Source organism: Rattus norvegicus, chromosome 11 (assembly GCF_021556685.1).
Source record: "Rattus norvegicus strain SHRSP/BbbUtx chromosome 11, alternate assembly SHRSP_T2T, whole genome shotgun sequence".
Lineage (NCBI taxonomy): Eukaryota > Metazoa > Chordata > Mammalia > Rodentia > Muridae > Rattus > Rattus norvegicus.
The window spans coordinates 66,904,519-67,048,697 of NC_141544.1; the positions used below are offsets into that span (position 1 = coordinate 66,904,519).

At 37.4% G+C, this 144,179-nt stretch overlaps 1 long non-coding RNA gene and 1 pseudogene across 3 annotated transcripts; one reads left to right on the forward strand and one right to left on the reverse strand.

The window, feature by feature from the left end:
- The first annotated feature begins 33,513 nt into the window (after window positions 1–33,513).
- On the forward strand, window positions 33,514–68,172 carry LOC148002594 (uncharacterized). 3 transcript variants are annotated; one of them, XR_015633079.1, is made up of 7 exons: window positions 33,553–33,743; window positions 44,489–44,602; window positions 47,053–47,147; window positions 53,342–53,409; window positions 54,435–54,522; window positions 61,012–61,111; window positions 67,685–68,172. It is a non-coding gene; the product is annotated as an uncharacterized LOC148002594 (long non-coding RNA). The 3 variants fall into 3 exon arrangements; XR_015633077.1 differs by lacking the exon at window positions 54,435–54,522 and having other exon boundaries at window positions 33,537–33,743; XR_015633078.1 differs by lacking the exons at window positions 53,342–53,409; window positions 54,435–54,522; window positions 61,012–61,111 and having other exon boundaries at window positions 33,514–33,743.
- Window positions 68,173–68,286: 114 nt separating this feature from the next.
- Window positions 68,287–75,323, reverse strand: Rpl3-ps3 (ribosomal protein L3, pseudogene 3; annotated as a pseudogene).
- Window positions 75,324–144,179: the final 68,856 nt, after the last annotated feature.

A 144,179-nucleotide genomic window follows, 5' to 3' on the forward strand; every position in this document is an offset into this window, starting at 1 on the left:
CATGATACTTTCCCTAAATTCTTCATGCTATGTAAAATATTATTTTCATATCCCCATAAAAAAGAAAGTTGTGTCAATGAAATAAGCTGACAAGAAAAATAAAGGCATTTATATATGCCATAATATCTATGTATATATGTATGTGTCTATCTATCTATTTATCTATCTATCTCTCATCCATCTATCAGTCTATCATCTATCTACACTCATACAGACAAGACACACACACACACACACACACACCTTCTCTTTTCTCTGTTGTATAAAATAGATTCCTTTCTTTTTTTTATTTCTATATTTTTTTTTATAAACTTGACTATTTCTTATATACATTTCAAGTGTTATTCCCTTTCCCTGTATCCGGGCAAACATCCCCCTCCCCCCTCCCCTTCCTTATGGGTGTTCCCCTCCCAACCCTCCCCCCATTGCCGCCCTCCCCCCACCAGTCTAGTTCACTGGGGGTTCAGTCTTAGCAGGACCCAGGGCTTCCCCTTCCACTGGTGCTCTTACTAGGATATGCATTGCTACCTATGACGTCAGAGTCCAGGGTCAGTCCATGTATAGTCTTTGGGTAGGGGCTTAGTCCCTGGAAGCTCTGGTTGCTTGGCATTGTTGTACATATGGAGTCTCGAGCCCCTTCAAGCTCTTCCAGTTCTTTCTCTGATTCCTTCAACGGGGGTCCTATTCTCAGTTCAGTGGTTTGCTGCTGGCATTCGCCTCTGTATTTGCTATATTCTGGCTGTGTCTCTTAGGAGCAATCTACATCCGGCTCCTGTCGGTCTGCACTTCTTTGCTTCATCCATCTTGTCTAATTGGGTGGCTATATATGTATGGGCCACATGTGGGGCAGACTCTGAATGGGTGTTCCTTCAGTCTCTGTTTTAATCTTTGCCTCTCTCTTCCCTGCCAAGGGTATTCTTGTTCCCCTTTTAAAGAAGGAGTGAAGCATTCACATTTTGATCATCCGTCTTGAGTTTCATTTGCTCTAGGCATCTAGGGTAATTCAAGCATTTGGGCTAATAGCCACTTATCAATGAGTGCATACCATGTATGTCTTTCTGTGATTGGGTTAGCTCACTCAGGATGATGTTTTCCAGTTCCAACCATTTGTCTACGAATTTCATAAAGTCGTTGTTTTTGATAGCTGAGTAATATTCCATTGTGTAGATGTACCATATTTTCTGTATCCATTCCTCTGTTGAAGGGCATCTGGGTTCTTTCCAGCTTCTGGCTATTATAAATAAGGCTGCAATGAACATAGTGGAGCACGAGTCTTTTTTATATGTTGGGGCATCTTTTGGGTATATGCCCAAGAGAGGTATAGCTGGATCCTCAGGCAGTTCAATGTCCAATTTTCTGAGGATTCTCCAGACTGATTTCCAGAATGGTTGTACCAGTTTGCAATCCCACCAACAATGGAGGAGTGTTCCTCTTCCTCCACATCCTCGCCAGCATCTGTTGTCCCCTGAGTTTTTGATCTTAGCCATTCTCACTGGTGTGAGGTGAAATCTCAGGGTTGTTTTGATTTGCATTTCCCTTATGAGTAAAGATGTTGAACATTTCTTTAGGTGTTTCTCAGCCATTCGGCATTCCTCAGCTGTGAATTCTTTGTTTAGCTCTGAACCCCATTTTTTAATAGGGTTATTTGTTTCCCTGCGGTCTAACTTCTTGAGTTCTTTGTATATTTTGGATATAAGGCCTCTATCTGTTGTAGGATTGGTAAAGATCTTTTCCCAATCTGTTGGTTGCCGTTTTGTCCTAACCACCGTGTCCTTTGCCTTACAGAAGCTTTGTAGTTATATGAGATCCCATTTGTCGATTCTTGATCTTAGAGCGTAAGCCATTGGTGTTTTGTTCAGGAAATTTTTTCCAGTGCCCATGTGTTCCAGATGCTTCCCTAGTTTTTCTTCTATTAGTTTGAGTGTGTCTGCTTTGATGTGGAGGTCCTTGATCCACTTGGACTTAAGCTTTGTACAGGGTGATAAGCATGGATCGATCTGCATTCTTCTACATGTTGACCTCCAGTTGAACCAGCACCATTTGCTGAAAATGCTATCTTTTTTCCATTTGATGGTTTTGGCTCCTTTGTCAAAAATCAAGTGACCATAGGCGTGTGGGATCATTTCTGGGTCTTCAATTCTATTCCATTGGTCTATCTGTCTGCCTCTGTACCAATACCATGCAGTTTTTATCACTATTGCTCTGTAATACTGCTTGAGTTCAGGGATAGTGATTCCCCCTGAAGTCCTTTTATTGTTGAGGATAGCTTTAGCTATCCTGGGTTTTTTGTTATTCCAGATGAATTTGCAAATTGTTCTGTCAAACTCTTGAAGAATTAGATTGGTATTTTGATGGGGATTGCATTGAATCTGTAGATTGCTTTTGGTAAAATGGCCATTTTTACTATATTAATCCTGCCAATCCATGAGCATGGGAGATCTCTCCATCTTCTGAGGTCTTCTTCAATTTCCTTCTTCAGTGTCTTGTAGTTCTTATTGTACAGATCTTTTACTTGCTTGGTTAAAGTCACACCGAGGTACTTTATATTATTTGGGTCTATTATGAAGGGTGTCGTTTCCCTAATTTCTTTCTCGGCTTGTTTCTCTTTTGTGTAGAGGAAGGCTACTGATTTATTTGAGTTAATTTTATACCCAGCCACTTTGCTGAAGTTGTTTATCAGCTTTAGTAGTTCTCTGGTGGAACTTTTGGGATCACTTAAATACACTATCATATCATCTGCAAACAGTGATATTTTGACTTCTTCTTTTCCGATCTGTATCCCCTTGACCTCCTTTTGTTGTCTGTTTGCTCTGGCTAGAACTTCAAGAACTATATTGAATAAGTAGGGAGAGAGTGGGCAGCCTTGTCTAGTCCCTGATTTTAGTGGGATTGCTTCAAGTTTCTCTCCATTTAGTTTAATGTTAGCAACTGGTTTGCTGTATATGGCTTTTACTATGTTCAGGTATGGGCCTTGAATTCCTATTCTCTCCAGGACTTTTATCATGAAGGGGTGTTGAATTTTGTCAAATGCTTTCTCAGCGTCTAATGAAATGATCATGTGGTTTTGTTCTTTCAGTTTGTTTATATAATGGATCACGTTGATGGTTTTCCGTATATTAAACCATCCCTGCATGCCTGGGATGAAGCCTACTTGGTCATGGTGGATGATTGTTTTGATGTGCTCTTGGATTCGGTTTGCCAGAATTTTGTTGAGTATTTTTGCGTCGATATTCATAAGGGAAATTGGTCTGAAGTTCTCTTTCTTTGTTGTGTCTTTGTGTGGTTTAGGTATAAGAGTAATTGTGGCTTCGTAGAAGGTATTCGGTAGTGATCCATCTGTTTCAATTTTGTGGAATAGTTTGGATAATATTGGTATGAGGTCTTCTATCAAGGTTCGGTAGAATTCTGCACTAAACCCGTCTGGACCTGGGCTCTTTTTGGTTGGGAGACCTTTAATGACTGCTTCTATTTCCTTAGGAGTTATGGGGTTGTTTAACTGGTTTATCTGTTCCTGATTTAACTTCGGTACCTGGTATCTGTCTAGGAAATTATCCATTTCCTGAAGATTTTCAAGTTTTGTTGAATATAGGTTTTTATAGTAAGATCTGATGATTTTTTGAATTTCCTCTGAATCTGTTGTTATGTCTCCCTTTTCATTTCTGATTTTGTTAATTTGGACGCACTCTCTGTGTCCTCTCGTTAGTCTGGCTAAGGGTTTATCTATCTTGTTGATTTTCTCAAAGAACCAACTTTTGGTTCTGTTGATTCTTTCTATGGTCCTTTTTGTTTCTACTTGGTTGATTTCCGCTCTGAGTTTGATTATTTCCTGCCTTCTACTCCTCCTGGGTGTATGTGCTTCTTTTTGTTCTAGAGCTTTTAGGTGTGCTGTCAAGCTGCTGACATATGCTCTTTCCTGTTTCTTTCTGCAGGCACTCAGCGCTATGAGTTTTCCTCTTAGCACAGCTTTCATTGTGTCCCATAAGTTTGGGTATGTTGTACCTTCATTTTCATTAAATTCTGAAAAGCTTTTAATTTCTTTCTTTATTTCTTCCTTTACCAGGTTATCATTGAGTAGAGCATTGTTCAATTTCCACGTATATGTGGGCATTCTTCCCTTATTATTATTGAAGACCAGTTTTAGGCCTTGGTGGTCCGATAGCACGCATGGGATTATTTCTATCTTTCTGTACCTGTTGAGGCCCGTTTTTTGACCAATTATATGGTCAATTTTGGAGAAAGTACCATGAGGAGCTGAGAAGAAGGTATATCCTTTTGCTTTAGGATAGAATGTTCTATAAATATCCGTTAAGTCCATTTGGCTCATGACTTCTCTTAGTCTGTATACATCTCTGTTCAATTTCTGTTTCCATGATCTGTCCATTGATGAGAGTGGGGTGTTGAAATCTCCCACTATTATTGTGTGAGGTGCAATGTGTGTTTTGAGCTTTAGTAAGGTTTCTTTTATGTATGTAGGTGCCCTTGTATTTGTGGCATAGATATTTAGGATTGAGAGTTCATCTTGGTGGATTTTTCCTTTGATGAATATGAAGTGTCCTTCCTTATCTTTTTTGATGACTTTTAATTGAAAATTGATTTTATTTGATATTAGAATGGCTACTCCAGCTTGCTTCTTCTGACCATTTGCTTGGAAAAATTGTTTTCCAGCCTTTCACCCTGAGGTAATGTCTGTCTTTTTCTCTGACGTGTGTTTCCTGTAGGCAGCAGAATGCAGGGTCCTCGTTGCGTATCCAGTTTGTTAATCTATGTCTTTTTATTGGGGAGTTGAGGCCATTGATGTTGAGAGATATTAAGGAATAGTGATTATTGCTTCCCGTTATATTCATATTTGGATGTGAGGTTATGTTTGTGTGCTTTCATTCTCTTTGTTTTGTTGCCAAGACGATTAGTTTCCTGCTTCTTCTAGGTTATAGCTTGCCTCCTTATGTTGGGCTTTACCATTTATTATCCTTTGTAGTGCTGGATTTGTAGAAAGATATTGTATAAATTTGGTTTTGTCATGGAATATCTTGGTTTCTCCATCTATGTTAATTGAGAGTTTTGCAGGATACAGTAACCTGGGCTGGCATTTGTGTTCTCTTAGGGTCTGTATGACATCAGTCCAGGATCTTCTGGCCTTCATAGTTTCTGGCGAGAAGTCTGGTGTGATTCTGATAGGTCTGCCTTTATATGTTACTTGACCTTTTTCCCTTACTGCTTTTAATATTCTTTCTTTATTTTGTGCGTTTGGTGTTTTGACAATTATGTGACGGGAGGTGTTTCTTTTCTGGTCCAATCTATTTGGAGTTCTGTAGGCTTCTTGTATGCCTATGGGTATCTCTTTTTTTAGATTAGGGAAGTTTTCTTCTATGATTGTGTTGAAGATATTTACTGGTCCTTTGAGCTGGGAGTCTTCACTCTCTTCTATACGTATTATCCTTAGGTTTGATCTTCTCATTGAGTCCTGGATTTCCTGTATGTTTTGGACCAGTAGCTTTTTCCGCTTTACATTATCTTTGACAGTTGAGTCAATGATTTCTATGGAATCTTCTGCTCCTGAGATTCTCTCTTCCATCTCTTGTATTCTGTTGGTGAAGCTTGTATCTACAGCTCCTTGTCTCTTCTTTTGGTTTTCTATATCCAGGGTTGTTTCCATGTGTTCTTTCTTGATTGCTTCTATTTCCATTTTTAATTCCTTCAACTGTTTGATTGTGTTTTCCTGGAATTCTTTCAGGGATTTTTGCGATTCCTCTCTGTAGGCTTCTACTTGTTTATTAATGTTTTCCTGTGTTTCCCTAAGGGAGTTCCTCACATCTTTCTTGAAGTCCTCCAGCATCATGATCAAATATGATTTTGAAACTAGATCTTGCTTTTCTGGTGTGTTTGGATATTCCATGTTTGTTTTGGTGGGAGAATTGGGCTCCGATGATGCCAAGTAGTCTTGGTTTCTGTTGCTTGGGTTCCTTCACTTGCCTCTCGCCATCAGATTATCTCTAGTGTTACTTTGTTCTGCTATTTCTGACAGTGGCTAGACTGTCCTATAAGCCTGTGTGTCAGGAGTGCTGTAGACCTGTTTTCCTGTTTTCTTTCAGCCAGTCATGGGAACAGAGTGTTCTGTCGGGCGTGTAGTTTTTCCTCTCTACAGGTCTTCAGCTGTTCCTGTGGGCCTGTGTCTTGAGTTCACCAGGCAGCTTTCTTGCAGCAGAAAAGTTGGTCTTACCGTGGTCCCGAGGCTCAAGTTCACTCGTGGGGTGCTGCCCACGGGCTCTCTGAGGCAGCAGCAACCAGGAATACCTGTGCCGCCACTTCCGGGAGCTTCAGTGCACCAGGGTTCCAGATGGTCTTTGGCTTTTTCCTCTGGCGTCCGAGATGTATGTACAGAGATCAGTCTCTTCTTGTTTCCCAGGCTTGTCTGCCTCTCTGAAGGTTTAGCTCTCCCTCCCACGGGATTTGGGTGCAGAGAACTGTTTATCCGGTTTGTTTCCTTCAGGGTCCGGCGGTGTCTCTGGCAGGGGTCCTGCTGCTCCTGGGCCCTCCCCCACGGGAGCCCAGAGGCCTTATACAGTTTCCTCTTGGGCCAGGGATGTGGGCAGGGGTGAGCAGTGTTGGTGGTCTTTTCTGCTCTGCAGCCTCAGGAGTGCCCACCTGACCAGGCGGTTGGGTCTCTCTCTCACAGGGTCTGGGAGCAGAGAGCTGCTGCGGGCCGGGATCCGAGGGTGTGGGACTTCCGGTAAACACAGAACGTGCCCGGTCCTAGAGGAATTCTGCTTCCATGTGTCCCAAGCTCACCAGGCAGCTTTCTTGCAGCAGAAAAGTTGGTCTTATCTGTGGTCCCGAGGCTCAAGTTCGCTCGTGGGGTGCTGCCCACGGGCTCTCTGCAGCGGCAGCAACCAGGAAGAATAGATTCCTTTCTTACATGATATATCACATTATAGTTTTTCTTCCTTTAATCCTCCAAGTTCCTCCCCACCTTCTTTTCCACTGGTCCATTCATTTTTATGTCTCTCATTAGGAAAGAATGAACATCTAAGAGATAATAACAAACACAACAAAATACAGTATACTAAGATAAGACAAAAACACTTATGTTGAAGTTTGACAAGGAAAACTAACAGAAGGAAAAGAGCCCAAGAGCAGGCATAAGAATCAGAGACCCAATCTTTTGTACATGGTATTTTTAAGTTGATAATGCAAATTAGGATAAAAAGTAATTAATTTATAGAATTCTGAACTCTCCAAGATAGGACAGACAATAAAGTACTTTCTTCTAAATTGCCAAATACAAACAGAAAGGGCTTTTTCAATGAACTCATACCTAATAATTTTCATAATTGTTTCATAATAGTTCCTACTGTGTGTTCTTTATCATTATAGGAGAAAGTTCTATCCATTTGTATGCTAAGAGGTCTTTAAATATTGGATCTGTAGAGTTTCAAACTATGTCTTCCTTTCATCACGTGCTGTGATCTCTTTGCTCTTATGTGCTCAATGGGATTAAAAAAAGAAATCATGGAAATGAGCTTCTATCTCTAATGCTTACAATATTGTAAGTGGACAATAAATACTTCTTGACTTAGTTAACACTGCTAGGTAAGCCAGTCTTTATTGATTCATTATACACATTTAAAGTTATTATTCCGTAAAGATATTCTAGTCATCTTTAAACAACAGCCTTCTGTATAACATCACATCACATTCTGTTTTCATAGTAAATAACAGGCTGAATAACATATGTAGAACAAAATAATTCATTTACTTCACAGTTATAGGATCTTGAAGAATATAATTAAGAAACTCCATTTTTTTTGGTTGGGAGATGTAATAACTTCTATTTCTTAAGAGTTATGGGACTGTTTAGATGGTTTATCTGATCCTGATTTCACTTTGGTACCTGGTATCTGTGTCGAAAACTGTCCACTTCATCCAGATTTTCCAGTTTTGTTGAGTGTAAGCTTCTGTAGTAGGATGTGATGATTATTGACCACATGGGTTTAGTGCAGAATTTTATCACACTTTCATAGAAGACCTAATACCAATACTGTCCACTTTATTCCACAAACTAGAAACAGAAGAAATACTACCCAACTCTTTCTACAAAGCCACAATTATGCTTATTACCTAAACCACACAAAGACCCAACAAAGAAAGAGAACTTCAGAGCAATTTCCCTTATGAATACCGACACTAAAATACTCAATAAAATTCTCATGATGCGAATCCAAGAGCACATAAGAAGGATCATCTGTCCTGATCAAGTAGGCTACATCTCAGGGTTACAAGGTTAGTTCAATATGCAGAAATTCATCAATGTAATTCAGTATATAAACAAACCTAAAGAAAAAAACCAAGTGATCATCTCATTAGATGATGAGAAAGCATTTGACAAAATTCAACACCCCCTTATGTTAAAAGTCTTGCAAAGATCAAGAAATCAAGGCCTATACTTAAACATAGTAAAACAATATAAGCAAACCAGTAGTCAATATGAAACTGAATGGAGAGAAACTTGAAGCAATCCCGCTAAAATCAGGAACTAGACAAGGCTGCCTGCTCTCTCCCTACCTATTCAATATAGTAATCCAAGTCCTATCCAGAACAATCAGACAACAAAAGGAGATAAAGGGGATACAAATTGAAAAGGAAGAAGTTAAGATATCACTATTTGCAGATGATATGATAATATACTTAAGTAACCCCAAAAGTTTGACCAGAGAACTCCTAAAGCTGATAAACAACTTCAGCATAGTGGCTAGATAGAAAATTAACTCAAAAAAATCAGTAGCCTTTCTCTACTCAAAGGCTCAAAGGATAAACAGGCTGCGAAAGAAATTAGGGAAATGACACCCTTCACAATAGTCACAAATAATATAAAATCCCTCAGTGTGACTCTACTCAAGCAACTGAAAGATCTATATGACAAGAACTTCAAGTCCCTGAAGAAAGAAATTGAAGATCTCAGAAGATAGAAGGATCTCCCATGCTCATGGATTGGCAGGATTAATATAGTAAAAATGGGCATATTACCAAAAGCGACCTACAGATTCAAGGCAATCCCCATCAAAATACCAATCCAATTCTTCAAAGAGATAGAAAGAACAATTTGCAAATTCATTTGGAATAACAAAAAACCCAGGATAGCTAAAACTATCCTCAATAATAAAAGGACTTCTGGAGGAATCACTATCCTTGAACTCAAGCAGTGTTACAGAGCAATACTGGTAAAAAACTGTGTGGTATTGGTACAGAGACAGGCAGATAGACCAATGGAATAGAATCGAATACCCAGAAATGAACCCACACACCTATGGACACTTGACTTTTGACAAAGGAGCCAAAACCATCCAATGGAAAAGAGATAGCATTTTCAGCAAATGGTGCTGGTTCAACTAGAGGTCATGTAGAAGAATGCACATAGATTCATTCTTATCTCCCTATGCAAAGCTAAAGACAAAGTGAATCGAGGACCTTCATATCAAACCAGAAACACTCAAACTAATAGAAGAAAAAGTGAGAAAGAGCCTCGAAAACACAGGCACTGGGAAAATTTTCCTGAACAGAACACCAGTGTCTTATGGTCTAACATCACGAATCTACAAATGGGACTTCATAAAATCACAAAGCTTCTGTAAGGCAAAGGACACTGTCATTAGCACAAAACAGCAACTAGCCAACTGAGAAAAGATCTTTACCAATCCTCCATCCAGTAGAGGACTTATATCTAATATATACAAAGAACTCAAGAAGTTAGACTGTAGAAAATCAAATAACCCTATTAAAAATGGGGTACAGAGGCAGATGATTGCAGCTAACCTCATAGAAGAAGGGGGAAAGAGGATTGGATAGGCGGTTTATTGATGGGAAACTGGAAAAGGGGATCACATTTGAAATGTTAATATAACAATATCCAATAAAAAAGAGAGACTCCATTGTTTCAGGTAATGATTTTCTGGCTACATCATGATATTTTATATTGCAGATAACATCTTTTTTTGACTTATGTTAAAGGGAGAGATTCTGTGGTTCAGAAATACAAGGGTATTGAAAGGCAATCTTGTTATTTTTATAACAACCTATTTTTGCAGGATCTTTCATCGATCCTACTTACAAATATACTTGATAGTGGAGACCGTAATATTTCCCTTACCTCCTATTTAGTGTTATATCTTCATTCCATCATTTCCCACTACCACAGTGAGGACCACAATCTCAGCAAACGAGCTTAAAGGGAACACATTCGATTTGTAGAAATTATTATCACACATAAAGGATACTGATATTTATAATTTATCTGAAATTGCAAACATGCGACTCTTGTCCTCTTTAGGTAGAAGACAATTTAAACAGACTTTGTATTAGAATTATTTGGAATTATCTCTTTTTTTGGAAAGCCACAAATAAAAGTATTACACTTTTAATTCTTTTGCCTTGTAGGTTTTGTGCTAGTTACTGGCTGGGTCCACTGGAAAATTTAAACAACCAACACACATACTGCCTTTCTCAAAAAAGCTCATGAGATAGTTAGATATAAAAACAATAGGACTCAACATGAGTTAAGCGTACCCATAAACAAAACAGGGGAGGCCTCCAGAGCACCCCAACACAACATAGGCTATTGTGATTGCCCATGATTGCCTACCACAGCTAAGCAGACCTTGTTGCTGAAAGTACATCATACTTGTAGGACATAGAGGAAAAATGTTGGACCAGTCATGGAAACTTTCTCCTTGTTGGCTAGCTTCATAATGCCTGAAGGTACTCTGAAGGATGCTGGGAGAAAAAAATATCATCAGTGGACTTATTCAGTACTGGATGATACATGCTATTGGTAATGCCAATAATCAGGCCTGATATGTCCATTGATTTAATAATGACATGATTGATATGGGACTACTTTCAAATGGGTTTGAGGACTGAGCCATGGAAGAAATCCATGGCTGATATTACTATAAACATGGGCAAAAGCCAATAGCCATAGGTAGAATTACTATTGATTTCCTAGGTGGAATTTTTGGCAAACTGCTCTCTACACATTTGTTTTTATATTCATATATTCATACTGCTATCAGCCTTGGTCATAGATGCTTTTTTTCACAATATATAGTAGCCAATAAAGAGTCATAACTAATCAAAATGCTGAGAATAAATGACTGTTCATTGCTCAGTCATAAATGAGATGTACATTACAAACATCTCTAACACAGCGTTCAAGGGGACATCAAGAAAGAAGAAGTGAAAAGCCTTTAAGAGCATGAGAATTGGGAGGATTTCTGTGAACTGGTGTCATCTGAACACAACATGACCATTACCCTCCTGAACTCACTGAAGCTACTGTTGCTTGCACAAGACCCACACAAGATTGAGATAGGTAACATTTCAGCATGTACAAGGAAGGGAAAAATGAAGCTCCACCCCCAAGTTTTGGAGCAATTGGCAATTGACAGCTAGTTGGGGGAGAAAGAGCCATTTCTTTGGGGGTGTCACCAACGGTAAATTGCCCTATTCTCGTGCATGGCCTCACCTACCTTTGTGTGCAGGCAATACAAACTGGACTCAGCATGTTAAAAAACAAGAAACAGGGGTTGGGGATTTAGCTCAGTGGTAGAGTGCTTGCCTAGCAAGCACAAGGCCCTGGGTTCGGTACCCAGCTCCGGGAAAAAAAAAACAAGAAAAAAAAAAACAAGAAAAGGACATGAAGGTGGGAGAGGATATTTTTGGGGATCCCAGGGATGCTGGGGGAGGAACTGGGGATGGATATGTTCAAGATTATAGAAGTATATGAAAGTTTCAAAGAATAAATAGAAACTACTCTTAAAACTTCACACAAATAAGATTATGTAAAAATATTTCATAATGAAATTGATACTTAAAATAAGATAGCACGCACTGTATTTTAGTATTATGAATGAAAGAAAAGTAATATCAAGCAATCTAAAGAAGCTGGGAATAGATATAGTGCATCCAGGGCTCTTGGGATTATTAGGAACTTGTTTTCCATTTACAGTGACTATCATTTTTTTAAAGTTCTTTTTGTTAGTAGTGAGTGCATTTTAACTTAGGGGTGTTTCTGGAAGGTAATATGAATATACTGCTAATAAAAATGTTAGAGAGAAAAGACGTGGAAACTCAGAGAGAACCTAATCTAGAAGCCAAACTTATGGCAGGTATTCAGGAAATGCTCAAGGTTCTCTTCTTATCCTTGGATTCACTCTTCTTATTACTTTACCTCTGTATTATTTGCTGAGAAGCACAGCGTAAATAATATCAGAAAAAAATTAGAAATGGTGATTCTGCCAAGGGGAAGCAACAGACTGGATCCTATTGGAAGCTAACTTTTATATGAACATACGATTGGAAGAGGACGTTCATGGTGAAGTATGCTTAGGGTCAATTGCTACTGGAGAGCGGAGAAGGGAAAAGAATGTGACAGAAGAAGCTAATTCTGTCCCATCCTCATTGAAGGTCTTTGTCAGTAACACAGTGTGTTCTGAAGGAAGGGAAACAGGTTTTAGCTAACCCATGATCTCATGTGCTTTCATCAGACCTACAGTAGGAAGGAGAGAGAACATTTAGTTGATACCTATGGCTCCATCTGGAATGAGAAAGCTCTTACACTCAGTTTCTGGGTACTAATTCTTCTGGTTACCTGCCCACCTCGTTGGGGACTACTATTACCTCCCTGCACAGAGCAACTATACTTAGGGACTATATTAGTCAGTCTGATCTGCCTTAGTACCTGGGTGACTTAATTAAGAAAAAATTAAAATTTCCACAGATCTAGATGTCTAAGACTCAAGTTTCAGCTGGTAGAGGTGTGATGAGACCTCTCTTGGATTTTTTTATTGTTAAATTCTCGCTGTAGACTCAGATGACCTTTCATTGTAAGGAGAAAGGAAAAAGTCAGGAATCCTTAGTTTTTCCTTCATAAGAAGAACAATAAGATCAAGATTACTGATATACTATCAAAAATTAGGACATTCCCATAACTCTAATCCTGATTATGAATTTAAGTATTTATGGAAAATATTTATTTTAAACAAAGAAAGATTCCTCCAGTTCCATGCTCTGCTCCCCTCCTGCAAGTGCCATGATCCCACCTTTCCCCACTCTCCTGCATTCTCTTGGTTTGGGCATGATGCCGGCTCCTCACATGGGAGGCCCTCCTATGATGCCAGAGATGGTCCCTCTTCCTCCTGCCATGATGTCTGTGGGACCTGCTCCTAGAAAGAGGCCACCCATGGAAGACAAGCCCATGATGTATTGGCCTTCAGTGAAGAGGCCCCACCCTCACCCCATCATACACTGGTGCCCACTCTGCCTGGCATGACTTGGCCAGACAGATAAGAGCAGAAAGGCTCTTTACCAGTTTTGTGTTTTTTGTCCCTTTTCACCTTAAGGTCTTAGTCCTGAGCCTTAGAATTTTGTGGTTGCGTGACACGGAAACATACCATCCTAATAGAACAGTTTATACATATATATATATATATATATAAGCATGGTTGTCATTTATATTGGGAAATGTGAAAATAAAGTTGTCAGCTGTTTTAGTTAAAACACAGCCCCCCCATTGAGGGATGGGGCCACCCAAGCATCTCAAAAATTTTAACCCAGAAATATTCCTGTACAATGGAATGACAAGGACAAAAAAAAAAAAAAAAAAAAAAAAAAAGAAACAGAGACTAAAGGAAAGGCCATCCAGAGACCACCCCATATAGGTGTTCCATTCCATCTACAGAGACCAAACCCCCACACTATTGTTGACACCAAGAAGCACTTGCTGTCAGGAGCCAGGAATGACTGTTTCCTGAGAGGTTCTACTAACACCTGACTAATACAGATGCAGATATTCACAGCCAACCATCGGACTAAGCCTGGGGTCCCCAATGGAAGAGCTAGGGGAAGGACTGAAGGAGCTGAAGGGGACTGTAACCCCACAGGAAGAACAATATCAGCTAACTGGACCAACCAGAGCTCACAAAGACTAAACCACCAACCAAAGAGTATACATGGTAAGAGCCATGGCTCCAGATATATATGTAGCAGAGGATGGTATTATCTGACATCAATTAGAGGGCAGGCCCTTGGTCCTGTGGAGGCTTCACACCCCAGCATATGGAAGATGAAGGAACGGTGTGGTGGGAAGGATAGGTATGTGGGGGAGCACCTTTATAAGGCAAAGGGGAGGGGGAAGATGGGGGATGGGATGTGAGGTTGAGGGGGGTAACCAGGAAGGGGGATATCATTTGAAATGTAAACAAATAAAATGATTAATAAAAAAGAAAATAAACATCCCCAAAAAGGAAAATAGAAGAAAATATTTATTTTTGTTATGTATTTATGAATGGACCCACAGAGATAAGAAGGGAATATGAGAATTAATCTTTGTTCCCTTGGAAGAGCAGCACTGTGTTTAAAGAATGAGCCATTTTTCAAGCTCCTAATTTTTTTTAAATGAATAGTCATATTAATGCTGAAAAATGTTTTGCATGAAGTTTTTCATGAAGACTCCTGGAGTTAAATTAGACAATTTCAGAATTCTTGCTTTATTTTTCAATGATAGAAACAGATTACAAAATATTTAGCTAAATTGATTTTGAGTTGTGGTAAATACCTGGGTTCATAATGACTAATGCTTGGATTAAATGAAGAACTGTAGATGCCTTTGTATCACAGCCGACACAATAATATTTGATATTTAGATGGGAATCACACATGTGCTCTGTTCAAATATTCAAGACTGAGGTGAATTCACTATTTAAAAGAAATAGAGTTCTGTTTTTGTTGTTGCCTATGGGTGTTTATGTCACAGCACAATGTAGAAGGACATTGATATTTCCTTTGATATTTGAGCATAAAAGACAAAAACATTGAAAAATGTTGCTCTGAAAATAGTGAAGAAATATTTTATAGCTTTTGTGGGGAGTTGGAGTGTTTGGAGGTGGGGGGTAGATGGGGAGGAAGTAAATTTTTCTTTTCCCAGTAACTGCTCAGACCTTACCCTTCCATTTCCTATGCCCTTTACTGCCATGCTGTGTTTAGTGTGCTGTAAATATAATGGTGGAAGTTTAGGTTCTTACCTAGACCAGAGCCTCCTTGGAAATTCTTCTGAAAGCTCCATTATGCGTCCTCCTATGCATCACAATGAGAATGTTAAAAGACTCCTCAGACCGAACTGTTTTCAGGTGGAAGGTGGAGACATCCCTTCTGCTCTCCTTTGACACACGTGTTTCCCAGAGAGTGATAACTGGGAGACTTTTTTCCTTTCCTGCTTTCCCCCACCACCTTTTCTTCATATGCCAATTAAAAAAATCCACAGCTGACAATTGTCAGTAGGCACACCGGGCACTAATATTATCTCCCTATTGAATGCGGGCTACTTAGTCATGCTTCTCAGCTTGTCTCTGATGTGCAGGATACAATCTATTTCAGTTCACCTTTGCTACCTTCTATGAACTAGTCAACATTCAGTTATACAGAGGATATTCAAAAATATATCACTAACCATCCACACTCACCTTTATTGGGGGGGTACAAATAAAGTTTAGAAAATGATATCTCATTTTATGATGTCCATAGATCAGTGTATCTGTTCCTTTAAATGATTAGACAGGGGATAATAAATTACATGTCTCAAATTCGGAAATGAATATCAAACAGAGAAATTGTTTAGAGCTAGAGTAATTAGAAGAAATTCTCAGATAAAAATTAAGGAGTATTCTTGAAAGATAGAAATTTTCATCTTGAGACGAACGGCACAAAGAAACCATGAGAGGAGGGCTGATTAGATTGAAATTCAATGCGTGTGAGAGGAAATTAGTTTTAATTCTAAATCACATAGCGGCAAAACATCCATCCAAAGAGGAACCCCAGTGTTTGTGAAGAATAGGAAAGGTATGGAGAATAAGGTCTATCTTCTGACTACCTATAGATGCCTGTTTAGCTTTGGAACAGATGTTTTTCATTCATTTTATCTAACTGACCACTTGATGTTTAACCCCTTTCTCCACTGAAGCCTTACAGCATCCAGCCGACAATGCCATTTTGCTGTGATGAGAATCATGTAAAAAACTAGTGTTTTCTTCTATTGGATTTTTAAGTGTGAGAACAGACTGACTTTCAGAGTTTGGAGCAAAATCCAAAAGAAGCTGAAAAGATCCAGAAAAAAAGAGTTGCAGAAACCCTGACATCGTCTCTTGTTCTGTGCTTCACCCATATTCTCAGCGCAGTTGTGATTACAAGCCATACTGTCACTTCAATGGGAGAGATTGTTAGTCAGGAAAGGGCCCATGGAGGCCAATAAAAATATACTGTGCAGTGACTGCTGTCATGATCCGTGTCTAAATGTTATTCTTAAGGAGGTGTGGGAGCAGCTTTGAGAGTCTCTGATTTAGGTGAAAGAGTCAGAAAAAAAATATACTTGACTCCCATTTTTCTAAAAGTTTGGCAATGGCAGACGAAGATGAGTATAATGAAGTCACAACCCTTCGTCCATTCGTAAGTCTTTTCACTTCAGCTGTCTACAACGGTGCTGCCAGATGAATGGTTGCAAGATAAGTTTGGTAACATTACCCCCATTTACAAATTCCTCGTAATATGTCTATGGCTTTGACTGTAATATTGAAAGTCATCAGAATAAAGTAACAAAGCCCAGTACAGGTGCTCACAAGTTCCATTTTTCTTTCCTTTAAAAATGAAGATTCATCAAGTGCTTATTATGCCTTCAATATGTTGCTCGATAATCATCTACTCATTCTTCAAATTTCACCCATTCTTTACCTACTTGTCTCCCCTTCCTTCGACACACAGGTTGAAATAACATACTATATTTCCACCTACCATTTTGCATTACTTTTCCTATTTTATTTCTCCTGAATGAAGTTACTTTGTCTAAAATAAAGCTTATATTTTATACCAGTAAATTATACAATACCTTTTCCATAGCAGGTCTTTTGAAAATTGTGTGTATGTATGTGAGGTCAGAGGACAGTTTTGTGAGATTGGTTTTCTCTTTCCCAGTTTACAAGGGTTTCAGGGATAGAATTCAGACAGTTAAAAGTGCATCATCGGGTAGGAAATGCTCTCTTGCCGGTCCCAGATTATTGGCCTTTTAGTAGGTGTGGGTCTTCGTTCAGAAGCAGCCATCGTTTTCTGATTGAATCTTATTTTTCAGAGGATTACTTTCAAGATGCTGATTTAATTTATTCCCTTGACAAACGTTTCCGCAGGAACTGGAGGCTGACACTTCTTATAGTGACACATTTTCTAGCTACATTCTTGAGCACCAATGGCACTGAGGAAATGGGTGCCTGGTGATGTTGCCATCATCTTACATTCTGTAAATGGCATACGTGTTTTTCCAATTCAGACTTATGTGAGTCTAAAACTCATGCTCTTTTATTTGGTGTCATAATTTTTCCTCTAGGATAGAACATAACTTTCTGTACATCTTATGTAGCAAGCAAAAATATATTGCAGCTTGCATTTCATAATAATGAAATTCTTAGGACTTCTACTTACCCATCGCTCAATCACAATGAGCACACAATTTGAAATCCATCTTGAGTCAGGATGTGAATGACTAAAACTGGCTCTTAAGATTTTATTTTCTTGTTATTAATAAATGATTAGATGGAAAATACTTCACTAATGGGAGTTTGTAGGGAATGGGTTTTTCTACATGTTTCCTATCCCTCTCAGAAATTGTATAGGAATACAGAAGATTGTTTGATTATTTGATTATTTGACTGTGTTCTGGAAACAAGAATGGATGAGTATGGTCTAAGAAAAAGTGGAGAAAACAATGAAATCGAGGTTATGACTAGTGGTATTTTTTTGCTGCAGATTAAAGATGACTACATTCATCCATATTCATCCCAAAGAAAAATGAAATTTGTTTCTTCTTTCACTGATTTTGGGAGGAAGAAGTGACTGCTCTGAAAGAATAATTGGAAAAATGACATCCTGCTAGTTCTAAGACCTGGGCTTTAACATATTCGTAATTGTTATTTTTGCCTAATTATTGCAGTTGTCAATTTCAGGGGTCAGACCTATGTGGCAGGATGCCCAACACTGTATGAAAATAAGAAGAAGAACTATGCAGCTGTGTGGAGGGAGAGAGCCACCCACTGATTGGAGTCTTACAGTTCTTGTAGTCTGGGGTGAATAATCCATCTCTACTCTTAGGTTAGCCTAGCCCCCACCTGAATACAATTGTTTGAAGGCAACTGATCCTCTGTTCTTCTGGAGCAAAGGAACCAGCCAGACTAACTACTTTTGGATGCTTATGCTTCAGTAACCCACAAAAGCATGGATGCTCATGTCTAGTCATCAATTAATAATTAACTTATTGTACATTTACTATGGGAATGTCTAAGGCTAGTTAGACACACCACAATGTTCTTAGATGATGGTGCTTCTAGAATGCATACACTAGCTGAAGTTTGAGATCTAGTATACTTATGTAATTGATTTTTATTTTTTATTTTATTTATTAAATTAAACTATGTTCTATTTAATCTCTCTGTCTCTGTCTCTCTGTCTCTCTGTCTCTCTGTCTCTCTCTCTCTCTCTTTCTCTCTCTCTCTCTCTCTCTCTCTCTCTTTCTCTCTCTGTGTGTGTGTGTGCCTACATGCATTATGTACATTTGTGTGTGTGATGATCACAGAACAACCTTCTAGAATTGATTCTAGCCTTTTACTATGTGAGTTCCATGTATATAACTCAGGATCTCAGCACTTTGGAGATAGCAAACATCATTACCTGCTAAGCAATCTTGTAAGCCATTATTTTTTGTTGTTTGGTTTTTGTTTTTGTTTTATAATCATTGTCCATAACTGAGTTCTATATATCACAAGAAAAATTTCAAGACAGAAACAAATTTATATGTATTTTTTACAAATCATGTCATCACTCCTATGTGAATTGTCTTTCATATCATGCTATTCTTTTCAGCTGTGGAAACCAAGGCATAGATAACATAGATAACCTTTCTAGGATCACATCAATTAGATTCTCAAAATTCTATACTTTCTTGTTTATTATTCTAAGTTCAATTTTAATATTGATATTTACTTAATACATGTCATGCCAGGAAAATGTTACGTTCAAAATGGTCAGAGAATATGACTGTCCTTTTTAATATTCTAGATAGCTATAATCTAGTCAAGAGACAACACACAGTGCTAATTGGATGAACAAAGTCACAGGTCATGCTACAAGTCTGAATAAAATTCAGCTATTATGACTCACTCACTAAATGCGTTTCTATAACACCTATGATGGATGTGAAGGAATGTCTTTCCGCAGAATGGAAATGTGAACACATGAACAGCCATCATGCCCTCTTCTCAGGCATAGCCACAAGAGCATAGCCTTTTGTGAGAAATATATTTCTTGAAATATCTCAATGGTAATTCTGATTAATTCATTGAAGACACAAAATGTATACTATTATCTTTTCCTAAACCACATTATTCATACAAAGAAAATGTTCTCAAAAGGAAGAGTGTATAATTTTGAAATTATAAAAATGCTAATGTTAAAAACGTCGATGTAAAAAACAGATCAGAAGATAGGAGCCTTGATTATAAATTTAATTTTTATGTTGATATTTTGTGTCTTTGTGTGAAAAATAGTTTCAGAAAACACATGTGAAAATATTGTACACTGATGTGCAGAATGAGGTATTTTGATGAACTGGACAGGTTTTAATGGACAAGTAATGGTTTGCTACATATCCACAGTCCAATCAGATCACCCCAGAAGTTGTCATGCATACTGTTTCAACTATAAATGAGAATGGAAATGAGATCAGATTATCTTAGAGAATTCTGGAAAAGGGGTAAACATTTAATACACAGATAGCATTCAAAAAACTCATTCAAGACTGATTTTTTTCTTTAGTCTAAAATAGGCTATCCTAGGAACAGAGGCTTTCCTCTAGAGAAGGTGCATCAAGATTCATAAGGATGGTCCATGACCACAAGAAGAATTGAAACATACTCTATTATGTTTGGCAAACAGAAAAATATTTGTTTCTCATGTAACATTTAACTGCTTGTAATATTTGAGAAGTTATAAAGAGTAACATAAAATTTTAAAATTCTGTCTAAGACAAATCCTATTAACATTTTGCTTTTCTTTTATCTTTCTCTCTTCTTCCCATGTTGCACCAAAATAAATCTTGTTACAGCTGTGTCCCATGAAGATGCAACCTGGCCTATTGTATATCACTGGATGTGACACACCTGTCATTTTCTTTAATAATGTTAAGGACTTCATTGATATGAGGATTTTAAAACACAGCATATTGTAAATGGCTGAACACAGATTTAGGAATGATTCCATGTGTGCTATATTATGTAGGCCATATTGGTACAAGTAAAGTTTATAAGCAATAAAATACACATTAAAGGGTGTGTGAAAAACTTTCTAAGTCCTCATCATCAAGGGGATAGCTTGTGATCTGCTGCTAGAAGTTATATTCACTGTGATCATTCTTGAAACTGTCATTCATTTTTTTCTGTCCCTCTTTCATATAATTTACATTTATGAATGATGTTGGTTTCTGCTAATGCATTTGTTTACTTGAAAAACTGCTTAGAAATCCTTATCCTTGAAACATACTGGAATGAATGCCACTCAAAAGTCCTCCTATTCAATTCATTGATGTATTCAAGTCTGAATCTTGCAGGATACCCTCTACCGCTAAGAACTCAGGCTTGAGGCATTTAATACTCTGGCTCCTCTCTCTTCTGTGATTCACTTTTATTTTCAATCCCTCCACCCTCTGTGTGTGTGTGTGTGTGTGTGTGTGTGTGTGTGTGTGTGCGCACGTGCGCACACGTGCACATGCGTGCATGTGTGTCACATGCACCCAGGCTCATTCATACAGTAGGAAGAGATAAAGGAAATATTTTTTTGCTATTTTGTGTCACAAGGACTACTTTCTTCTCTCAACATCTGATGGGTAGTATTCAGCCTGTCATCTACTATCCACTTACTCAATTCACCCCACTCCTGTCTGTAGAGAGTCTATGGTGATGAGGTTATGTATTCTATGATCCCATAAACATTTTATTTTGAACTTTATGGGTATAATGGCCACAGATCATATTTTCTTATCCATTTAACATTCTATTTTATACTAAATATCTTTAAACTTTCGACAAACTTATAATCATTTCCAGTTTTAATTTTGAGCAAAAGATGCATAAGTTAATGTCAAATAGAAGAAGAAAAATATTATATCACTACTTATATATTCTATGTACACACTATTTAAATGTATAAAACTTCATACACACCATTTAAATATGTATAAAGTCTCATCACTTTGTATGTTGCAATTTACTTTACAAAAATGAGGCATAGCTAATTTTAGCAATATTTTCTATTATTTAAATCATTTAAGTGACAATTTTGGCCTACAAACATAATACGCTGTAGGGATTATAGCATATGAAAATGTAAAATAAAAGACAATAGTACTAAATCAAGTAGGTGTAAAGATACCATTGTATAAGTATTATACTAAGGGTAAAATATTATGTCACTTGGAGTAATGCTATCAAATCTAACTGAAGTGCATATGTCATACACTTAATTAAAATATCCAAATGTATGACTAAAAGGCTAAAAAAATGGAAATGGATACAGTTTATATAATCAAATTGTTCTAAATGCAAAAGGAGAGGAGGTGGAAAGAGAGAGAGAGAGAGAGAGAGAGAGAGAGAGAGAGAGAGAGAGAGAGAGAGAAATAATAGGTGGCAGAAAGAAGCCAGAAGGTGATGGTTGAAGCCTGATCAAATCAGTAACACATTAAATATGCCTTATCCAAACATACACATTTGAAAAGGAGTTGAGCCTGTTTGCGGGAACAGGAAAGGTCCTTATGTACTTTGTTACGGACTGTGGAAGAAAGTTTGGAAAACAGAGGGAAAAACAATCATCTGTTTATTATATTACTATACCACCATCATGTTTACAGAATGAATTCATTCTCCTGAGACATTTTCTTTCATGTTTTACTTTTTTATTCTTCTCTCATATATTACATTCTGACTGATGTTTCCTTTTCTTCCTCTTCTCCCTGTCCCTCTCCACAAGATCCATTCTCCCTCTTTTCCCTTCAGAATAGACAGGCCTCCCAGGGGTATCAACCAAATATGCCACTTCAAGTTGCAACAAGATTGAGCACCTCCTCCAAGACAATCCAGTAAGAAGGAAAGGGTCCATAAAGCAGGCAAAAAGTCAGATATGCCCTGTTCCCACTGCTAGGTGTCTCACAAGAACCCCAAGCTACCTAACCACAACATATATGCAAAGAGCCTAGGTCATACCCATTCAGGTTCCCTAATTATTGTTTTAGTCTCTGTGAGCCTGTATGAACCCAGGTTAATTGATTCTGTGGTCTTTCCTGAGGTGTCCTTAACTCCTTTTGTTCCTGAAATCCTTTCTCCCACTCTTTAGCAGGATTCTCTGAGCCCTGCCTAATGTTCGGCTGTGGGTCTCTGCATCTGCTCCTATCTGTTGCTAGATGAATCTCTCTAACGGCCTTTATGCTAGGATTATGATCAGCTCTGGTCTACGGGTATAGAACGGTATGATTACGAATCATTTCATTGAATGTTTTTTTCTGGTTTACATTTGGTTTTATCCTAGGTCTCTTGGCTATCTAGTCTCTGGTTCCTGGCCCTACAGGCAGCGTCAGGGATGGGCTTCCTCTCATTATGTGAATCTCAAGGTGGACCACTCACTGGTTGACTAATGCTACAATTTCTGTTCCATGTTTACCCCAGCTCTTCTTGCAGGTAGGACAAATTGCAGGTCAATGGTTTTGTGGCTGGGTTAGTGTCACAGTCACTCCCCTGGCACCCTTGCCTGATTACAGAAGATTCAGGTTCTGTATCCCTCAATACTAGGAATCTTACCAAATTCACCCTTATAGATTCCTGGGAATTTCCCCTGCACTAGGTTTCTAACTCATTCCTCAAACACCCCCAATCTCTCAATTCTAGTTGCTTCCTTCAGTAGTCTCTTCCTCCATACTCAGCCTGAAGCATTATCCAAAGGGAGTTTTGATTTGTTCCCATTTTGATGTGTACAACTTTCTCTCATGGTTTTCTCCCTCCATAGGATCCTGCCATAGGATTAAATTAAATCACAATGCATTATGAGAGGGTATTCCCATATATGGATTCAGAAGGAAACCTTAAACATGAGACAAATAAAACTTTCTGGTGTTGAACTGCATGGTAATAGGCCCCAACATAAGAAAGTGACTTAATTTTAAAATGTTAAAAATATCTTTGTTTTCAATATCTATCTGAAGGTAAAAGACTTACCACAGTAGGTGCTGGTCCAGTTAGTTACCCTATCAGTCTGTCTGTCTGTCTGTACATCCATTTATCTGTTCATTCCAATCCTTTCCTTTCTTTCTCTTCATTTATTTTCCAGAATTGGAGATCAAACCTTACACATCCCACATACTAGACAAGCACTCCAGCATTTAGTTCATTCCCCAGACACAACTATATATTCTTAAATATATCACTATGAACTGGATGTGATTTTCTTATAAGTGTATTTTTTAAATTAAGTCATTGTTCTTGGAGTTACCTATGATGCCATTTATCCCTAAACTATGGAAATATAAAATTACCAAAGACAAAAATTACTGAGTCCATCACTTTTGATTGAGCTAAAAAGAAAACACACACACACACACACACACACACACACACAAAGTAGGTTTAGCTAAATTCTGCCTGTGTTATGTTAATATTGGTCCCCCAAACTGCATACATAAGTGTCTGCATGTAAGACACTGAGCAACCCTGCCCCCAATTGGTTCCAATTGGTAAGTAAAGATGCCACTAACTATTAGCTGGGCAGGACAGAAATGGTTGGGACTTTTAGAATTCCTGGGCTTGGGGAAGATAAAAGAATGAACCAGAATCGCCGTGAGAGGGATGTAGGAAAGACCAGCCATGAAAGAATTCAGGTAAGTGGCACTATTGGACACTTCCCTGTTTGGGTCTGGGGTAGCAGAGACGAAATATAAATTTTAAAGAATATTAACTCTGGAATAATGGAGGAGAACGTTTCCTAGCTGAGGCAAAGATTAGAAGTGTCAAGACTTTGAGCTACCCAACGCACATCAAAATTAACTAGTGTGTGTATATCTGTCTCTGTCTCTCTGTCTCTCTGTCTCTCCCTCTCTCTCTCTCTCTCTCTCTCTCTCTCTCTCTCTCTCTCTCTCTCTCTCTCTCTCTCTGTGTGTGTGTGTGTGTATTTCCGTCTTGAATCCAGATAGCTTGGACAGGTGCACATGTGAGTACAGAGCAGGCTAATTTGCAGCTATATAAGCTCACAAGCGTGTGAGTTTGCATGCACACACACACACACACAAACGCACACACACACACACGCGCACGCGAGCATGCGCGCACGCGCTTAGGCTTAGATTTTGCCATGGAGTATTTATTAACTGACTTCTTATTGAGTTAAATGTATGTAAGTACATCTTTGAGAACTATCAAATGAACCACATCAAGTGTCATATTTTACAAAAATAGATGTGCGATATAACTCAGCAATATGCTTTAAAAGTCATTCTAATATACTAGAAATTATCTCTAAATTAGATGAAACAAATTTTAGAATTAAGATAATACGAGGACTTGAAGTCATATTAACACTTGAGATTAATTTGATGGCTCTGCTAGGAAATAGAGCTTTAAACAGAGAGCTAGATTTCATTTTAAACAATAAGCCACACATTTACACCACATTTATCCAGTCTTTGTCTAGAACTATAATATTATATAAGTATAATAGTTATTTCTCCTTAATTAGCCACTTTAAGAGATATTTCAATGTAATAGCCATAGAGAACTTTTGCTGTTTGAGTTCTGTACTATTGTATGGATATGCTATGGTTTATTAGATAATTTCTACTATAGGCTACTATAGTTTATTACTTCTATTATAGGCTGTAAGTATAGATTACTTACAATTTTTTATATAAGCACTGCTTTCCCAAATGTGTTCTTTTTGTGGATCCTTTCTTGCTTTAATAAATAAGTTCCTGACCACTGAAACCTTTAGGATTATATTCAGTCTTTCATATATTCTTTCACAAGTATGACTTTACTGATTTTTTGGGTATGTTTTATGTTCATTTCAAAAGTTATTCCCTTTCCCAGTTTCCTGTCCATAAGCCCCCTATCCCACCCCCTAACCCCCTTCTTCTATGAGGGTGTTCTTCCTCCCCAACCACCCCCTCCCCCCATTCCCCTACATTGGGGGTTGAGCCACATTTCAGATTTAAGTGAATGACTTCCTGCAGTCTTTAATAGCTGACCGTCCTATGATGGAAGGGATCTCTCAGTTCACCATTATCACCTTCATTTTCCTGTATGTTGTTCCTTATAAAACTTTATAGTAATTCTCAGGAATACATAAGCTTTCTCTCCATTGAGTTTTATGCTTACTTTTATATTTTAGTCTCACATATATTACATCTCTAAAACTATTACAAGTGGTGAAATTTAAATGAATGAATACTTTGCACACAAAAGGATAGAATTGAAAAAGAGTTTGCAAAAATATGGGGTGGAAATTGTGATAAAGACTGCTAATACCACCAAATGTGTAAAATAGCTAGAAATTAATATAAAGTTTCAACAGTAAGGCTCTTGGTGGAAATACCATGGTCATAGAAGTGATTTGTTATTACCTGAGTTGAAATTAATACTAATAGGACAAAAGAGAGATCCATTAAGCTTATGGTAAGAAAAATATATAATCGTTTGTTAGTAGCTTGCGTTTAAGAGGGTAAAATGGTGTTTTTAAGGAAATGAGTCCTGAAATACGTTTTATTCTCTGGGTTGTAATTACATTATGTAGACATCAATCTAAAACATTTAGTATACATTTCTATATTTTTAAACCAAAGCCTCCATAATTGAAGTGGAAATAGTATAATTTCAAAGGAAGGATTTCAGAAGTGGGGATCCTCGTTCAAAATATTGAAAAGATTAAAGACTCTGTGAGCTTTATTTTTTCTAACTTTGGCTTTATTAACAATATGAAACTATGTGAGTTCCATTTAAAATGTGTCCACTATTAGATTTCTTAATTGTAATGCGTTGTTATGGAGTAGAATAATGAGATATCTATTTTTAAAATAGTTTTGATTTTAAGGAAGTAGTTATGTTTACAATTTTCTGAAATTTGTTTATTAAAATACTCACTTGTTAAGCATTGTTATGGAATATTATTTTCTGTTTTGGAGGGAAGTCAATGAACTTCTCATACTGAAATTTAAAATTAGAGATGTTCACGACATACAGTAAAGAGTTTTCCGGGGGGAAATTGTCAGAGTTGGGGTTGAACACTAACTACTGGCATCTCCTTGTGTAGTCCATTCAATCTAGCAGTGTTCTCACCTTTGAGAACACTACGTTGTTTCTAGTGTGCCAATAACTCCATGCAGTGCTAGAACTTGGTACATAAGGGCTTTTCATTCCTTTTTTCTTTTAATGCATGTAAAGACTGAAAAAAAATGAAATTCAGTGTGATATCCATGCTAATAAAAAAGCTAAACCATTGTTTTACCTGAGCGTGTCATAAAAAATCAAATTCCTAAAATAATTGTAGAGCAAAGCTATCCCAGTTTGTTTTTGCCTCTCAGTACACTTTCGCCTTTGCAGAAATTAGTAAATAGAATAGTCAGACTCAGACCGTTTGTGCAAACTTCAGTGAAACTGGTCATCTCTGCTTATCTGTTCATTTGTAAAGCTAGCAGAAATCATTACCTCAGAGCTTGGTTGTCCTCAGAGTCAGTAGAGAAAGCCACAGTTTGGACTATCCCAAATGCTCACTCTGTGGTAGTTATTGCCAACCCTATCATTATATATAAATGCTAGTTTTATTACATCATTAAGAGAAACCAGCAGCAGGCATGATCAGCAACTGTTCTACAAACACAGGCAAAGAAAGAAAAGGTTGCTCTGTAGGGGATTCTGTGTCTAAGTGCTGAAAACGTGACAACATTGCTTTCTGCAGCTGATCTGTGTTTCTTTCTTTATGTTTCATTGTCTTATATCATCCTACCTAGTGTGTCAAAAAAATCTTTGGTCAAAGTATGCAAACACCTGGGTTTCTTTCTCTCAGCTTATGTTAAAAACAACTTGGTAATTGAGTTTCCTTTTCTTTCTAGTCCAAGACAACTCAACACCATCCATTGCCCCATATGTTGTCATAGAGACACTCTGTAGAGAAATCATTTTCCCATAAAAGAAAGTAGCTGTGAACATAATAACCCCTCCTTATTCATGATTGGCTCCAAAGGAAAAGCTTCATGTGGACAAGGAAGGAGAGCCTGGGTCATGTGCCTCTGCCTGGTACTCGGCACGGTAGTCATGTAGAGCAGCTGATTGGTAAGTAATCTTATAGTTCTTGAGTTTCTTAGGTGAATGTTCTCTCTGCATTATCTTGACTATAGCCAGCATATGTCTTGTCATTTCTAAACATTTCCAGTCTTCCACTAGTTATTAGGAAAATCATGGCAATCTTTAACCTGCTTGGTTACAAAGGTCTGGATGGTTATAGCATGCTCTTTACACATATAGATGAAGTTAATGAACATTACACATAAACAAGTCAAACAAACAGAGCTCGGAAAGTGCTACACCTTGTTTACATAGGACATTGCAAAGTTTTCTCTTATTACTTTAACATTCTGATTGTACTGCATGACATTGTATTACATCTTTTGCAGCTATAGTAATTCCCTTCTCTTAATATTAATGCATTTATGATTTTGACAACAATGATTGCCTAGTAATTTTGATTACTCTCTGTCTTGTGGACAACAGCAAAGAAATACTGAAAGGTGTTCTTTTCCCTCTATTAACCTCGTGTACGATAATTTGTTCTTTTTTTTTTTTTCTTAGTAGAGGGTTAAAAACAGAAAAAAGTATTGTGTTGAAAAATACCTGAAACTGCTTGAAAACATTTACAAAAGTGTTCTCTTTATTTTCTCATTTTAAGAAATCTATACTTGTTCTACTCTTTTAAATCCTGCCAGAGGTAACAAATTTACAGGACTAGACTATGTATTGGCAACTATGACACTAGAAATCTTAAGCATTTTCTATATAAAATTCTTCTGCATTTTCTACTAATTATCATTTGCAAGAACATGCCATAAGAAAACACACTACTGATCTATGTCCAGACAAACTTGAGATGATAGTAAAAAAAAAGGAGATTTAGTAAATTCATTTTCTATCATGTAGGGTGATGCAGGGTAGACACTTGTCTGCTGTCTTATTCTATGTCTCAATAAAAATTTAGGTAGTTAAAAACAGAGATAAGAAATGTTAAGGTGGAAAAGACTAATCAGGGAGGTAGGTGAGGAGGAAAGAAGAGAAAAGAGGGAGGGGTGAGTTAGGGTTAATCAAACAGAACCATGTATAAAAAAGTCATATAGAAAGTCATTATCTGACAGGCAAGATGGCATAGTGAACATACTCCTAACAACCTGAATGCAATCTTGAAGACACATGTGAAAGAAGAAAAGAATCAATTACCACAAACTGTTCTGCGACCTTCACATGTACCCCAGAGTGTGCCTATACAGTCACACAAACACATATACACATAATACATAAATTTAGCAATATATGAATATAAAAATAAATCAAACAGGTTGTAAACCAATTTAAAATAAAACTTTAAATATATAGAGTGCACAAAACATTATGTATAAATATAATACATATCATATGTGATAGTTTAAAGAACGATTCCCTGTAAAACCAGATAAAGCTGCTCTGAGGATTCACGAGACGTTTGACAAAACAATTCACTACCAGATGTAAGAAATTTCTCAGTTGCTTTGCCATGGAGGCTCCAGAGCCTCTCAAAGCCATACAGGGTATTAGGTGGTTTTCATTCCTCTTAGCTGCTGAAAGAACTAGATGATAAGATCCTATTGATGAAGACAGCAGACAGCTTAATTGTAAGATACAAGGAAACAACAACAACAACAGCAACAACAACAACAGCAACAATGAACAGTTTCAACCACAATGGAGGCTTCCTTCTGGTGACTAGTTTTCCTAGTGCTGAAGGTGCTGTGTAGGCCCCAAATGGAGAGGAAGCAAAAACGAGTATTGCCCCCATGCAAATTTTATGAATAAAAAACTTGTCTTCCAGGGAAAATGTGCCTAGTTGTGTGATAGTGTCATGCCTGCTATGGAAGTGTCCTGGTTTGGTTCTCTGTTACTTTGATCAATCACTGACCAAAGAAAACAATTTGAAGGAGAAAAATGATTGTTTGGCTTAGACTTCCATGTCACAGTCCATCATCAAGGGAAGCCTGGGCAAGAGCTCAAGCCAAGAACCCGGGGGTAGGAACTGAAGCAAACACCACGGAGGAATGCTGCCTACTGACTTGCTCTCTATGCCTGGCTCGGTTTGATTTTTTTTTATACAAACCAAGACTAACTGCCCACGAATGGCATTACACAGTGTGGCTCGGATCCTCTCACATCAATCCTTAGTCAAGGAAATCCTCACAGATATGCCCAAGGTCCAACCAGAATGAGGTGGTGACTCAATTCAAGTTCTTTCCCCACAGATGACTATAATTCCTATGTAACTAGCACAGGGAACAATGAGTCACTCTCTGGAAGTCAGGCTCATCCTAGAAGAGGAAATTCATTTCTAGTACTGTAAGTTCTGATCAAAATCTGTTAGGTAACAAGCCCTAAGAAAGAATCTACTGGCGCTGTTTATCCAAATTGACACGATGTCAAACTACTTTTTAATTATATTTATATGCAATGGCGAATACTACTCTCAATCCTTACCAGAGGGCACTAATTTTAATGAAAGTTTAATAGAGTGAAATATGGCTATGTAAGCTGCTTAGAAGTGAAGACCGAGTCTTCAACTGTAGACAAGGCATTGGTAGCACCCAGTCTAAGGCTCAGGGATCACAGGCCATATGATGGAAGAGATTTAAGAGCAGAAAACAGAAGAAATCCTGAAGAATGGTATCTTGTGGAAATGACAAATCCACTTGAATAACCAACTAAAAGCAACTGTAACAAACTAAACTGAACTTGAACACAAATGGGCTTGTCAATAGCCAATCATGGATTCAGGAGGATGTCTTGTCCTACCTCTTTATGGTGACCTGATAGAGACTGGAGAGTGACTGCCTTTAGCTGAGCCCACCAGGCACCAATAGAGGGTTTCAAACCTACATAGATGCACAGATTGTTCTGGTTAAACCTGCTGCATCTCAAAATAAAAACACAACTATAGTGAATGGACTTGTAGTAAGGAAAAATTTATATTGATGGAAGAGAGAAAAAGGAGGGTTGGGAATGAGAGTAATCAGAAAGATATGAATGCATGTATAAAAATGTTGAAGAATGAATTTAATTATAATAAAGAATATTGTTACAAAAGTGATATGTAGTGATTTGGGGAAATTTATAATTGATTTTTATTTACATGAATTTATCATTTAAGAATATTGTCTCAGACAAATAGTAACTACTAAAACAATGAGGTTCCTGTTACAGGAAACTGAGTAATATTTTTAATAACAGATGAATATCTCATTAAATGAACTCAATTATTTGTCTTTTAAGTCAAAAGCTTAATTTCTGTCAATTCTTCATTTTTCACAACATATTTTCAGTACGTTGTTGTAAAATTATATAAAAAGGTTTTATTTTACTCTGCTAGGTTCAGCACTGTAGTGCCCCAAGATATCTGCTAGATATCTTAATCTCAGTCAGCAAAGCGTCTCACTCGCTCTGTTCCATCCCGTCTCACCCACTCTCTCTGAGCCTGGCAACAATCTCTCTATTCATCCAGTCACCAAGGCAGGTTATCACCATGCCAGAAATATACATCTCAATTTTGTGGTAGCCCAACTGGCCGCCACACACTCTCTTAAATTTAAATTGTTACAGGAAAGAACACACAACACAAAAACCTCTGATCCAATTGATAAGATATAATTGCCCACCTAAACATACAAAGCTCTGTGCACACCCGTCCCTTAAGAACACCCATAACAACCAGTAAAAGTACAGCGTGGAGTCTTAACGTCAGCTTCCATGTTCTCTCCGTAGCTACTCTCCCTGCCTCCTCCTGTCTCTTCCTTCTTTACATTCCACTCTCCTCCCTTTCCCTCAAACTTTCTCCCGCCCATCCTTCCTTCTCGTTCAATGACAGTCTCACATTATACCTCCTGTGGAGTATACCTGGATCCTGTAAAGGATATTGTAGAATGTGCTGAAACTTTCTTTAGTCCATTTATAGCATTTTAGCCTGCTAGGCACGATAAATGGAAAGAAGAAAGTGACAGTGTTAAGAAAGCTGAAGAGCACATGTTTTGGCAATATTCGAACATGGGAAGTAGTCATGAATGCATACAGGACAGAATGTTGGGAATTTCTACTGCCATTGAAAACTGGAAGCCTAAGTCACATGATTTTCCATTTTTACTTATAATTGTTGGAGAAATCAAAAATAATATAAGGTAAAAAATTAAAATCATATTTTTATTTGATGGTCAAATATGGTTGCTTAATGAACATCTATCTTCTACTAATAAAAATAATTAAAATGATATGTATGCTAAAGTGAAAGGGGTCTGTCAATTAGTTGTGTATCTATTTATATATTTTATATCTATCTTTATTTCTCACCTTTCTCTCATCTTGCATCTCAATCTCCCTTTGTATTTACAGTATGGTATGCATCTATCACCTATCTATCTATCTATCTATCTATCTATCTATCTATCTATCTATCTACCTACCTATCTATCTGCAGAGAAGAAAAGAAAACTGCTCATTTTTACCATGTAGTTTTTGTGAAAGTTATTACATTTGAAAAGTTTACTTCTAATATATATTCATGTGGGTAGGGCACACAGATACACAGGCTCGGTTATATATTTGACAATACAGTAGATTAAAAGAAAGGGTTCTAAAGAAGCAGCAGTTTTTTTTATTGATTCTGGGTCAACTTTATGTCATTAAAAAATAAAGTAAAAAAACGACCCTCTATCTTACAAATTGCATCATTAACTTAGTCAAGAGAATGGACTTCCTGGTAAAAAGCCATCTTTGGACAGATTTGCCATCTAGAACAGTGGTGAGGACTTACTTGGGGTGCAGCATAGAGTGGTCAATTAGTCAGTGTCAATTGAAAGCAGGTGTGAGCAGTGGTGTGAAAATGAACAAGGGAAGGGATTCCTGCTGAGCATGGATTGACCAGAAGAAAGTGTCATGCTCCCTGATAATGGTGCATCTGCCCTGACCCTCCATGCATGAATAATTGAAAATTAATGCACTGAATATGTGTGTGTGTGTGTGTGTGTGTGTGTGTGTGTGTGTGTGTGATTATGAACCTTATAAACCCTCTAAAGGGTTCCATTAAAGGTTGCCCTATAAACTTTATAAACATGGTCAGGAATTTTCCCCTTGCAGCAGAAACTTAACATTCTTCCTCTTTTAGCCCATCCCTCTGTCGCCTTCAAAGTGTCAGCCATGAGACTTTTAAAAAACGTAGTTGTACTATACATTTAGCTACTTTGTCAATGGTATTTATTCTCTTTCGAGTCACTGAATTTTAAGACATTCTATTATACAAGAAGTAGTACTTTACCTCAAAGTGTTGCTTATATTATAGTAAATTTGGAACTTTATGTAACATGTATAAAGAGACCATCCATTTTACAAATGAGTGTTTGACTTGGTTATAGTTCTTTTTTACTGGATTCTTTTGCCATTTCCCTACTGCCATAAACAGGTCCCTGAAGAATCAACTTTATTCAGACAAGAATGTTTTCCTTCCCTTTTTAAAACCAGAAATCTAGCTGGTTTATAATGAATCCTAAAGAAATGTGTGTAAGTATTAGTGTTGTTCGGAGATACAAATCAGAACAACGACTCCTGTATAACTTTCCTGAATATACACATGCAAGAGTTTCCTTTAGATACATATGAGACCGTGAAAGGTAGCCTGATTCCTGGTTGAGCTAATGATAGGATATCTTAGCCAATAGCTGCAGCCCTCCATAGATTTGTGACCATCAGTCACATAAGGACAATGCCCCAATCCCCTCCATGGATAGAGGATGTGACCTGTGGAAAGGAAGATTCAAGACATATTTCCATTTTAATAAGGTACGTAAAGGCCTCGAGGGCTTAGCCAGTAAGCTTTCCTTCCCAGACATTCCTCCCCGAAAAAGGTATTTAATCACAGACCCACCCTGAGAAGTGGGTCATGGTTTTACTCATCTACTCTCCGCCATGACAATGAACGCCTTAAAACCATGGACTGCCTTTTTTTCATTGGGTTACGCATGGGAGCTATGGAAAAGGCCTTTGCCTATAGAGCTGCCTTTTAATCTTTTATAGAAGGCCTCTCTGATCCCAGTTATGGCCACCACCCAGAGAAGCCCAAGCCAACTGTCTTCAAGCCAAGGACTTTCTACTAGATCCAGCCTGGGGTGGAGGCAGGGGCACTCTGTTCTCAGTTCTTCCACAGATTTCAGCTGTGCCTGGAACCAGGTGCCTCTTCTCAGGCCCGGGGACCTCCCAACCAGCTCCAGCTGTCCTATGCTCCAGACTGTCTTTCCCAACCCTGGAGCAGTGTCCAGAAGATTTCCCATGGCCCAACACCCGACCAGCAACAAGCGTGGGGTAAGCCTGGTCAACTCCCTGTGTTCCACCTCCCCAGCAGCCATGACCTGTGGTGGAGCAGATGAGGGACCCACAACCCTATAGATAAATACCAATAATGTTCAAATATTTGCTCCCTGTCTTAGGAGGTCTTATTATAGCATAATACTTGAGACTGGATAATTTATAACAAACAGATATACAACTCTGACAGGGTAGATCTTAGAAACTATAATATTATAGAGCTCAAACCTTTACGGGGTCATTGTTTCCTTTATCAACCTTTGGTAGAAGAAAGATGAAGTTAGATAGATGTGAGATAGATGATATATATATATGAAAGATAGATGAAATACTTGACCTTATAGCAAAGTGAACAATTTAAGGCTGAACCCTAATGACCTAATCAGTTACTAAATATCTGCTCTCTATATTGTTGCTCTTACAGTTTAAGTTTGTAGAAACACAAAAACTCCCCAAATTCTGGCCCTAGTTCCCTAAATTCATATCTGTCTTATATCTAGATTATCTTTATTTTTACCCCATACAACCACAAGACTCAAGATCCTGAGCCAAAGCCGCTCATATCTGTAAACTCTTGAAACCAAATAAATTCTCTAAACTTATTTGTAAAGAAGACTGAAGTAGGGCAAGAAAAATGGTTCAAAATACTCTCCTAAAGTCCAAAACTCAAAAGGGAAAATTCTATTAAATCTTTAAGCTATAAAATAGCTCTCTTTGACTTCATATTCCTCATCTTGGGTACACTGTGATATGTCTTGTGCCTCCGAGGCATTCATGGCTTTGTGGACTCAATACCCTCATAAATTCTCATGAGTGGAAAAAGTGTGCCCGTGGCTTTCCACGGTAACAGTTACATACTGAGAGCTTTGTTTCTGGGGTCAATGTGGAGGCCCTAACCCAATGGATCTATGAGGAATTTGCCATACAAAAAATTTTCTAGGACAGATCAGCTTCATAAATATCTTAGTATATTATCATGTTGAGATTATTTTCAGCTTAATATTTTCTTTAACTTATTCTTTTAAAATTTTATACATGTATACAGTGCATCTGAATCATATTTACCCCTTGGTCTCCTCCCTAAGATCCATTAAGCATCCTCCCATTATACCTTTCTACCCTTCCTTCTTTTCTTTCTTTTTTCCTTCTTTTTTTCCTTCCTTCCTTCCTCCCATCCTTCCTTCCTTTTTTATGTGACTGAATTAAATCATCACTGCCTATATGAACAGGCGCATGGAAGTTTATTGTGGTATGCGTAACTGGGAGCCGTCTGAAGAAAATCCATTCTCACTACCTCAAATGCCATTGATGATTTGCCTAAATTTCCTCAACTATGAATCCATGCTGGAATTTTTAATTAACTTTTCCTTGTGAATGTCTTGTGTAGGTTAACTATAGCTCCTCTGAGTTCATGTGTACAAGAATCCATGTCATATGCAGAGGCCAATTCATACTATTCCTATCATTCTCTCATTCTCTGACACATTATTTCTATTTTCACTTTAATAATTTCTCTGAAACTTGACAGAATTTTTAAATATATATATATATATATATATAATCATCTATATCTTAGCACCCACAGTTCCTTATTATTAGTACTTACACCAGCAATGCATCTATGCATTAACCACTACACCCTGAAATATGATGCTTCTTTGACTCAGACTTGGAGCAGCACAAATTTAGGGCAATAAGCATAAATATTTAGAAGACACTTTGATAAAATGACCATCAATGTGTTCTCCTATTGGGTTTCTGACTTCCATAGCCATGGTTTTTGCTCATGTATACAATATAAGACATGAATTCCTTTCTGTGCAGCAGTCCTTAGATCAAATCAAGAATTCCATTGTTTACTCCTATGAACTATTTCATCCATGCCACCGTGTTACCTATTGGCATATCTTGCCTAGAAAATAGGTATTATATCAGTCAAGGTCCAGTGCAGGATAAGACAATTGATTGTTTTCTCCTCCAATTGCATGAATAACACATGTTGGCAGAGAGAATTTTTTCATCAGTCCAAGATTGATTTCTTTGAATCCTGCAACCAAAGACCTTGATATCATAGAAATAAGGTACTATCATCTAGTTATAGTAGATAGTCAAGAGCAATTACAACAGCTTTATTATTTGGTATGCATCCTGAGTCTCTGCAGACACTTTTTCTTTAGGCAGTAATCCATGCCTGGCACTAGGATTTTCATTTAGTAGCCTATGTCTTCTTGAACCACTATTGTTGCCTAATGGAAGGAACTTCTGCTATTTTCTTTCCATAATGCCCTTAGACAAGAATGTATTTCTCTTTAATTTATAATATAATTGAAGCACATAAAAATGCCTTCACTCTAGTTTTGAAGAGTTTCCCTGTTTCTCTTTGAGACACTGTAAAATGGCTCTTTTTGTCCAGTATATGTTCATCTATTTATTTAGGTAATATATAGAAAATTAGAAACTGTTTGTCTCCTGAATCTTCACCAGAATTCTTCCTAATATCCCATTTACAGACATCTATACATTTTCTTGTATGCTCCTCCACACTGTTCCAACTTCTCCTTTTTATACGGTTCCTAAGTCATGCAATGGGGTTTATTCTATCAACAGGCTCTCTTCTCAGTACTAATTTTCTGCATGGGTGTGTTCTGTGAACCTCTAACAGAGTAGAGCAGGCAGTTGTTAAATAGTAAAGATTTGCACTACTATTCTGGAGGCTTGGGAGTTCTAGATAAGTGGGCTTGGAGGTCATATCTTTGTATCTGTCTCTCTCTCTGTCTCTCTGTCTCTCTGTCTCTCTCTCTCTCTCTCTCTCTCTCTTTCTCTATCATTTATCTATCTATCAACTTAACAGCACACATGAGAGCTCTAGATCAAAAAGAAAGAAACTCACCAAAGAGGAATAGAAGGTAGGAAATAGTCAAACACTGGGCAGAAATCAATCAAATAAAAACAAAGAGAAAAATACAAACCATCAACAAAACCAAAAGCTGCTTCTTTGAGAAAATCAACAAGGTAGATAAAACCCTTAGCCACACTAACTAAAGGGACCAGAGGCAATAGCCAAATTCACTAAATCAGAAATGAAAAGGGAGACATAACAACAGTAATGGAGGAAATTCAAAAAATTATCAGATCCTACTATTAAAAAATCTACACTCAACAAAACTGGAAAATCTAGATAAAATGATTATCCAGACAGATTCCAAAGTTAAATCAAGTGTAGGTAAATTATCTGAACAGTCCCACATCCCTTAAGGAAATAGAAGAAGTTATTAAAAACCTACCAAACAAGAGAGAGAAAGAGAGAGAGAGAGAGAGAGAGAGAGAGAAATGGAGAGAGAAACAAAAAAAGGAAGAAAAAATGTCCAAGGCCAGACAGATTTAGTACAGAATTCTATCAGACCATGAAAGAGGACCTGATACCAATATTCCTCAAACTATTCCATAAAATTGAAACAGAAGGAATGTTACCTAATTCATTCTTTGAAGACACAATTACTCTGATACCTAAACCACACAAAAGCATTGCCGAAAAAGAGAACTTCAGACTAATCTCACTTATGAATTCTTGCAAACTGAATTTAAGAACACATCAAAACCATCATTCACCATGATCAAGTAGGCTGCATCCAAGGGATGCCAGGTAGGTTCAGTATACAAAAATCCATTAACATAATCCACTATATAAACAAACTCAAAGAAAAAAATCACATGATCATTTTAGATGTAGCAAAAGCATTTGACAAAATGCAACACCCCTTTATGTTAAAAGTATTGGAGAGATCAGGAATTCAAGGCCCATTCCTAAACATAATAAAAGCAACTTAATGCAAACCAACAGTCAATATCAAATTAAATGGAGAGATACTTGAAGCAATCCCAATAAAATTGGGGACAAGACAAGGATGACCCATCTCCCCATATATATTAAATATAGTACTTGAAGAGCTAGCTAGAACAATAAAGACAACAAAAAGAAATAAAGGAGATACAAATTGGCAACGAAGAAATAAAGGTATTATTTGCTGATGATATGATTGTATAAATAGGTGACTACAAAAATTCTATGAGAACTTCTTCAGCTGATATACAACGTCATCAAAGTGGCCGAATATAAAATTAGCTCAAATCAATCAGTAGCCTTCCTTTATGCAAATGATAAACAGGATAGGAGCATTTATTTTAGATTGATATTTCCTTCTTTCAGATGAATCTACGTTGTTTTTACACAAAACTAGCTAGGACATACATACATACATATATACATACAACATACATATATTTACACATATATGTACACATATACATACATACACAGACAGACATATGTCTGGAGGAAGCTGGAAGGAAATGGTCAAACTCATTTTTTATCCTGAGCCCATTTTTGTTTTTAACAACTGTACAATCCTGTGAAAATAGAATTAAAATGTGAACTTAACCTGTTCAGGGAGGGACAGTCTTCATGTTCTAATACTAATAAAAGGAACTAGAATCCCTTTTCTTTTTTTAAATTTTACTTAAACTTTTTCTTTTACACTCCAGATTTTACCCCTTTCCCAGTTCCTTCTGACTGTTCCACATCCCATACCTCCCCCCATCTCCATGAGGATGTCCCCACCCCCCCACCCCACTCCTCACTCCTCCTGACCTCCCCTCTCCCTGGGGCCTCCAATCTCTTGAGGTTGAGGTGCATCTTCTCTGACTGAACCTAGACCTGGCTTTCATCTGCTCTATGTATGTTGGGGGCCTCATATCACCTGGTGTATGTTGCTTGGTTGGTGGTCCAGTGTCTGAGAGATTTGCTGGTCCTCCTACAGGGTTGACCTCCTCCTCAGCTTCTTCCAGTTTTTCCCCAATTCAACCACAGGGGTCATCAGCTTCTGTCCATTGGTTGGATGTAAATATCTGCATCTGACCATTTCAGCTGCTTGTTGGGTCTTTCAGACAGCAGTCATGATGGGTCCCTTTTTGTGAACACTCCTTAGCCTCAGTAAGTGTCAGGCCTTGGAGCCTCCTCTTGAGTTGGGTCTCACTTTGGGCCTGTGGCTGGACCTCCTTCTCCTTATGCTCTTCTCCACTTTGTTCTTACAGTTCTTTCAGACAGGAACAATTATGGGTCAGAGTTTTGACTCTGGGATCGCAAACCCCTCTCTTACTTGAAGCCCTGTCTTTCTACTGCAGGTGGGCTCTACAAGTTCCCTCCCCACACTGTAGGACATTTCATCTAATGTCCCTCCCTTTGAGTCCTGAGAGTCTCTCACCTATCAGGTTTCTGGTATATTGTGGAGGGTCCCCCCGAACTCTTAACTCCCAAGGTTGCCTGTTTGCATTCTTTCTGCTGGCCCTCAGGATGTTCTTCTTAATAGCTGAGTAGTATTCGGCTGTGTAAAGAAATCACATTTTCTGTATCCATTCTTCTGTTTTGGGACATCTGGGTTGCTTATCAGAAACAAGGGTGCTATGAACATAGTAGGGCATCTCACTTTGGGTATATTCCCAAGAGCAGTATAACTGGTCTTGAGGTAGATCAATTTCCAATTTTCTGAGGAAGCTCCTAACTGATTTCCAGAGTGTTTGTATCAGTTTGCAATCCCACCAAAATGGAGGAGTGTTCCTCTTTTTCCAATTTTTGCCAGCATTTGCTGTCACCTGAGTTTTTGATCTAAGCCATTCTGATTGGAGTAAAGTGGAATCTTAGGGTCATTTTGATTTGCATTTCCCTGATCACTAAGAACATTGAACATTTCTTTAGGTGCATCGCAGTTATTCGAGATTCCTCTGTTGTGAATTTTCTTCTTAGTTCTATAACCCATTTTTCGGTTGGATTGTTTGGTTTTTGGTGCTTACCTTCTTGAGTTCTTTATTTATTTTGGATATCAGCTCTCTTAAGCCATTGGAATTCTGTTTGGAGTGGACAAATATGGGCATATTCTTATCTTTCTACAGACAGTCAGTTAGACCAGCAGCATTTATTGAAGATGCTTTCTTTTTTCCATTGTATATTTTTGACTTCTTTGCCAAAGATCAAGTGTCCATAAGTGTGTGGTTTTATTTCTGGGTTTTCAGTTCTATTCTGTTGATCAGTGTATCTGTTTCTGTACCAATACTGTGCAGTTTTTATCACTAAGGCTTGAACTCAGCAATGGTGATTTGCCTGGCAGTTCTCTTATTGTTAAGACTTGTTTTTGCTATTCTATTTTTTTTTTTGCTTGCCTTTCCAGATGAATTTGAGAATTGTTCTTTTAGTTTGCCTTTGGTAGGTTGGTCATTTTTACTATGTTAATTCTGCTATTCCATGAGCATGGGAGATCGCTCCATTTTCTGAAATCTTATTTGAATTCTTTCTTCAGAGACTTGAAGTTATTGTCAAACAGATCTTTCACTTGCTTGGTTAGAGTTATCCCATGATATTTTGTATTATTTGTGGCTATTGTGAAGAGAGTTGTTTCCCCAATTTCCTTCTCAGCCAGATTATTATTTGCAAAAAGGAGGGCTTCTAATTTATTTGAGTTAATTTTATATCCAGCCACTTAGTTGAAGTTGTTTTTCAGCTGTAGAAGTTCTCTGGTAGAATCTTTATGGTAGCTTATATATACTATCATATCATCTGCAAATAGTGATAACTTTACTTCTTCTTTGCTAATTTGTATCCCCTTGATCTCTTTTTATTGTCTTATTTTTCTACCTACAATTTTGAGAACTATCTTTCAATATTAATGGGCTCAACTCACCTAGAATCCCTTTTCAAAATTGATGTGGTAGATGTTGTTTCTGGTTAATGAGTTTTTGGAAATACATTTAAAACTTAGAATTTGATAACATAATATCAAAAATCTATAAGGTTTCTCATATTAATATCCATTTTATCAACCATTGTCATTTTAAATAATGCAACTATTAGTACACAAAAATAACCACTACCATAGTTCTTTTAAATGGATACAATGAAAATCAAATAATTTCATCACTGATTTTACTCATAAATAATTATTAAAATGTTTTTCTTTGATTATACTGTATTACTTTCATTTTGATTTCTGAGATAGCATGTCATGTAGCCCAGACTGTCATCAACATATGCAAATGTGTAAGAATGGCCTTCAGTGTCTATTGCTGTGGAAGGCTGACATTGCAACCACATTCTAGGGCTTTCTTAAACAGACAAGTGTTTTCTCTTTAATCCTCTAGATTGTATGGCCTTTACATATTTCTCAGAGACCTCCAACCTAATGGAGAAGGTACTTGTACATATTTTGATTTCATTGCCCATTATTAAACATGTTGAAAAATGTGCTTAAATTTGTGTTTGAACAACGAATGCCCTCTGTTTGTAAGGCTCATCATATGCCTTATATTTTTTTCCTGCAGTCAATTACCATAGTAATTTTTAATAATTTATACATGTCTAAAACATTCTAAAAATAGCTTCTAAACATTTGAATATGTATCTCCTGAATTAAAAGGCTATTGTGATCAATTAGCAACAAATTATGCATAAATTAATTCCACTATCCATTCTCACAAGAAGGAAGTCATCAGATAGGAAAGTAGCTAGTGTCAAAAGAGCATAGTTATTACTCCATTAGGAAAAGGTTGGTGTGTGTCCAACGGTGTGGGGAGCAAAATACCAGTCAGTATTTCCTACATAATAACACAAAGGATACTCCATTTTTTATTTCCAATCCATATTCCTTCTTCTCAGCTCTCAGAGATGTTATGTCTAAATGAACTGTGTCCTTTCATCCTCAGTTCTTTGTAACCATGCAAACTGTGTAGCAGTGAACATACAGGGCTACTCAGAGCATGCGGCTGATTTTAAGAATGCTGCTTTACCTGTTCTGAATATTTTAATTGTCTCGTTGACAAGGCATGGGACTATCGCACCATCCATGCTGCTGTCTATGATTTTACCTCCACCTTTTTGACATTGAGAAAATGGTGAACTGCCTCTTCCTCTTGCAATTCTTTCCTCTCAAGCATAGCATACAGAGCCGGGAAGTGTTTGAGTAGAGCTGCCACCGCTCCCATTCCATGCCTCTGTGGTACAAATGCCAAACCCTACCCTGAGATGAGATTTATGTGAATGGGTGTGGGGAATATTTCTAATGCCTGTGTTGTCATTAGTAGGAATGTATTTACATAAGACTGAAAAAGCTCAGCATGTAATACTTAAGTTTTTATTTTTATAGAGTACAACTTTATTGTTACCACCAGTGTTTATTTATAGACTATAAATCTCTTCAAAAATACATCCTTTCATTTAATCAATGGTATAAAGCTCTTACTATACAGAAGCCTAAGCTGCACTTGTATCTAAACAGAAAAACAGCTTCAATAGAAATAGCTTAAACATGGATCACAAATCTATTTCTCTCAAGCAGCTACATAATTGAAGCTCTTGGTTTTTACTGGCAATGTCATCTATGCATAAATTAACAGTAGTAAAACTTAAATTTTAAAAATAAAAATATATAAGTACAGAAAAAGAAAAGTGAGAAGTCTCTGCAGCAGTTTCTCAAGGGCACAAACCCTTCCCGAGGCATAAGAAAACCCAAGGCAAAAGTTGCATTAGTCTGCAAAGTATCACTATATGTTTAGTGCAGATTAATGCAACTTTGCCTTAGATTTTTCTCATGCCTCAGAAAGTGTACATATATATATATAATTATTTCACACACACACACATATATACATATATATATATGTATATATATATATATATATATATATATTACAAGGTGAGTGTAGGACAAGAAAATGAAATTCTCAATTTAATGTAATCCAATATATCTTTTTCTGTAATGAATAGAGTCTTTCTTTTTCCCACAAGTCAGCAACATATTTCTTTTATTCTTTTACTAAAAGTTTTCTAAAAACTTCTTACTTCACGCTGATGGCTTTAATCCATCTGGCATTATTAATTTTTCTTTTATGCATGTTGTGAAGTAGAGACCCAATTTCCATTCTTTGCACCATTATCCAGAACTCTTTATTGTTTGGTACAGCTCCTGCCTAATGACCCGGAGTAGCGTCTTTATTATGCATCAAGCTTCACGTACTTGTGTCTGTGTCTCTATTTTCCTGTTCCTTTATTTACTTCTTAAAAATAGGAAAATCTTGCAGCCTCTCTACTGCAATATCATACAGTAGGAACTCAGAGTATCTGTGGAAGACTAAATAGGTCTGCATGTTATTTTCTGTCTTTCTATCCAACAGGAAATTTTGTTTCTTTTTAAAAGAAATTGGGCTACCATGTGATTGCTCTGACCAAACAGGGATCCACTTCTAGATTTGTGGACACTAAGTGGATTCCAGAATGGTCTGAAGGATCCAGCTGCCTTGTAGAGAGGTCAACTAGTGGAGTCTTGATGATTATGTAAACACAAGGGTCCTGATGAATGAAGGGACTTCAGTCTGTACCTGCCAAGGTGCAAGGTATAATGTGAAGCTACCTGGGCAGAGTATTTAGCATCCAGTTGAATACCAGTGTGGTATGGCTTGGAGTCAGGAAACACAATAGTTGCTATGTATTCTTGGCCCATTAGTCTGTGGACAATGACCTTAGCTTTCAACGACCTTAGGGTTCTAGCCTATGTGTGATCATCTTCTATTTGTGTCACAGACAGTGAAATTGACTTAAGGAACCCTCACAATTGCATAATTAAACCATTCTAATAATTCCTGGTGGATCTGCATCCCTGATTCAAACTTTATGGATACGAGGTTGAAGCCTTAGTTAGATTCTTAATCCATAACATTGTGAGATAAATTAGTGCTAGACATTGTGGTGTACACTATTACATGTAGCATCCAGGAGCCTGAAGCAGGAAGATCTTGAGCTCACCTACAAGCAGAGCTTGTCAGATCCATCTCAAAAATACAAGGGTAGAAGATCCACTTCAGTGGTATAGCATCACTTGCCTAGAACACGTATGACCAGGGGATTATAATTCTCAATATTTCAATTAAATTCAAATTAAATTAAATTTTACAATATAAATCCACTGAGCCCATTGGCAATTACTAACCATGTGAGTAAAAAAAAATCTTCAGAAAATTATCTCTTGCCTTTGGCAATCAGTCCTCATGAAGCTTTGACTGTATTTCTTGACTTGAGGCATAGGAAATGACTATTGCCAAAAGCCCTTATTCTTAGGAAATCAGGATATCGCTCACTCATCATAATCTTACACAAAAGGAGATTAAGGAAACAACAAAACCCTGATACATTGGACTGGAAAAAGCAGAGAATTCTTTTAGGAAAGAACATTTTGTAAACAGTTTATTAGAAAAACTATGAAATTAATCGTAATTGCACTGTGGTCCTGACCCTATCTGTTTAGTTTACTATTTTGTGAACTTGTTTCCATTTCCTAATTTCTCTGTGTTCTGATTACATCATATTAAAACATGAGACCAAAGTTCCCTTGAAGTGCGATAGTGTTGACTTTAGGTACTGTGGCAGTTTAGCAACTGGAATGACACTTTGAAGGTAACACATCCCTGAGCTGTCGTGCATCCCTTCACCTTAAGACCCCTTTAGCTCTGATGGGTACATGGTCAAGCACTGAAGAATGATTATTATTCTTGACTTTTATCCTCCCATAATGGCTATATGTTAAGAGTTAAAAATAGATTCAGTTAAAGAAGTTTTCCTTTAATCTATATAGGATTTTTCTTTTAATCTGACATGGGAAGAAAAGTTACCAGTTTAAGTTTTTTTTTTTTCTCTTTCTTTTTAGGTTTTGAAATTGGTCATGTGATCCGGTTAGTTTTTGTCAACTTGGCACACACTAGAGTCACATTGAAAGAGAGAATCTCAGTTGAGGAACTATCTCCTCTGAATTTGCTTCTAGGTAAGTCCAGAGGGCATATTCTTTATTAATAATCAGATTTGAAGGGTTCAACCCAATGTGAGCAGTGCCACCACAGGGAATGTAGTCCTTAATGGTGTAAGAAAGCAGACCGAGCAAGCATGGTGAGAAGCCAAAAATCACCACTCCTTTATGGTTGCTGATTTGGTTCCTGACTCCAGGTTCCTGCTTTGAGATCCTTCCCTGGCTTCTCTGGAAAATGTACTCCAACCTGTAAACCAAGTCTTTCAGCTACAAGTTGTGTGTGATCATGATATTTTGTCACAGTCATGGAAAGCAAACTAAGATATCTTACTGTGTCAATTCTTTCTCACATAAGTATATATATATATATATATATATATATATAGTACATGTGCTTGCACATGAGTGTGTACATATGTGTAGTTTAACTATCTTTCTTTACTATATCTTAACTAATACATAAAGGAAATAAGTATTTATGGGGTAACATAGGATGTTTTAGTACATGTATCCATTGTGTAATATTTAATCCAAGGTAAAGAACCTGTCTTTAATACATACATTTTCTTTATGTTACAAAATTTAAAATACCTTTTCTTTGAACATTTTGAAGAACACACTAACTATCTTTTGTGAAACTTATATAGAATTATCATAATCTACAGTCACTTTGCCATTCAATAGCACACCAGAATTTTGTTCAACTGATTCATTAATCAACATTATTATCTTCTCTCCTTTACACTTCCTACCCTCTGTTAACCAACATTCCAAAGTCAATTTTACATGATATCAACTTCTTTTTATTCCACAAAAGACTGAACTCTTTTTGTTTCATTTCAATTCCTTGTTTCTTGACCTCTAGTCCTATCCATAATATAGCAAATTGTAGGATTGCATCTTTAAAAAATCTTCCTTTAAAAAAGATTTATTTACTTTATTTCATATGCACAAGTGTTTAAAGCCTGCATGTATGCTACATGTATGTATGCACACCATATGTATACTTGGCCAAAAGAAGGCATTGAGTTCCATGGAACTGGAGTTATAGATGTTTGTGGACACAATATTGGTAGTGGAAATTGAACCCAGGTCCTCTACCAGAGCAGCAGGTGCTCTAAATCCTGAGCCATCTCTCGAGCCCTAGGATTTCATTTCTTTATATTGAATAATATTTTATTGTTTATATAAAACTTAAACTTTTTTACTTGACATACAAATTAGTAGATCTATTCATGAAATTTTTAGACATACATTGGTTGATTCTCTATCCAACCCCACCCTTGGCTTTCTGTCCTCCATCACCTCTTAAACTCTTCTATTCTCAGTATGTACCTTCCACTGTTATATCATATGCATTATATTACCCTCTTCCCTGCTTCTTTAAAGCCTCTGGTTCCCATCACATCAGTTCATTTCTAGTTTCCTGATACACACACACACACACACACACACACACACACACACACACACACGCACGCACACTCAGCATACATTTACAAATATAAAAAATTAGAAGATAATGTTTTCATTCAATAGAAATAGGTGATTCTCATAGTCATTCATGAACACCTCATTTGCACACATTTCGTGACACTGCAAGTAAGATTGAAATGAATAGGGCATTGAAGATGTCCCTTTACTATAAAAATCTTATTTTCTATGGTCATTCCTAGTTCGGAAAGGCTGGGTGATATAGTACTTTTATGTTTAGTAACAGCTCCATATATTTTTCCACAGTGGTTCCTCTATTTATCTCTCAATGTGCATGACAGTTCCTGCTTTTACATTTTATATCTTTCTTACATTTTATATCTTAAAGACCCACAATCTTTTATATTTCTAATAACAACTATTTTAACTGTCATAAAGTGATATATCATGTGGTTTGATTTCATGTGATTTCTCAGATTATCAGTTGTTGAACAATTATTTCATACTTCATCTAGCCACAAATAAAATATAAGAGCTCTTTGAAAAATTTGCTCTTGATTTTGATGATATTTTGAAAAAAATGGGCAATATTGTTATTTAAATTCTGGTTTCCATCTGCTTACTTTGATTTGATGAACATGTTTTGTGTAGAATCCAAAAGATACATTTGTATAAGCCTGTTATACTAGACAATTATGTATTGAACTGATAATTGATTGTAGTATTAACTAGTATTTCTCTGAATTTAATGATGTTAAACATTTCTGTGTGCTCATCAGTTAGTTTACACATTCCTTAATAAATCGTCTATTTATGATTTTCTTCATTCATTTGGGGGTTATTTGTAGTTGTATTATTGAAATACAGGTGTATTCTTTCATATATTCTGAAAAAAATAGTTTTTGTTAGGTATTCATTCTGTGAGCATTTTTTTCCAGCAAGTTCACTTGGTTGGTTGTTAAAGATGGTTTTGATTGAATAGAATTTTTCAAGTTTATTAAGATCAGTTTGTCATTTTATCATTTCTTTTTCAGTACTGGGCTTAAATAGAGAGCCTTGCCCAAGCTCAGCAGGCATCTACCCCTGAGCTGCATCCCAAGCTATGTCATTGGATTGTCTTTCAGGCAAGGTATTTGTTTTCTTTCTTATTATTTAATGTTTTCAAGAATGCACAGACATATAATGGAATTAATGCTTAAGCATACTAGAAATGACAGTATAATTCAGTTCTTCTACTCAGTTTTGAGGATGTTTTTGTTAAAAAATCTAATTATTTCTTTTCAAATGCAGATTTCCAAAAATAATACACTCTAGGACTCAAAAAGAATAGGAGTATGTGATTCAAGAAAATAAGCCCATCTCAATGAAAAGAACTTTTTGAAATTGAAATTAGACTTAAGGTGTGAAAGGTTATGCATTGTTAGACATTATGTGCTCTCTCTCTCTCTGGCGTGTGTGTGTGTGTGTGTGTGTGTGTGTGTGTGTGTGTGTGTGTTATTGCATTAACACAGGCATATGTGTAATTACATTTTTATAAAAAGTATACTAGCATCCTGCCTCTTATCTTCTAATCAAATCAGCATGACTCTTCCACAACAGAGAATCATTGTAACTCAGTACTTAAAAGGAGAGGCATGTAAGAAGTGTCTATTTTATTTTAGATGTGCATCACTGTAAGTCATGCCCTTTTCTCTTTGTAAAAGCAATATCTCACATGTTCCCATTTCATGAATAAGTATGTGCAAATGCAGCCAGGGAATGGCTTAGTGGGTTAATGTGCTTGCCACCAAGATTTGTTGCCAGAGAGTCTCATAAGTTGTCCTCTGATTTCCACACCGTGTGCACATGCACACACAGAAATAATACACAAACACACACATACTATATAAATAGAAAATTAAAATACTACAGATTATTCTATTGAGATTTATGTTAGAAAAAGGTTTTGAGTAAAACTCATATTTGTCTCTAACAAAAATACATTAGATTTATAATGCATAAATGATTCTTTCATTGTGGTTTTAGGGAATTTCTACCTTGATTACTTAGGGTGATACATTTTTATGAGAATATCTCAACTTTCAAAATACTGAACTTTTGGTAGGTTCTCACATCAGGGTGAAAATAATATTCCTTGAGGTCATTTAAGACTATAAAGTTACCATGTTATCCTACTGTGTACTAAGCCTATTTAGGATTAACCTTTATCAGAACAATGTAACTTCCTTGACTTTGATTTTGCACACAATCAGCTTTTACAATAATCAAAGCAAAAGCATAAATTTAATCTTATATAATGGACTCATCTCTGTTTTTGACCTGGAGTAATGTATTTGAATATATGTGTGATACTGATTTGCTGAAAATAGCCAGCTCAAAATACCCACTGTATATGTTGAAAACATTTTGTAGATATCGTAAACATAATGTATGTTTGCAGCTCTAGGTGCTTCTGAGTCTGTAACATGAATTCATCCATTATAAGACTATTCTAGATGTCCTTAAAGTAACTCTCATTTCTTTCCTATACAGTGTTAAGTGCTGTTCAATGGGTAGAGAACAAAGCCCTTGGGGCGGAGAGAGAGAGAGAGAGAGAGAGAGAGAGAGAGAGAGAGAGAGAGAGAGAGAGAGAGTAAGCAAACTACACATAACACTTAGGCCAATGATCTCAAACCACAGAGGAAAGATAAAGGAACAAAAGTAGAGAATTCAAAGTTGGGCTTCCTCTTAGTCAAATTAAGCATTGATAAAGTAGCTTTGTTTTTATTCCTTAATGTGACAATGACAGCACTCTTGAAAGCTATCATTAATTCATTAATCAATACCTTTACATTTCTGAATTAATATCCCCCAAACCAGTTTATCTAATATAATAAAAAGTTTTGGCTTAAATCAAAGAAAGAAACAGACTCATATAAGAAGCTAATGATAAGTACAGCTGCACGTTTCGTGGTTTATTCAAATTTGATCTTATTTATAAATGCATTAAAAGGTTCATCTACATATTCTATTCAGTACTATGGTAGCATATAATTAAGCAGAAGTGTTTGTAATTGTAGTTGCTTAACAATCTTTTCATTTTTGTTTGTTTAATGTGGTTTAAAATGTTTCGTTGAATAGAAAGGGTCATGATTTTTCTCAAACAGGTCTAAGGACAGGTTTCTAAATTATAGGTGTTGGTTATATGTTAGAACCACATATTAGTAAATGACTATTAGCTTGTTATTTAGTGAAAGGGGGCAGACTTGAATAATTTATGCCATTGACATTGGCAAGGCTAAAGCTGTTAAGAGAATTGAATCTTCCTCATGTTCTCATTTGTACAACTCATATTATGCTCCATATGCATTTTCCATGACAATTAAAACATGTTAAATAGTATTTTAGCAGGAAAACAAGTGGATTTTTTTTTTAATTCTGAAAGGGGTTACTGTTTGAGACCGAGTTTTTCCCTCCATAACTTTATTTGTTGAAATCAAACCTTATACACGTTTGGCAAGCGAGATAACTAATTTTATGGAGACGGTTAAATTTAAAAGGTGTTTAAGGTGTGAGATTTCAGTCGACGAGAACTAATGTTCACTTAGTAAGTAGCTATAAGACCAAGCATGTGTGCAAATAGAAATGTCGACACGAGGTTCCAGAGAGTGTGCAGCTGTTACTGAACGACATCTCACCAGGAATTAACTGTACTACAAACTTGAGACTAGATTTGCAACCTTCAGATTATCAGAAATTACATCTCTGTTAGCCATTGGTCTGAAACATTATATTATGGCAGCCTAAGCAACATAATACTGGAGCAGAATGACAGCTGGCTCAGGAAGTCTGACAAAGCCAGTGTCAAATGGACATGGCCAACTTTCCTTTTATATTTATGAGCAATTACTCAGATATGTTTCAAAATTTGAAATAAGCTTCACATACCAATTACATCCAGATAATATGTCAATTTAAGAAACCCATTGATTTATTAGATCATTCAAGAGTATGAAGAGTTTGGAAGGTTGCATTTTGATCACATACTATTCGTCCTAATGAAATAGATGAATGTGGATGCAGAAGGAAATATATGGGTAAGGAAATAACCTTGCTTTTCAGTCAATGAAGCAAAGACATTAAGCATGAAAAACATTAACATTAGCAGATATCAAAATATTCTCCAGTTTTCAGTGATTTAGCAGTATTAGTGCTATAAAGAAATTAGATAGAAGAGAATTTCTCAATAGGCTGAGAATTTTTCGAAAGCATTTCCTCAAAGTTAATTAGAAAGATGGAATCTTGGGTCCTGCCTGGACCTACTTAATTAAAATTAAAATTTTGATTTGAACAAGGTCCCAAATCACAAAGTTAATAAAAAATTTGGCTTAAAGATGCAGAGATAAATTAATGTTACAAGAATAAAAGTAAATAGTAGACTAGGAAAAAACTACAAACCATAAAGTTAGTAAAAACAATTGGCTTAAAGACACAGTGATAAATTAATGTTGCAAGACTAAAGGTAAATAGTAGACTAGGAAATAACTACCAATATGTGCCATGAAGAGCCTTCCCAGTGAAGGTTACCCTGTTTTGGTACACCATGTTTTGGGAGCTTGATGTCTGTTCCAATAGAAGGCATGGGACTTACAGAGAGAAGGAAGGTGGTTGGAAAATGCACAGTGGGGAAGAATGCCAGTGAGGATCAGCTTTACAATGAGTGCCAGATATGACAGCTAGAAGGAAAACAATATGTGTCCCAGTTGACTAGTTCAATTGGGCAAATACCTGCTTCCAAATTGGACAAAAAGCCCACTGTTCTCAGATCTTATGTCTAATTTTTATCAGTTCATGGTTTTAACTGAGTTAAGATAATAGCCCAAGAATATACTAAACTTATTTTTTTCTTATATTTTTAAAAATATTCTTCTAATTTCTTTATAGCACTAATACTGCTAAATCATTGAAAACTGGAGAATATTTTGATATCTGCTAATGTTAATGTTTTTCATGGTTAATGTCTTTCAACTTCAAATAAATCTCTTCAAACAGTTACTTTAAAGGGAGCTTTAGCTTTATTTTAGCATATTTAAAAGCCAATTTTAGTAGAATTATAATTAATTTATTCTTAATGTTGAATATAATAATTATCTTTTCAGTATGCAGAAAATGACATTATTCTTTATTTATTCAAGTGTTTTCTATTCTGTCGTCAGTTTGGTAATACATTTATTTATGTCTATGGAAGTTTAAGCTTTATTATTCAGTTAATAGTTGAGGATAGCTTGCTTAATATAATGGGTACACATGAATTCTTTAATTGTTTAACATTTCTGATTTAACAGTTTAAAATTTGAATTCTTGCCTAAAGGCCTTAAATATTACTTTATTATAAGCTCAATTTACCAAGACACAATCGGTACCATTATATGAATTAAGAAGTAGGTTAACTGTCTTAAAATATTCCAGATTTTTATCCTACAAGGCTTGTTTTAGTACATTTTTTATACTCACTATAAATATATTTGGTTTTTTGTGAATATTAAAAAAATCCCATGTATTAAATATATTCAAGTCAGTATGTCTAATGCACATATTAATACTAATAGAACAAAGAAAGAAATAGAATCATTTCAATCAATTGATAAAAGCATTGAACATACAGCAATATATATATATACATATATATGGCAAAGAAGTAATATATAAAATTTCAAAGGTTTGCATTTTAAAGGATAATAATAAGTAAGAAAAACTCAATCTACATATTGAAAGAAAGTGTTTGTAATTGCAAAATTTAAATGTAGAATGCTTTAAAAGATGTATTTTCTTATCCCCCATCTGTGTATCTGTGTGTGTGTGTGTGTGTGTGTGTGTGTGTGTGTGTGTGTGTGTGTGTTGAATGGCCTTGGAGCTAGAGTTGTAGGTAGTATTAAGCCATTTGAAATGGGTGCTTCCCCTCTTCTAGAAGAGCCTCTAGTGCTCTTAAAGAGCAAGCCATCTCTCCAGCCAATGTGAAATACTTAGTAATGCCTCATAAGTTGACAATAAGAGATAAGGTTTAAAGATTTATATTGACATGTTTTTCAAGAAGATATACAAGTGGTTAATGATCACAATAAATTCACTTACAGTGCTCGGCATGAGAGAAATGCAATGAAAAACCAGAACACACTCACTAGGATGCTGCTAGACAAGTACAAAGATAGATAATACTAGAGGCCCTTGGTCTGTGAAGGCTTGATGCCGCAGGGTAGGAAAATGTCAGGGCAAGGAGGTGGAAGGGAGTGGGTGGGTGGGAGAGCACCCTCATGGATAAAGCAGGAATGGGGTAATGGGATGGGGATTTTCACAGAGGAAACCAGGAAAGGGGATACCATTTGAAATGTAAATAAAAAATATTCAACAAAAAATAAGACAGATAATACTGTTTGATTACAGTATGGGATATACATATAGAAACTCGAAAACTCCAACTCCTGTGGGAAAGGCAAACTGGCGAATGTGCTTTTTAAAATATCTTGGCAATTTCCCAAAATATTAAGCACAGAATGCCACCTGGACCAATACTTCCTGTCTTCTATTTCATTGGTAATTTCACATACAAAATAATTTCACTCACACAAAATCTTTATTCAAATATTCCCAGTGGCATTAGTAAAATTCACACAGTAAAACAAGCAACCATATTGTCTATAAACTAATGAAGGAGTAAAGAAAATGTGATATGTATATAAGACAAATGGGAAATCATAAAAGCAATAGAAAAATGATGATGTATACATGCTGCAACATAAACAGATCTTGAACACATTCTGCTAAACAAAGGAGCCACTCCCTCAATACTGTGTGGTATATGAGTATGCAGCATGTCCAGAATGGAAACCAGCTGAGAGAGAAAATGGTGTCACCTTGAATAGGTAGGGGAGTTTTGGGGAAAATATGAAATGATTTGAACTGACGCTGATTTTCTCTTTGGATTAGCATGTCTAAAGTTTTGGTTATGGTTATACATTCCGCAAACATACTAGAAGGTAGTAGAACACATATTTTAATATTTAATATTATCTTAATGTGTGTGTGTGTGTGTGTGTGTGTGTGTGTGCTGGCTTGTTTTGTGTGTCAACTTGACACAAGCTGGAGTTATCAAAGAGAAAGGAGCCTCCCTTGAGGTAATGCCTGCATGAGACCCAGCTGTAAGGCATTTTCTCCATTGGTGATCAAGGGTGAGAAGATACTTTATGTGTGTTACCGTCCCTGGGCTAATAGTCCTGGAGTCTATAAGAAAGCAATGTGAGCAAGCCAGAGAAAGCAAATAACATCTCTTCATGACCTGTTTGTCAGCTCCTGCTTCCTGCCCTGTGTGAGTTCCAGTCCTGACTTCCTTTGGTGATGAACAGCAATGTGGAAGTGTAAGCTGAATAAACCCTTTCCTCCCCAACTTGTTTCTTGGTCATGAAGTTTTATGAGGAATAGAAACCCTGACAAAGACAGTGTGTGTTCATTCATGGGTGTGCATGCATGGGTGCGTGCACATGTGTGCATGTGTGTGTGTGTGTGTGTGTGTGTGTGTGTGTGTGTGTGTGTATGTTTGCTGATATATGTGTAGGTGCCTGTGGGGTCCAGAAAACAGCATTGGATCTTGTGGATTTTAAATTACAGGAAGTTATATGCCACCCAATGTTGGTACTGGCAACTCATTCTAGTCTTCTGCAAGAACTGAAAGCCCTATTAATCACTGACCCATCTCACAACCCCTGATGTGTTTGTTTTAAAATGATAAATTGTAAGATATATGAATTTATTCTTAAAAGGAGGTATTGTATTAAAACTTTTCCCTTTCCTTCATTGTAGATCAACAAAAATTTCTAACCAAGACTCTTTAGTATTGATGGTTGTTGTTTCTTTAAGTAATGATTAAGTGTGTTTTATTTACATTTGCAGTGTTTGCCTTTGCTGTAACCATCTCAGTTTCAGGGTAACCATGAAACTATTTCTAAGTTCTTATTATCATGCTCTGATTATTTTAAATATTTATTATGCTTTGGAAAGTTAGATCAACAAGTGGCCACGAGGAAGATAAAATTAAAGGCTAAACTTTTCTAGAACTGTAATTCAGTTTACTTAACCTTCACATTATCCACGAACCCATTTTTTTCCACTTGTTTGAAATGAGGTTTTTGTCACTTAGGTGGCAAAGACTCATGGTCTCTATGTTATATTTCCATTATTAGTCTACATATTTGCATCATGTAAGAAGTAAGGAACCTGCCCACAAAACTTTCGATCCAAATGTATCCTGTCTAAAAGAAACACAGGGACAAAGAACAGAGACTGAAGGAGTGGCCAACCAAAACTGGTCCAACTTGAGATCCATCCCATAGGCAAGCACAAATACCTGACCTTATTAATGGTACTTTTTTATGCTTGCACGTAGGAGCCTAGCATAACTGTCCTCTGAGAGGCTGTACTCAGCAGCTGACTGAAAGGAAAGCAAACTTTGGGCAGTCGAACTTTGAACGGAGGTCAGAGACTCTTTTTTTTTCTGTGTTTCAAAAAGCTTTATTTTTATTTGATCCAAGACTTGGGAGAGGCTCCAGTGCAGTTACAAAGCTGCCTAGTGGTTTGAGAGGTTCATTCAGGTGTAGGTCCTGAGGCGGCTGGTGCAGAGCAGAGGAGGGAACCCCTTGGAAGGCACAGAAGCCTCCTAGTTGTGCTTGAGAGTGAGCTGTTCAAAGAGATACTCTCCCAGAGATGCCTGTTCTGGTTGTGGCCCTGACAGCGTAAAGGTTGGTCAGGTGATTGCCCATCTTCTTGATGACCTTCACCTCCTTATTCAGGAAGTTGTTTTCCAAGAATTCACAGAGGTGAGGTTCTGTGCAGGCAGAACTCAGGGCATGCAGATTCAAGAGGGTTCAACTTCTCCAGGGCCAAGGCAGCTTCCATAGCCTCTTGAGTTTTCCCCATTCATCTTGAGTGGCTTCTGCACTTGTTGTAAAAGCAAAAGGCCCCCTGTGATCTGATCTTCTGCAACTTGAGGAGACACTCTGCGCCCTCACACTTCTCTTCAGCTAATTCACAGAAGAAGTGGCCTACACCCTCCAAAGCCACTGATCGAAGTAGAAGCCCAGAGAGAGAGGTAGGTGTAGGAGGCCCGCAGGTGCAAGTTGACCAGGTGTTTCACGGCAGCTACCACTTAGGTAGAATAATTCTGATAAATCTTGGAGTTCAGGGCTGATCTGGAGTATGGGGCTGACTGGGAAGAAACGGTGCTGGCTGGTCCTAGGAGCCAAAGGCGGCAAGGAGATGGTCCTGGCGAATGCGGCTGAAGAAACTTGTAAGGCAGCTGGAAGCTAATAAAGTGGGGGAGTCCCAGGTCTGTTCCATCCAAACACTGTTGAAGCAAGACACAGATCCATGGTACCTCCAAGGTGCTGCTCTGGTCAGAGACTCTTATGAAAGAGTTGGGGGGAAGGATTGAAGTTCCTGACAGGGATAAGAACTTTACAGGGGGACCAACAGAGTCAAGTAACCTGGACACTTAAGAGCTTGCACAGGCTGAGACACCAATCAAAGAGCATACACAGGTTGAACTGAGACCCTGAAAAATATGCAACAGAAAGTCAGCTCAGTATCCATTTGTGTCCTTGAGCAATCAGAACAGGGGCTGACCCTATATCTCTATTCTGACTGTGGAATCTGTTCCCCAACAAGGCTATCGTGTCTGGCCTCAGTGGGTGAGGGTGTACATAATCTTACAAAGACTTGAGAAGTCAGGGTAGGGAGATACACAGGGGCTCATCTCAGATGAGAAGGAGAGAGGGATCTGGGGAGGCACTCTGTGAGGAGATTTGAGGTGTAAACGAACAAATTTACTAATTAATTAAAAAAGGAGGAATAATTTTGATTAAATAATTTTGAGTTATCAAACATCCCAGGCATGCAGGGATGGTTTCATATACGGAAAACCATCAACGTGATCCATTATATAAACAAACTGAAAGAACAAAACCACATGATCATTTCATTAGATGCTGAGAAAGCATTTGACAAAATTCAACACCCCTTCATGATAAAAGTCCTGGAGAGAATAGGAATTCAAGGCCCATACCTGAACATAGTAAAAGCCATATACAGCAAACCAGTTGCTAACATTAAACTAAATGGAGAGAAACTCGAAGCAATCCCACTAAAATCAGGGACTAGACAAGGCTGCCCACTCTCTCCCTACTTATTCAATGTAGTTCTTGAAGTTCTAGCCTGAGCAATCAGACAACAAAAGGAGGTCAAGGGGATACAGATCGGAAAAGAAGAAGTCAAAATATCACTGTTTGCAGATGATATGATAGTATATTTAAGTGATCCCAAAAGTTCCACCAGAGAACTACTAAAGCTGATAAACAACTTCAGCAAAGTGGCTGGCTATAAAATTAACTCAAATAAATCAGTAGCCTTCCTCTACACAAAAGAGAAACAAGCCGAGTAAGAAATTAGGGAAACGACACCCTTCATAATAGACCCAAATAATATAAAGTACCTCGGGGTGACTTTAACCAAGCAAGTAAAAGATTTGTACAATAAGAACTTCAAGACTCTGAAGAAAGAAATTAAAGAAGACTTCAGAAGATGGAAAGATCTCCCATGCTCATGGATTGGCAGGATTAATATAGTAAAAATGGCCATTTTACCAAAAGCGATCTACAGATTCAATGCAATCCCCATCAAAATACCAATCCAATTCTTCAAAGAGTTAGACAGAACAATTTGCAAATTCATCTGGAATAACAAAAAACCCAGGATAGCTAAAGCTATCCTCAACAATAAAAGGACTTCAGGGGGAATCACTATCCCTGAACTCAAGCAGTATTACAGAGCAATAGTGATAAAAACTGCATGGTATTGGTACAGAGACAGACAGATAGACCAATGGAATAGATTTGAAGACCCAGAAATGAACCCACACACCTATGGGCACTTGATTTTTGACAAAGGAGCCAAAACCATCCAATGGAAAAAAGATAGCATTTTCAGCAAATGGTGCTGGTTCAACTGGAGGTCAACATGTAGAAGAATGCAGATCGATCCATGCTTATCACCCTGTATAAAGCTTAAGTCCAAGTGGATCAAGGACCTCCACATCAAACCAGACACACTCAAACTAATAGAAGAAAAACTAGGGAAGCATCTGGAACACATGGGCACTGGAAAAACTTTCCTGAACAAAACACCAATGGCTTATGCTGTAAGATCAAGAATCGACAAATGGGATCTCATAAAACTGCAAAGCTTCTGTAAGGCAAAGGACACTGTGGTTAGGACAAAACGGCAACCAACAGATTGGGACAAGATCTTTACCAATCCTACAACAGATAGAGGCCTTATATCCAAAATATACAAAGAACTCAAGAAGTTAGACTGCAGGGAGACAAATAACCCTATTAAAAAATGGGGTTGAGAGCTAAACAAAGAATTCACAGCTGAGGAATGCCGAATGGCTGACAAACACCTAAAGAAATGTTCAACATCTTTAGTCATAAGGGAAATGCAAATCAAAACAACCCTGAGATTTCACCTCACACCAGTGAGAATGGCTAAGATCAAAAACTCAGGTGACAGCAAATGCTGGCAAGGATACGGAGAAAGAGGAACACTCCTCCATTGTTTTGGGATTGCCGACTGGTACAACCATTCTGGAAATCAGTCTGGAGGTTCCTTAGAAAATTGGACATTGAACTACCTGAGGATCCAGCTATACCTCTCTTGGGCATATACCCAAAAGGTGCCCCAACATATAAAAAAGACACGTGCTCCACTATGTTCATAGCAGCCTTATTTATAATAGCCAGAAGCTAGTAAGAACCCAGATGCCTGTCAACAGAGGAATGGATACAGAAAATGTGGTACATCTACACAATGGAATATTACTCAGCTATCAAAAACAATGACTTTATGAAATCCGTAGGCAAATGGTTGGAACTGGAAAATATCATCCTGAGTGAGGTAACCCAATCACAGAAAAACACACATGGTATGCACTCATTGATAAGTGGCAATTAGCCCAAAGGCTTGAATTACCCTAGATGCCTAGAACAGTGAAACTCAAGACGGATGATCAAAATGTGAATGCTTCACTCCTTCTTTAAAAGGGGAACAAGAATACCCTTGGCAGGGAATAGAGAGGCAAAGATTAAAACAGACACAGAAGAAACACCCATTCAGAGCCTGCCCCACATGTGGCCCCTACATATACAGCCATCCAATTAGACAAGATGGATGAAGCAAAGAAGTGCAGGCCGACAGGAGCTGGATGTAGATTGCTCCTGAGAGACACAGCCAGAATACAGCAAATACAGAGGCGAATGCCAGCAGCAAACCACTGAACTGAGAATAGGACCCCACTGAGAAAGAACTGGAAGAGCTCGAAGGGGCTCGAGACCCCTTATGAACAACAATGCCACGCAACCAGAGCTTCCAGGGACTAAGCCACTACCTAAAGACTATACATGGACTGACCCTGGACTCTGACCTCATAGGTAGCAATGAATATCCTAGTAAGAGCACCAGTGGAACGGGAAGCCCTGGGTCCTGCTATGACTGAACCCCCAGTGAACTAGATTGTTGGGGGGATGGCAGCAATGGGGGGAGGGTGGGGAGGGGAACACCCATAACGAAGGGGAGGGGGAGGGATTAGGGGGATGTTTGCCCGGAAACCGGGAAAGGGAATAACACTCGAAATGTAAATAAGAAGTACTCAAGTTAATAAAAAAAATAAATAAATAAAAAAATAGGAGAATTGGAAAGGAGAAGAAGAGAGAAAAAGAGAGAGACACAGAGACAGAGATTCAGAGAGACACAGAAACAGAGAAGGAAAGACAAAGTGGTAATTAACTCAGTTGAAGGGGTTTGCAATCCCATAGAAAGAACAACAATATCAACCAGTCAGGCACCCCAGAGCTCCCAGTGACAAGACCACCATCCAAAGAGAACTCAAGGAGTGACCCATGGCTCCATCTGCATATGTCTCAGAAGACGGCCTTGTCAGGCATCAATGGGAGGAGAGGCCCTTGGTCCAGTGAAGGTTCCATATCCCACTGTAAGGGAATGCCAGGACAGGGAGGCAGGAGTGAGTGAGTGGGTGGGGAGCACCCTCGTAGAAGCAGGGTGAGGTGGGATGGGATAAGGGGTTTCTGGAAGGAAAACCGGAAAAGGGGATAACATTTGAAATGTAAATAAAGAAAATATCCAATAAACAAAAAGAAATTACTAGCATTTTTGTAGCCAGAAATTCCTTAGAATCCATTGTAGCACACCATTGCTTTGTTTTGCAACTGTGACATCGTTAAGCTGTGGAATAGCCTGAGGGATTCATGGATGATAGTCAACGCAAACCACCGTTCTTGTTTCACAGGGAATGAGGGACAATCTGTTCCCTGGCAAGTAGGAGCGGCCAGTGTCTGAGAATAAGAATCCTGCCCCCTCCAAATAATTAGTTCCATTGTAAAAGAGAATATATGAGTTTATATATTCACCAAGTCATAGAAAGTCTTAATTAATGCTTTTACGAAATACAGTGCTGGGACATCCCATGGCAGTGAGAACAAAGTAAGAGGCCTGCTGCAGTTCGAGGTTAGAAAAACGTTCTTAACTTTAGGGTTGTCTAAAGCCAGAGGACTTCTACGTTTAATAATATACCTCCGAATTTTTAAAGTTGTTAGGGCAGATACATAGATTGGTAGTAAATGGCTCTTAAAAGGGACTAAGGGGAGTGGAAGGTAATTTTGGGACTGCACTCCATCTCTCTACAATTACAGTCTTTTTGCCAGGCCAATCCATTTGAAGGATCTTTGGAACACTGTGGTTTCTTCAGGGAAGTTCTCAGGTCTGTGCACATCTGCTGTCCACCTTTCAGCTAGCTATGAGATAGCCTGGCTTTCCCTGTCAGGGAGCAAACTTCAGTTCCCTCAGCAAAATATTATCTCCATCTACATTGGTGCTCAAAAGCAAATTACCCTTGCTTTACAAAGCCAGATTCCTAGTCTGAGTTTTAATTCACTCCTTGAGATTGATCGTACAATTAATAATTTGGAATTCTGTGACTCAAAATCTTGGAGTGACCACATAAGGCCACATAAGTTTTGACTTCTTTAAGAATTTACTCAGGTGGGGTTGGGAATTTAGCTCAGTGGTAGAGCACTTGCCTAGCAAGCGAAAGGCCCTGTGTTCAGTCCCCAGCTCCGGAAAAAAAAAAAAGAATTTACTCAGGTAAATTGATATGAAAACAGCTCTGGACTCTAGCATAATATTAGACCCCTCCTGAGCAGCAATTGTAAGTTATCTCATGCCTTCTAGAAATCCATAGTTTATAATTTATGTAGCTACTTTAGCTTGTGCTCAGGGTACACAATTTTTCTCACACTGGAGGAAGAATATTTTATGACTACTGGTTTTCTAAAGTAGGGAATAGAAAGCGGGTGACAGTCATCTACAAGTCAATCAGGTGAAAGAGTTACGATATTCTGGGAAGAGAGATACGAAATCAGCAGTGTTCACATGGTTAATTCTTATTTAGTATGTATTTTAGTTTGTGCCTAGAAGTGTCTTTAGAATCCAGATCCACAGAGACAAAGCTGTGAAGGGATGCCCTGAATGAAGTGGGGCAGGACAGGTGTGTACCCCACACCTGCATTTGACTGGTTTTCTCTTATAGACCTCATATAACCACAGTAAACCCAATTCTGTCATCTGGTCTTAGGTACTTCATATAACACAGTCGTGAGGACTCAGTGGTCAAGTCAGGTCCAGCATCCCATAGATGTCATAAGAAGCTGAGAAGTGTGTGCTGCGTTTGTGTTGCAGTGAGGTTGAGAAGACCGACTCTGACTTTCCTTCTCCCCCGTGTCACAAAAAAGAGGGGAGATGGGGCTTATCTCTGTCAGAGCTATGTGCTTTCACCAGATGTGAGATGTTTGTATCTAAGCTCTTAAAGCATCCCCACTTTTGGTTCCTCCCAACAGCAATCCTCTTGTCCTCTTCTAATTAAAACTCCCAGGAATATGATGGTATTTTTGCTGATCAGACTTCTACAACACATGTTTCTTTGGACTGAGAAGAATGGTAAGCTGTTTAGGATTTTAAAGCTGTTTTGGCTAGCTTTGAGGTTTTGCTTTTTGTCTTACATTCTACCCCCTTTCCCCCTAGGAGTCTGTAAAAGAGAGCAGAAGCTAGGGACGTGAACCTGCTAATGACCATGATGAAAGATACCATTTTGTTTCTATCATGAACTGACTTAAGCAGCCTGTGATTTTTATTGGTCTTTATCTCCTTACTGGCAATTTCCCACTGCCAGTTGCTTATTCCCTTCTTAATGATTGGCTCTCTAATTTTCTGGGGAAAAAAACCCTACCTTTCTATTCCTCCTTTTAATAATATCTAAAATACACCAGATTTTCCTGCTCGGTTTGTTTTCTTGTTTAGTACACACACACACACACACACACACACACACACACACACACACACACACACACACACACACACACACACACAGTCTTATTTATCCCAGCCCTACCATGCAACCCAGAATGTCATTGAGCTTCTGAATCTCATGCCTCTACCTTACAAGTGCTGAGCTTATATCCAGGGCTTCATGCATGCATTTTTACCAACTGAGGTATAGTCTAAACCCCTAACTGGTTGACTTTTGCTAAAAATATTGTATCACAAAGTTCTAACATGTTGTACTTCTAAAAATTACAATTATTTAAACCTCTTCTAACTTGTCTACCCATTTCAATCTCTAGCTTTTTATTACAGACTGTACTCACTCCTAAATGATTAATGAGACCATTCTTCCAATGTACAAGCAAACCCATGTTATCACCATTCCATCCCAATGTCTGGCTTAGATTGCTTCCTTTAATAGACCTACTTACAAAAATATGTCTGACTCTGTATTCTCACACCTATTTCTACTTACTTCTTCAAGATACTTGATCATTTGCAGTAATGAGTTTAGATTTCTTCAAATGATTTTCTAGAATTCAAAGTTTCATATTTTAAAAATTTTAATTATAAACTTTCATATCTTTCTCTTGAAAAGATTATATCATTATTAGACTTTATTTAGCAAATTTTGTTTGCAGATCTCATTTATGGTTTTTTCTTTAAAGCAAAATATGTATTGTGTGAAACTATCACACTATATTTACATTCCATTCCAAAGTTAACAGAAATATTAAGGACTGCTCATTAGATGTGGAGGAGCTGAACTTCATACAAGGAGCCTTTTGACCTACCAATATGCCAGTATGTCATGGAGAGATTTTTGGTCTCTAACTTTCATCCATGCTGGGGTGGGCTTTTGGTGATTGAGCTGTCTTTGTGTCATTTTTGGACCTATAGGTAGCCCCTCACATATACTCCTGTAAACAACCCCAATAAATGTATAGACTCTTTAGGTTTAAAAAAAAGTTCTGTATCATTGTATTCAACTTAATGTCTTTTTTGAAGAAGTCATTTCAGGCCCATCTGATCTGCTGGTACCTGAATCTAGAGCTAAGAGCGTCTCGTTTTCTTCTTACACAAAGAGGAAGGCTATGCTAGCTTCCTTCACATGTATATCTTGTGTTGGTCTCAAAATTTAAGTATTAAACCCCAGATGTCTAAATTTCTGTGAATAAATTTGTGTGTCTATTCGATGCTTTAGTACCCACTGGATCAAATTACTTTGTTGTTATTGTGGGTTTTGTATGTGTGTTTGAATGTGTGTGAGTTCATGTCTGTTTGTGTGTGTGTGTGTGTGTGTGTGTGTGTGTGTGTGTGTGTTTCTGTGTGTGCATAGGGGCCTCAGGTTGGCATTGGGTGTCTTCCTCTGTTACTCTCCATGTTGTCCTTTGAGGCATGATCTCTTAGTGACCATGATGCTCTATGTTTCGGCAAAATCATCCAACAATCAATAGGATACCTGTCTTTATGTCCCAATGCTGGGACTGCAAGTGCATATTGCTATATTTACATTTCTATGTGGATGCTTGTCCTCATGCCTCTGTAACAAGCACTGTTCGCACTGAGTCATCCGCTCAGCCCTGCATCAACTACTTTATGTGTTTTAAATTCAAGTCAACTTTACATCTTTTATCATGTTTACATGTTATAAACAACAGTCAATAAGAATGAAACACCACAGCTATTTTACTATGCCATTTAAAATTCTCTAACAGAGACAGAGACGTAGAAGTGAACCTAAACTGATAGTATGCCAGATGGTTTGTTTGCTTGGTTAATTGTTTTGTCTCCCAATTAACTTCTAATGTGAATGTAACAGAGTTTCCTTCTGTTAGTATTTTTTTAAGGTATTTTTCATAATACTGATATAACAGGAACTCAGTCAATTTGTTGAATAAATGAACAATGCACTTAAATCTAATTCTCATATTCAGAGTAAGCATGATTGATGCTGTTCAACAAATTAACAAGCTGCATTCTGTACTATGGATGAATTCTGGAGTTTATCAGGAAAAGAGCCGTATTATTCACTTAGAAATAAAAGGATCCATTCTCATCTATGACAGTACCTGCTTTCATTGTCTCTGGATTTACTGAAAGACCCCTGACCAAACTCAGTGTCATCACTGTTGTAAAGGTTATGTTTTCTTACGATCAGCTTCTGAAGTACCAGGTGTCACTCAGGGCTGAAAGCTACAGCCATCACCTTTGTGGAACTGCCTTTCAGTGAGTGGTTTGTATCCCTCAGTCCATGGCAGAGAATAAATCAGTAAGTCCCACTTAATTGGAAGCCATTGCTTTCTCCCTGCAACCTTCTCTCTTGGGTCTAGTACTGAATGCAAAGTGCATCTTGATCAAGACGATTATTTCAAGTGATACTTGGATTTGTGAGTTTCATTTTACACATATCCCCAGTGCATTAAGTGTGTCAGTTTAAATCTCACACGCTCATGTTTCCATTAGTCACACTCATCTCTTTGTGCCATTTTATTAAATGCCTATCTTAATACAAGAAATGCTAATGTGAGGATGTTGATTATAACTATAACTATAATATGTATGATATACATATATATATACATATATATCATATATATATATAACTATAGAGTTAATTTCATTTTTGTAATAGTAAAAACCAATAAAAATAGGGAAGGCATGGGAATTGTAGGAAAACATCTGTGCTTATGTTTGGAAAATTATTTTAAATTGAAGTTACCGTTTACTTCTTCTGGGAAAATGACTTACTCCAAATTCCATTACTTTTTATTATTAAGTTCTGTTGCTCTCTCCTCACTGTGGTTCTGTTAATTACTATCACTGTTTTCTTTTTTTTTCTAATTTTGTATAATCTGTATATGGAATTATAACTTGCTTCCTTTACCTAACTTTCTTTCTTTCTTTCTTTCTTTTTTTTTTTTTTTTGAACTTCGGATTTAGGGGAATTGAGTATCTTATTCAGTCAAAACTAAGGAATTTCCAACTTTAAGATATGCTTGTATTTTCTTGCTCTTCACGTGATCATTATAAGAACATATTCTTCACCTAATAGTATCATTTCATGAGTCAGCTCATATTTGCTGCCTGGTTTTCATTATTTGCGTAATTTACATTTCTAGCCCAAAATATGCATTATATTCTGCTTTTAGAAATGAGGAAAGACTGTGTTCATGGAGGCTTTATAGTTTTTCATTTATGAAACTATTCAGTCTCCCTTTGTTTGATTTAAAATTCTACTCTCTATTATTCTTACAATCTTAGATGCATGTGTGTGTTCTTAAGTGTTGAACACCATTTCCTTGTACAGAACTTTGACTTTCTCTGTGTTTCTTTATGTGAAACATAAGTATTTAAAAATATTGACTTTCTTCAGAAGCTTCATGCTTCAGTTTCGTTTGTTGAACCATTAATTTATGATGGCTACTATCTCCTTGTATTTTGGTGAGAATCCTACCTAGGAAATAGTCTACGACCAGAACACATTAGATATTGTTAGAAAATCTAATTAGGAAGGACTTATATTGTTATTTAAATGAAGCCTAAACTTATTAATTATTAATTATAATTATTAATTATAATTATTTATTAATAATTTAGCAATTATTTTGATTGAGGCTAGCAGTTGGTCTCTAGGCAAGATAACTCAATATGGATGTCTCATAATGGAGGCCATTGTCAGGTTTTCTGTGAATAGCGTCTCAGACACTTTAAATTCACTATAGAGATGCACATTGAAGACATCTCAAAGAGACATCATGGTCTCCACCTGACTTTAGAAAGAACACAGCTTATTTCAGCTCCAAATAGGTACTTTGTTGATATTTCAATGTCAGTTCAGTCCATTCCATTCCCTGTGGAAACGCTATGACCAGTGAGAAAACAAGTCCTCAGTACTATGTTCTGAGCAGGGATGTAAGAACCACTTAGTGTTCTGGAACAGTACTTATGAATTTGACATGTAACTGTCATGGTGTGGCACATATTTTGTTTATTTACAGTGTCTTGGCCTCTAAGAATATTTCAATGTTAGATTCTATTGCCAAAGGGAAGGCACCGGAATGGGTACCACACTTAACAAGTGAATACGGAACAATTATTCTTGCAACAAGAATAATGGTACATCTTTTTAGTTATAAACTAATCTTGACAAAATAAAATTAAAACCTTATCAACTTCTCACACTTGTATGGAGGTTCAGGGTGATTCTTTGTAGTCTCTCATCAGCTTCAGGAAGCTAGTAAAGACAGGATTTTCTGACTCTGCAATTGAAAATGCTCTGATAATAAAAGATACATATATTTGCAATAGTGTGTGTGTGTGTGTGTGTGTGTGTGTGTGTGATTGTGTGTAATGTATTTCCCCCTTTTAAAAACTAGCCAAAAAATACTGGACATGCCAAAAAATGAAATAATCTTAGCTAAAATAAATAGTTTTCTTTTCTCTAGAAATTTAAGGCAATTGTCTGAAAACATGGCTTACCACAGAAATGGTTTTGTTCTAGCAGAATTACAACCTAATTATGGGAAAGCCATATTATATCTTATACTCCCATCTGGACTTTCTACTATTTTTCAGCCTGTGAAAGATTTTACTGCACTGAACTCGAGATAGAGGTCACAGTTTATACATCTAAGAAATAAATACATAAAAGTAATAATCCTCAACATAATTTGCTTTCAGCTGCATTCCACAGAGTAACACAGGGTAACCCCTACCATTCACTTTAGATATGCTAATCCACTGTCTAATCCATACAACACTCAGTTAAAACAGGAACTCAGTAATCTATGGTAGATATTATGAGAAATTGTTTTAGGATTTCTAGATACTTCCCAGTCTGGAATCTCTCTCTCTCTCTCTCTCTCTCTCTCTCTCTCTCTCTCTCTCTCTCACACACACACGCACATGCACATCCCGTATATAATTAGTTTGTAAAAAATAATGAATAAAACCCAAGATATCATTGCTGACATACAATTTATTATTGCCTTAAAGATCATAATTATCTTTCATTTACTCCCACTAATACTTTTTCATACAAAGATGTATAAGGATTTACAAAAATGTTAAGTATATTCTTCATATAGCACTCGTTTTCATCTCTAGGTATATATTTTTCTCTTAAAGATCAAATATAAATTAATATGTAACTAAAAAGGCTTAAGTTCCACAGATATATTTAATTTATTTATTTTCAATTCTTTTCCTCTTTATGAATATGTATATAATATATACATTTAACTCTATATATAACTATATATAACTATATAACTATATATAAAACTATATAACTATATATAATTATATAACTATATATAACTATATAACTATATATAACTATATAACTATATATATAACTATATAACTGTAACCATATAACTATATAACTGTAACCATATAACTATAACTATATAACTATATATATTGTTCTGCTAGTGTTTAGGAAACATCTGGTTGTCTTAGTCTGTTAGAACATATTACAGATTGGGTGAGTTCTAAATGACACGAACTTGTTTCTTTTCATGTGGTAATCTGGGAAATATAGGGTCCAGAGACTGACAGAATTATCTACAGAGGGCCTTGCTTTGTTCAGCAAGAGCTCAAGAGAAAGACATGAGTTAGGTGACATGGAAATAAAGAGACAAAAAACATACATACCCAAATGCTGGGATCAGGTAGACTGGACTCTCTGATGGAGAAATTTCAGAACCTTGGAAGCTCCATGTTTATTATATACAATTGAATAGGCAGGGTCACTGTATTCAGTTGTATCAAGGAGGCAGGGTTTATTATATGGCTGACACAAGGAGTCAAGTTTACTAATAGTAGTAGAAGTCTCTGGAGGGCTGCAGTGTTCAGATGGCAAACATCTAGAAAGAGAAATATTCAATGGATGTTTTTCTCTGTATACTATCCACGGTGCCTGTGTCAATACATACAATTCACATATATCTTCATTCACTCAGGACAATCTTTGCTACACACAGGGCCTTATTCCAGGCCCATGGACAGTATCTTCTGCAGTAGCATACATGGCAGAAGGGACAGTGCAGTGCTCATTATGAGGTTGACCTCTCATAAGAAAGCCACATTGATGGATAGGTGCCAAGATGAACTTTGAGAAAATACAAACTTTCAAGACAGAATGGTATTGCAGTTTCATTCTCTTAATGCTTATTCTAGGAAGTCCAACGATCTACTTGACTGTGAATTAGAAATGGCTCATGTGCATGTACTGAGTCATTACCTCCAAAGGAAGAATCTCATACATGGACTGTTTTCCTGGATTAAAAAAATACAGTATTCAATTGTTATCCAAAGGTATACCATCAATTTATATAACAAATGACAATGTATGAATATACAGTTTTCATTCCCATTCTTTATGTACTCTATAACTTCCATATCTGTGTGCATCCCAACTCAGTTGTAGAAAATTATTCTTTAATGCTGATAATTCCATCCATTTCCTATCTACAATCTTTATGTATAATTTATTTCCCAAGTTTAATGTAATACTTATAAAATAGCTATTCAAAGCTGGCATCTTTTACTGTTTATGTAATAAATGTGAGTTCAGTGTTTAATTTATCCTGAAATTTTTCTGCATTACTCTGATAATATTTTTATTCCAGAATGTGTCACTTAAATAAATAGTGCTATTCTCTCTCCTGGATTGGTGCAATATGATATTTACTGCGCAGCTTCTATTACTTAGCAGAATGCTCATGCATTGTGAGTCCCTAAACACTGAATGTAGAAGGTTATTTTAAGCAGCAGCTCTACTAATTAGCCACTGGCAACCATTGCAAGATACTTTCACGATTTTTCAAGGGTGGCATCAAAAGGAAGCACAGTGATCTTCGGTCAGTTTCCTTTACTTCACTCAGAGGCTGACAACTCCATTTGAGCGGGTTTTCCTCTTCCTTGTTACCGTATTGAATGAGCTTTAGTGACAGTGGAAAACTGATATCTCTGTCTCCATACTTTTTCTGTATCTGAATAATTGCCTCAAAAACATTTATTTCCTTGAAATCCATTCATTTCTAATACTAGTTCATACTAAGTTGCAGCAACTATAGTGTAAATTAAGAACTAAAATTTAATTAGTGTGTTTTATTATAGTCCTTCAGTTGTTGTATCTGCAACAAGGATTCTGTAAACTTTTTTTTCCAGCTCATATGTTGATTTGCTGAAATATAATACTATACTCATATGGAGATTATTTTATTACTAATTTTGTTTCTGTATTCTTGTTAATAAATGCAGAACTTCAAAGGAAATCTGCAATACTGACAGATTCCTGCTTTTATCCAAAAGATTTTTCCCTTCAATAAACCCATCCTTTCTACATTAACTATTTCCTGAATTCTCTCTCTCCCTGTCTCCCTTTCTCTATTAGCTTTTTTGGCTTTTTATCTCATCTTCATATATTCACTGAAGATAAATACTTACGTCTATGGGTATACACTCATGTGTTAGCATATCATCTTGTTAAGTGACTAGACTTAAAGAATAATTTCAAAAGTTTGAGCAATCAAATGAGATAATATAAAAAAATCTAGAATGTTAATTTTTATATGAAACAGACCTTACAAAGACTGTATCTAATGAGGCTTAAGGACTAATACACACAACTTGGAACATTTAAATGATGAAGTATCATTAGCTTACAGCAGAGAGGATATTTTCTAAGATATTTTCTAGGAAGACAATTCTCACAAATACATAGGTCTCAAGCATATTTAGATCAGATACGTGTAAATCAAGGTCTTCTGACTAAGAGTGAAAATTTCTCCTGTATTTAAAAATTAACATCCTTAAGTCATTGGGAAATTAATAAAAAAAATTACAGTTGGATTTTACCTTGCACCACCCAGAATGACTAACATCAAAAAAGAAAAGTGAAAATAAATACTTCTGTAGATGGAAAGAAAAGTCACCTTTATGTATTAATGATAGGGTTTAAGTTAGGCTAGACAATGCAGATGTCACTATGGAGGTCCATGATAAAACCAAACTTAGAACCAATATATGCTCCTGCTATCTGACTGCTGGCATAGGCCTGAAGGTATCTATGTCTGCAGACCTCAGTAATCTCTTCCTGATTATTGGAGCATGATTATGATGTCAAGTTGTGGAACGAGCCTAGGTATCTATCAACATTGAAGTGGATTAAAAAAAACTATACACACAATTGAGTTTTGTGTGTGATTCACATAGTGAAGTTTTATTTAACTATAAAGAAGCATGGAATTATATCATTTGCAAGTAGATAGAACTGGATATCTTATGTGAAGAATCAATCTATTTATTATATAACCACCTATTTATTCTTAAATCTGTTTTTCTAATGCCTATTTGTCTGTTGTCTATATCCACCTATTTATTTTTTCAGATGTCTATCTTTCACCTGTTTAACTACTGCTCAACAATTTGAAGGGTATTATTGAGAAAGAGGCAAAAACCGGTGAGAGGAGAAATGGGGGAGTTGAATATGAGCAAGACATATGACGTACAAACAAATATACATTAATAATATTTTGAAAAGACAGAAATGGTGTTCTTTACAGTGAAGTACCGCTATTTGTGAGGAGTAGAGTAACGCTCCTAAGGAAGTCACACTGGACCACTGCCTGTTTTATTTACCTCAGAAGCACACTGCCCAGTCTCACCTCTTTAGGGAAGAGTGTATCACAGCAGCTTTAATTCTTTCCTTACTTGGCATTGTGCAACTAACCAGATTTAAGTCATATTTTCCCTATTTATAGTGATGACAAGAAGACAAAGAAATGATGAATCTTAATGTTTCCATTTTCATAAACTTTCCCAATGGTCCTCATACCATCCATCATTAAACTACGTGGATGTGCTAATGTCCACTGCATACCTTATCGAGATGTGTGTGATGCGTACACCATTGTGATTCTTTTTTTCTGACAACCTAACTTGGTACTCTCAAATGAGCTTCCTGGTAGAAATAATTACAGAAATTTCACCCATTGAAACTGTATTATTTAGTGAAAATAGCATTTGCTATTCTAATATACTATAAAACATAAAGTTCTATGTTCTAAGACCAGTAAACCTATAGCAAGAACCAAAAGGAAAGACAACGTAAGGAAACCTCTTGAAAAGCCAAATACTAGCTTCTTTGAATAATCCCTTTAGAAATTTACTCACCATTGCATTGTCTAATATAAGACACTGTCAATTAGTGGAAAGACATACATTTTCAAAACAGCAGAGTAACCTCTGAAGTAAATAAACAAGTTTCACAAGAATATGAAAGCCAGTTATTGTACGCAAGTAGGATGGGAATATCAAATATACAAAAGATTAGTTTTCGGATGTATTCTCTAGGTGAAGACAACTGTCCCATGTCACTTAACAGCCGAGATGTAAAAGATGAAAACACAGTTCCTCTTATCACCAGCTAGAAAGCACAACTATCAAATGAGAATAATGGCTATCACATAAAATAGAACCACATCATAAGGTGTAAAGGTGAAATTATTGCCGTGTATTTTATTTAAGTTTGAATAAAAGTGTGTTGAGGATGAATCAGTTCATTGTGCTTGCATTTTTAGGAGAGCCATTTAACCACTTCTGTTTATGAACAAATGCTATAATAAAGAGATTGTATGTAACTTATTAATTTGCTAATACTTCATGAACTACTGGGTGGATGAGAAGATCTCCAGTGCTATTTGGCAGACATGATTCCCGAAACAGCATAAAGGAGAATACTGTGAAGTTTTGAAGGGTGACAGATAAACACCAAATCATATGTTCTTTTACTTACCAAGAACTACATAGATATTGACCCATACTTGAAAGACAATGAAAAAGTCAGGCTTAGTAGTTCCAGTATCCATATTTTTGTTACATTTATTAAATTATCTGTGTGCATCTACAAGTCTTTGCATGTGGGGGCACATGGGTGGCATGGCACACATGTGGAGGTCAAAGGACAGTTTGTGGGAGCTTATTACCTGCTTCCAGAATGTGGGTGTCACAAATTGGACTTGGGTCTTTAGGCTTGACAGCAAGCACATTTACCTACTGAGTCATCTCAATAGATCCTTTACCCACATTTTTATGCCTATTATTTAAGCAATTGTACACACTGTATAAGATTTTATCTTCAAGACTGAGTGTTATAGCTATCTTATGGTAAAGTACTCAAATGGGTGTATGAAATGATGAACACAATTTTGCCAACATTTTAAAGCATGATGCCTTTGTGGAATATTTTTTTAATGATTCAGTTAATTTATTTAAGTAGCTACATGAACTGGGTGATGGTGACACATGCCTGTAATCTCAACACTTTGTAGGCAGAGATGGGTGTATCTCTGAATTCAAGGCCAGCCCGGTGTAGCATGAGTTCTAGAATGGCCAGGACTACACAGAGAAATGCCGTCTTGAAAAAAACAAAAAACAAACAAACGAACAAAAAATGGTTCTGTGAAATGATACGGTGAGCACCATCAATAACTAGCTAATCCTTTCTCATCACAAATGGAATATCCCAGCATTTATTGGCATAAGTATGAATGGTTACTTGATTTTCTTATTAGAACAAACATAAATATTTTATGCCTAAAATGTTCAAAACTTTCTAACATTAGTTAAAGAACAATTGGATTATTTGAACATGCTATCCTGATATTTTGAGTTAATTAATTGGTTTTTATAATACAGTGAGTCAAATTAGTGCTTTTCATGTATGTATGGCTATGATCTATCCACTACAGCTTGAACAGCCAACGAGGGGTCTCACAGATGAAGAAAGCTTCTGTTCTCTTCTATCAGCAAATAGCTCCCCAGCTCTGGGTGTGCCTTCATGAACTCTTTCCTCATCCATTCTGAACTATTGGGTAGCCTGATCCTAATTAGGACTTGTATAGACAACAACACTGTCTCAGGTTAATATGTGCAACAACCTTGTCATGTCCAAATTACAGTTTTACAGCAGACCTTCCCTAGCAATTAGAATTGTTCTACATGCTCTTCCGCAATATTCCCTGAGGATAGGGTATGCAATATTACAAGTTTGAACATTGAGGATTAGATAAAAGAACATTGCTGCGTAGACAAGGCTGGCTTTTATTCGTAATTCATGGCTTCCCCATCTTATTCTCCTGGTTGTTGGGATTACCGCTATACAAACTCATTTTGACTAGCTTTGTATATTAGATTTTAAGCTAATCAAATAATACTTCAAGTGGTTACTGGCCAAAGGCACTATTATCAAAAGTGCATTTTTCTTCACTATTCATGATATATTTCAATACCCAGTCATGCTTGTGTTCGTCCCAATATCCCTTTATTTAATACAGTACCCATTCCATTTGGAGAAGTCACTGTTTTACAAAGCTCAGTCCACATATAACACGAGGTTTGGACTTGACCCTGGACTTCCTGAAAAGCAGGTGACCAGACCGTAATTACTCAGAGCCTCTAAAGGCAGGTCAATGCCAATTGCTTAAGACTTCAATTCATGATCAAGATGTTTTCTGGATAATCAGGGAAGACGGACCCCTTCTTTCCTCTGTGATGAATTTTTAAGAGGATGATGATCTTGTTGTTACCAACTTAAAACAAGTATCCTGGGCATAAGTCTGTCAATAAAATGCAACAAATTGATTTTTGAAACTGAATTAGTCTCCTATTAGTGATTCCTGTGACTGACAGCACATGTCCACAGTGCTGAATGTAAAAAGAGACTCCAGTGAGCAAAACAGTGGGGATTGGTCAGAATTAGAGGAAAGTAGAAATAAGTAGCCAGCAGTGGGCTGGTCATGTCAAATTCCCATGGCAACGGAAGGGAATCTCAGATGTTTGGACACCAGCTCTTTCTTCTTTCCTCTTCGTGTCAGATTTTACAAGCAAATACCATGGTTTGTTAATATAGATGCTTAGCTGGAATGACTCTCTCTGGTCCTATTTTAAAATGTCAAGAATGAATAAACAGATATGGGAAATAAAGACCTTAATCACATTCTGACTGCTGCTGAAGAAGGTGCATTAGTCTGTGGTTCAATCAATATCTGTGCCATTTTAGTTACTTTTTTTCTATTAACCATTTTAATTGTGATACTGTATTATTGAAAAACATGTATATATTTATAATAAAGAGTCAGGCTAAACACATTTAAATGCTGGCCACACACTTGTTTGTTATAAGGACCTGTGCAAGTTCTTTTTCTTTGTTTAATGTAAAAAAATCAGTTTATTCAGCATGTCTTTTTTTTTAATAAGACCCCATCAGCTGCCCAAAGTGCTCCTAACATCAAGCACCTTTCTCCTTGGCAATGAGTTTTTTTTAAACACAACTTTTTTATTGGATATATTTTATTTACATTTGAAATGGTATCCCCTTTTCCGTTTTCCCATCTATAAGCCTCCTATCCCTTCCTACTCCCCCTTCTTCTATAAGGGTGTTCTCCCACTCATCCACTGACACCTTCCTGCTTCCCTGCCCTGACATTCCCCTCCCTGCAATGGGGCATCAAACCTTGGCAGGACCAAGGGTTTCTCCTCCAACTGATGCCCAGCAAGGCCATCCTTTGCTACATATGCAGTTGGAGCCACGTGTACTCTTTGGATCATGGTTTAGTCCCTGGGAGCTCTGGTTGGTTGGTATTGTTGTTCTGAAGGGGTTGCAAACCTCTTCAGCTCCTTCCATGTTGTCCCATGAAAGTCTTTTTTTTTCCTGCATGGTTTGGAAATGACCATGGCCAAACGTGGAGGTTGCATCAATGAACTTCAAGACAATCTTCTCCAGAGCCCGTAATTCGGTCTGGACCAGCAAGGACTTATAACCGTAAGTTGTCACTTCTTGGTTCCACCATACAGTCTTTGAGCATGATGACATGATTGGTCACCTCACCATAATGGACAAAGCCACCCAGTGGGTTGATGCTCTTGTCAGACAGGTCATAGTCAGTAGATGCATTGTTCTTGATCAGTTTACCATCCTTGATGACGTAGCCTTGACAAATCTTGTCAGTGATGGTAACCTTTCTGCCCAACTTGAGCCACAGAGAAGGTTACAAGGGCAATTCAGACAACTTTGTACAGAGCTCGATGGGTCTTTTGGGGCAGTTTCTTTGTATGCCAATGACTAGTCACCCCTTTGTACCATTTGACTTTTGTCAGGCCGATGATAATCAATCAACTCAACCTGTCCAAACACCTGGTTCACAGGAACCTGCTTCTCCAGTCTATCTCGGGCCCAGTCTATCTTCTCCACCACAGCACCCCTTTCACCTGGATCTCCATCAAGCGTGCCTCCTGGCACAGAGAAAGGAGATGCATCTGAGTGTAGGCAATCCAGATTATGCGGATGATCTGGCAGTACTTCCTCACACTGTCGAAGCCCTTCTCTAGCTGTTTCTTTTCCGCATCATCCTGCCATTCCTTAGAGTATTTGGTGAGAGACTTTTTTTAGATTTGTGCCAGTTTTTACAGAAACGCCTTTTACACTCATCACTGATATACTCAGCAAATACAGTCTTGAAGGTTCAGAGGCCTCCTATGGTTTCCACACATCCCACAATGCCCCAAGCCACCATGGGTGGGGTTTCTATGTTGGTTACAGTCTCCACGATTTCTTTTTTGCTCACCTTAGATCCTGGCCTTCCCAGACGATGTGGGTCATGCCACATGTCCTAGAAAGGCTGTGAGATGAACAGGCTTAGAAAGGTCATCCTTAGGGAAGCTCTTCACTTTCCCCTGATGCCGGCTGCTATGCTTCCGAGGCAAGAAACCCAAGGACCCAGTGCCTGGATGTTGAGAATTTCCTGTGAGACATTTTGCCTCCATATGCTGCCAACTGAGCTACTCAGCATGTCTTAAGGGTTTGATTAATACCAATAATTTTATTATGTACTACTATTCATACATGAGTAGAAGAACAGAATATGACTTCATAAAGCACAATTTCAACCTGAGTGTTACAAGCAATCAAATTTTAAAGACTAGAGATCTGGTTCAGTGGTTAACAACAATGCTCTTCCAGAGGACCACAGGTTTGACTCTTAGCACCTACATAGTTGGTTAACAAATGCCTGTAACTCCATTTCTAGGAGATCTGACACATTTCTCTTGGACTCCACAGGCATTGAGGTGTACATATGTACTTGAAGGTGAAATACCCATATGCATAAAGTTAAAATAAATAAAATAAAAATAAAATAAAAAATAAAAATAAAATAAATAAAATAATTTTCAGTTTTTAAAATTTTCAAATTTTGAATAGTTTAATTTTCTTATAATTTATTGAATCTCATATATTTTTCACTCAATGTTCATTGATAATGGTCATGTCTAATCAAGTGGTTCAACATGAAGATGGCTGTTCAAGAGAGTAGGTTGCTCTGAGTACAGAAGGACTTTTATTTTGTTTGTTTCCCTGAGCGTGAAAGGACTCTTATTTTGTTTGATTTTATGTATGTAAAGGAGGTTTGTCTAAACTCAATCTTCTATTTAATCAACTGTTTAGCATATCCAAATCTCAGGGAAAAGATCTGATACTCTGTCAGTTGCTATGCGTTTTAGTAAGTGAATGTAAAATGCAATGTGATTTCAAATGTAATATAGAGAATAAAATGAATTTGTGATATTATGTATCACTTATTCAAATAGACATAGTTTGGCAAAAGAAACCAGTTAAGTTTTGTTTATATTACTCATAACATAAAAATAATTATTTAAAATAAAATATTATGTTCTATTTGTTTAAAATATAATCTTGTAAAGATTTTCATAAAGTGCCAATAGAATTTCTAGTTTAAAGAAATCAAGACTATAGATTTTCAGTTTTCTAACTGGGGAATTAGGTGTCTGGAGAAATTTATACAGGCATAAAACGTTCAGAAACATTCAGGAACCAGTGAGTCAATACATTTATTTTTGTATACATTAAACAATAAGAATTTTGTAAATATAGATTTTTTTCTTAGAAATAAATTCATGGTGCATGCATTTTATAACCATAGACTGTTGCAGTTGCCAATTAATATCTATTCAAATTGACATGGCAGTGGTGATGTGTTCCTTGCTACCCAACCCAATGTTTTGGGTTCCCAAATGAAACACACACACACACACACACACACACACACACACACACACACACACACCCTATATTTTAATATGCCTTAAACAACTTAGCTCAATACCTGGATTACTCCTGTACCTCCATGTGGCTATCATCTTCCCTCTGATATTCCTGAATTATTACTGAGAGACCCCGGCTTAGCAGCAGTAACGCCATTTTACAAGGCTATACTTAGATGACTGGTTCAGGGAAGGGTCAGATCACTGAAACAGGATGTTTGTAGTTGAGCGCCTGACAACAAAAGGGAGAAATGAAAAGCCCCGGGAGAGGTCCTACACCCTAGTGGAGGGTGGAGTCAGCCGTTATGTTCCAGGAAGGCAGCCAGGGAACTTGCCCCAGGGCTAAACACTCGCCTCATTAGAATCCACCAATTGTGTCCCTGTAACCATGCATCTGCTTCTGTATGCTTGCTTCTGCTCCCCAGAACCCTACAAAAAACCCGTCCCTGGTTCTGCAGGGCGCGCCAGTCCCCCAAGTTGACTGAAGTGCCCACAGGTGCCTGTGTTTCCTGATAATAAACCCTCTTGTTGATTACATCCAGTGGTCTCAGTCTGGTCAATGGGCTTGAGGGTCTCCTTCCCGAGGGAAAGTTCTCTCTGAGAACTTTTCATTACTTACTAAAATTTATATTCCATCTTTGTTGCCCTAGACCCAATGGGGAGGGGCCTTGGCTGCTCTTCCCCAGCTCTTACATGATGGCTATGCTCTCTCCTCTGCATCTCTCAGGCCTGGTTCTGGATCTTTCCTAGCATGGTGGTTCTGTTTCCTTCATCTATCCTTAGTCCCTTACCCAGGCATCAGAAAGTATCACCTCTGTCTCCCTACCTAGTCATTGGCAACCAGCTGCTATATTTACCAATCAAAAATAACAGGGGACAGGGTTCCTCAGCATCTTACATGTAAACTTGAGGATTGCCATGTAATTTGGGGGACTTAAATAACATAAGTAGCATTAGACAAAATCTACAACCATAGATATTAAACAGAGGCAAAAATGAGATATAGTCACTTATTTATGTCAGGCAAGTGTCAGAGCAAGAATTCCAGCACAGAAAATTAGTTGTACCCATAATTAACTCAATTTATGTCCTTCCTTATTTTTCACTCTTTAATGAAGGCACAAAGCATGGCTCTGAATGAAAGATTTGACTCTCAAATCTGACTTGCTTTTCTTCACCTCACGACATGCTAAAAGGAGTCAATTATACAGACCCCCATGTCAGTGCAAACTCTATGTCTATTGGAAGCACTGTCATTATTCATTTCCTCTTAAACTACCTTCCCAAAAATTTTCTTCCAAATTTACACTCAATCAAAACCCAAAAAAGACTTATTTAAAACAATAGCTTTGTATCACGCATCTCCAAAACACATTATTCAATATGTTTGCCTGTGTGAATTTTCTATGACTTTTAAAACGTTTTATAAATTAAAATTTCATATCTCTCAAGAATCCACATAAGATTTTAATTTAAAATTAAATGGGAGATAATGACCACGTGCTTGCTTTCATATGTAAATCAACTTTTAAACGTCTATATCAAACTTCAGACTTGCAAATGGTGAATTATTTACGTGTAATAACTTTCTGGGCTAAATATATCTAGTTTCTGTCAAGTGGCTATGTAGAAAGAAAACATTATTGACTATGTAAGTAGTTCAAAGTTGAAATGCATTCCAGGATGTCCATGTCGTGAACAGACACTACCTTTGTTCATTTAATTAGAGCACTCAATTCAGATTCCCAAGATAACTCATTCTTTCTGAAGGTAGTTTTTCTTCTTTTTAAATTATTACAGGTAATATATTCTTTGTTCTCAAATAAGGTAAGTTACAGATTATCAAGATGGATATGCAAAATTCACTCAAGTTTATTTAAAACTTGAAAGTCAGAATAAAAATTCGTTAGAGAATTGCCCATTACTAGCAATGGACTTGGGACCACAAGATTCACTACACTATAGGAATGCCATGTGTTAACAACATGCAGAGTTTACGATTGAGAAGGGAGGAGATGTTTCTCATTCAGTGGGCCTGGGATACTTGGATGCATCCTTAATGGCAGTAAAAAATTGTCACATTTTAAGTAATACTGTAAAAATATTTTTTATTCAATGCTTTTCAATTCATTTCGATATAAAGATTACGGTTAATATTTAAAATAATATTAATAAACATCATAAGATAAAATGTAGCTTTATTCAAACTTTGAAACAAAATTGACAAAAATATTAGAAATCATCTCTGAGATATTTTATAAACTATTTAATATTATTAAGCTTTGATTTAATAGAAGACTTTTTTAACCTTATATCATTAGAATGGGCCCTATAACAGTGCTAAGAGATAACAGATCTTGACAATGATGTGGAGAAATTGGAATCCTCCTTGTGAATTGTTAGAAACTAAGGTAGCAACATGCTATTGGTGCACTATGATGACTCCTCAAGAGACTGAACACAGAATTAGCATAGGATATGACGCAGCATATTCAAAGAGATACTTGAAAACATTGATTGCATTATTTACAATAATCAGAATATAGAAGAAATGCATGTTCTCATTGCTATAGCAGGCTATTGTATTACATATATAGTGCTAATATTCTTCAACTTTGAGAAAGATGAAAAACAGAACACAATTTACAACATGGCTTGAACTGAAGAATGCTCTGTTAAGTAAAATAAGCCAGTCATAAAAGACATATATGCAAGATCCCACTTAAATGAAATACAGAGAATACAAATTATGACAGGAAAAAATGGTGGCTATATGCCTGAAAGGAAACACAATTCATTGCTAATTAATGGGTATAAAATTTCAATTTTATAAATTGAAATAGTCTTGGTTATGCAGGTAAAGTATAGATTTAGAATAGTTTTATTTGTAAATTTTCTAATATATGTGATTTCATACAAATAAAAACAAACAAAAACTCTTGACAAAGAAAAATATCCAAGATTATTCCAGTATGCAGCAAGTTTAGAATTACTCTTCTCAAAAGCAGTGGTCTTCACATTTAGCCCACAAATCTGGAACCTCTGTGTTAACTAGGATCCAAAAAAAAAAATCCATTCAATGTTTTACTGAGCCTAATTTAAAAGAACAAATGTGAGTGGGGATTTGTATTTAGTATAAGACAAATCTCTTGTCTTGAATAAAACTAAATGTCAATATTTGTGATTCTTGTAAAATAAAAAAAAAGATAATCTCATAAAAACTTTAAGATGTGCTAAATACTATTGTATGTTTAACCTAAAAATGTGTTCACATGAAATATTTTACGAACGAAGTCTAGAGTGGTGTCATAGAGCTCTAACAACATGGGACACAGATCCCTAGAAGTTTGAGAATAACCGTGGTCCACAGAGTGCCATGTTTGAAAAAACAAAACGACATGGAAACAAACAAAATTAAATGAAATACAAAGAACTTAATTACTATAAAATGTAAGAAATAGGCACAGAAAATTGTCTGTTTACAGACACACATTCTTAAGTGTAATACTCAAAACATTCAGTAATTTTGTGTGGGCGCGTCTGCAGATATGCTGGCCTTGGTGCTGAAATTGAATTCTGAATTCCTTCTGAGGTCCTTGGCATTTATTGTTTAGCTTCTTGGTTAAAAGAACTGAGGAGCAATATTCTAAAAGGCACCAATTGACAAAGACACGTGAGACAGTTTAGGGCTTCAGAACAGCAGCTAACTAACAACATTGGTTTAAATATCCCAGTACTTTAATAGCTCACCTAGAAGCAGTGCTGGATCCCGATGAGTGTCAGTTTTGGCTGTATTGTATTTGGTTGTTTTAGAGAGTTCATGATTGTCCATAACCGCTAAGTTGTTCTAATGAATCTTAACACATTGTTCTGAAGTATGTCATACAATGCAATTTCTCTCAAAGTGAATCTAGGTTGTGTGAATCTCAAAGTATTAATACAAGAGTTTAGCCAGAATTATAGTCTGTGACGACATATTTCAGAAGGATCAAGAACATTCCACGATAGATAGAAAGTTCTAGAAGATAGTAATGATTTATTGGGTTGTAAAATTGTTTTGCTTAGATATAAAGGGCCCCCATGTTTACTAAGTGAGTCAGAAAATGGAGTAGGAAGCCTCATTGCATTGTTGAGTAGAATAAAAAGGAAAAATAAATTGGCCTAATACATAAGAAACCCAAGAAAATATACTTCAAATTAATAGCTTTAATTATGAGAGTTTGGAAATCATTTAATACTCTTTCAATACATAATTTTGTGTGGAAGATATATTATTCCTTTATCATCTTTGTTAAATTAACATTAGCTTTAATGGATATATACAACTTACTTTCTATGCACCTGTTGTAAGCAGGAGTCTATATTATTCTTTACAAAAATAGCACGTTCTTTGTAGGCTGAAGAAACACTGGTTTTCCTTTTTCATTATATTATTCTAATGAGCCTCCGAGATGATAGTTACAATGACTAAAAATAGTACTATTTTTTCTTTCTTTATTCCCACTAGGAAAGTACCTATTACTCGAGAACACTGTGGAATATATGTGCTACAGGCAGAATGAGCTTTCACATAAGCATTAGGATCATGAAACGATCACTGATGCATGCTATCATCGAACAAAAGTTCACTCACATTTTGTTGATTACTTTAATAATGCCAGTTACAACAAGAATAACCCATAAATGACCACTTGTTTCATTTATTTGTCATGCTAAATTTTAGAAGAATTGTGTACAATGTTTCTAAATTTTGGTTCACGTCTTCTTGCAATTAGACCCTGGATGAGGACATCTGGCAGGAATATACAAGAAATAATAGACTGTTCCCATCTCATCAGACAATGCAAAACATGTCAAATGCAATCATATGACTAATGAGTTTATCATGTTTTTATACTATAAATATCCCTTTTATATTTAATAAACACTTTATTTGGAAAAATTGGAAACCATGTAAATATCACATTGCTCATCAATTAACCACCCACTTTAAATCTACTGGTTCAATTTGACTGAATTAATTATTTCCAAGAATTCAACTATCTATTTTCCAAGTGAAATATTCCTTTATATTTGGTTAGTGACATCTTACAATGATGTCTCTAATTTTTGTTATGCTTTGTGTTTGTGGGTTGTGTGTGTGTGTGTGTGTGTGTGTGTGTGTGCGCGCGCGCGCACGCGTGCGCACGCACATATGCATATGTGTGCTCATATATATGAATACATGCATGCACAGTGATGGATGCATGTAAATGTGTTGGCTTGCATGCAGATACACATACACACAGCAAAGCAGAAATTCAGGTGTCTTACTCTACTACTCTTGGCCTTAATGCCCGCAGACAGAATCTTACTGAATTAGATACTCCGGTTTTTGTTTTGTTTGTTTGTTTTTGTTTTTTGTTTTTGATAGGCTGCTGGTCATAGCACTCTTAGGATCTTCCTTGTTGGCAGCCCCCAATAGTCAGGTTACAGAAATACATGGTCATGTATGACATTTCTTGTTGGTCCTAGAGTTTCAAACTCATGTCCTCATCTTCCCTAGCAACATCATGTAAACACTGACCAATCTCTTTAGCCTCACCATCTCTACTTTGAGTTAACTAATTAAAGAATATTGGCATAAGATCATATATTCCTCTTTTTACTCATGAAAAGATATTTGTAACTACTATTATTTGTTTTGCTTTTAAATTAAGCCTTTGAATATATATTGTCTATAGTAAATTGGTGAAGAAGAGCAAGTAGAAAAATAGTAAGAGCCAGATTTAAGGAAATATTATTTTCCAGATAGGAAAGCACTATTTTTCACATGAAGTTACAGTCACTATGACAATATGCACAAAACCCATGCAAGATCAAAACAGTAAAAACCCCCAGCATGGATGAAGTCTTATGCGTGTGTGTGGTACCTGTGTCTGTGAGTAGAGGATTTATGTGAGTATAAAGTCCCACGGAAGCTGAGAAGCTATTGATACCTGATGACTTCTGGGGAATAAGAATGTTTTCTTCAGGGGTATGGTTCTTGAAAGATTACTCATCCCTGGTGGATGGTCCTACTACAGGCAGCACTATATGGACCCAGTGGGTTTTAAAAACAGAGAAGATGAAGTTTAAAAGGAAATTTTGTAGAGGGATGTGAAGAAATTATAAAAGGAGTTGGGGGTGATATATGTGTTCAAAATTTTGGTTAGATAATCACAAAAAAGTCTATACAAAAGGAAAAATTAAAAATGATAAACTTTGCAGCACTTGACTGTGATGTTTTACATTTGACAGCTATATGAATATGAGACTCTGTCAGGTCATTAGAGATATTTAGCATTCCTGGTGCTTTAAACTGTCTTTTGTACACCTTTGTAACCAGCCTCTTCACCCATATCACATATTCTCAAGTGATAGTTTTCTGTCAGTAACTAATACTGAAGATTTACCAGTTGTAGATTTATATATAAATGCAAACCTGATATATGTATCTTATTTTATCTAGAATGTTTGGCTCTAAACACCACTAAAATTTATCTATTTTATTTCAGTATGTTTTAGTATGTTTAGTATCCAGCTATTAAACCTCAAGTCACTCTACTAGTGACTCACTGCCTTCAGCTAGGTCCTAACTTCTAAAATTCTAGATTTCAATACAGCTCTAAGAGCTGAGTCCAAGTCTTCAAATCCTTTACACCCATGAGACCATGTTCATATAAAATGCATACTTATGGTTTCATTTTTTTATTGGTTATTTTATTTATTTACATTTCAAATGTTATCCCCCTCCCCAGTTTCCCCTCTACAACACCCCATTCCCTCCCCTTCACTTTGTCTCTATGAGGGTGCTCTCCAATGCACCCATCCACTCCTGCCTCAACACCGTAGCTTTCCCCTATCCTGGGTCATCCATCCTCCACAGTACCAAGGGGCTGCCCTTCCAGTGATACCAGATACCATATCCAGCTGTATCGGTGGGCTCCCCTATGTGTATTCTTTGGTTGGTGGTTTAGTCCCTGGGAGCTTTGGGGGGTCTGATTGGTTTATATTGTTGTTCTCCCTATGTATTCACACTCATAAGAGTCTCTGCATGGTTCGAAATTTCCCATTCTTTTCTAGTTAGGGTAATCTTTTTATTATTAGTTCTTGTAAAATGAAAATCTCCTTTATTAAACCTCTTTCATGTGACATTATAATGGGAAAGATGCAAACAGACATATCTGCACTTCAGATAAGGAAGTGATAAAAGATGAAAGTGGCATTATTATCAATGTCTAACTCGGCAAGTCAATGAGTTTACTGAGCTCACTTATAGGAGCATAGATGATGAAAAGTCACCAAAAGCCAACTGCAGCATTGCTGACAACACATCAAAATTGAAACTCTGGAGCTTTATGAAGCATGGACAGGCAGATCAACAGGTCAGAGGCTCCTCCAGGCAGTTTGGCTGGTCCAAGTCTCTTCCAATCAGCTTGGCTGGGGGAGGTTTATGAGTACTTTAAGTGTTAGCATTTTCAGACACATAAAGTTTCTTTATTCCCAGAGTCTTCTTAACCACTCACCTCATTTGTATAGGCAATGCTGAAACTCAAAAGAAATTATAGTCAACAGCTTCCAATATACAATGAGACAGAGTAAACATATTTAACTATGGAAAAAAGGAGTCCAAACCAAAAAAAAAAAAGATAACTTTGAAGCAAGCTTAAAAACAAATAGAAAATATCAATCCTTATAAAGTCATATCGAGTTTCTGGAGTTCATGGTGGCATCACCTGGGTCCAGTGGCCTACAAAACTCCAACTTTTTATTCTGAGGCCTGCAACACATGCACCCACACCATTGGGTGTTTCCATTTCATATCTCCAGGTTTTTCAGTGGGTATCTCAAGTTCTTACAATTTACAGCATTCCCGATGTCTCCATTTTAATGTTGGCTTCACCTTCATAGCTTCATGTGCAGTCCACTAAGTAGATTAGTGGAACCAATCAGACCTTGGCATATTACCTGGCTTTAGTGGCTTCTTAAGCCTCTACGATTCTGTCAATTTTGCATCTTCTATCTGACGCCAGCTTAAGAGGCAAGTTGATGTCCATGACAATAGGTAAAGCGGCCTCTGTATACCACTGAAACACAATATATAAGAATCTCTGTGTACATGCCCTCTGACCTTCACAACCAGAGGCTATCTTTCCTCAGTAACTTTTAAAATTTAAAAGTCTAAAAATTAGTTTGTATTATTGTACCTTACAGTTTTCAGTGTGTGAGGTCCTGCTTTCAAAATCTTCAAATTACCATTCCTATTGCTTCAGTTCAGAGTATGAAGTTTTCTTCATTTTGAAATATTCATTTTTTCTTTTCTATTTTATTGTATATTTTTATTTACATTTCAAATGTTACTCCTTTACTGGTTGCCAGTCGACACACTTCCTTTCCCACCTCTTTCACTTCTTCTGTGAGGGTGTTCTCCCCTACACACACCCTCCCAACTCACCACCCAGACCTTCCCCTACAACAGGGCATTGAGCCTTGGCAGGACCAAGGGCTTCTCCTCCCAATGGTGACCAACAAGGCCATCCTCTGCTACACATGCAGCTGGAGCCATGAGTCTGTCCATATGTATTCTTTGGATGGTGGTTTAGTTCATGTGAGCTCTGGTTTGTTGGTATTGTTCTTATGGGGTTACAAACCCCTTCAATTCCTTCAATCCTTTTTCTAACTCCTCCAGTAGGGAACCCGTTGACTTTGAGTATCCACTTCTGTATTTGTCTGGCACACATTGTAGATTTACTATGTGGTTATTTGATTATGCTTGTCTCAAGGAGTAGCACTATTAAGAGGCAGATCTTGTTGGAGAAGAGGTGGCCTTGTTGGAGGAAGTGTACCATTGTGATGGTGGGCAATGAGACCCTCCTTCTCACCCTGTGGGACCAGTCTTCTCCTTGCTGAATTTGGAACAAAAGACAGAACCCTCCAGCTCTTCTGCTTGTCTGGATAATACCATATGTCCCATAATACTATGTCCCATAATGATAATAGACTGAACCTCTGAACCTGTAAGCAAGCCCCAATTAAATGTCCTTTGAATGAGTTGCCACAGTCAGGGTGTCTCTTAACAGTAATGACACCCTAATTAAGACACACTATTACATGTTTTCTGCCCTGATCTCCAGAAAATGGCTTAGCTCATTACATTTGAATTCAGCTTCATTCCAGCTCACAGGACATGGGTACAACGTGACCAGATGCTCTGCCAGAATATAATCACAAATATTCACACTCTGGTTACTGGTAAAGTACTTGTTCCCCTGTGCAACTTCATATTGTTAGTCCTTAGAGTCTGCATTTCTTTTGGCATTCTAATCTTCCCAAGATATTTGCTCATTAATCTTCTTACAACAACATTCTCAGACTTCCTGGGCTCACAACTCTAATTCTTCTTTACGTTTTCATGACAGTGTTAAGTCACACTGATATCCCTGATTCTTGGCACAAAATTTCCCATAGGTATGACCAAATATTTACCTGACAAGAAGAGTAAACAGGGATTATTTTGGTTTGTGATCAGAAGATATAACCTATTATAGTTGGAGGGTAGGGTGGAGGGAACAGCACAATTATTCCTGTAAACCCAGTAGAAGAAACATTATTTCATCCTTTGTTCAATTATTTATGTATAGCATTCATGAGTCTTCTGACTGAAATGTTTAAATTTGTAAGAAACTGTCTGAATATTTTTCTTTCTTAACTGGACTTTAATAGATTATGAAATACATATTGTAAAGAGCACTATTGCAAATAGGTTATGTATAGATAAATGATTAAGATAAGCTATGAGTTGAAAATATTTAGATGGATTCCTATAGTCCAGTACCAAGTTGCCTAGAAGCAGGAATCACAATGGAACTGAGTAGGCCATCTCCAGTGACATTACAAATTAAACATAATTTTATTGATTTTGATTGTATATTAACCATATGCTTTAAATAGGGCTTAGAGCTATCCTTCTGAATGTGAGTACAATACACATAGACCAAATCTAGTGTCCCCTTAACTACTCTTTACTCCCTGTACTAATTACCTTTCTTATTAAGGTCTATTTCCTCTTGTTTCCATATGAACAAATGCATCCTTTTCTGAGTTTATCTGAGTTATGATTTCTTTAAAAATTCTAAACAAATTTCTATTTTTTTTAGGTAAAACTACCTAAGAATGAGAAATTCCAAGACTGTAAACTATCTTACAGTGAAAGAGTGATGATTAAGGACTAGTCAAAAAAGTCAGATAAAAGTTCGGCCCCCAGTGTAGGGGATTGTTTTGGGGGGGCGATAATGGGGGTTGGATGGGGAGGGGAACACACGTATAGAAAGGGAGGGGCAGGGGCTGGGGGGCTGATGGACAAGAAACTGGGAAAGGGAATAACATTTGAAATGTAAATAAGAAATACCCAATTTAATAAAAATGGGAAAAAAGAAGGCATATGCTAGTCAATTATATGGACATATACCTTTATATGTCCATATAATACATATGAATATAAGTTTATATAATCTCAATTTTCCTCACCCAAATGAATGATGTAATCTTAACAGTTTACTGAATGAATCAGTGAAGAGCAAGTCAATATTATTTTTCTTTCTAACTTCAAATTTGTCTTTGAAATAGTCTATGTAAAGGTAAAGAAATATAAAATTATCTGCCCATATTTAAAATGAACATCTTTGTTAGTTTTTGCACACCTGACTTTTTATGCAATGAAAACATTAGTGCAATGAAAGTAATGAATATATCAATTTCTCTCAAAAGCATTTTTGTGGTGCCCTCTGAGTCTCTATACTTTCCTTTGTCAGCTACCATCATAGAGCCACCAATCACTGTCATTCTTTTAGATAGATAATGTAGAATTTTAAGCAGTAATATTTTTTAAGGTATAATTCATCACCAGGTGAAGCATCAGGTGAAGGTTCCACTGTCATTCAGAATAGTTTAAACTGACTTATTGATAAGTTAGGGTATTTGTTTAGCTGTTTAGTTTATAGTTCTCTAGGAAACAAACATTTTGTATGTTTATTGATTAATAATGTATCTTTTCTAAAGTGTTATTCAAATGTCATATTCAATTTACTTCCTACTTTTATTTTATTTGTATCAAGTTGTAAGTTTCTTTATGTATTTGAGATACAATTTCTTCATTAGGTACACATATTAGAAACAATTTTTTTCATTCTGTGGGGTTCCATTTTAATTTTGCTAAAGGGAATTCTCAAAGAACAGGACATTTTTTCTTTCTGATGAATTCAATTCAAATTCTTCGTTTATGTTTGGATGTTTACTGCATTTGATATCCTTATTGACCTGGAATCCATCTTAAATGATGGTCTCAATGGAACTCATTTGTAGAAGGGGAGAGTGTTTCTCTTTGATGCTTTCTCCTCTGTAGTAATTTACTCTGTTTACGTGGTCACCTGAGCCTTAGTGTCTGCTTATTCAAGAGACTCATTTTTAAGTTCATTATTTCATGATCACTTATAATATTGACAAGAAACTCCCTCACATTCGAGAATGTCCTGTGTTCACTGTGAGGCTTCATCCTCTGATGTGATCTTCTTACCTACATCTTTAGAAAGGAGGATATTGTTGGACAGAAACTTTGGGTGAAAGATTAAAACCAGATAGTGTCTGTTGCTAAAGGTTTAAATGGAGGCTTCATTAGCTTTGTGTAGCTGTTTCTGTTGGAAGGACAAACCTAAGGACAGCTACTTCATTGGGATACAAATGGCAGTTCTTTGACCAGCTACTATGTTAACTTAAAAATATTCAAAAGCAAAATTAAAACATTGAACTTTCTTACTGTTTTTAGTTCATACAATTAACACATTGAGTCCAAAACTCTGAATCCTTAAAGTATATTTTTATAAATCATTAAAAAAATTCGTTAAATTTATCCAAGCACTTTCTTCTTCTCATTGGCACTTTCTGGAGCTTCTCCAGTCAAAATTGGATTCTAATAATAAGAACATTTATCTATCTCTATCTGTATAAGGCAAGGTATTTCAAATATAGTTGCTAATTAAAATTGTTTAGGGAACCGCAGTAGTAGATTCTCCTCTATGGTCCATAACCTCTTTTGCCACAGGTACTTGGCTAGGTGAACAGTACTAGGCATGCATTATCTCCTAGTGGGCTCCAATTCCAATAGGTTCCTGTTGAATATCCTCCAGGATATTCTCCAAGTGACACTATTGCACCCTTGGGTATACTGTGCCTTTCTAGTCATTATTGTGATTCATGGATTTTACAATTCAGTAAAACTTCCATGTCACAGCCTTTGCCATGGACTGAATTTGGAAGCATAATTTTGTATATAATTTTTACACAGCCTTTGAAATGTTGGACAAAATTATTATAAATGAATCAAATTCTTTTTATAATTTGTACTTGAAAAATTATTGTCATTTGTCTACTTTATATTGAACAATCTTCTTTCATGTGTAATTTTTCTTTTGGGGAGATTACGTTCTGTTTTTTTTGTGAGAAGCAATTCTAGGATTACGAAAACAATAATAGATAAAAGGTTATCTGTACTTTTTATTAAAATTAACTGACAAAAAATCCAATATTTTGAACCTTCTACATCTCATCGGCCAATGCAGAAGAGAATAGACTGTAAATTGTAGATTGTGAGGGGCAATGTATGAAGCAGACCTGGGGGAAGGGAAGCCTTAATAATCAAATTCGGGTAGTTATCTAACTTAAATGGCAACTTAACTAAATGAATGGTTTGCCTACTGTGCATACGTATTCCAATTTCATGCTTTGTGCCTGTGGAGATCTAAAGATGGACTCAGATCCCCTTGAACTGGAGTAACAGATGGTTGTGAGTTGCCATGTGAGTTCTGAGAATTGAACACAGGTCTTAGGAAGAACAGCCGATGCTCTTAACTACTGAATCATTCTCCAATGGCTTGTCGCTTTTTAAATAACATTAACAGTTGGTAATTTGCACTGGGAGGTTAAATTGTGCATGATAATCACTCTCTTTCATTTGTCAAGTCAGCCTTAACACATGTCTTATCTGATATCACCAGTTCAGCAGCACCTGGATATGCACTGACAGCCACACACCCGACTGTAACACTGATAGAGTGAATTTGCACATGTATTGAGAATACATATATTTATTTTGTGTGATTTTGAAATTCAACACTGTCTACATTGAGAGAGTTTATTCTTGAGGATTGTGTAGTTAGTAGACAAAAAACCACACACATACACATATATACCTACACACACACACACACACACACACACACACACGCAGTGAGAGAGAGACAGAGAGACAGAGACAGAGAGAGACAGAGAAACAGAGACATAGAGACAGACAGAAACAGAAGGAAGAGTAAGTTTTAAGTAAGTTTATAATATTGAGTTAGACTACATTTATAGCTATCCTGGCATCATGTGACCTATAAGCCAATTTGACAAAACTGTAGTCATTTAGAAAAAGAAACCTCAATTGAGAAAATGCTCCCACCATATTGATCTGTGGGGAAGCCTGTGGTACACATTACAGATAGATGATTAATGTCGGAGGGCACATTATGTTCACTAGCTGCGATGACAATCTTGGTCTGGTTGTCCTGGGCGTTGTAGGAAAGCAGGCTGACTAGCTGTGGAGAGCAAATGAGTTAGCAGTACTAACCCCATGGCCTCTGTATTTGCACGTATATCCGGGTTTCCACTTTGTTTGAGTTCCTACTCTAACCTGTAGGTAATTATATACAAGATATAATATGAAATAAACCCATTCCTTCCTAATTTTCTTTTGGGCATGGTACTTCTGCCACAAATAGAGAAATCCTAATTAGTATACTGTTAAACAAGAAGAAATACTGTGAAAAACCAGCAGAAATCAAAATGTTAAACACACACTAAAGTTGCGTGGAGGGAGCCCAAATGGTAAATAAAAGTTAGTATTGGTTTTCAGATTGACTCCATTGACTGAATGCTTTCATTCCTAAATCTGTTACAATCTTAATCATTTTAGCCACCATTCAAAATAGAAGATACTTATTTATTTTTACTTTGTATGTGAGGGATTGTTTGTCTGCATGCTCAGTCTTTATCTTAAAATATAACACAGAGTAAAATTTTCATGTCAATAACTCAACTGTTGCACAAAACCTGACATTTGTGTTTTATTCTAGACTCTTCCACAAGAATCATGATTTAATTGTTCCTATTAAATGTTGTACTTCAATATTCAGTGCAGAAGATGTTATAGTAAGTTTAGGACTATTTAAGTTTTGTCAGCTAGTTAGACATTAGTACTAGAACATTCTCTCACTAGTAGATTGTAAAAACAATATTTTGAAGTTCGGTACTGGTTAAAGATGAATGGGATCTAAAACAAATCTCTAGTCAGGGGAGGGGGCATGACATTATGAACTACATATAAAGTCACTAACTGATAACTAACTACCTGTACCTGTATCTAGAAGCCCTAAAACTTACAAGACTATTACCAACAAGCAGCTTTCTGTAAAGAACAAAGGTCTACCATTATACTCTCCCATAAGAATCAACTCAAATGGCCCTTCTAATTGTGTGGATAAGAAAACATCCATCCGGAAAGCTGTCTGATCTGGAAATATTTTACATAGTATAAAACATGCCTGAGAACATAGATAAAGAGATCGCCCCTTTGACTATTGTATTTTACCCGCGACTGTGCAGTAAACTCTGCTTGTCTTCAAAATTACACTCTGTGATTCTTGTCTGAATTCTTTTGACAGAGAGAAAATAGACAAGGGAGCCAATGGGAGTTCAGAATGAGGTCTCAGTGACAGTTCTACTTTACAGTTGAAGAAAATAAATCAAAATGGAATCAAGTTCAGTGACCAGTTTTATCTTGAGTCTATTCTGTTTCCCTGGCCTGTGTAATAGAATGTATTTTTATTATGAAGTTGATAGAGTTTTTGACTACACAGAAAGTATAATTTGGCATGTCACAATATATCAACTGAATATTCTTTCTCTCAAATTATTGGCAATTATCTATGAAAAGTTATTTTTAAATATAATATTTGCATTTACTCTTTGAGAATATTATATAATGTATTTTGATGGAGTTTACCTCACTTCTCTCCCAACTCTTCCAAGATTCACCAGCTTCTCTCCCTCATAACTGTATCTTCCTTTTCTTTTTGTATAAATATACATAGTCTCATTTTTTCTACCCAAATACTTATGGGTACGGGGCCATCCACAAGACAATAGATGATGTTCCAGTAACTACACCCTGAAGAAAACTCTCCCCCAGAATCTATCAACCGACAGTACTTTCCCAGAAGTAGAAACTTGTAAGCCTCTTACCACTCCAAGCTAGAAGATGAACTGGCTGAACGTGCTCAGATCTTTCACAAACAACCACAGCTGCCATGAGTTTATGAAGGCAATAGCTTTAATCACATTCGGAAGACACTGGATCAATCCGTTCCCCTGTAACCTTCGCTTTTACAATCTTTCCTCCTGGTATTCTTAGATGATCCCTGATACAGATGTCCCAGTAATGGCTGAGGCCTCCCATGACACTTATATTTCCTGCACTTTGATTGTTCATGAGTTTTTCAGTTAACCACTCTCCATGTCTCAAAGAAGGGTTTATTTATTTATTTTTTGAATGAGGTCTTAGGGATTCACTAATTTAAGAATATAGAGATGAGAATTTAGAAAGAGTAGTGGTTTGACTTTGTTTGGCCCAAGGAATGGCACTATTTGGTGATATGCCCTTGTTGGAGTAGGTGTGACCTTGTTGGAGTAAGCAAGTCATTGTGGGCATAGACTTTAAGACCCCTATCCTAGCTGCCAGGAAGCCAGTCTTCTCCTAGTGGCATTCAGATGAAGATGCTGTAGAACTCTGAACTCCTCCTGCACCATGCCTGCCTGGGTGTTGCACTGCTCCCATCTTGATGATAATGGACTGAACCTCTGAACATGTAAGCCAGCCCCAATTAGATGTTGTCCTTATAAGACTTATCTTGGTTATGGTATCTGTTCACAGCAATAAGACTCTAAGACAGAAGGCAATTGAGTACTTTATTCATTTAGGAGAATAGTAGTAATGGGTCCACCTTGGCTAAATTTCGACTTTCTGACAGGTATTTATTTCCATCCTGCAGTTCTTAAGTGTTATCAGAAGGAGTCGGTTCACCCATGCCATTCATGCAACTACTGCAATCATGAATATATCTTGCCATGTTCGTGATTATTATAATTCACAGAGTTCACAGCTGAGTCAGAGTGCTAATGAAATGCTACCTTCCTCCCCTCAGCAGCCTACTTAGCAGTTTTTGGTACTATGAAGGCATCAAGCAGGGTCAGTAGTAACATGGTTGTTCAGTATCCTGTGATCAGTATGCATGGTATCTTCATTAGTCATGGTATTAACCATTGATTTCTGGTTGGCAATAAAGAGAAATACCAATAGCTTGTATTGTTCTGGGGGGTCTCTGGGACAACCTTGACCAACAACTTGAGGGTAGATATCTGTCTTAGTTTATTTTTTATTTCTGTAAAGAGACACTGTGACCCACAAAACTAATGGAAGAAAGAGTATATGGGTGGTTTAGAGTTCCAGAGTGAGACCATGGTCATCATGGCAGGCAGGCAGGCAGAGCTCTGGATCAGTAGTACCTGTGAGTTCACATCTTCAGACAACTATGAGGCAGGGAAAGAGACAGAGATACCATGGGCTTTTGAAATCTCAAATATCACTCCATTGGCTTGCCTTTTACAGGGCCACAACTCCTAATCCTTTACAAAGAGTTCTATAATCCAAGGATCAAGTATTCAAACATATCAGTGTGTGGGGGCTATTCTCAATGAGACAAACACAGTATCTCATACATGGCACTGGGCCTTTTATTTGTCCACCTATGGCTAATATAATGTTTCTTAATTATTCATTGAGTCAATTGTTTATTTAATAAAGAATGATAATCATCTAAAGACTTATCCTTATGTAACACCATCAGAAGAATCTTACAAAGATTTAAAAAATATAACCATAAGGCACAATTCCTATTACTTTTGTGTACAATACAGGGAAATCAATGTCTCTTCATTGTGTTCTTATTCTCATTATTAAAATAATTTAAGAATTGACTCAAATGAAAGATAAATACCTGGAAACAGGTAATTTTACTAGAGCTTAAAAGAAAAACTCCCAGGCAAGTGATCTGAAATATTGGTAGCTCTCTGGCAGAGAATTGAGAAAGAAGGGGCAACAGTCTATGCCATTTAAGTGAAGTTGTCAGCAAGGTCAGCCACATAGTATCAGGCAGTCATTTGGCAGGAAAAGGAAATTTAAAGGAGTTAGGGAAAACTACTTAGAAAAAGATATAAATAAGAAAAGAACTATTTTGCTTAATAATTAATAAAAGCAAGCAGATATTATCCAGCTGCATGTGTGAGGCCCTGTAAGTTATTCTATTAGGGGAAAGAAATTCTGGTAAGAAAAAGTATATAATCTCATTAAAATAATAATTATTCCACCTATCTCTTTGTCTGAGATTAAGGTAAGCCTGCCCTTTTGAGAGGTCATTCCTCCTTGGCCAGGTGATTGACCAGCTTAACTGGAATGTTACATCTCTCCCTGGGCTACATACTTTATCCTCTTGAGCAGAAGAATTAGTTTTTCCATAATGGGACTTTACTGCTGCTGTGTCAACCTTCTCTCTGAAAAGGTAATAACTCTAAAACATTTAAGAGAAGGGCTAAAGTCACAAATAGATATAACGATATAACCCATTTCTTTTCAACAAAAAATTTATAGAATCAGTTTAAGAGCTGTTCACCAGAAAGGATTAAGCCAATTAAAAGTAAACTGTATTTTTCTTTTTATTTTCATTAATTAATTAACTTACTTTACATCCTAGTCTCTGCTCCCTCCTCCCCTCTTTTCCCAGTCTCACTTTCACAAATCCATCCATCCATTATTCCTCTTGTTCTCCTCAGGAAAAGGGAAGTCTGCAATGAGTACCAACTCCAACTGGCACATCAAGTCATAGTAGGACTAAGGACATCCTCTCCCACAGAGGCCTGAAAAGCAGTTCAGCTATGGGAAGAGGATCGAAAGGCAGGCAACAGAGTCAGAGGCAGCCCCTACTTTAATTGTTAGGGGAACCACATGAAGACCACACTGTACATCGCCTACAAATATGTAGTGGGGGGGCTATAACCAGTACGTGCATGCTCTTTGGTTGGTAATTGTCTCTGTGAGCCCCCATGGGCTCAGGTTAGTTGATATTGTAGAACTTCTTGTAGTATCCTTGACACTTGTGGCTCCCTTAATTCTGTCCTCAGCAATTCCATGACTCCCAAACTACACCTAAAGTTTGGCTGTGGGTCTCTCTATCTGTTTCCATTAACTACTGGATAAAGCCTCTCAGAAGACAGTTACTAGGCTCCTGCCTGCCAGCAGAGCAATAGTGTGAAGGTTGGCTCTCTCCCATGAGATGTCTCAAGTTGGGCCAGTCATTGCTTGGTACTTGACCGTTACATCAGTCTCTTCTCCATCATTATCCCTGTATATCTTGTAGGCAGGAAAACTGATGTTCCCCTCCTGACACTGGAAGCCCCACTTGGCTATGGGAGGGTGGCTGCTTCACTCTCCATACCCCAACTTGCTAGGAGTCTCAGCTGTGGTCACCCCATAGACTGTGGAGAGCTACCCCCCATATTCTTTTCCAAGAGATGCCCATCCACCAATTTCTGTTTCTCTCTCAGACCTATCCCACCACCTCCCCAAATCTGATCTCTATCATATTCCCTGCCTCACCCCTTCTCTTAACCAGTTTCCTTTCTTCATTCATCTCAAATGTCCTTTTTTTCCCCAGTTCTTTGGGTCCTTGGATTGTGGCATGGATACCTTGTATAGTGTTTCTGAGAGTGGATTTACTTCACTCAGGTTCCACTCATTTCCCTGCATACTTCATGATGTGTTTGTTGTGAATAGCTGAATATTATTCCATTGTGTAAATGTAACACATTTTCTGTATGCATTTTTCAGTCAAGGAACACCTAGATTGCTTCCAGTTTCATAGCCAGAATAAATCTGCTATGAACATCGCCGATCCAGTGTCTTTGTGCTGTGGTAAGATTTCTATAGGGTAGAAACCCAGGAGTGGGACCACTGTGTCTTAAGGTAGGACTATTCCCAATTTTCTGAGAAACTGCCAAATTGTTTTCCAAAATGGTTGTACAAGGTTGTGCTCCTATCATCAAAGAAGGAGTGTTCCCCTTGCTCCACATCCTCACCAACATGAGCTGTCACTTGAAATTTTGCTCTCATGGACTGGACTTTTCTTTCTCATGTTTATGTGTAGCCTCCATCAAGTGTGCTTTTTTTGGTCAGAAACCAAAGCTCCCACATGACACTCCTGGCAGAGAACCTAGGACACCCTGGAAATGATGCTTTTGCGATCTCTTCCTTGAGATGCCTGTCCTGTTTTTATCTCCTGTTCTTATCAATAAGAAACCTTTTGTGGCCAATTTTGTACAGTTTCACTAAGCTAGTATTTCTTAATGTTTTGGTGCCTGAGAACCACCTGGAAGGAATTTCCTCCCCCAGATTTCCTGGCTCAGTCATTGCATTTCAAAAAAGTTCCCAGGTGGTGTGGATGCTACTTGGAGAAATAGTGCTAGGGAAATCATGAGAACAGAGCTGTTGACTTTAAGTAGGATATTTCACAACTAGTAAATATTTTTGCCTTGGCTAACTGCCTGCACTTGAAGCTGTAAACACTGTGTCTATATTGTGTCTGGGTGCCTTAATTCCTGTATCTGTAACAATAATATTTGTTTGGTGATGAAGTTTACATCTGTTATTCTTGAGTAGATCAAGGTTTTGTACTTGAGACACAAATTTCATTCATGCTTCTTCCCTTTCCCATTAAGATTAAGTCTGATTAGTGAATTGTCACTAAATAATTGCTTATACTCTGATATGTAAGTTGCTTTAGCCTAGGTTAAAAAAAAGTTCAAATTTACATTATACATATTATACCAGGAAGCATTTTTCTTCTTTTTTATAGCATATTATAAGATTTTTCTTACACTGTACTTTTTTTATATGTGATGTATACTATATCTTTCCAATACTAATTTTCCAATAGTAATTTCCAGAAATATTATTAATAAATGATCCTTTACTTTGTCACTCAAATATTTTTTGAAATACAGTAAGTATAATAAAATGACTATTTAGGCTTCTAATTCTTAATTTCTTTCCTCATTTTTTTCTCATTTCTAAAGCACATGTATGTGGTTACACATGCATGTACACTGCATGCAGTTGTCCTCATCGTCATTCATTTATATAAATCCTTTACTTTTAGTTAAAATACCCTTTATTAGAAAATGCTCTAACACATGAGAAAGAGAAATGATGTTTTAATATCTTTACTAGCACACCTAACTAATAAGCATGACTTAGCTGCTCTATTTTTGTAATCTGTTGTTAGGCATAAAAACATAAACCACATCATGAATGTCCTGTTTGCATACCATGAATATACAACTGTGTGCATACAACTATTTTTCAAAATAATTGTAGGTCACTTCAGGTCTATTTTCTTTATCTTTATAAAAAGAACATTTTAGTGTCTCTCATCAGTAAAATAGTTTTTATAGTTATTTAGGAAGTGGAGATGTTCATTGGATGCTAAGGGGCAGTTAACAAAAATAACACCATGTTTATGTTTGAGTTCACAGGAATCTAGGCTTAAGAATTTCTAACTGCTTAGATGGCTTAGCTGGTAAAGGTGCTCACTATCTAGCCTGAGAACTTGAGTGTGATCCTTGGGCCTCACATGGTGTAAGGAGAATGCTGGCTTTTACAGTTGTCCTCTGACCTTGACAATTGTTCTGTGATGGAAGAGATACATGATGGAGCATCACTATGGCCCTAGCACTCTGGAGACTGACAAAGAAGTTGATAAGTTTGAGATCAACCTGAGCATCACAGAGAAACACTCAAAAACAGTCAAACATTTAAGGAAAAAATTCCTTCTGTCTAATTATAGATTGTCCAATTTACACATGAGAAAAATGATTTTCAGAGTCTATGTGCTGTACTCCTGAATTAGAACCAAGGGGTTATTATCTATCTATCTATCTATCTATCTATCTATCTATCTATCTATCTATCTATCTATCTATCTATCATCTATCTATCTATCATCTATCTATCTCCCTATCTACCATCTATCTATCATCTATCTATCTATCTATCTCCCTATCTATCTATCATCTATCTATCTATCTATCTATCTATCTATCTATCTATCTATCTATCTCCCTGTAGCATACTAATCTTTGCTTTCATATTATAGTTTATAATTTTGTTTTTCTGGGTTTTCTGGATATGTAAATGCATGTGTCTTTCTGTTACTCTAAAAAATATAAAAACAAAAGTCACTCAAGGAGGAAGAGTTTATTTGGGATCACAGTTCTAACAGAAGGTGAACATGGCAGGGAATGCATGATGGTGGGGACATGAGGATGCTGCTCAAATTGTATTCAGTCAGGGAGTAAAAGAGTAATAATGACCATTAGTGCTCAGCTCACTATTTACGTATTACCTAAGAGGCTTAGAAGTATGATCTGGCCTTGACATCTGTCGCTACACTGATCACCAGGGTTAGTTCAGCTTATTTGATTGACTAGATCTGCATTCCCTTCTTCACTCATCAATTCATGGGCTTCCCTCTCAATGCTGTAGAAGAGGATGACCTTCCCCCAATTAAGGATGATCTGTCTTTGATCAAGTTTGCATTGGTAGTTGTACTCCCGTGGTAGAACTTCTAAGTAAACAGTCTCTTACACAATTCTAAGTTCCATCAAGTTGTCAGTAGTAATTAAAGGATATGTTAGCATAAATGTCTTTTAGGAGAGTGAGAATAGTATCCGGAATGTCATGAACATTTAATAGTATGCCCAACATGAATAACACCGGAGTCACATTATCAAATATATCTATAGATAATAATTTGTGAAGATCCCATGAAGTTATGTACTGTCTCTCATAGGTTACCCAGCAGTCTTAAGGAATACTTCAGATTATTTGAGGTACCCACCTGTCAAAAATAAGAGGACCTCTCAGAATAATGTCTGTCTGAGCAAGTCATATGTCTGTCTTGTTTTGAAATGTGTGAAACATTACCATAATACAGTTTTCCATCAATAAAAAAACCCTAAATCCTGACAATCATGTGATCAGCAGTGAATGACCTCCATGAAGGCAACCTCAGAAACAGTTAACCGCAGTAAAATTAGGCCTGGAGTCTGACAGCCCCCCCCTTTACCGGAAGCATTCACATTAGTTTCTATAGTATGGTTTTCTTTGAGCTTTCTGGCTTTTAGTCTACTAACACTCCACAGATCTCTGATTGCTTACAAAACAATTTTTACTTGTTGTTGCTGATGCAAAACAGCAGCAGGACCTAAAGGTAAGCCCACCTTCGAAAAGGTCACAGGGTAATGTGCAGAACTAGGCAGGAAACTTTTAGTACCAAAAGCCTGGTGGAGAAAAAACGAAATTGTTTCTGAGCACCTTGGGGACCCATTTGTTTACTGTGGTTTATTTCTTGAAGTCACGCGATATTCCTATTCACTTTAAGTTAGGTGCTTTGAACCTCAAACCCGTGGAGTATATATAGGTTGTTCTGTGACTTTCAGTGCAATTGACACTTGCCCTTATTTTTTGCAGCAGTTGCTCCCTTGTTAGCTTCCTTTAATAATAAATAATTGTGAAAGCGAATTTTCCGTTTGAAGTCTAAAAAGAGTGAATAAATTGGGGCCTATAAAAAGCAGCTTCCCATTGGTTTCACACAAAGGGTGACCTTTACAGAACTCTATAATTAAAATCAAAATTCTCATTTTGTCTTTCTATTAAGAGGCCACAATTCCTGCCTTTAAAATGATGATTTTTCTAAAACAATGAATAAACTCATCCTGTTTTGCCCAAGTTCTTTTTATTCATTCTTCCACGGACATCACTGTTCTAAGTGCCCAACACAGACCTTGCAAATTTGCCATGTGGTGGTGCAAAGAAGAAATGTGGTCTAAATGTTAAGTGAACACAGCGAAGACAACGTTTGCTTGGAGAAAATTGCAATAGAATTATGTGCTTGAGGAAGGTAAGGGGAAACTTACGGGTCATTCTGTATTGTACATGCAAGAGTTAGACAACCGAGACTGACGTCTCCAGCAAGGAAATCTAGGTTTAAACAATCAGTTTCTCTTTCATCAGTGTAATGATGTGAAAGGTTAAGACCTTTGTGACTCTTGTATATTCAATTGGGAGGGACAAAGGTACCTATTTTTGTTGCCAACAGAAGAAAGGACGTATAGAGTTCTTATAGTTTTTTACAGTTGAGAACACCATTAAATGGGAGGATTTTAAGCATTTGAAATAAAATGGGTATGAGTGAGGGAAACTTATAGACTTACAAACTAAATATCCTGAAGTCTTAGTTTTCAGATATTAGTGTGTGTTTCAACAGCAACAACTTCTTCTTCTTCTTCTTCTTCTTCTTCTTCTTCTTCTTCTTCTTCTTCTTCTTCTTCTTCTTCTTCTTCTTCTTCTTCTTCTTCTTCTTCTTCTTCTTCTTCTTCCTTTCTCCTTCCCTCCCTCCCTGGCTTCCCTCCTTTCCTTCCTGTCTATCCTTTTTTCCTTCCTTTCTCCTCCTACTTCTTTTCTATACTCTCTCCCCCTCTTCTTGTCACTCTCCTTTTTTTTCACAGTAAATCATAAGGAAATCTATTTTAAGACAATTCTTTGGTTTACACACAATTTGATCATTTCTTAAAGACAAAAGAAAACAGTATACTAATGTGACAGTTATGCTGTCTGTCCCTACCCCAGTAATGTAATCTTGGCCAAATATCTGTTACTGCCGGACATGGAGCATCTTCAGTGACTTCCAGAATTAATTGGTATTTGACTTTCTAATCACTGGTCATGAGAATGTCACATTACATAAATATATCGTCAAAACTGGTAGAATTATGTTGAAGGCCATTTCAGAAATTATTGGAAATTCTGTCCTAATTTTGAGCCAAAATTCATTTAATTATTTTTACCAGGACCAAGTCAACGACTCAAACATCAATTTTTAAAATCAGCCATTCTGACTTAATTCCATGATATTTTATCCTGAGATTTGAATGCTGAGAAGTGATAGTAGAAAACCATTAAACATATTTGTTTTCTATAATTAAATAATTATATTTATTTTTCCTTATATTGAAATTTGATTTTATTCTCATATAATATATCCCTTTACTCATACCAGTTCCTCCCTACTCACCCCCTACCATCCAGACCCATCCCCTTTCTGCCTTTTAGGAGGGTTCTAAGGAATAAAAATTAAAATATAATAAGATAAAACAAAATCTAACCTCTAAGATTGGACAATACAAACAAACATAAGAAAAAAAGCCCAAGGGAAGGCACACAAATCAAATACTCACTTGTCTGCCACTCAGAATATCCATTAAAAACTCTAACCTGGAAGCCGTAATCTATACCCAAAGGACCAGGTCCAGACAGGGCAGGGCCCGTGTTTGCTGCTCTGTTTCTCCAAGTTCACATGAGCCTTGCTTATGTTGATTTACAGGGCCTGGTTTTCTCGGTGTCCTCCATTTCCTCTGGCTTTTACACGTTTTCTGCCTCCTTTCCCATAGGATTCCCTCTGGTCCAAGGGGAATATTTGATGGAGATACCACATTTATGGGTGAATGTTCCAAGGTCTATCATTCTATGCACGTTATCTGGCTGGGTCTCTATATTTCTTTCCATCTGCTGTAGGAGGTAGCTTCTCAGATAATGCATGAACAAATGTCATATTTGTCTTTCTGGGTATAGGATTTCTTGCTCAGGATGTTTTTTTCCTAGTCCCATCTATCCACATGCCAAGGGATTTCATGATTTCTTTTCCCATTTAAACGATAGCTGAGGAGTAGTACTACATTGTAAAAATGAACCATATTTCTTTTGATCAGTTCTTCTTTAGAGGGACTGCTAGGTTATTTACAGCTTATATTTATTATGAATAGAGGGTGTAGTGATGAACATGGTTGAGCAAATGTTTCTGTGGTAGACTGAAGCATCATTTGGGTATGTGTTCAAGAGTGATATAACTGGATCTTGGAGTAGATCCATCTTCCTTCAGAACCATCACATGATTTGTGTGGTGGCTGGACAAGTTTGCACTGCTATCAACATCGGATGAGTGTTCCCCTTACTCCTTCTGACATCCTTATCACCATGAGCTGTCACAAGTTTTATTGATCTTAGATATTCTATTATATTTAAGGATTAAAGCACATCTTGATCATATAATACATTCATCTCAGTAATTGATATAGTTGTTGTATGAAATTGATATAGTCTAAGAAGTAAATATAGGATGAAAATATCTTTTATTTGAATCACTTTTCTGTTGGTTTCCATAAATTTAAAAACAGAGTTCCAAAATGGCACAATGATTTTAGTATCAGTCAACAAAAGGAAAAAGGTATTATGAAAAGGGAATATATCATTCTTTACCCTGCAGTAAGCTGTGCTTCCTTGGGTCAGGTAGTCTCAAAGAAGGGATTTGTATCTAGTTTCCAAAGGATCCTGAGATAGAACTAAGTGTAGGTGGTGATGACATTTTTTTGGAATGGAGGTGCCTTATTCTAGCCAGCCTATGGACCCATTTATAGTTTGTGGTTTCATATAAATGACAGAGATGCAAACAGCTCTAGTGCTTACTCATTCTGACACTGAAGGTTAAGTGATAGTAGAGATAATGGACAAAGAATGGGAATGATAGTTTCCAGAAGATTCTAATCCATGGGCCAAGATCTCCATTGGTGGCACAAATATACATTTTCAAAAAAATTAGTGATTTTTATCTCAAATCCTTTCTAAAAAAACAATGGAGCTTTTCAAAAGGGTGGAAAAGCAGGTCCCACGTACAAACCCCATGTTGCATTGAGTCTCATGCAGGGCTTTGCCTTCATAATTTTTCCCAGATCAGTTATACTTAGAGACCTATGGAATTTCTTGCTATGTGTCATATGCCATTGAGGCCTTAGATAAGATACAGTTTTAAAGATCAAAAATTTATTTTGAAGAGATGAGAAAATAAAAGTAAGAACAGATATTGGATGAGGAAAATTAATAATTCTGGATCAGAAACCTTAATAATTAATTATAGACAGTGTTATGGGTAGAGGCTAAGGGGTTGATTTAACTTAAATAAGATATACTTTACTAGGTTGTAAAGATGGATCAGTGATTAAGAGCACTGGTTGCTTTTCCAGAGGACCAAAGTTTGCATCTCAGAACCAACATGATGATTTATAACCACCAAAAACTTCAGTTTCAGGGAAACATTGGCCCTTTTTGGGCCTCAAGGATACCAGACATGCATGAGGTACACAAGCATATTTGCACATAAAACATATATGTACACAAAACATCCATACATAAAAAATAAATTATTAAAAAGTTGCTATATTGTAGCTATCATATTTATGTTTCCTATTGGTTATTTTGAAGACCTCATTTCAAGTTCAGTTACAAATTCAATTGCTATATTTTATAGTGAAGTAGGAAAGTAAGTATTTCATTTTAATGCTTGTTTTTTAAAACTTTTATTTGTAATTCTATTCATGATTAAACATTCATTTGGAAGTGATAAGCATTGAGATTTTAAGATCATATTCTATCTTGCTTATTTTTAAGTGCTTCAAAGTACTTTATGTATTTAATGGAGTATCTACTGTATACTCAGTGCTGGAAAAATATGTGGCAACATATAATACTTTTTAATTCATCCCAACAGAAAATGAATTACTAATTTAAAGGGATAGTCTAATCAATTTACAACTTGAAAAAAGATGCAAATTTTAAAAATTACTTAATTTGGTAATATTTGTAGACTAACATTAAAATCTATCTAAAACATATCTTAGTCAAATTTAGAATTTGAATAGTAGGTTAATTAAGAGTAGAATTAATAGAAGATTAACTAACTATTATGCCGGTTTATCGATTCTGACAGAGATTAGCTAGCAAAAACTACCTGACACAGTCATGGATAATAAAGAACCAATTATCCAAGAGAGAATTTAATGAGTCAGGGTCCAGATACTAAACAAAATGCTGTATTTTTGCTTTTAGGTTTAACTTTGTATAACTTTGGTAAAGTTCCTTTTACATGTTGAGAGTCTGCAAAGCAAAGGATGAGAAGATGATCTGCTAATGTCTTGTCTGCATGGTTACTTTCAATTTATGATGCTTCTTCAATGTTTGATCCTGGAAATGTTACTCTACACTTTCTAGCTTCTGAGACTGTTTCATATCGTAACATCAGAAACACAATGTCAACATTTAAAACAGTTTAAACAATGACAGTGTGACATATGTGATAGTAGGTGTTCATTGTTCACTTGCCACACCTAGAGTCACCTGGGAAGAGAGTCTCAGTGACAAATGTCTGTAATAGCTGCATCTGAGGGTATATATGCAGGGGGTTATCTTGATTACATTAACTAGTGTGGGAAGTCCCATCTCATTCCCTGCACAATATAAGAGTAGAGATACTGAGCTGGGTGGTAAGCAGGGGTCCCTTATTTCTCCCTCTTTTTAACTATGGCTGTGATGGGACCCGATGCTCCAGTTGCTCTCACCTTGACTTCCACGCGATAGGATAGATTAGCACCTGGAATTGTACACTAAAATGATCCTTCCCTCAACCAAATTGTTTTATTCTAAGGCATGTATGATAGCAAAAAATAGTGAAACTAGAACAATGTTCAAACTCATTTGACAGCAGAATTGAAGCTAATCAAATACATGGGTCATGGTCTTTTATCTATCTCCCTGAATCCAGTGATAGTTCTAGCTAGATTTCAATTTTTACAGTGAGAAGAGTTGGTTATTTGATTATTCCCATTTAATACGATTAATTATGTATTTATATAATTATGTATTTATATAAATTTTTATATTTGACAAAATAAATAATAATTGATCAAATAATTAATATTTGATAAATCCCACTTAATATGATTTTAGTACAAATCCACAAAAGGATTGGTCTTAACATTTGGTACGTTGATTATAAATTATAGATGTAAGCATTTATAATTCATTAAGTTATAAATTTATATAAATGCCAAGTGCTGAAAATAGTTAAAGCAGCTCTGCAGATGAAGAACCAGGACAGCCTAGCAAATAAAATATTAGACTGTGGAGCTCGTCTGCAGGGTTACTCCCAATCTATGATGTTTCCTCAATGTTTGGTCCAGGACATATTACTGGATGCTTGCTGTACATGGGTTTCTTCATCTCCACACTAAAAATAAAAGGCTTACCCTAAAAGGTGGTTCTGAGCATATATAAGTTGGTATATTTTGTAAGAGTCAGGGTAAAACCTGGGACAAATTATATTCATAACTGCTAATTTAAAAAGTAGTTTAGGGTGGGATGGGAAAATTGTTTTATGAAGGTGTATGGTATAGCTTGATATGAGTGATTCTGTCTTTCTGAAGACTCAAGGGGGTAAACAGGCCATGATGAAGTGGACTGTTTGGGGAAGTGACTGGATCATGCAGATTATGATAACCAGTGTTCACCCATGGGAAAATTAATAATTTGGTGCCATTAGTGTGCAGTGGTAGATGTTAGCTGGATGAACTAGGCACTGAAGATTTGTTCCTGAGGGGATATGCTTTGTCTCTAATACCATGATTTGTTTTCCCTCTACCTCCTGCATCCAGTGAGGTGAGCAATATTTCTGTGAAATCTCCTGTCACCATGATCTGCCTTATCTCTGTTCCAAAAGTAATGGAGCTAACAGCCAATGTGGATTAAAAATGCTGAAACTGTGATCCCAGAAGAAACCAACTCCCACACTGCTTTTCTTTGTGTTGTTGATGTGATGGAAAGTGAGCAGTAGAATATGGTACTGCTATAGGGCAAAGGTAAAATTAACCATAGGAAAGAGACAGTCTAAAAAGACTCGTGTTTGTGTAGAATATGGTGTGATTAGTGTACCAAAACAGATTTCTGAATGAGAAAATATACTAAATAAATGAAACTAAACATCAGTCAGAGATAAGGCAAAATGACAATTGGGTTTCTACCTAAAGTATAAGCAAACACTGCAAAACAGAAACCAAAATTTAAAACTCTTAGAAGAGAATATGGTTATATGAGTCCCTGACTCTGGATGATGTAAACTATTTTATATTAAAATACGTAAGTAAGGCAGATCTTCCTGGTTGCTGTCGCCGCGGAGAGCTCATAGGCAGCACCCCACAAGCAAACTTGAGCCTCGGGACCACAGGTAAGACCAACTTTTCTGCTGCAAGCGACCTGCCTGGTGAACTCAGGACACACAGAGGCAAAATTCCTCTAGGACCTGGCACTTCCGGTATTTAGCATGGGGAGTCCCAAACCAGCGGATCCCTGCCCGCAGCAGCTCTCTGCTCCCAAACCCCGTGGGAGAGAGACCTCACCGCCTGGTCAGGTGGGCACTCCTGAGGCTGCAGAGCAGAAGAGACCACCAACACTGCCCACCCCTGCCCACATCCCTGGCCCAAGAGGAAACTGTATAAGGCCTCTGGGTTCCCGTGGAGGAGGGCCCAGGATCAGGAGGACCTCTGCGCCTGAGACACCGCCGGAACCTGAAGGGACCAACCAGATAAACAGTTCTCTGCACCCAAATCCTGTGGGAGGGAGAGCTAAACCTTCAGAGAGGCAGACACGCCTGGGAAACCAGAAGAGACTGCACTCTGCACACATCTCTGACACCAGAGGAAAACAGCAAAGGCCATCTGGAACCCTGGTGCACTGAAGCTCCAGGAAAGGGCGCCGCAGATCTTCCTGGTTGCTGCCGCCATGGAGAGCTCATAGGCAGCACCCCACAAGCAAACTTGAGCCTCGGGACCACAGGTAAGACGAACTTTTCTGCTGCAAGTGACCTGCCTGGTGAACTCAAGACACAGGCCCACAGGAACAGCTGAAGACCTGTAGAGAGGAAAAACTATACGCCCGAAAGCAGAACACTCTGTCCCCATAACTGGCTGAAAGAAAACAGGTCTACAGCACTCCTGACACACAGGCTTATAGGACAGTCTAGCCACTGTCAGAAATAGCAGAACAAAGTAACACTAGAGATAATCTGATGTCAAGAGGCAAGCACAGGAACCCAAGCAACAGAAACCAAGACTACATGGCATAATCGGAGCCCAATTCTCCCACCAAAGCAAACACGGAATATCCAAACACACCAGAAAAGCAAGATCTAGTTTCAAAATCATATTTGATCATGATGCTGGAGGACTTCAAGAAAGACGTGAAGAACTCCCTTAGAGAACAAGTAGAAGCCTACAGAGAGGAATCACAAAAATCCCTGAAAGAATTCCAGGAAAACATAAACAAACAAGTAGAAGCCCATAGAGAGGAGTCACAAAAATCCCTGAAAGAATTCCAGGAAAACGCAATCAAACAGTTGAAGGAATTAAAAATGGAAATAGAAGCAATCAAGAAAGAACACATGGAAACAACCCTGGATATAGAAAACCAAAAGAAGAGACAAGGAGCTGTAGATATAAGCTTCAACAACAGAATACAAGAGATGGAAGAGAGAATCTCGGGAGCAGAAGATTCCATAGAAATCATAGACTCAACTGTCAAAGATAATGTAAAGCGGAAAAAGCTACTGGTCCAAAACATACAGGAAATCCAGGACTCAATGAGAAGATCAAACCTAAGGATAATAGGTATAGAAGAGACTGTAGACTCCCAGCTCAAAGGACCAGTAAATATCTTCAACAAAATCATAGAAGAAAACTTCCCTAACATAAAGAAAGAGATACCCATAAGCATACAAGAAGCCTACAGAACTCCAAATAGATTGTACCAGAAAAGAAACACCTCCTGTCACATAATAGTCAAAACACCAAACGCACAAAATAAAGAAAGAATATTAAAAGCAGTAAGGGAAAAATGTCAAGTAACATATAAAGGCAGAACTATCAGAATTACACCAGACTTTTCGCCAGAAACTATGAAAGCCAGAAGATCCTGGACTGATGTCATACAGACCCTAAGAGAACACAAATGCCAGCCCAGGTTACTGTATCCTGCAAAACTCTCAATTAACATAGATGGAGAAACCAAGATATTCCATGACAAAACCAAATTTACACAATATCTTTCTACAAATCCAGCACTACAAAGGATAATAAATGGTAAAGCCCAACATAAGGGGGCAAGCTATACCCTAGAAGCAAGAAACTAATCGTCTTGGCAACAAAACAAAGAGAAGAAAAGCACACAAACATAACCTTATATCCAAATATGAATATAACAGGAAACAATAATCACTATTCCTTAATATCTCTCAACATCAATGGCCTCAACTCCCCAATAAAAGACATAGATTAACAAACTGGATACGCAACGAGGACCCTACATTCTGCTGCCTACAGGAAACACACCTCAGAGACAAAGACAGACACCATCTCAGAGTGAAAGGCTGGAAAACAACTTTCCAAGCAAATGGCCAGAAGAAGCAAGCTGGAGTAGCCATTCTAATATCAAATAAAATCAATTTCCAACTAAAATTCATCAAAAAACATAAGGAAGGACACTTCATATTCATCAAAGGAAAAATCCACCAAGATGAACTCTCAATCCTAAATATCTATGCCCCAAATACAAGGGCAACTACATACGTAAAAGAAACCTTACTAAAGTTCAAAACACACATTGCACCTCACACAATAATAGTAGGAGACCTCAACACCCCACTCTCATCTTTGTACAGATCATGGAAACAGAAATTAAACAAAGACGTACACAGACTAAGAGAAGTCTTGAGCCAAATGGACTTAACAGATATTTATAAAACATTCTATCCTAAAGCAAAAGGATATACCTTCTTCTCAGCTGCTCATGGTACTTTCTCCAAAACTGACCATATAATTGGTCAAAAAACGGGCCTCAACAGGTACAGAGAGATAGAAATAATCCCATGTGTGCTATCAGACCACCATGGCCTAAAACTGGTCTTCAATAACAATAAGGGAAGAATGCCCACATATACGTGGAAATTGAACAATGATCTACTCAATGATAACCTGGTCAAGGGAGAAATAAAGAGAGAAATTCAAGACTTTTTAGAATTTAATGAAAATGAAGGTACAACATACCCAAACTTATGGGACACAATGAAAGCTGTGCTAAGAAGAAAACTCATAGCGCTGAGTGCCTGAAGAAAGAAACAGGAAAGACTATATGTCAGCAGCTTGACAGCACACCTAAAAGCTCTAGAACAAAAAGAATCAAATAGACCCAGGAGGAGTAGAAGGCAGGAAATAATCAAACTCAGAGCTGAAATCAACCAAGTAGAAACAAAAAGGACCATAGAAAGAATCAACAGAACCAAAAGTTGGTTCTTTGAGAAAATCAACAAGATAGAAAAACCCTTAACCAGACTAACAGAGAATGTGTCCAAATTAACAAAATCAGAAATGAAAAGGGAGACATAACTACAGATTCAGAGAAAATTCAAAAAATCATCAGATCTTACTATAAAAGCCTATATTAAACAAAACTTGAAAATCTGCAGGAAATGGACAATTTCCTAGACAGATACCAGGTACCGAAGTTAAATCAGGAACAGATAAACCAGTTAAACAACCCCATAACTCCTAAGGAAATAGAAGCAGTCATTAAAGGTCTCCCAACCAAAAAGAGCCCAGGTCCAGACGGGTTTAGTGCAGAATTCTATCAAACCTTCATAGAAGACCTCATACCAATATTATCCAAACTATTCCAAAATTGAAACATATGGAGCACTACTGAATTCCTTCTATGAAGCCACAATTACTGTTATACCGAAACCACACAAAAACCCAACAAAGAAAGAAAACTTAAGACCAATTTCACTTATGAATATCGATGCAAAAATACTCAATAAAATTCTGGCAAACCGAATCCAAGAGCACATCAAAATAATCATCCACCATAATCAAGTAGGCTTCATCCCAGGCATGCAGGGATGGTTTAATATACGGAAAACCATCAATGTGATCCATTATATAAACAAACTGAAAGAACAAAACCACATGATCATTTCATTAGATGCTGAGAAAGCATTTGACAAAATTCAACACCCCTTCATGATAAAAGTCCTGGAAAGAATAGGAATTGAAGGCCCATACCTAAACATAGTAAAAGCCATATACAGCAAACTAGTTGGTAACATTAAACTAAATGGAGAGAAACTTGAAGCAGTCCCACTAAAATCAGGGACTAGAGAAGGCTGCCCACTCTCTCCCTACTTATTCAATATAGTTCTTGAAGTTCTAGCCAGAGCAATCAGACAACAAAAGGAGGTCCGGGGATACAGATCAGAAAAGAAGAAGTCAAAATATCACTATTTGCAGATGATATGATAGTATATTTAAGTGATCCCAAAAGTACCACCAGAGAACTACTAAAGCTGATAAACAACTTCAGCAAAGTGGCTCAGTATAAAATTAACTCAGATAAATCAGTAGCGTTCCTCTACACAAAAGAGAAACAAACAGTGAAAGAAATTAGGGAAACGACACCCTTTATAATAGACCCAAATAATATAAAGTACCTCGGTGTGACTTTAACCAAGGAAGTAAAAGATTTGTACAATAAGAACTTCAAGACTCTGAAGAAAGAAATTGAAGAAGACCTCAGAAGATGGAAGGATCTCCCATGCTCATGGATTGGCAGGATTAATATAGTAAAAATGGCCATTTTACCAAAAGCGATCTACAGATTCAATGCAATCCCCATCAAAATACCAATCCAATTCTTCAAAGAGCTAGACAGAACAATTTGCAAATTCATCTGGAATAACAAAAAACGCAGGATATCTAAAACTATCCTCAACAATAAAAGGACTTCAGGGGGAATCACTATCCCTGAACTCAAGCAGTATTACAGAGCAATAGTGATAAAAACTGCGTGGTATTGGTACAGAGACAGACAGATAGACCAATGGAACAGAATTGAAGAACCAGAAATCAACCCACACACCTATGGGCACTTGATTTTTGACAAAGGACCCAAAACCATCAAATGGAAAAAGGACAGCATTTTCAGCAAATGGTGCTATTTCAACTGGAGGTCAACATGTAGAAGAATGCAGATTGATCCATGCTTATCACCCTGTACAAAGCTTAGGTCCAAGTGGATCAAGGACCTCCACATCAAACCAGATACACTCAAACTAATAGAAGAAAAACTAGGGAAGCAGCTGGAACACATGGGCACTGGAAAAAAATTTCCTGAACAAAACACCAATGGCTTATGCTCTAAGATGAAGAATCGACAAATGGGATCTCGTAAAACTGCAAAGCTTCTGTAAGGCCAAGGACACTGTGGTTAGGACAAAACGGCAACCAACAGATTGGGAAAAGATCTTTACCAATCCTACAACAGATAGAGGCCTTATATCCAAAATATACAAAGAACTCAAGAAGTTAGACCGCAGGGAGACAAATAACCCTATTAAAAAATGGGGTTCAGAGCTAACCAAAGAATTCACAGCTGAGGAATGCAGAATGGCGGAGAAACACCTAAAGAAATGTTCAACATCTTTAGTCATAAGAGAAATGCAAATCAAAACAACCCTGAGAGTTCACCTCACACCAGTGAGAATGGCTAAGATCAAAAACTCAGATGACAGCAGATGCTGGCGAGGATGCAGAGAAAGAGGAACACTCCTCCATTGTTGGTGGGATTGCAGACTGGTACAACCATTCTGGAAATCAGTCTGGAGGTTCCTCAGAAAATTGGACATTGAATGCCTGAGGATCCAGCTATACCTCTCTTGGGCATATACCCACAAGATGCCCCAACATATAAAAAAGACACATGCTCCACTATGTTCATCGCAACCTTATTTATAATAGCCAGAAGCTGGAAAGAACCCAGATGCCCTTCAACAGAGGAATGGATACAGAAAATGTGGTACATCTACACAATGGAATACTACTCAGCTCTCAAAAACAATGACTTTATGAAATTCGTAGGCAAATGGTTGGAACTGGAAAATATCATCCTGAGTGAGGTAACCCAATCACAGAAAAACACACATGATATGCACTCATTGATAAGTGGCTATTAGCCCAAATGCTTGAATTACCCTAGATGCCTAGAACAAATGAAACTCCAGACGGATGATCAAAATGTGAATGCTTCACTCCTTCTTTAAAAGGGGAATAAGAATACCCGTGGCAGGGAATAGAGAGGCAAAGATTAAAACAGAGACAGAAGCAACGCCCATTCATAGCCTGCCCCACATGTGGCCCATGCATATACAGCCATCCAATTAGACAAGATAGATGAAGCAAAGAAGTGCAGACCGACAGGAGCCGGATGTAGATCGCTCCTGAGAGACAGAGCCAGAATACAGCAAATACAGAGGCAAATGCCAGCAGCAAACCACTGAACTGAGAATAGGACCCCCGTTGAAGGAATCAGAGAAAGAACTGGAAGAGCTTGAAGGGGCTCGAGACCCCATATGTACAACAATGCCAAGCAACCAGAGCTTCCAGGGACTAAGCCACTACCTAAAGACTACATGGACTGACCCTGGACTCTGACCTCATAGGTAAGCAATGAATATCCTAGTAAGAGCACCAGTGGAAGGGGAAGCCATGGGTCCTGCTAAGACTGATCCCCCAGTGAACTAGATTGTTGGTGGTAGGGTGGCAATGGGGGGAGGATGGGGAGGGGAACACCCATAAAGAATGGGAGGGGGAGGGATTACGGGGATGTTTGCCCAGAAACCGGGAAAGGGAAGAACACTCGAAATGTATATAAGAAATATTCAAGTTAATAAAAAAAAATAAATAAATAAATAAAAAAATATGTAAGTAAGTAAGTAAGTAAATAAATAAATAAGTAATAAAATAAATCTTTAAAAATATATTATTAAAATTCTACATGGTAGTCTCAATTCTTTCTTCAAATAATGGGACCCAGCAACTTTATTAAACCTTAAGACGCTAATCTTTATCCTTAATATAGTTTTATCTCTTATTTTTACATAGAGAATATTGACAAGTATACTTTGAATTTGTTGAGTTTTAGGTTACTGATTTGTGAAACTAATGATAGTGCTACTATTTTCAAACCAGAAAAACAGTCATGCAAAAAAGACAGAAATCGGGTTGGGGATTTAGCTCAGTGGTAGAGCGCTTGCCTAGCAAGCACAAGGTCCTGGGTTCAGTCCCCAGCTCCGAAAAAAAAAAAAAGAAAAAAAAAGACAGAAATCTTAGTCTCCTACTAAGCTTAAATAAAATGACACTCAACAAAAAAAAAAAAAAAGAAAAAAAAACTGGTACACTAAAGCTGTGTTGCTTACAATATCCAGCATTTTGATGCTAAAAAATCCAATTCTTCTACTTTGTCCACCTACTTTATGACTCAAACCACAATTCAATATCTTATGCTTTCAAGCATGTTCTTCTAATATTAACATTTTAATGACAGTACATATCAGTTTATTGACCACATGTTTATCTTTGATTATGTATTTCATTCCATTTGTTAGTTCTCAAGCCCTACAAGTTATTATGAATTTTACTGCTGATTCTTGTGCTTCGTTCTTCAGATCATCCCTCATCTTGTACTTCAGTGCACTCTATTTTGTTCTCTGTATCCTGACTTGTTGTGGGTCTTTGTAGTAAATGAAGCTTTGATGATGGGGATTCAGAGATACACAAATTCTAAATAAATAGCAGCTGTGTGCTAGTTTAGTATTATGTCTATTTAGTCTACCAATAATAGGTTCTCATGTAGGTCCTACAGAATTTGGCCTTGGTTAATAGTACCAGGTATTACATTTAATCAGAAAATGTTTGGTTACTCCATGATGTTCTTGCCACTATTGCACCAGTTGGCAAATTTTGATAGATGCTGAGTATTCTAGCTTGTAGGATTGAATTGGATAAGGTTGGTTATTACTTTTTAATTGTGGTATCATGTGAACCTTAACTCGCTGTGAAAGTTTCTTGCCCCAGTCAGAATGCCTAATTACAGAGCAATCGTGATAAAAACTGCATGGCATTGGTATAGAGACAGATAGGTAGACCAATGGAATAGAATTGAAGACCCAAACATGAACCCAAACACCTATGGTCACTTGATCTTGACAAAGGAGTCAACATTATCCAATGGGAAAAAGACAGCATTTTTGAAAAATGGTGCTAGTACAACTGGAGATAAGCATGTAGAAGAAAGCAAATTTACCATTCTTCTCTCCTTTTACAAAGCTCAAGTTCAAGTGGTTCAAAGACCGCCACATAAAACCATCAGATACACAGAAACTAACAGGAAAAAAGTGGAAAAGAGCTTCAAACACATAGGCACAGGGGACAATTTCCTGAACAGAATACCAATGGCTTATGCTCTAAGATCAAGAATTGACAAGTGGGAACTCATAAAATTGCAAAGCTTCTGTAAAGCAAAGGACAATGTCATTAGGACAAAATGGCAACCAACAGATTGGGAGAAGATCTTTATCAACACTACATCTGATAGAGGGCTAATATCCAATATATACAAAGAACTTAAGAAGTTAGACTCCAGAGAATCAAATAACCCAATTAAAAAATGGGGAACAGAGCTAAACCAAGAATTCTTCAACTGAGGAATAGCAAATGGCTGAGAATCACCCCAAAAAATGTTCAGTCTTTAGTGATTAGAGAAATTCAAATCAAAACAACCCTGAGATTCCACCTCACACTAGTCAGAATGGCTAAGATCTAAAAAACTCAGGTGACAGCAGATACTGGCAAGAATGTGGAGAAAGAGGAAAACTCCTCTATTGTTGGTGGGATTGCAAGCTAGTACAACCACTCTGGGAATCATTCTAGCAGTTCCTCAGAAAATTGGACATAGAGCTACTTGAGGAACCAACTATATCACTTCTGGGCATACACCCAAAAGATGTTCCAACATATAATAAGGACAGAGGCTCCCCTATGTTCATAGCAGCCTTATTTATAATAGATAGAAGATGGAAAGAACCCAGATGTCCTTCAACAGAGGAATGGATAGAGAAAATGTGGTACATTTACACAATGGAATACTACTTAGTTATTAAAAACAATGACTTCATAAAATTCTTAGGCAAATGATGGAACTAGAAAATATCATCCTGAGTGAGGTAACCCAGTGACAAAAGAATACACATGGTATGAACAAACTGATAAGTGGATATTAGCCCAAAAGCACAGAATACCAAGAAAAAATTCCAGACCATATGAAAGTCTGGAAGCAGGAAGACCTAAAAGAAATACAGAGACAAAGAGTGGAGCAGGGACCTGGGAATCCATTCCATACGTAGCCACCAAACCTACTTACTATTGCTGATGCCACAAAGTGCTTGCTGACAGGAGCCTGGCAATGGTTGTCTCCTGAAGGCTCTGCCAGAGCCTTACTGATACAGATAAGGATGCTTGCACCTAACCATCGTACTGAGCACAGGGACACGAATGAAGGACTTAGAGAAGGACTGAAGGAACTGAAGGGATTTGCAACCGCATAGGCTCCCAGGAACTAAACCACCAACCAAGGAGTACACATGGAGGGACTCATGGCTTTAGAGGCATATGTAGCAGAGGATGGCATTGTCTGGCATCAATAGGAGGAGAAGCCCTTGGTCATGTGAAGGCTCGTTTCCCCAGTGCAGAAGAACGCCAGGGTATTGAAGTGTGAGTATGTGGGTGGGAGTGGGAGCATCTTCATAGAAACAGAGATAAGCAGGAGGGGTATGGGAGAGGGGGAAAAGGAATAACATTTGAAATATAAATATATAAAATATCCAATAAAAAAGAAGAATATATCAAAAACATCCAATAAGTCTGGAGTATATGAAAGGAAAGGGAAACATGTATTCTGGTTGGTTAGAGTGAAAACTGATATAACCACTACCACAATTAGAGTAGGAGGTCCTATAAAACCTAGAAATAGAACTATCTATTATATGATCAAGCTATATTACTGCTGAGTATCTCCCTAATGAAATTTTATCCTACTACAGAGGTATTTGCTCATTTATGTTCATTGCTGCTTTATACATAATAGCCAGAAAACAAAAACAAAAACAGCTTAAATGTCCACCAGTTGGTAAATGAACAGTGGGAATATGGTACATGTAAACAATCAGATAATAGTCAGATATAAATAAAAATGAAATTATGTAACTCCCTAATAAATGAATGGAGCTATAAATAACTATTCTGAATGGGGAATCTAAGATTAAAGACCTTCCAAAAGGCCAAATGGAACTTTACTATTGTAAAAGTTTTCTAAAATGTACACATGCACACTTATTAACACTTAAATGAATTGAGTCTACAATAGGAGAGCACACTTCTCCCAGACATTATAGTCTATCAAACAAAAATACCAGTGCTAATTATGAGAGACTTCTTTTCGAGTTTTTAGTTAGTGGGATCCATAGATCCCCGGGCATTATATGCTATGGCTATTGCTCTTGAGGTCGCGCTTCAGAACCTGATAATAAGATCCTATTGCTAAAACTATCACATACCAAAATCACAGTGCATGAAGAAACCAAGCTGCTGCAGACCTGAAAATTTCATCCCTATGGGAAGTTCTGACTTTTGATTCTTCAAATGCAATTTTAGAACTTCTCTTTTTAAAAATCACTTTTCCTCTACTATACTATATTACTTTTATTTTTATTATGCCCAATGAAACAAACAAAATGCTTAATAATTTTTCATTTTTTTACCACACACAAGGTAGAACATTATGGAATAAAATATTAATTCCATAAATATTTAATATTAATAAAATGTTATTGAAGAATGATATTATCACAAGCCAAAGATCAGCTTTGAAGCAGGATGCACAACTCTGATAAGTTTGCTTCTCTAGATCAAACATCCCATTTATAAAATGGTTAGCATTATGATATTCATTTCAATGTGTTCTTGAAAATTAAGTGACTGATGAAGTTATAGTCCTCAGCTTTGTGGTGTGAAAGTCTTCACAATGAAAACACTACTATTAGTAAAGAGTAAATCCATTTATAAAATGAAACTAGGATGAATTAGTATGAGAACTGGTTAGAAAATTAAATCATCCTCATCTTGCTTAACACTCACATATCACAGCTAAATATTACCCATGAGAATTGTCACTTTATTATGGGCTCTGTAACCACTGAACTGAGAATGGAGTCCTCATTGGAGGAGTTAGAGGAAGGATTGAAGGAGCTGAAGAGGCTTGCAACACCATAAGAACAACAGTACCAAACAACCAGAGCTTCCACAGTATAAACCACTACCCCAAGACTACACATGGATAGACCCATGGCTCCAGCTGCATATGCAGCAGAGGATGGCCTTGTTGGGCACCAATAGGAGGAAAAGCCCTTGATCCTGCCAAGGCTATACCCCCCCAGTGTAGGGGGAATGTCAGGATGGGGAGACAGGAAGGAGTGGGTGGTTGTGGAGGGGGGACACCTTCATAGAAGAAGAGGGAGAGGGATTGGAAAGGGGGGTTATGGATAGGAGACCTGGAAGGGGGATAATATATGAAAGGTAAATAAAAAATATCTAACAAAAATAATATTATGGGCTCTGAATCTGGATGCTGAAAGCCTGCCATTTTTCCCAATGGTGGGCATTATTTTGTAAATTTCAAGAAAGAATTTCATAGGAAAATATCTACTTGATATATACTGTAGGTTTTTTTACCCCAGTTTTCCAGCTGTGGCAGTCAGATGGTTTCATATTAAATGTTATGCTTCAAAAAGGATGTCAGAATGTCTGCTGTTTGACTGTATTATCAGATTTTTGCACAATAATTTTTTCTTCTCTTCAGTAAAATTAGAAGGGAGAATGGGATGGAAATGTTAATGACATAGTCAGAAGCACTTCACATTTTTCTATAATCTGTTGCAGGTGTTTAGAATGTTCTTTCTGCTCAAAAGAGTATTTATCTTTTTAAACTTAAACACAGATGTTTGGAGATTTTATGAATTTCTATTGAGAATTCAAGATATTCCCCAAACAATTATATATATATCCTCTATACCTTTTAAAAACTTCGATATGTTCAATTCTTTTTTGTTACTAACCATTTTTTTGTGTAATGAAAACCAGCAATATTTTGTATATCATTATTTGAGTTTTTAACATTAAACAACGGTCATTTTAAATGTGCCCCTCTATTAGGGTTCTGTAGAATCACAGAACTTATGGAATGTTTCTATATATTAAAGGAACTTATTGGAATGTCTTACAGTCTGCACTCCAACTAACCCAACAATGGGGAGCTGTGGATGGGAAGTCCAAGAAACTAGTATTTGCTCAAACTCCATGAGGCTTGTGTTTGAGCTAGTCTTCTGTATAAGCTGGAATCCTGAAGAAGTAGGTTTGAAAAGATGTGCTTATATATAAGTGCAAGCAGGTGAAGAAAAAGGAAGCCTTTCTTTTTCCGTTGTGCTTATGTAGACCTCCAGTAGAAGGTATGGAGATTAAAGTGTGTACTACCATGCCTAGACCTAAGCTGTTCTTTACTTGGATCTTCTCTCTTCCAGGCTAGCCTCGATCTCAGATATCTGTTGTCTTTGTCGTTGGGGATTAAAAGCAGATATCACCTTGCCTGGGCCTAAGATGTTTATGGCCACTATGCCTCAAGATCCAGATCAAAAGCTTGTGTCTTGCAGTGTGAAGATCTGGATCATAGCTGTGCCCTCCATTGCAATTCATTCCAGATGTAGTCAAGTTAGCAACTGGGAAAGGCTATAAATGCTACATTGTGTAATTTAGAAGCATATCAATATTAATCTAAAATTCATTTAATAATAAAAAATATTACCTACAAGTTTTTGAGAAGGAACTTATATAAAATACAGTAGGCTGTTGAAAGAGGAAAAAACTACTTAAGTAAAAACTGAAGTGAAGTTAGATACTTTAGACATTATTTAAGAGTTTCTAATCCACAAATTTGCTTCTTTTTTTTTTTTAGAAGTTGAAGTTTTTAAAACACGCATTAATATTAAACCCCAGAATGTGCAACCTATGCTGGTGAGTAGAGCAATTGCAAAATATTTTCTTTGTTTTTTTATACTGTGATGTTCACTTTATTTTCCCTCATTTATCTGTCTTAAAACTAATTATTTTATTTATTTACATTGCACCCCATCCAGATCCCCCCTCCCTTAGTCCTCATCTCTCTTTCCCCTCCCCTTGACTCCAAGAGAGTGCTCCCCCAGTCACACTTCCCATTGACATCTCCTTTCCCTGGGGCCTCAAGTCTCTACAGAATTATGAACATCCTCTCTCTCCTACTGAGGCCAGAACAGGCAGACCTTTACTGTATATCTTCCAGGGTCCTTCGGTTAGCCTGTGTATGCTTTCTGATTTGTAGTTCGGTTTCTAGGGCTCCCAGGAGTCCCTGTGAGTTGAGACTGATTGTCTTTTTATGGGGTGACCATCACCTTCAGCTCCTTCAGTCTTTCCCCTAATTCTCCATAGAGGTCCCTGACTTTAGTCCAATGGTAAGGTATAATAATCCGCATCAGTCTCAGTCAGCTCCTGGTAAGGCCTCTCAGAGGACAGCCATTCTAAACTCCTGTCTGTAAGCACATTGTACCATCAGTAATAATGTCAGGCCATGGTGCACCCTTACCCGCCATGAAGTGGATCCCAAGTTGGGCTGGTAACTAAACAGCCTTCCTTTTAGTCTCTTCTCCATTTTTGTCCATGGACAAAATGTTTTAGACAGTTTTAGACAGGAACAATTCTGGGTAAGAAATTTTGACTGTGTGTTGGTAAGCCAGTCCTTCCACTTGAAGCCCTGTCTATCTACTGGAGGTGAGTCTTCAAGTTCCTTCTTCCCAATGTTGGGCATTTTGGATAAGGTCACACCCATTGAGTAATGGGAGTCTCTCACATTCCAGGTCTCTGGAACTTTCTAGAGGTCCCCTGACCCCGACCCCCAGAAGCTGCATATTCCCATTCATTCTCCTGGTCCTCTGGGCTTCTCTCATATTTTCTTTGTCCCTGAAGTAGCACTTCCATGTCTTTATTTCTTTATCTATTATCTTCTGTAGAGCAAATTCTGTTTTAGTAACACACACACACACACACACACACACACACACACACACACACACCCAGACCCTCAAAACCCAATAGAATAATAAGTATTCTACAAGAAGTCTTTATTTCAATTTACTTTGTTTGTCAATGGACCAAATGAGACTGAAAAAGTTTCATGATTTTGATCACAGGTTTAACTTTGGTATTGACCAATTTATTCATGTATAGAATTATTATTTTCCACTTGTAGCAAAGACATTTTTGGAGAAGTCCCATTGAGACTACGTAAACATTATTTTCCTCAAAGTTTACACTGATAGCTTTAGCACACATTGGTGAAGTTTCTGCTAATATTTATTACTAGTTCCTAGCAATAGTTACCTTTTTGATACCACATGGAATGGGAAGGCAGAGAACAGTTAAGTACAGCACTAGAGCAATGGCTCAGTATTTAGGAGATCAGGCGATGCCCTGCTAGAAGATTCAAATTCTGTTTCAAGTACACACACACACACACACACACACACACACACACACACACACACGTATAGATAGATGATAGATATAGATATAGATATAGATATAGATATAGATATAGATATAGATATAGATATAGATATATTCGTGTGTGTACCTGCATGAGTTTATGGCCACTGCATGCCTTCATGAACCTATTGAGGCAAGAATACGGTATTGGATTCACTGGAACTAGAGCTACAGAATACTGCAAACCTATGTGTGGGTAATGGGAACCAAATTCAGGTCCTCAGCAAGCACTCTTAGCTGCCGAGTTCTCTCTACCGCCTTTACGTACATCTACAATACCCATTTAAGCTTGATCATGCTTCTGTGTATACAGAAGAACTACAAAATTGCAACTCTAAAATATTAAATAGTCAACAGCACTCCTGCCATCCTGTTTCTCATGAGATACAGGCAGACGATCACATGTTCCAGTTCCTCCTTGGCTGCATACTGAAGTAGAAGCCAGTCTAGACTCAGTCTCAAAAACAAAGCAAATAAAAACAATCCACATTTCCATGGTATGTTATTAAAGTTCATAAAGACTGTGATTATAATAAAATATCAAACAAATTGAAACTGAGGGACATAGAACCAAATAATTGATGAGTATGCTTCAAAAGTGTCGAGGTCATGAAAGGAAGGGTGAGGACCAAGTCATGTCTGTGAGATCCAAGGCATGATCCTTGAGCAGAAAGAGGCACATGGAAACAGACAGTGGACAAGAAGATGGTGAGATTTCAGTAAAGTCAACAAGTTAATTCATGGCCTGGTATCAATATTAGTTTCCCAGTTTTAATAATTCACTATATTTGATGTTAATAATTGAAAAAGCTGAGTGGGAAGAGTAAAGGAACTTCACTATATTTTTACAACTTTTGAGTAGATGTGACGTTTATTTACAAGTAAATGTTTTAATGTAAGTTTAGTAACACTTAGGAATTCTTTAGTCTAGGAGGGATGTTTTTGCTGTGATGTAGGTCCCTATCTTTCTTTCCTCTGGTATAGAATTGTTTTGATCAAATTATATATTTTCTCACATAGTAACGAGAGCAAGCAATTTCCAAGTATTAAATCCAAGATTACTTTGAAATAGTAGAAACCTTCAAAAAATACTTGCATTCAACAGGTAATTAATACATGGATGCTACGTAGAATTGAACACCAGAGCAAGAAGTAGATTGAGTTTTGTCACTCAGTTGAATTGGTCTTTAGAAAGACTACCAGTAATATCTATTTAATTAACATCAGAATTCATATTCAAATTAATTTCAGGTAGGAGCCAGTCATTAGTAATAACCTATCAAGCTAACAAGGCAGATTTAGTGCTAAAAATACTATTGTTAATGGAGTCACACTCAGTCCACTGTGACTGAACAACGTTAATTTCCAGTAACTGAGGGTAAAAGTTCTGGGAAATTTTCAGTTTCCATTAAATCTCTATATAAATCTGTGGATTAAGATGAAAGAATGCATGGAAAGAAAGGCTTTCAGCAGGAAAAATCAGCAAGAGACTTAGCCAGAGGCTTAAAAACTCCTCCAGGAGAATATGATGCCACCCAGGAAATAAAATCCATCCTTAGTGAGAATCTGAGAAATTAAAAATAACAACCAGGAAGACTGGGGCATGAATTGAGTTCAAGTAGGTTCACATATGATTGAGGTAATAAATAATTTAAAAAAGCAGATTGTTTGCTGGCAGCTAGGAGAAGGGTCTTAAAGCCCACTCCCACAGTAACACACTTCTTTGAACAAGGCTGGGGCAGTTCTCATAGTGCCACTCCCTGGGCCAAGAATATTCAAACAACCACATTCTACTTCCTTGGCCCCCATAGGTTTATTCAAACACATAAGCCTATGGGGGCCGTAACTAGCCATAGCATAATGCAAAAACACATTTAGTCCAACTTCAAAAGTCCCCATAGTCTATAGCAGTTTCAACAATATTAAAAGTCCAAAGTTCAAAGTCTTTTCTACAATTCATCTAATCACTTAACTATTATTACCTACAAAATGAAAATCAAAAAGCAGATTACACACTTCCGACATCATTGGATGTATATTACCATTCCAAAATATCATAATGAGGAAGCACTTGAGCAAAGTAAGACCAAAAACGAACTGAGCAAACCCCAAATTCTCTTTCAAATTCCTTTCAGTTTTGTTGATGTCAGCACAATTCGTTGTCTCAGGCTGGTTCGAATTCCTGTTAGCAGCTTTCTATGTCTGTAGTATCTCAAACATCTTGGGATCTCCAAGGTGACTTCTACTTAACAGCTTTTTTTTCCACTATTTTGGGATTTACACATGATCTTCTGTGCTACTCTGAAGGTCTTGGGTCACTTCTCTAGCTCTGCCCATCATACATATCACTAAGCTCAAGATGAGTGGAGTTCCACTCCACTATTGCTGCTGTTCTTGGTCGTCATCGCATGGTACTGGCATCTCTAATTCACTGGAGTCTTTCTGCTACAACAAGGCTTCAGCAATAGCTCTCATAGGCTCTCTTCATGGTGCCAAGCCTCAACTCCTTTGCATGACCCCTTCAGTCCTGCAACTGAGGCTGTACCTTTACCAACAGCCTTCCTTAGCCTCTCACCATGCTTCTTCAGCTGCTCTAGATAACACCTTCGAGCTTTCAAAGCCAGTATCACCTGGGTGATCCTTAAGCATTACAAAGTTCAGCTGCAGCATGAGGTACAACCTTGTCTATTTCTAGAACATAGTTTCTTTGTACTCTAACAAAACACTTTCCAGAAGATTTCACCTCTGTGATGCTGGTCTCTTTTTAATTACCACTAATTTCTTAGCTTCAGCTAGCCAACATTAATTATACCAGTAGTCTCTTCTATTCGTCACTCTAAAACTAGGTCACACGTTTGAAGCTGCTGAGTTCTGCTGCTTACTAGGATTGGAACATGGCCCCCTTGTTCTATGACATTATTACTTAAGCATAGTTGTCCTAGAACTTAGTCCGTAGATTGACCTTGAACTCAGACATCTGCATGGCTCCATTTCCTGAATGTTTGGGTTAAAGGCATATACCACCATGTCTGTAATTAAAGTTTTCTTTACCTAGAACTTGCTTTGTCCCAGTCTATCCTTGAACTCAGAGATTTACTGGCCTTTGTGTCCTGGGATTAAAGATGTGTAGCCTCATGACTGGACCAATTTTTTTTCCATGACCACTATTTCTCTAGATCCAGATCAAAAGCAGTTTCAGGATCTGTATTACAAACAAGTATCATCAAGGTGGGAAGAATGACAGTGTCCAGACAGACATGGTGCTGGAGGACCTGAAAATTCTACATCTCCGTCCAAATAAAGCCAGGAGCAGATTGCCCTTAGGCAGCAAAGAGGAGGGTCTCAAAGCCCACCCCCACAGTAACACACTTTCTCAAACAAGGTCACACCTACTCTAACAAGGCTGTGACCATCCTCATAGTGCCACTCCTTGGGCCAAGCATGTTGAAGCCAATAGTTCCCTCAAGGAATTGATGGGAAGAGATACAGAGACCCACAGTCAAATATTAGTAGACGCTGTAGGGAACTTCAGGAGAACAGGGCACACACAATCAACTAAGTAGGGCTCAGTGGGACTCGCAGAGACTGAAGCAGCAATTCCATAGCATTCATGGGTATGGTCTGGGAATTCTGCAAACTAGGATATTTTAACAATCCTAATTTGTGTGTGTGTGTGTGTGTGTGTGTGTGTGTGTGTGTGTGTGTGTGTGATGCATAAATGTAAAACATAAGCTTGCATCTACTTGGGGAAGACAGAGTTGCTTCTAACAAGTCAATATTTTATAGGAGCAAGAAGGACTTCAGTAAGAACTAAGATTAGCCTCCTTGCTGAGTGTAAGGTGAACTTTTTCTCTCTCTAACTCTGACTCAAATTTCCATATGAAAATGAAAATCCAAGGAATGGATCTAAAGGAAAGTCTGTCTAGTCACAGGGAGAATTAAAAAAAAAACAGTTTCTGGATAAGTTTTGTTTAACTAGTGCATCTAACTATTGATCCACTTGGTATTTTATCATATTTTCAATATGATTTGCCAGTCATTAGATTCATATAAATGATAAAATCATACTTCATAACTTCTCAGTTTTCTAATGAGTAATCAGCAATGAAGATATATCTTGAAGAGGCAGCCCTGACATCATCTTTGAGCTTGAAAAACTCAATTTCAGGTTCCTTTTCAGACATACTAAGTCTTCATTTTCATATGATCCCCTGATATTATTCTGTGCATCAGTTCTTAAGTGGTAATATCTTTCCCTGTTGGAATTGGTGAATGATGTCTGCTTTTACTTGACATTTGTAGATTTTGATTGTCTTTTGATTCTTATCAAATGGAAGCCAAATTATGATATGATAGCCTCATTATTACAGTGATTCTCGAGCAAATGATGCTTTTATTTGAGACAAAACCCCATAACTCCTAACGAAATAGAAGCAGTCATTAAAGGTCTCCCAACCAAAAAAGAGCCTAGGTCCAGATGGGTTTAGTGCAGATTTCTATCAGACCTTCATAGAAGACCGCATACCAATACTATCCAAACTATTCCACAAAATTGAAACAGATGGAGCACTACTGAATTCCTTCTATGAAGCCACAATTACTCTTTTTTTTTTTTTGGTTCTTTTTTTCGGAGCTGGGAATTGAACCCAGGGCCTTGCGCTTCCTAGGCAAGCGCTCTACCACTGAGCTAAATCCCCAACCCCTCCACAATTACTCTTATACCTAAACCACACAAAGATCCAACAAAGAAAGAGAACTTCAGACCAATTTCCCTTATGAATATCAATGCAAAAATACTCAATAAAATTCTGGCAAACCGAAACCAAGAGCACATCAAAACAATCATCCACCATGATCAAGTAGGCTTCATGCCAGGCATGCAGGGATGATTTTTTTTTTTTGGTTCTTTTTTTTCGGAGCTGGGGACCGAACCCAGGGCCTTGCGCTTCCTAGGTAAGCGCTCTACCACTGAGCTAAATCCCCAGCCCGCAGGGATGATTTAATATACAGAAAACCATCAACATGATCCATTATATAAACAAACTGAAAGAACAAAACCACATGATCATTTCATTAGATGCTGAGAAAGCATTTGACAAAGTTCAACACCTCTTCATGATAAAAGTCCTGGAAAGAATAGGAATTCAAGGCCCATACCTAAACATAGTAAAAGCCATATATAGCAAACAAGTCGCTAACATTAAAATAATTGGAGAAAAACTTGAAGCAATCCCACTAAAATCAGGGACTAGACAAGGCTGCCCACTCTGTCCCTACTTATTCAATATAGTTCTTGAAGTTCTAGCCAGAGCAATCAGACAACAAAAGGAGGTCAAGGGGATAAAGATTGGAAAAGAAGAGGTCAAAATATCACTATTTGCAGATGATATGATAGTATATTTAAGTGATCCCAAAAGTTCCACCAGAGAACTACTAAAGCTGATAAACAACTTCAGCAAAGTGGCTGGGTATAAAATTAACTCAAATAAATCAGTAGCCTTCCTCTACACAAAAGAGAAACAAGCCGAGAAAGAAATTAGGGAAACCACACCCTTCATAATACTCCCAAAAAACATAAAGTACCTCAGACTGACTTTAACCAAGCAAGTAAAAGATCTCTACAATAAGAACTTCAAGCCTCTGAAGAAAGAAATTGAAGAAGACCTCAGAAGATGGAGAAATCTCCCATGCTCATGGATTGGCAGGATTAATATAGTAAAAATGGCCATTTTACCAAAAGCAATCTACAGATTCAATGCAATCCCCATCAAAATACCAATCCAATTCTTCAAAGAGTTAGACAGAACAATTTAGAAATTCATCTGGAAAACAAAAAACCCAGGATAGCTAAAACTATCCTCAACAATAAAAGGACTTCAGGGGGAATCACTATCCATGAACTCAAGCAGTATTACAGAGCAATAGTGATAAAAACTGCATGGTATTGGTACAGAGACAGACAGAGAGACCAATGGAATAGAATTGAAGACCCAGAAATGAACCCACACACCTATGGGCACTTGATTTTTGACAAAGGAGCCAAAACCATCACATGGAAAAAAGATAGCATTTTCAGCAAATGGTGCTGGTTCAACTGGAGGTCAACATGTAGAAGAATGCAGATCGATCCATGCTTATCACCCTGTATAAAGCTTAAGTCCAAATGGATCAAGGACCTCCACATCAAACCAGATGCACTCAAACTAATAGAAAAAAAAGTGGGGAAGCAACTCGAACACATGGGCACTGGAGAAAATTTCCTGAACAAAACACCAATGGCTTATGCTGTAAGATCAAGAATCGACAAATGGGTTCTCATAAAACTGCAAAGCTTCTGTAAGGCAAAGGACACTGCGGTTAGGACAAAATGGCAACCAACAGATTGGGAAAAGATCTTTACCAATCCTACAACAGATAGAGGCCTTATATCCAAAATATACAAAGAACTCAAGAAGTTAGACCGCAGGGAAACAAATAACCCTATTAAAAAATGAGTTCAGAGCTAAACAAAGAATTCACAGCTGAGGAATGCCGAATGGCTGAGAAACACCTAAAGAAATGTTCATCATCTTTAGTCATAGGGAAATGCAAATCAAAACAACCCTGAGATTTCACCTCACACCAGTGAGAATGGCTAAGTTCAAAAACTCAGGTGACAGCAGATGCTGGCGAGGATGCGGAGAAAGAGGAACACTCCTCCATTGTTGGTGGGATTGCAGACTGGTACAGCCATTCTGGAAATCAGTCTGGAGGTTCCTCAGAAAATTGGACATTGAACTACCTGAGGACCCAACTATTCCTCTCTTAGGCATATACCCAAAAGATCCCCCAACATATAAAAAAGACACATGCTCCACAATGTTCATAGCAGCCTTATTTATAATAGCCAGAAGCTGGAAAGAACCCAGATGCCCTTCAGCAGAGGAATGGATACAGAAAATGTGGTACATTTACACAATGGAATATTACTCAGCTGTCAAAAACAATGACTTTATGAAATTCATAGGCAAATGGTTGGATCTGGAAAATATCATCCTTAGTGAGGTAACCCAATCAGAGAAGAACACATATGGTATGCACTCATTGATAAGTGGCTATTAGCCCAAATGCTTGAATTGCCCTAGATAAACACAACACATGAAACTAAAGACAGATGATCAAAATACGAATGCTTTACTCCTTCTTTAGAAGGGGAACAAGAATACCCTTGGGAGGGAATAGGGAGGCAAAGATTAAAACAGAGGCAGAAGGAACACCCATTCAGGACCTGTCCCATATGTGGCCCATACATATACAGCCACCCAATTAGACAAGATGGATGAAGCGAAGAAGGGCAGGCCAACAGAATCAGGATGTAGATCTCTCCTGAGAGACACAGCCAGAATACAGCAAATACATAGGCGAATGCCCACAGCAAACCACTGAACTGAGAATGGGACCCCCGTTGAAGGAATCAGAAAATGGACTGAAAGAGCTTGAAGGGGTTCAAGACCCCATACGAACAACAATGCCAACCAACCAGAGCTTCCAGGGACTAAGCCACTACCCAAAGACTATACATGGACTGACCCTGGGCTCCAACCTCATAGGTTGCAATGAATAGCCTAGTAAGGGCACCAGTGGAAGGGGAAGCCCTTGGTCCTGCTAAGACTGAACCCAGAATGAACGTAATTGTTGGGAGGAGGGCGGTAATGGGGGGAGGATGGGGAGGGGAACACCCATATAGAGTGGAAGGGGGAGGGTTGGGGGATCTTGGCCTGGAAACTGGGAAAGGCAATAACAATCGAAATGTAAATAAGAAATACTCAAGTTAATAAAGAAAAAAAAGACCATATGTACTATTAAATTCACATGTACATATCTCTAAGAAATTATATGCTGAAATTTTGTGGTTTTGAATCTTTTCATTACACCCACTTGTGTATGTACACAAAATGCCCCATTCAGAGCTTCATCGTGCCATTTCTCTTAAGTATTGACAGAAAGGCCCTAAGAGACAGATATTTACCTCAATTGCAAAATATCTCGCTGTCCTTTGTCTTCCTTCCTGGAATCACACCAATGCCTGAGCTCATGAATAAAATGACTGACCAATTTTGAGGGAATGAAAAAGAAGAATAAGAGATGAGAAAGATGCATGCTGTAGTAAAGAATCAACATGTTCTACCATGTAGCAAGAAAAAGTTGTTAAAGCAAAGGGGAGACATTTGTACAGGCTCCTTGGATACAGAGTTGATTGATCTTGGAGACCTGTGTGGGCAGTTTGTGGGGTTCTGTTGTTGGGTATTTGCTCCAGAAAGAACATATTACCTGGATTGTTACTATCTCAAAGACCATTAGGGACAACATAGGTTTCAGAAATATGTGCCCAAGTACAAGGCATGTAAAGCATGTGGTTTTATGTAGGGTATGAATACTCCTTGTTTTGTTTTATTTTATTTTAGGAAGACCATAGATCAATATCTCAGAAACTGGTCACAATCTCTGTCTGATTTCCTTCTCATGTTGAAATTTATCTGAATTGACAAGAATATTTGGTTCTTAGCATTTGTAATTTTTGCATTGGTATATAAGGTATATATTTTACATATTTACTATTAAGATTTACAATTTAGGAACATACCTCAAAGAATTCACTAAAAGGTAAATTCCCAATCAGATGTGTAAATCTTATCTTAAACACTGATTTTTTTTTTTGAGGCAAGAACCACGAGCCATGGTATGAGCTACATGTTACCAGTTGATAACACAGTGGATTTTAAACATATTTGCAATCAATTACTCTGCTCAGCTAAGATGATGAGACATTCTCATAACTCTAAAATAACTGATCTTGGGAAATAAGCCTCCCAGATAAATACAGCTTCTCAAATGTGCCAGATTCCCTGTACTGGAGGCGTAGCTCTACAACTTATCCAAAGTGAAATAGTAAGTACAGAAAATGATAAATACCAATATAACAAAATCATGGGTATCTGAGTTGTATGTTAGGTGGTATACTAAAACATTTGACAAACAGATATGTTCAAAGAAACCCTGGCTGAGAAACCTCTGGAAAGTTGATGAAAGGTTGTTAAAGGAGGTGATAATGTTGGTAGAGAGACCAGTACAGAAGGAAGAATATTATCCAGTTACGCTTCAAGTACAAGGACTCTGGGCTTCTGAGGAGCAAGTTATCTAGGTGGTTTATTTCACAAGGTCTGCCTCAATAGTTACTTGGAAATATGTGAGAATGTCTTACCAGATTAACCAAGTGATACTGTTTCAGTCCTTTGAGTATTTATAGAGAAACAATTATCTTCACATCTAGTGTGTTGACTTCTTTCTGTAGGGTGGCACACGTGCTTTCAGAGGAAAGAAGTAGGTAAGTATGTGTGGTCTGTGACTAGAATGCTACAGCTTGGGCCTCCTCAGCAGAAAACTGTAGCAGAAATGTAACGGAGCAACAACATGTAAATTACTGCTCTCTAAAAAAAAATCAAAACAACAACAACAAAAACAACAACAACAACAACAACAACAATCCCAGAAGAGTGAATTTAGTATCATAATATTTCTACATATAGTTTCCTTTGTCTTCCACGATTTCTTTGGTCCTTGCCATGGTTATATCTATGTCTACATTTTATATTTAGATTGTTTCATTAATTATGATTCTCAGTCTTAAAACTGAGTCATGTAGACAACCATATGGTGTATCGTTAATAATGGTAATTTCATGTATGGGATGAGTTAATTGCTCTTTAATTATGACTTAGACAAATCATTGCAGAGTTGTCAGAAACTAGATTCATTTAGTTAATTAGGACAACAAAACTCCATTGTTCCGTAATCATGGTAGCTGCCACATATGGGCTGACCTCACCTCTTCTAAAATATGGTTGATTGTCTTATACTTCTAATTTTCTGAAGAAATAAAATATTGGTAGTTTTGTTTTTATTTTTAAAGAAATGTGTTCGAATTCTTCCATCCCATTTCTCTGTATATGTACTAGAAATTCACACACAGTTAAAAGCTGTATCTCCTAGTTGATTATTTAAAACAATAATTGTTGTAAGCATTATTTAACGCATTAGTTACTCATCTCATTGCTATATAAATAGCAATGTCCTATGGAAGTAAGGACCTATTTAATTCATTCTATCAACTCAGAGAAGGTTTAATGCTGAAGTTGAGTAAGTTTCATGCGAACTGTGAGAATGTGCGTTATTTAGTTTGGGCATGAGATTTACGGGTTTATTTATCTCTAATTATTCCCCATTTTTCTTTTTGTTTCCATGACCTCTCTATGGTGAGGGTGGGATCCCAAATTCACTCATTATTATTGTATTGAGATAAATCTTTGGTTTAACATTTAGAATTTTTAGAGTGAAATTTGCTGTATCTGTGTTTGGGGAATATATATAGTAATTACAATAATTTTTGTGTTTTTCCCTTTAAAATTAGGACATGATGTGTGTTTCATTTTTTAAATGATTTAATTTTTATTTTATGTGAATTTTTGTTTTCCTGGCATGTGTGTCTGTGTAAGAGTGTTGGGTCTCCTAAAGCTGGAGTTATGGACAGTTATGAACTGCCCTGTGTATGCTGGAAATTGAACCCATGTCCTGTGGAAGAACAGTCAGTGCTCTTAACTACTCAGCTAAATCTTCAGCCCTGTATAAGAGAAAAGGAATAAAAATAATATGTTATATTAAATGCATTCATTTACAGGGAACAATGTAATGTTTGCCATCATCATATTTTATGAAGTGATTGTATTTTGGTAACTACCATGTCCAGTACTTATTGTTTATGGTCTGGGTGCCTTACTCTGATACTGAATGTGGTCCGTAGGCTATGTACAACCAGCTTAGTGATGAGATCTCTCATATCTACTCATGACTAGGCTTCAGCCATACTTGACTAACCCTAACCCTAGCCCTAACCTTAACCCTAACCTAACCCTAAACCTAACCCTAACCCAAACTTAACCCTAACTCTAATCCTAACTCTAACCCCAACTTCAACCCCAATGCAAACACTAACACAAACCCCAATCCCAACTCCAACCCCATCAAAACCCTAACCCTAAGTCCAAGGCTAGAGTTCTATGATTATTAAGCTTGTCTTCCCTGTGGCAGGTGGGGTCTTGCTCCATGATAAGCAAACTTATATTCCAGTAGAGGTGGTGTGCTCAACAAGCTAAAGATACTTTCTGCCCGTATCTTGCAATTCAGGAAATTATAAAGTCAGAAAGTCACACAGAGAGCTGTGTGCTGCAGTAATTGGCATTGCAAATTGAAATACAAATGCATCCCACCAGACACAGTTCTCTGTCTGGATGGCCTTGTTGGGCACCAATGGGAGGAGAAGCCCTTGGTTCTGCCAAGGCTGGACCCCCTAGTGTAGTGGAATGACAGGGCAGGGAGGCAGGAAGAGGGAGTGGTTGGGGAGGGGGAACACCCTTATAGAAAAAGAGGAGGGGATGGAATAGGAGACTTATGGATGGGAAACTGGGAAAGGGAATAACATCTGAAATGTAAATAAAAATATCCAATAAAAATATATTTAAAAAACAAGGAAAAACGATAAGAGCAGGTCTTCCAGTGATATCAACTGAATATTGCATTAGAAGAAAAGAAATAAAAGACAAGTCACAAACCCTCATATCAAGTCTGAACAAGGCAAAATAGTAGGAGGAAAAGGGTCCTAAGAGGAGGCAAAAGAGTCAGAGATACTGCATTCCCAGTGTTAGGAGTCCCACACAAATCCAAGCTAAACAACTGTAACATACTCAGAGATGATCTACCATAGACCCATTGAAGTTCCATCATTGTTGTTTCAGTCTTTTTGAGCTACCAGGAGTCCTCCATAGTTGATGTTGTAGGCTGTGTTTTCCTGATGCCTTTGACCCCTTGGACTTCTATAATCCTTTAACAACCTTTTCTGTGGGGTTTCCTGAGATTCACCTAATGCTTGGCTGTAGGTCTGTGCATCTGCTCCCATCAGCTGGAGGAGGAAACCTCTCTGATGATTGGGATAGGCATCAATCTACAAGTATAGTAGAACATCATTTGGAATAATTTAACTGACATTTTTTTGCCAGTCATGTTTGTCTTATCTTTCTAAAGGCATCCTTTCCTTCTGGATAATAAAGGTAGTCATTATGGTTTCCACTTTATTTCTGTAGATCTCATGAAGTGTGTTCCATGCATGCATGTCTGCCCAAGTTGCTCTGTCTCTGGAGAGCTGATTCTCAATTTACAGAGGACTGACTTGGCTACCATTTTGATTCCTGAAACTAAATTTTGGAGGTCTTTTCTCTTCATTACACAGAGGCTGAAGTCTACATCTAAGACCTCATTCAAGTGTTCCAGATGGTCTTGCACACACATTGTCCTTTCTGCTTCCTAGAGAGGAGGTTTAACATGCTGGCACTCTAGAAGAAGCAATAAAATTTACTGTGTAAATAAATTCATTCCTAAAGGAACTAGCATATTTAGCATCCCATAGAGAGGGAACTCTAGAGGTTGACAATATGCTACTCTGGTTGTTACTGTCAAGGATAAAATGTATAATTTTCTCATGCAAGTTGAAGCTGAAGGCTGTAGATACCTGTCTAGATATGGTGTGTTCTCTGTAGTCATGAACCATGACTGAGTAGTTCACAGATTTTTCTATTTGTTATACAGGTATCTCCTCTTTGATCTCTGATTTTCTATCTCTGGTTCCTGAGTAGAGGTTTACTTGGTGCCTTATCAGGTACAGGCAGGTTCAGAAGTCCTCCTCTTCTATCATGTCACCATACTCATTTCTGGAGACTTACACTGATGAATTGGAAGCAACATTTTTTCCTTCTTTTGTTTAAGGCTTTCTAGATATTAGAAATCAGAGAGTATAAAACATCTACTAACGTTAGACATGGCATCAGAGAATTGTACATGAAGGGAATGTAATAGAGCACTGTCTGAAAACAAAAAGAATGACTCTTTTAAGAGTAAAAAATGTCCCTTAAAAGAATAAATGGATATTTGTAGTGATTGAATTCAATCTGGAAAATGATGGCTTGTGTGTTTCAAGAAAGATATAGTAAGAAATTTAGCCCATGGTTTACAATTCCTAAAGGAACACACACATACACCACATACACTTGCTGAAATCCAGAGTCATATATTGATATGATACATTGAAAACCCGAGAATTACTTTACATAAATATTTATTATACAGAAAATATATGTTGGTATTTAAAGAACCAAAGTTCTTCTATTTACATATTTATTTTTTCAGACATAAGTGCCTTTGGATGGTAACTTAGATAAATGACTCTCAGAGTAGATTTTAAATCACATTGGAAAAGATCTTTAACGATTTACAGGTATTTTATGGAAATTTAAGTGTGCTTTTCTTCATCTTTTGACTTAATCATTCAGTATAAAATTTCTTCTAATTGTTACCTGAATGTCAACTTCTTAATGTATTACATAATTGAACTTAAAAGGTTCCATTAGGATAAAGTCAAAGATAAGTTATGAACCGGTACAAAGTATTCCTCCTATTTCATTAATAACTAAGAACTGAATGTACAATTATATATTATGTTTATAAATGTATATATACATGAAATAATTAAAGTAAAAGATACACTATCTATAAGGAATATTGATAAAATAAGATTTCTTTTATTTCTGCTATTATCAATTCAGTTATACTTAACTGACCCCAAAAGTTCAACCAGAGAAATACTAAGCTTGATAAACAACTTCAGCAAAGTGGCTAGATATAAAATTAACTCAAACAAATCAGTAGTCTACCTCTACTCAAAGGATAAACAGGTTGAGAAAGAAATTAGGGAAACGCCAGCCTTCACAATAGGCCCAAAGAACATAAAATACTTCTGTGTGACTAACCAAGCAAGTGAAAATCTGTATGACATGAACTTCAAGTCTTTGAAGAAAGAAATTGAAGAAGATCTCAGAAGATGGAAAGACCTCCCATGCTCAGGGATTGGCAGGATTAATATAGTAAAAATGGTCATGTTGCCAAAAGCAATCTACAGATTCATTGCAATCCCCATCAAAATTCCAATGCAATTCTTCATAGAGTTAGAAAGAGAAATTTGCAAATTCATTTGGAATAACAAAAAACCCAGGAGATTGAAAACTATACTCAACAATAAAGGAACTTCTGGAGGAATCACTATCCCTGACCTCAAGCAGTATAACACAACAACAGTGATTAAAAACTGTATGGTACTGGTACAGATACAGGCAGGTAGATCGATGGAATAGAATTGATGACCTAGAAATCAACCCACACACCTATGGTCATTTGTTCTTTGACAAAGACACTAAAACCTTCCAATCAAAAAAAAGAGCATTTTCAAAAAATGGTACTGGTTCATCTGTAGGTCAGCATGTGGATGAATTCAAATTGATCCATTCTTATTACCCTGTACAAAGCTTAAGTCCAAGTGGATCATGGACCTCTACATCAAACTAGATACACTCAAACTAATAGAAGAAAAAGTGGGGAAGACTTTTAATCACATGGGCACTGGAGAAAATTTCCTGAACGAAACACCAATGGCTTATGCTCTAAGATCAAGAATCCACAAATGGGACCTCATAAAACTGCAAAGCTTCTGTAAGACAAAGGACACTGCCATTAGAACAAAAATGGCAACCAACAGATTGGGAAAAGATCTTTAACAATCCTGCATCTGATAGAGGGTTAGTATCCAAAATAAGCAAAGAACTCAAGAAGTTAGACTCCAGACAGCCACATAACCCTGTTAAAACATGGGTACAGAGCTGAACAAAGAATTTTCAGCTGAGGAATATCGAATGGCTGAGAAGTCCCTAAAGAAATGCTCAACATCCTTAGTCTTCAGGGAAATGCAAATCAAAACAACCCTGAGATTCTACCTCACACCAATAAGAATGGCTAAGATAAAACACTCAGGTGACAACAGATGCTGGCAAGGATACGGGGAAAGAGGAACACTCCTCCATTGTTGGTGGGATTACAAACAGGTACAGCCACTCTAGAAATCAGTCTGGAGGTTCCTCAGAAAAATGAACATTGTACTACCTGAGGAACCAGCTATACTGCTCCTGGGCATATACCCAAAAGATGCTCCAACATACAACAAAGACACATGCTCCACTATGTTCATAGCAACCTTACTTATCACAGTCAGAGGCTGGAAAGAACCAAGATGCCCTTCAACGGAGGAATAAATATAGAAAATGTGGTATATTTACACCATGGAGTACTACTCAGCTATCAAAAACAATGACCTCATGAAATTAATAGGCAAATGGATTGAACTAGGAAATATCATCCTGAGTGAGGTAACCCAATCACAGGAAAACACATATGGTATGTACTCACTGACAAGTGGATATTTGCCCCAAAGCTTGAATTACCCAAGATACAATCCACAGACGACATAAAGTTCAAGAAGAAGGATGAACAAAGTGCAGATGCTTCACTCTTTCTTAAAAGTGGGAACAAAAATATTCATAGGAATGGATACAGAGGCAAAATTTGGAGCAGAAACTGAAGGAATGGCCATTCCTAGCCTGCCCCACATGGGTATACAGCCCATATATGTACAGCCACCAAAACTAGATTGATGAAGCTAAGAAGTGCATGCTGACAGGAGCCTGATATAGCTGTCTCCTGAGAGGCACAGTCAAAGAATGTCAAATACAGAGGCGAATGCTAGCAGGAAACCATTGAACTGAGAATGGAGTCCACTTTGGAGGAATTAGAGAAAGGATCGAAGGACCTACAACCCCATGAGAAAAAAAATACCAACTGCCCAGAGCCCCCAAGGACTAAACCAGTACCAAAAGACATGGACCCAAGGACAGACCCATGGCTCTAGCTGCATATGTAGCAGAGGATGGCCTTGTTGAGCACCAATGGAAGGAGAAGCTCTTGGTCCTCCTAAGGCTGCACCCCCAGTGTAGGGTAATAGGGAGCTGGAAGGGGGTGTTTTCGGAGGGGGAACACCCCTATAGAAGAAGGTTAGAGGGATGTAATAGGGGGTTTATTGCTAGGAAAACGGGAAAGGGAACAACATTTGAAATGTTAAAAAAACAAAACAAAACAAAGTAAGTGGAGCAATCCAGGAGGAGCATGCCAATAAGCAGTGCTGTCCACTAGTTCTGCTTCAGTTCTTGTCTCTGGTTTCAACCTTGAATTCTTATCCTACTGTGATTGGGATATATAAGTCAAATCATTTTTCCCCTTCAAAAAATAGAGGATTTAAAAATAAAAAATCCAGTTATGTAAAAATATTTCGGGGTTGGGGATTTAGCTCAGTGGTAGAGCGCTTGACTAGGAAGCGGAAGGCCCTGGGTTCGGTCCCCAGCTCCGAAAAATAGAACCAAAAAAAAATATTTCAATACTTTTGGCATATAGCAATGAATTTTATATCCTACTACAGAGATATTTGTACATCCACATTCGTTGTTCCTCTATTCATATTAGAAAGACATGGAATCCACACAAATGTTTGTCATCATACAAAAGGATAAGAAAAATGTAGTACACACAGAGAATAAACTATTGCTCAGCTCTAAACAAAAATGAAATTATCTCGTTTTCAGGAAATTGTGTAAAACTGGAGACAATAATACTGAGTGAGGTATATAAAAGCCAGGAAGAGAACTATGCCTTACACTCACTCTCAGATAGTGTAGTGGCTACTCCTGGTTGTCAACGTGACTCTATCTGGAATGAACTACAATCCAGAATTGGAGGGCTCACCTGTGATCCTGATCTTGAGGCTGGGAGATACAAGTTTCTGACCTAGATCTTGGCATAGAAATCTTGTGGCATAGTGGGAATGAATCACAGGAGGCTAACGCAAGGAGATCTCTAAGTTAAAGGTCATCTCAGACAAAGCAAGTCCCAGATTACTTGCAATCTGGGACAAACCTTCTGCTGGAGACCTACATAAGGACATTGGGAGAAGGAAGACTCTTCTTTGCCTGCTTGTCTTGTGGGACTGGGCAACTGCTAGAATCTTGAATTTCCATTCACAGCTGCAGTCGACCATTGCTGGGGAGTTGGACTACAGACTGAAAGTCATCAACAAATTCCCATACTGTATAGAGACTATGCATACGTTTTGACTTATGACTCTAGAGAACCCTGACTCATACAGATGGGAATCTTAGATTCAAGTCATTTTTTGTTTGTTTGTTTGTTTAGATTGGAGCTCAAATAAAAGCCAGGAAGTAGAAAGTGGCTTTTGTGGGGAAATGTTGATGGAGAGGAAAGAGTAGAATACCAGTAAAATGAAAGTAGTGAATCATAATAATACCTGTGGAAAGGCTTTAGAATGAAGGGGTGTAGGAGTATGTAGGAATCAGGGGGTGTAGGAAGAGATAATACAAAGGAAGTGGGTTTGAAAAGCCATATTGGGAAGTTTACTTTCACAACCGAACTTAAAAAATTAAATGTAATGATAGAAAATATCGGAAGTGATATAAGAAGGAGGAATACTAAGGGTTAAAGTATTAAGTGCAAATTGGGGAATCAGGGGAAAGTGGGTTTTATGGGTGAGTTAACTAATGCTCTATGAAAAAGCCTATGGAAACCAACTAGTCTCCAAGCTAATATCAAAATGAAGCTATACAAAGTTTGAAGTGTCATGTCATAAGTGGTCAATGTTCACCTTAGAATACATGGGTTATTAAAAAAAAATTACAGAATAAGGCATGGAATGGCTTACTAGAATTTCTTGTTCAGGGAGTTTTCAGAAACCTCCAAAGTAAGACAGGCTCTTTGGGACGTTGCTCTTGGTTTTCCACTAGAACTTAATAGGAAGACCTTATCGTTGAAAGTACTACACAGTATGACTATGGAACCAGCTGTGAAGCATCCATCTTGAAAGCTTGAAAGACACCAAGAGTCTTACCAAACACTGGTTCCTACATGCTGTGATACTGACTTCCCAGCTCAGATGTACCTCTGCTAAAACAGCGTCTTGACTAAGTAACTGATCACTTTCTTACTGGGTTTCAGGCCAGAAGCAGTAGAAGGAATTTGTTTCTTTGGACTGTAATTCTTGTTAAAGTCTTTAAAACGGCAACCAACAGATTGGGAAAAGATCTTTACCAATCCTACAACAGATAGAGGGCTTATATCCAAAATATACAAAGAACTCAAGAAGTTAGACCACAGGGAGACAAATAACACTATTAAAAAATGGGGTTCAGAGCTAAACAAACAATTCACAGCTGAGGAATGCCGAATGGCCGAGAAACACCTAAAGAAATGTTCAACATCTTTAGTCATAGGGAAATGCAAATCAAAACAACCCTGAGATTTCACCTCACAACAGTGAGAATGGCTAAGATCAAAAACTCAGGTGACAGCAAATGCTGGCAAGGATGCAGAGAAAGAGGAACACTCCTCCATTGTTGGTGGGGTTGCAGACTGGTACAACCATTCTGGAAATCAGTCTGGAGGTTCCTCAGAAAATTGGACATTGAACTGCCTGAGGATCCAGCTATACCTCTCTTGGGCATATACCCAAAAGATGCCCCAACATATAAAAAAGACACATGCTCCACTATGTTCATCGCAGCCTTATTTATAATAGCCAGAAGCTGGAAAGAACCCAGATGCCCTTCAACAGAGGAATGGATACAGAAAATGTGGTACATCTACACAATGGAATATTACTCAGCTATCAAAACCAATGACTTTATGAAATTCATAGACAAATGGTTGGAACTGGAAAATATCATCCTGAGTGAGGTAACCCAATCACAGAAAAACACACATGGTATGCACTCATTGATAAGTGGCTATTAGCCCAAATGCTTGAATTACCCTAGATGCATAGAACACATGAAACTCAAGACGGATGATCAAAATGATTTGATCCAAATCAAAATGAATGCTTCACTCCTTCTTTAAAAGGGGAACAAGAATACCCTTGGCAGGGAATAGAGAGGCAAAGATTAAAACAGAGACTGAAGGAACACCCATTCAGAGCCTGCCCCACATGTGGCCCATACATATACAGCCACCCAATTAGACAAGATGGATGAAGCAAAGAAGTGCAGATGGACAGGAGCCGGATGTAGAACTCTCCTGAGAGACACAGTCAGAATACAGCAAATACAGAGGCGAATGCCAGCAGCAAACCACTAAACTGAGAACAGGACCCCCGTTGAAGGAATCAGAGAAAGAACTGGAAGAGCTTGAAGGGGCTCGAGACCCCATATGAACAACAATGCCAAGCAACCAGAGCTTCCAGGGACTAAGCCACTACCTAAAGACTATACATTGACTGACCCTGGACTCTGACCTCATAGGTAGCAAAGAATATCCTAGTAAGATCACCAGTGTAAGGGGAAGCCCTGGGTCCTGCTAAGACTGAACCCCCAGTGAACTAGATTGTTGGTGGTAGGGTGGCAATGGGGGGAGGATGGGGAGGGGAACACCCATAAGGAAGGGGAGAGGGAGGGGTTATGGGGATGTTGGCCTGGAAACCGGGAAAGGGAATAACAGTCGAAATGTAAATAAGAAATACTCAAGTTAAAAAAAATTAAAAATAAATGTCTTTTAGTTCTGGAGTTCATAAGCTTTAGGGTGCAAGAAGGTACTTTCATTTTACTAAATGATCACTATCAAATTGACTTCTAAATATACATATACCCATAGACCTGGTTCTCTCTCAACCTTTGCCATAGAAGCCTCTTTTTGCAACTGACTCTGAAAATTGCAGAGTGTTTTCTCAGCCCCATATTGGGACACATTTATTTCCCAACTGCCAGGGCCAACACCATGGCTTAACGAGTATTGTGAATAAGAAAACAGAAAGAATGCAGGAGTTTGATGGTTATAGGGCATGAGAGACATTGTTACCAGACAGGCATAAGAACTGGTAAGGTTGAGTTCAGACCCTTGGAATCTCAGAGAAGATCTCACCAGGAGTCCAGCTGCCACTCCATATCCATTTCTGTACCTGCTCTGGATCACATAATCCCAACTCCCCATTGAGAGGACCAGGGCAATCAGTCTTGTCAGAAAAACACTTGGAGGCCTTTGGCATGCAAATAGGGCATCAGCTAACGTCTCAAACTAGACAATAGGAAACACCTACCCCTAAGTCCCACCCCATTCCTCAATGTTCATAAAGTCCCTGTCCACATACAAAGAGCTCATCAGTTATTTCACCAAAGACCATCTGAGAGTGGCTGGCATTTGGGGATGAGTTCTCTCTCCTGAAGCATTTATTGTTATACTTTGGACAGGCCTGGTTGGCCAGGCTCACACTGGCACAACTGCTGTCCCTGCCACTGTCACTGTAGCTGTTTCATTGGCTGATGAAAGACCCAGGACTTTGGCTATGCAGGCATCCAAAACTCCTTACTTCTCTTCTAAGAGCTATAACACTTTCAGCATTTCTGACTGGACCTGAGCCCCATGGACCCTATTTGTCCTAGTTTAGCCTCACCCTCCAGGCTGACAGTAGGTGACACATGGTGAGCGATGTGGCTGACTGTCGTCTCTTGGATATGGTATGACCAATACATTCAAGCTACAGTTGCCAGTTAAAATTTTGGCCTAGATAGGGTAAGAAATCTACAGGCCTTGCTTCTTACTGAAGAGTCATTAGTAGTGTACAATTTCTGGGAAGGGAGAATCATGTCCCATACCACTTGTGTATGGACAATACTAACTGTACTTAGTGGAGTATTTAGACATGGAGTTGGGATCAAATTGTGTGGGACTATAGGGAGAGAGGGAGGAATGAGTTAGAGGGAGCTATAAATGATTATATTTCATTATATACATATATAAAATTCTCCAAAGTAAAGATTATGTAAATACATTGCTTTAATAGAGAGAAACTAACAAAGTTGACTTCTTTATACTATCAGTGATGACAACCCTCACCAATTCTTTCTCTTAGGTAGAACTGCTAATTGAATACGAAGCATAATGATGTTCTGTGGTGGGAATCTTGAGCCTGAGGCAATAACCTTCTTCCAAACAGGCTTAGGAAAATTAAGAAAATACATGTACAAGAGATCATCACATCTGTCCCACTTTAGGGCAGTGGCTATTTTGAATCTCAAAGAAACATATTTACTTTCGCTAAACTGAGAACAAAAATGCCCACAGGGAACTGAACTACCCAGCACCACAAATTCTTTCAAGAAATAAGGCTGTTCCCCAGTTTCATTTCTTTATTCTACAGAGACCAGTGGCCGCCTTTGCTCTGAAGTGTGATTTCCATTCTTTGTCATCTCACTTCCTGAGCAATGCTAAAATTAGACCATGTCCATTGGTGGCTGTAGTTACCTCTGGAGTCAAAGAGTGAGAGCCCTTCTCTGTTAATAATAAAAGAGAACATGACTTATTTCAGATCACTACACTGTTCTGCTACTTCTGCCAGCTTGACCAATACTGGGGAAGAAGAGGGAAGGGATTTGGTTGAAAGGGCACCTGCTGTTGAGCTGCAGTGCATCCGTGGTTTATGTTTCTGTTCTTTGATGCGTGCTTTCAGCAGCTATTGCTGGGAACCCCGTGTTGAGAAGAATGCACAGTCAAGTTGGGAGATGGTTCCTGTTGCTGATGGCTAAATTCCAGGTCCACTGCAGCTCCTCTGCTGCTGCAGTTCCCCAGGAGAATATTTGCTAGAAAGAGAACTAATGCATTCAAATAGTTTAGAGATATTGCTGAAGGATCCAGACCTGGCTGGGGGTGAGTTAAACCTCACTGCAAAGCAAAAAAGGCAGTGATGAACTGTGGTGGGGATAATCGGAAATCCCACAATGCTGCATTATTTCTTAAAGTAAAAAGCTACTCTCACAGGAGTGTTGTTGCCAGACGTCTTTGAAAGGACTTGAAATTTTTGAAACCCTTCCACACTTGGTCTGTTTAGGAATCCCTTCTTTCTTCTGCAGTGCTGCTCCAACATTTCCCCTTATCCTAGTGTACAATATTAACATTTTCCCCCCTGGATTAACCCCTGGTCATTGAAACTTTCAAATATTAACCATATTTTAGAAATAATTATATTAGCCATAAGCACATTTTATCTACCATTACACTTCACTTTTCCTCCTTATGGCAAACCCCGTAAAATTAATCAGTACTCACGGTCACCAATTTCTTTCTTGCCAGATTCCTTCAAATCACTGTAAAATGTCACAATCACCACTCTGATCTTCTGGGATTTCATTATGATATACTGTTATAGTTTTACCTGAATTGATTTCTACTTCATTTTGCTTTTGGAAAGGCAATCGATCTATTGAGATCTAGACCGTACTAGGAAAAACCTAGGTCATTGGGAGCTTGTTCAGGAAGGGTATATTGTACCTTGTGTTTTGGGGTTCTTATGAAGTAAGCAGATTCCTATGTTACTTTCTCAGGTCATGGTATAGTCCCTTGCCAGGGATTCAAACCTAAAAGATACAACCAGCTGTGAACAGCAATCTCTGAAATTATGCACCCAAATAAACCTTCCCTATGATACTGTGTCAATAAATAGTGATGTTTTTTGACTTTTCACATTATATTTTTATAGCTAGATATGACATACTGTGTAAGTAAAGGCTCTCTAGATTGGACTTTGATATGATGATAGCATGAGGAGATATTTCTCCCCATGAGATTAGCCTTTACATTTTAATGAGCATGTAACTCTGGACTGTGAACAAGTGACGCTCAATTCCTCAGTAGTTGGGTCAGGATAGCTGGAGTAGCCTCAATTGAGGGATATTCCTTATTACATGTTCTGAATATTTCTTGTCTTCCTCATATCAGACACTGCATGAAAGGCTAATTGCAGGTCAATATTTAACTTTCCTCATGTTGGTTAGAATCTAATAAAATCCTAGCAGTTAGCCATCTGGTTAAATAGCTTTGTTTGAGAGAGGACGTCAGAAACAGAAAGCTCTGAGGGTATTCCAAAATGGTACACTTCCCTATCACCTTGAAGGGAATATGAATGGTTCTTTTTTCATTCATGACTAGAATAGGTGGATTATCAGAGGATGAGTCTCACAAAAGTATGGGGCACACTCTGATAAACTGGATCTCTCCTGGGTTTTTATCTCTCATATTTGTACACGGTGAGCCTCCAGCAATTTTTCAATTACAATTTAGCTTTTCCTTTTCTGGAAACATTTCCCACAGAGATTTCTGCCCATGAGCTATTATTTTATGCATTCACTTGTCAGATTTAGGGGAAGCGTTTTGCCTTGTGACCTCATTTCTACTGCAGATATAGAATTGTTAATATCTTAGATTTTCAGCTTTTGTATTAGACTTAAATGAGTACCGTAAACTTCTCTTATGTTAGATTAGAAATTCTAAGTCAGAAAAAAATATTGGCTGAAAACCTGTTGGATTATTTTCGGGACTTTTATAGTATTTGGATATTTGAAAAGACAAAATAGATTTACAGATTTGGAAAATCCCTTATTCAATCAACCTATCTATGCTCAGGAAATCTTAATAGTTGAGCATGATGTTTTATAATGAATGCTGTAGTTTAGAGTGATCTTGAATCATTTTTCTAGGAATTAATCTTAAATACTCAATTTCCTTATTGTGCGCAATTTTGAATAATTGAATCATGCAGCCTTTTTCCACTCAAAATATTACTTGTAAGGAAAGGAAATGACTCAGTTTAGAAACATGGTACCAAGTCTGACAACCTAAGTCTATTACAACCATATAAGTGGCAGGGGAGAAATGACTGCTGTAAGATGTTCTTCCGTCTGCACATGCACACAAACACACACACACACACACACACACACACACACACACACATATTAAATAA